This window comes from Amaranthus tricolor, chromosome 2 (assembly GCF_026212465.1).
Source record: "Amaranthus tricolor cultivar Red isolate AtriRed21 chromosome 2, ASM2621246v1, whole genome shotgun sequence".
Taxonomy (NCBI): domain Eukaryota; kingdom Viridiplantae; phylum Streptophyta; class Magnoliopsida; order Caryophyllales; family Amaranthaceae; genus Amaranthus; species Amaranthus tricolor.
The window spans coordinates 3,610,159-3,723,640 of record NC_080048.1 but is presented as its reverse complement, the minus strand read 5'-3'; the positions used below and the strand labels follow the sequence as shown (position 1 = coordinate 3,723,640).

General features: G+C 30.7%; 10 protein-coding genes and 1 non-coding gene across 13 annotated transcripts; 3 read left to right on the top strand and 8 right to left on the bottom strand.

Moving 5' to 3' along the window:
- The first annotated feature begins 6,525 nt into the window (after positions 1 to 6,525).
- LOC130806851 (membrane-associated kinase regulator 5-like) lies at positions 6,526 to 8,431 on the top strand. The gene is made up of 2 exons (XM_057672072.1): positions 6,526 to 7,510; positions 7,613 to 8,431. The coding sequence occupies exons 1-2, from the start codon at positions 6,658 to 6,660 to the stop codon at positions 7,684 to 7,686; spliced, it is 927 nt and encodes a 308-aa protein (XP_057528055.1). The 5' UTR covers positions 6,526 to 6,657; the 3' UTR covers positions 7,687 to 8,431.
- An 8,529-nt stretch (positions 8,432 to 16,960) lies between these two features.
- LOC130805853 (receptor-like protein EIX2) lies at positions 16,961 to 27,916 on the bottom strand. The gene is made up of 2 exons (XM_057670654.1): positions 24,703 to 27,916; positions 16,961 to 17,260 (listed from the first exon to the last, which is right to left on the bottom strand). Exon 1 carries the CDS (start codon positions 27,732 to 27,734, stop codon positions 24,750 to 24,752), a length of 2,985 nt encoding a protein of 994 aa, XP_057526637.1. The 5' UTR covers positions 27,735 to 27,916; the 3' UTR covers positions 16,961 to 17,260; positions 24,703 to 24,749.
- Positions 27,917 to 28,826: 910 nt separating this feature from the next.
- On the top strand, positions 28,827 to 33,124 carry LOC130805405 (UDP-glycosyltransferase 13-like). Its single transcript, XM_057670175.1, has 2 exons — positions 28,827 to 29,044; positions 32,632 to 33,124. Exons 1-2 carry the CDS (start codon positions 28,827 to 28,829, stop codon positions 33,122 to 33,124), a joined length of 711 nt encoding a protein of 236 aa, XP_057526158.1.
- A 2,310-nt stretch (positions 33,125 to 35,434) lies between these two features.
- Positions 35,435 to 35,507, bottom strand: TRNAA-UGC (transfer RNA alanine (anticodon UGC)). Its single transcript has one exon. It is a non-coding gene; the product is annotated as a tRNA-Ala (tRNA).
- A 2,826-nt stretch (positions 35,508 to 38,333) lies between these two features.
- Positions 38,334 to 40,717, bottom strand: LOC130806693 (UDP-glycosyltransferase 88B1). The gene has a single exon (XM_057671875.1). The coding sequence runs from the start codon at positions 40,026 to 40,028 to the stop codon at positions 38,580 to 38,582; it is 1,449 nt and encodes a 482-aa protein (XP_057527858.1). The 5' UTR covers positions 40,029 to 40,717; the 3' UTR covers positions 38,334 to 38,579.
- A 3,041-nt stretch (positions 40,718 to 43,758) lies between these two features.
- On the bottom strand, positions 43,759 to 50,018 carry LOC130806242 (protein SGT1 homolog B-like). Its single transcript, XM_057671248.1, has 10 exons — positions 49,715 to 50,018; positions 48,532 to 48,601; positions 47,878 to 48,002; positions 47,155 to 47,305; positions 46,870 to 46,966; positions 46,696 to 46,761; positions 45,657 to 45,795; positions 44,941 to 45,020; positions 44,351 to 44,455; positions 43,759 to 44,180 (listed from the first exon to the last, which is right to left on the bottom strand). The coding sequence occupies exons 1-10, from the start codon at positions 49,872 to 49,874 to the stop codon at positions 44,073 to 44,075; spliced, it is 1,101 nt and encodes a 366-aa protein (XP_057527231.1). The 5' UTR covers positions 49,875 to 50,018; the 3' UTR covers positions 43,759 to 44,072.
- An 8,527-nt stretch (positions 50,019 to 58,545) lies between these two features.
- On the top strand, positions 58,546 to 63,843 carry LOC130806570 (4-hydroxy-tetrahydrodipicolinate synthase, chloroplastic-like). 2 transcript variants are annotated; one of them, XM_057671704.1, is made up of 4 exons: positions 58,546 to 58,739; positions 58,888 to 58,999; positions 61,045 to 61,128; positions 62,448 to 63,843. In XM_057671704.1, exons 2-4 carry the CDS (start codon positions 58,911 to 58,913, stop codon positions 63,373 to 63,375), a joined length of 1,101 nt encoding a protein of 366 aa, XP_057527687.1. In that variant the 5' UTR covers positions 58,546 to 58,739; positions 58,888 to 58,910; the 3' UTR covers positions 63,376 to 63,843. The 2 variants fall into 2 exon arrangements, with proteins under 2 accessions (XP_057527687.1, XP_057527688.1); XM_057671705.1 differs by lacking the exons at positions 58,546 to 58,739; positions 58,888 to 58,999; positions 61,045 to 61,128 and adding an exon at positions 61,870 to 62,219 and having other exon boundaries at positions 62,560 to 63,689.
- On the bottom strand, positions 63,827 to 70,681 carry LOC130806569 (alpha-glucosidase-like). Of its 2 annotated transcripts, XM_057671703.1 has the most exons (7): positions 70,602 to 70,681; positions 67,740 to 67,989; positions 66,946 to 67,655; positions 66,079 to 66,309; positions 65,332 to 65,978; positions 64,767 to 65,190; positions 63,827 to 64,438 (listed from the first exon to the last, which is right to left on the bottom strand). In XM_057671703.1, the coding sequence occupies exons 2-7, from the start codon at positions 67,973 to 67,975 to the stop codon at positions 63,978 to 63,980; spliced, it is 2,709 nt and encodes a 902-aa protein (XP_057527686.1). In that variant the 5' UTR covers positions 67,976 to 67,989; positions 70,602 to 70,681; the 3' UTR covers positions 63,827 to 63,977. The 2 variants fall into 2 exon arrangements, with proteins under 2 accessions (XP_057527686.1, XP_057527685.1); XM_057671702.1 differs by lacking the exon at positions 70,602 to 70,681 and having other exon boundaries at positions 67,740 to 68,092.
- A 5,388-nt stretch (positions 70,682 to 76,069) lies between these two features.
- Positions 76,070 to 83,594, bottom strand: LOC130806568 (alpha-glucosidase-like). The gene is made up of 6 exons (XM_057671701.1): positions 83,156 to 83,594; positions 80,786 to 81,489; positions 79,691 to 79,921; positions 78,241 to 78,887; positions 77,437 to 77,857; positions 76,070 to 76,698 (listed from the first exon to the last, which is right to left on the bottom strand). The coding sequence occupies exons 1-6, from the start codon at positions 83,476 to 83,478 to the stop codon at positions 76,241 to 76,243; spliced, it is 2,784 nt and encodes a 927-aa protein (XP_057527684.1). The 5' UTR covers positions 83,479 to 83,594; the 3' UTR covers positions 76,070 to 76,240.
- Positions 83,595 to 84,897: 1,303 nt separating this feature from the next.
- On the bottom strand, positions 84,898 to 94,609 carry LOC130806567 (alpha-glucosidase-like). Its single transcript, XM_057671700.1, has 6 exons — positions 94,225 to 94,609; positions 90,288 to 90,982; positions 89,411 to 89,641; positions 87,693 to 88,339; positions 86,571 to 86,994; positions 84,898 to 85,501 (listed from the first exon to the last, which is right to left on the bottom strand). The coding sequence occupies exons 1-6, from the start codon at positions 94,473 to 94,475 to the stop codon at positions 85,011 to 85,013; spliced, it is 2,739 nt and encodes a 912-aa protein (XP_057527683.1). The 5' UTR covers positions 94,476 to 94,609; the 3' UTR covers positions 84,898 to 85,010.
- Positions 94,610 to 98,819: 4,210 nt separating this feature from the next.
- Positions 98,820 to 107,052, bottom strand: LOC130806566 (alpha-glucosidase-like). The gene is made up of 6 exons (XM_057671699.1): positions 106,631 to 107,052; positions 103,980 to 104,677; positions 103,105 to 103,335; positions 101,522 to 102,168; positions 100,270 to 100,696; positions 98,820 to 99,560 (listed from the first exon to the last, which is right to left on the bottom strand). Exons 1-6 carry the CDS (start codon positions 106,933 to 106,935, stop codon positions 99,055 to 99,057), a joined length of 2,814 nt encoding a protein of 937 aa, XP_057527682.1. The 5' UTR covers positions 106,936 to 107,052; the 3' UTR covers positions 98,820 to 99,054.
- Between the last annotated feature and the right edge of the window lie 6,430 nt (positions 107,053 to 113,482).

Below are 113,482 nucleotides of genomic sequence, written 5' to 3'. Positions count from 1 at the left end.
AACCTTACAATACTTCTATAATCATTTAGCATTAGAGATGGATCGAAAATAAAGAATTATGGCATAAATTCTTCATCTTAAAATCATGATTCTCATAAAGAAAATATTTGGTATGGAAGGCAAATACTAGAGAATTTGATTCTATACTTAGTGGTACATAAGAAATGTTCTAGAAAGAGTACCATTACATACATAACATAACATGGCTACAGAAATATCCACGTTGAAGGGATGATACCATGGCCAAGTGACAGCTTCATTAGCGTCTTACTTCCATTTCAAATGTGACAGGATTCCAGGACCCGACAACCCGGTCCCTATGGCCCACTCATTTACTCCTCACCGTTATTGCGGCCCGTTTTCTGTCTACTTACTCATTGCTAAATTTACAAGTTACTCCTATATTCCCCTGAATTGGCATCAAAAACAAATAACGATTTTTCTTTTAAGAAAACTTAGAAATTTGGTCTCAATGAATAAAAAGATTGAATTTTGTTGATGATTAGAGGTGTGCAATGTGCGGGGGCCTATTGGACCCCGTGCCCGACCCTTTTTAGACGGCTTTTCAACAGGTCGGACCTTAAATGGGTCGGATTTTTAAGGGTTAACTTTTATTAAATTCAGATTCGGCAAAAAACGGACTTTTGAGTCGGGCCTTCTTATTTCTATTACTCTCTCCGTTTTCTAATGTTCTTCCCGTTAGAACAATTCATTTTAAGAAGAGAAAAATTTAATTAATGTTTTTGACACATATTTAGAAGATAATATATATTCATGTAAGATCTCGTTTGATTCGTTTTAATGTATACTTTTTTATTATGTATTTTCATAATTTTTTACTATTTATATTTAGAAATATTGAGATTTAAAATTCATATTAAAAACTGCTTAAAAAGTAAATGGAAATAACAAAATGAGAGAGAAGGAGTAGTATAATACCATTGTTCACTTCAATATGAAGTCAGATACGAAAGTTAGAACAAAACTGAAAGCAAACTAGATTTACTTATTGTTCTGACAATAATATAAGAGGGTCTCTTTTGAGTGACTGTCTTTTTTAAAGACGGCTCTTAAGAGTCCAGTCCACTTTCTTTCTTAAGTAAATATTTTAATTTAAAAAAACTGCTGTTCTTTTTAAAAAAAAACTGTAGAAAAGTGTTTTTTTCAAGATGAAAAGTTTTCTGATTAACTGTCTATTCCCAAACAAAATAAAACATCATTTAGTTATAAATCAGATTTTTTTCATTTTTTTAAAAAAATAATGTTCATCAATGGTGGAAAACAATAATGTTGAAGATAACAACAATGGCTAATTTTTATGATTTGAGGTTAAAATAATATAGGGAAATTTGTAAAGAAACATCTTTTAAAACCCCTTTTTTGTAAAGAAACACCTTTTATAATTTTTTTTGTAAAAAACACCTTTTAAGAGACTTTTTTTAAAAAAAAACACCTTAAATCAGTTTCCGATGACTTTTGTCAACTTTCCGGCGTTGACTATGCCATTTGTCAACTTTCCGGCGTTGACTTTTATTTTTATTTTTATTTTTATTTTTATTTTTATTTTTATTTTTATTTTTATTTTTATTTTTTTAAAAAATTTTTATTTTTATTATTATTTAAAATAATAATAATAATAATAATAATAATAAAAATAAAAATAAAAACAAAAATAAAAAAAATAATAATTTTTTAAAAAAATTTTAAAATAAAATTTTTATTATTTTTTTTATTATTATTTTTTTATTTTTCCTTTTGTTTTTATTTTTATTTTATTTTTAATTTTTATTATTATTATTTTTTTGTTTTAATTTTAATTTTATTATTATTATTATTATTATTATTATTATTTTATTATTATTATTGTTATTTTATATTTTTTTATACTTTTTATTTTTATTATTATTATTAATTTTTTTTAAAATTTTTTTATATTTTTGTTTTTATTTATTTGTTTTATTATTAATATTAATTTTTTTTAATTTTAATTTTTATTATTATTTTAAAAAAAATTTAAAAAAAAAAAAAAAATAATAATAATAATAATAATAATAAAAACATAAATAAAAAAAATAATAATATCATATCATAAAAAAATACCATATAATATCATTTCAATTACAATCACCAAAATAGTCTTTGATGTAACATGTAATTAATTCTATAATAATATGTGTGGTTAGAAAAAAAAAATTAAAGTAGAAAATAAGGGAAAATGAGAAGTGAGTTGAATGTGTAGTGAAGGAAGAAGTAGGAGAACAAAGTGGCCGGGTGTCCTTAACGTTGTCTTCACTCAAATAAGGCTCATATGCTGTTGCCCGTTGCGTATTTGAGTACTCTGTATCTGCCTCCCATTTTCCCTCCTTTTCTTTGTCTTCCTCTAAATTCTAAAACACACACCCTACGAGATTATCCTTCAACCAACATTTCCCCAATTATTACCTACACTTAATTTATACTTCCTCCATTTCAAATTAATTTCAAAATCAAAAATATTGCTTTAATTATTTATCATTTTTAATTTATGATTATTGTAATATATATGTTAAAATATTGTTAACTGTAAAGATTATTAATATTAAATTTTTTTAATTTTTTATTATATATAATTAAAAATATTAAAAATTGAATTATTACTTTGAACTACATAAAAAGTCAGATGTTAGCGGTGAATATAAGGTCTTATTAATTGGTGAATATAAGGTGTTATTATTTATGAGAACAACAGGAAATATTTATGAGAATCATATTATAATAAGTTGTTTAAGTAATGTAATTAATGTTTCTTGACTTCTCGCCCAGGTCAAATAAACGCTTAATGATATTTTTAGAATTAAATTGGCAAGTACTCCGCATAATGACCCCATTTAATTTGATTGTTGAGACTTGAGACTTAGCTTTATGCATAAAATTATTACTTCTAAGCTAACATTTTTTCCTTACAAGGAAATTAATTAGGAGTACATTAAAGCATAAATGAATGGACAAATTTTAGAGGATGGTTAGACGTCAAATAGAGAAAAGACCAATTGAGTTAAAAAAAAAAAAAAGAAAAGCTTTTAATATAAATATATAGAGTATTTGAATTAATTTTTTTTATGAAGTAATGCAATACGTGACTAATTGAGTATCTATTTAAATTTAATACTAAAACAGACACCATCCAATGATAAGTATCAGGCTCTCAGAAGTATTTTTTCTGCCCAAATACTACTCTTAAGTGTATCTTCTTTTGGAAACAATTATTTCCTTAACTAATTACTACTCTGACGTATATTTTTTGGAAACAAATTTGACCAAAAAAAGTGAAATTTATAAAGATATCATAATTAGTCTGATTATTAATGGTATTCTATTGTCATTAATAACCCCTTTTAATTAATGCTCAATAAAATAATTATGTGCTATACAATCCTTTTATTCTTAATTATAATCAACTATTGTATATTTTTGTACCAATTATCCTAAATTACATATCATACAATACAATAAAATCAACTATTGCATATTTTTGTTACTATACATATTAACATCATTTTAAATTCTATACATCATACAGTCATTTTCATAATTCAAGATACTTTTAATATACCAAATTCTTATTCTTATCTTGATATAAAAAAGGGATGAGACACTTTATAGTAATTGCAATAGAATAATAGTGGGTTATTGGCAATAGAATAACATTAATTATATTTGGTTTTAAATTATTTGCAACATTTGCATTTTCACATATGCAGTATTCAATCTTTAATATCTTTAATTATAAATAATAAAAATTTGATATTAATAATTTTGCATTGAGACAAATCAAACAAGATCCCATTAAATATGTTTTAACTTATAGATTAAGAATTAATTACAAATTAAGGTTGATGAGTGCATAATGCAAATATTGCTAATGTTGCAAGTGATTTAAAACGAAAAAAGTATATATAATTTACAAATTTCGTTGTTTTTTTCACATTCTCTCTTCTCACCCTTTTTTGCTTTCATTCATCAATTAACTGACTTATTCTTTCTATCCCATTAATCTAAGTCTCACATGTTTGCAACTTGTGGAGGAAGATTACTTCTATCTTTTTCTCATTAAAAATCCCTATTTTTTTCTATTCCCAAATCTAAAAATTGGGTTTTTAGTTTTTTAATTATCTCTCTATAGATTTTTTGGGTTAGTTGATTCGAACCAAATACACAAGTAAAGCATGTAACCAATCGCGATAAATGGGCCATATCTCTTGCATTACTTTTTATTCTTACAAAACAAGTTTTTGTATTTTTAGCATAAGTTTTGTGAAAGTAAATAAATGTAACCAATCGGAGGAAGATTACTGCATTATCTTTATCTATATTTAAATCGAGTTCCTTTGTTTATCATAATTTTCTTTATTTATCTTTGGGAATTTGATTGTTAGTTTGTTATCATTATTTTATTGAATTTATACAGGCATTATATGATAAATATTTTTATCTTATTTGCATTGATTAATAATATATGCATGTAAGGAATATAAAGTGAAGTTGTATCATTTCTAATAAAAATCTAAAATTAATAATATATGCGTGTAAGGAATTTTTTTTTATCTTTGGGAATTTGATTGTTAGTTTGTTACCATTAAGTTACATTGTTTGTAAATATTAAATTTGTATTACTTCTAATAAAAATCTAAATTTTATACATTTTCTTAAAAAGTGGATTTTTTTTTCTAATGCAAGTTAAATAACAATAAAGTAAGGATATTTTAGACACTAAATTTTAAGTAACAACACACTAAATATATTAAATTGATATTTTTGTTTAAGTTTTATATTAAGTTTGAATTTTATTAATTGTTAATTAGATAATTAAATTTAGATTTGGATTTGAATTGTTTGGATTTAATTTATTGGAGTATTGATTGATGTGTATATATTTTTTACCGATGGTTTATTTGTTTTTGTTGTTAAAAATTGACTTTCTATTCAATTTGAAGCGATGTAAACGGCGTTTAGAGATAAACGATATTTATAGAGGAGCAATAAAACTTGAGAAGAATTGACAATAACAAATCATGATATTGTTTCCTAATACTAAAATCTAAAATTTTATTTTCCTTTATTTAGTTTGATCAACAACTAAAGACTTAACATTAAGAATATCCTAATAAGAAGATAAAGAACAAGATATAAAATTAGAATTCAATTATTTGATTATTACCTAACATAAATTTTAAAATCTTACCAGTACATATTAAGGCATGATCAATCATATGTAACGGTTTTGTGGGTCAAAATTAGACGAATACTAAAGATATTAATATGTGATGATGATAATAATATTTATACTTCAAGATACAATGTTGTATACAAATAAAAAAAGGGTGGTTAAATATTTATAGTTGATATAGTTTGATATAAATATGTCTATTTTCACTAAGTATATATCTATACCTATATATATATATATATATATATATATATATATATATATATATATATATATATATATATATATATATATATATATATATATATATATATATATATATATATATATATATATATATTTTGTTTAACTTTAATTTTCATTAGTATATATATAAATGGGTCAAAATTAGGCAAAAACCAATAATTATTTTTTATTTTATTATATTTTTTGATAATTTTTTTATTTATTTTTAAAAGTATATGTTAAATATAATTAAGTATTAATAACCCCTGCTTAGTACAGGCAATCACCTAGTATATTATTATGATCAAAATTATTTGTATATTTTCTATGATAAAAATATCTTATCTTATAATGTAGTAGAAAAAACTAACTTTAAAAAATGAAGTTTGCTAGGTAAATAATGGTGATTTACTAATTTGGTAAATTACTTGTACGTGGTAAATATTTATTGGTTTATGACTTTTATGATTTTTTTTTTGTTTTGATCATTTAATTAGTTTTTCTTGTGTTTTTTTATAGTGATTTATTAATAACCGTAATTAACTTAAATTTTATATTAAAAAAATTTAGTAACCTTATTGGGATGTTTGACAAATGATTGATAATTAATACTACTCTTATCTGATAATTGATTGTAGTGATTGATTTGACTAGCTGATTATGAAGATGTCGGTAAAAAAAACTTAATAGCTTATTCATAGCAATTGATTGTTTTAACCTACATCCAATCATACATTTTGTAAAACTTTACTCTTTTATAAAAAGAACATTATTTTTTTATTTTATTGAACGAAATTTATCATAAATTAATTGACAAAAAATTAAACTATGTGAAACATCTATGAAAATTATATGACTTACGCTCACGATGAAATAACGTAAAAGTTAATGAATTGAAAAAAAATAATGATAGCAAAATTTAGGAAATTTTATTTAAAAATATGGCGATATTAAAAAAAGGTAACAATAAATTAACCAGCACTAAAACTTATTAGTACTTGTACTATTGAGATTTTAAAAAACATAAAAAATCATAGGAATAAAAAGATCTTTCACTCCTCTATAAATACCCATGGTCACTTACCCTTCCCCACACAGGCAGACAAAAGCAAATCAAATCCTCATTCCTCTCTCTATCTTCTTGCTTTCTCTAATCTTCCTCCCTCCAAAACAAACAACATTGACTCTGCTACAGCAAATAGCAATCAGCAATAGAGGCCCTAATAATGCTCAAGTTCTGGAAATCAAATTCATCAAAAGTCGCCGCAGGAATCGGCATTACAGACAATGATGGAACTGAAACTACCATCACTGATTCCACCATTTCTGATCACGTCCATGAAGAAACTGATGATGATGATGATTCCTTCTTCGAGTTAGAACTCACATTTCCACCTTCTTACGATTCCAAATTCTCTATTTCTTCTACTTGCTCGAAAAACACGGTCGAAGAGAAGGAATCTGAGAAAAAACCTAAATTAAAGCCTCAATCGCCAATCTCAATACTTCGTTCTGCTTCTCCGAAGCTTCGAGTCTTCATGTTTGATAGATTTAACAAGAAATCAAAGCGTGTTGAGGAGTTTCTTGAAACTGAGAGCGTTTCGTCTAGTTGTTCGCCGAGACGGAGCGGTGCGAGTTTGTTTACTGTGAAATTTCGTATTGAGGATGGTTCGATTGTTCCAAAATTTACTCGTAGTCGTAGCAATAGTTCAAGCGTTTCAGCTAGTCCAAACGTCGAAAAACATACCTCTGAGGTTTTGATAGAATCGTCTAAACGGTTCTCAAAAGAAACAATTAAAAAATACTTAAATTTAATAAAGCCAAATACGTCGAAAAAGCTCATCGACGGTGAGAAATACATCTCTTCTCCGAACAGAGCATCTACGACGTCGTTTCCCAGGAAAGAAGAAAAGCAAATCAGTCGATTTAAAGTTAGATGTAAGCAATTAGGTAAAAGCAAATCCGCTTCAGCGACAATTGGAGTTTCACCTCCGGCAACGTTTTCTGCCAGAAACGACCATCCTTGTGACGGAATCGAAGGCGCAATTTTACATTGCAAGCGTTCTCTCACTTCTACAGGTGAACATAAATTTCAACTAATTGTTCTTTCTATGCTTAATTTGTCCTTTAATGGCAGTATATTAAATTTACATTACTTAAATTTGCTTGTGTATTTTTCAGGTCATTCGTCATTATCGAGATGTAGCAGTGATCCATCACATGAGAAGTCAATTCAAATGTCAGAAGAAATCTGAAAAGAAATAAAAAAGCAAATGAAATGATTAGTCCACTACTTGTAAACTCTCTTTTTACTTTTATTAGTTTGTTTGTGAAAATTGCCGGAAAATGAACATCTTCATTTCTTCCTCAAAATATAATAGGTTGAATTAGGATTTGTTAAACACATTCAGGAGAAAAGTAAATTGGTGTAATTTCTCTGTTTTAGAGAGAGAAAAGAGATTGAAAAGGATCTTTATATTATTTTTGTGGTATGACGATTTGTAGGTTGGTTAGTTTGTTAGAAATGATGATGGAGAAGAATTTGGAAGATTATGATGACCAGTGATGAGTGACGAGTGAGGTGAGGTCACTTGAGTCGTCTTTGTAAAGTGTAAAACTGTTTGTTAATGTCAATGATGATGGATTTTTGTATATTTTTTGTGAAATTATTTGGTGTTCGTAAATTGAAACTTTTAGTAATTGCATTTTTGAAATGATTCACCATGATAATTTTATGTAGGGTGGTGTACGTGAGTTGGTCGGATCACAAAGTTGTTATCCACGGTCCACCATTAGTGGTTAGTTTTGTTCACTTAGGTGTAATTTTCTGTTGCCTAAAGCAATGTTAAAGTTGCACTACTTACATGTAGACAACAAACTTCACAATTTTGAACATTTGAAGGAGAAGTTAAGTTTGCATACTAACTAATGATAAGAATTCTGTCGAACTTAATTAATTGGTTAGTAAAGATCATATTTGAGTTGATACTTGGGAATATGACCTGACTTCTAATTACTATAGCCGAAACATGATCCACTGTTTTTTGAATAGTACTCTTATAAAATCAACGATCAATGCTAATGGATCATACATGGTAACATTGATTAATTTGATCATCTATTGTCCATTTTGAAATTCAAATATGGTAGAAATTGTACAACTGATCCCATGACCCATCTCAGTATTGCATATTCTCATTGATCAGTTTATCACATCGTGTGTATTTTGCTATTTAGAAAAATTTTTGTGGTTCAATGTTGTTTGGGCCTCACAAGGTATATTTTGTACAAAGAAAATTAGACATTTTGTATTGAGATTTGAGAAGAAAGTTAACTATCATTCATACTCTATAATTATTCATGTATCATTTGGATTTTCGTATTTTCATTTACAATGCTTAGCTTTTATCCATTAAGTAATTTTAAATATTTATGTGTTTTCTCTTAAAAAGCTTTCATAGAGGAGAAATAATGGTATTTTTGTTCTTACAACTTTCCTTAAATTTAGTTGCAAATGAAAAAAATCTAGTTCTAAAACTTTCACTTATGCCGGTAAATATTTAAATATTTCACCGGTAAATGTTTTAATAATTCACCTATATTATTTATACTTTATAAATTTGATCCTTGTCTAACTTCTTAATTTCTTCAAAGTATTTTGATAAGCATTATCACTTTCTCTACGGTCAAACAAATAAATAATACATTTCACATGTAAACTGTTAATTTATTTCTCGAGGAGCCATCATTTACGAACTCTTAATTAATGTCGGTGATATTAGAAAAATATACTACTTTTGATATTGTCCTAATTTGTGTTGAATTAACACAACAAAGAAAATATCATATAATATTAAACAGAATTGATTTGAGTTGAATTCAAATGAACGATTAAAAATTACTAAGTATTCAAGCAAAAGATTTATGAAAATTTATAAAAAAAAAATACGTTGATATAAACTTAGTTGAGTTGAAACGTCTTTTAACTTTCAATAATGTTGTGTCTACACACATTAGAAGTTAGTATAAAAGATCGTTATGCTTTATTTTGATCTCAATTAATTGGTTTCAAGTATGTATGATTGTAGAGTACATGAAATTGAGCAAGTATTCCCTTTTAACTAAGACCTAAGTCCAAGGTCCACAAACAGTTATTCCTATTTAATCTTTTATAAATTATACTCCCTTCAATCCTTTAATTTAATCCCATTTCCTTGGGCATATCCTTTAATTTAGTCCCATTTCCTTGGGTACGCATATTAAGAATTGTGTGGGGTCCATGTAAAAGGTGGTAGTTGGGTATTTTTAAGTAAGGGTATTTAAGGGTTTACGGGGGTAAATTCGTAATTACGTGTGTGAACTAAGGGTATTTAAGTAAAAAAGGATTGCCAAAAATAGAAATGAGACTAATTCAAAGGTTTTGCCAAATAAGGAAATGAGACTAAATTAAAAGATCGGAGGGAGTAATACTTAATACTACTATGAAGAAAACACTACTTTATTTTAACAAAATTGACAATTAAAATTATTAGTTTAGATAAAATTATCATATAGATAAAAAAAAATTCATAAATCAAACCATTTAAATTAAATTGCCTAAACTATTTGATTAAAACTGAAAACAAGCTGATAAAAAATAGGTTCTAGATTTTGTTAAATAGAAAAAATATTGCATTTTATCTTAAAAGGCTAAGAAAGAATTTATATTTTACTTTATTCTATTGAAAATCTATTTTTATGTAACGAACAATTGACTCAAAAACCTTTAAGAAAAGGCAATTTTTAATTTTTTGGCATGAAAAAAAGAAGAGAAAGGAAAAAGAAAAAGATAAAGGAAAAGAAAAAAGGGTAGTTAGTCAATCTTTTACAAAATACTTTCCAAAGCTTATTTATTTCTTGCTAACCCAAATAACACTTCTTTTCCTTTAATTTTTTTCAATACAAAAAAGAAAATTCTTTTTTTTATCTCCTTTTATTTTCCTTTTTGCTTTTCCCCTTTAATTTTCATATATCATTAAGATTTTTTCTTTTCTTTTTTCATTTTTTTATGATTATTAATATTGTTGATTGGGGTAGGTTATAAAGAGAATTAATCCTTGCTTTAGATAGTCAGAATCAAACTCCTGTCATATGAAAAAGAAAGCGACACTAAATCACTAAATCAATTCATGATTTTTTTTCGTTTCCTTTATCGTTTACTTTTTTGTCTCGTATAGTTTTCATTGTTAAAAAAATATGAAAAGTAAAAGTTTAATATAGAGTTAAATTAGTAAATTATTTAAAAATTAAAGAAAAATATAAAAAGTAAAAAATAATAAGATTATTTCTAAAAATAGATAACATAAAGTAAATATTATCTTCTTTTTAGTATATTTAAAACAAGAAAAATTACAACGGTAGAAATTTTATTTGGCGGTCAATTGGGGTTAAAAGAAAGTAGTAGTAGGAGTAAGAGAGGAAAAAGACAAGAAAAAGGAGAAGAGAGGGAATATAGTAAGACCTTAGTTTTACGTCAAACCTGCAAAAATACAGGCTAATCTATGCTCTATCTACAGCTAAATTTCATCTTTATGCCAGAAATCTGCAATAACTAGCACGAGCTAATGAAGTGCTGTCCTCCTTAAAATATGCAGATGAAAATATAAAAATGATAGAAATAATTCTATGAAAATATTTGTAGCAAAGTACAGATATAAAAAGAAAAGAAAAAATTGTTTTGATTAATCCCGCCCTTATTTTTTTTTGGATATTATTTCATATTTCCATCTCACATTTTAATCGATTATTATTGGTATTTAATATTAAAGAGGAGTAAGGGTAGGCCAATGAAAAAGCATAAAAAAGGTGAGTGTAACAGTTAATATATATCTACAATGCCCGGTTAAATGGTGGCAAGGGGTGCCGTGACAAAACATATATAAAGGTCAGATTATTTTAAAATAAGGGATTATTCAAAACAGATTGACAATAGGTCTAATTATCCATGACAATTTTTTTTAAAAAGGAATTTATGAGGATCTTATCATATTGTACTTAGTTTCATTATATAGTATTCCCTCCGAACCAATTTAGTTGTTCCACTTCCTTATTTGGTAAAGTCTTTTTAGTTGTCTTATTTCTATTTTTATCAATTTTTTTTTACCTAAATATTCTTAGTTCACACAAATAATTACGAATATACCCCCATATACCTTACTTACCCAACTAGCCTTCACTACTTACCCTTTACTACTTACCCTTTTTAATGGACCCCACACCATCCTTAATAACCATGCCCAAGCAAATGGGACATCTAAATTAGTTCGGAGGGAGTACTTGTTAAGTTGTTATCAATAATGACATTTTTCCACAAAATATGTCATAATTGAATGCAATTACTTCCTCCATTTCAAATTAGTTGCAACATTGTTAAAAATGCACTATTTATTCATTACTCTTAATTTTGATTAATATTTAGTCAATATGTTAAAATATAGTCAAGTGGGATCTTGTTTGATTCATCTCATTGCAAAAGTAACTTAATTATTACAACTAAACGAGCAAGTATGTGAGAAGAGAGACAGTATCTAGTGGAACAAGTGATGAGTCAATAGTGATGGTCATAGGCTAGCAGTTTGATTCCAGTAGTAGAGATGATGTAATTCTTGGTTAAGTTTGTCAGTTTGATTCCAATTTACTCATAGACAAATAGACATGACGTTATTTGCTTCCTTTCTCACATGGTTTAAAATACAGAGGAATCTAAGGTTTCGGTTCGCTTAGCATTTGATACAAAATAGATATTGGTTTGAGATAATTCAAATAATGTGGAAAAGAGGTTACTTATATATAGGAGCAAAATAAAGGTTTTGAGTTAGGGGGTTAAATTATCGATGTGTTAGTAAATTATTTAGTAATATTATATAAAAATAAGTTAAATTATAAAAATTTTAAAATAATGTTGTTAATTATTTATTTATTATAAGATTTGTACAAAATTAAATTAAGAATGATAGTAGGAATTTAGTGTAATTTTAGTAGGAATATCTATTCACAAATTCAATGATCATATTTATTGTCCTTTCACAATCTCATTTTTTTTACTTTCTTCGTCCTAAAATACTAGCTACATAATGGTTTTAATATTATTCATCGTTTAATCTTATTTTATGTATTGCCGTTAATGTGTAAGAAAAAAATATAGTTAAGTGGGATCTTATTTGAATTGTCTAATCACCTACTTTCATAATATTAAGTTTTTATAATTTTTAGATTTGTATAATTCAATATATAAATGATCAAAATAACACATTGGATTAGTAAAAAGTCAAATCTAGCAAGTATAGTAGAACGGATAAAGTACAAAACATTTTCTAATGCATTATCATATGAATGTATGGTATTAAATGGTAATGAAAAATTATGAACAATTTTTTTATAATTAAACTTTCATTATTATGATCAAGAATAGCATAATACATATAATAGAAATTTACACTATAAATTATTTATATTACCACAAATTAGTACCATTAAGTCGTTAACCAAACACGCGATAAGGGTAATGGGAAAATAAGTGGTCAAAAGAGATTAGAGCATGTAAATAGCACTCCGTTTATAGAAGTACTTTATATAGGCTTAGAAATAGATTTTTTTTTATAAATCTTGTATTTAGATTCATCCATAACATTTTAGTATGCACTAATTCAATTATAATATGGACTTTCTCTGTTTTTCTTGATTTATTATACTTGGTATATTTGATCTTATATGCAATTTAATATGATATTTTGTTCATTTATATGTTAAATTATACACATTTAAAAATTATAAAAAGTTAATATTATAAAAGTATGCGATTAGATGATTCAAACAAGATCCCATTCGGCTATATTTTTACTTACACATTAGCCGCAATATATAATATAAACTTGAACGATGAATAGTGCATATAATCAAAATGTAGCGAGTATTTCAACACGGAGAAAGTATATTTCAATAATTATACTTCTTGTCAACTAAAAATGAAGTACTAACTATTTTAATAAAAGTTTTTTCAAATTGACCTTTTGATTTGAGAGACTCTTTGACCGCACTCTATTTTATGGGAATGAGTTGCTGATTTTTTTCTCCCTAGACTCTGACCATAGTTCATATGACCGAGATATATTGGGTATGATGATGATGATTATTTTCAAATTAACGTATATTAAAATAGAATCGATCAAGTTTACAGAGGACTTCCTCGTGTATTTTGTCCATGTTTTTCTCTACTCCTATTGGCCAATCCTATACTGATTGACCATGTAATTTGAAAGAGTACCTTCCTCTATAACTCAACCTATACCTATAATGAGTAGTACTCTCAATTTACTGCTACCTGCCAGCTTCTTTACAGTCTCACAACTAGCTAGATTACTTCATTTTTATCCTAATTTTTTATTTCATTCAAGTATTTTTGTAAGTTTTTTATTTGTTTGTCGCATTATTTATATTTAATGTTATATAAATACGTAATTAAATATTATGTATTAAAATATACAATCATTTGAATGAAGTAAAAATTTACTTGATTATTTTTTCTCATATAATAATGTAAAAGTTAATTTTTTTCATTATATTTACATATTTAATTTTTAATAAATTACACTTTTTGTTCATTTTTCTATACTCCCTCCAATTCTTTTTAGTTGTCCAATTTTTTTATTTGGACAGTTCATCTCTATTTTTCCATTTCCATTTTAAAGCATACACTGTTAGATGGTCCTCTTATTTTTTAATATTAAAAATACCAAATATTGCACATGGTTCTACTAATTTAGATGGTCCACTCATTTTCTTAATATTAAAAATACTCAATATTACACATTGATCTACTATTTTAAGTGGTTCCCTTATTTTCTTTTAATATTTGTTTCAAAATCAAATTGAATAACTAAATTGAATTGTAGGGAGTATTTTCTTGATTCAAGATTTTTACTTCAAAAGATATAGGCGTATTACATAAGGAGTACTACCTTTGTACCATTGAATTGTTTTTTTATATGGTTTGAGTTTCTAACTTATTTTGTACTTATTTCTATTAGTAATGGTTCATACAACTTCTTTTAATGTCACTCACAAATTTGTTCACAAATTTAATTTTATTTGCTCATTACTTGACCTCATTAAATTATTATTTAGAGTACAAATTAATACTTTTCCTAATACTTACAACGTTAGATTTTTCACGTAGTTCATTGAACTAATTTAATCTTTACTTATGTATAGTACAAAATTTTAAAATTTAATATTGTACTATTCATTAATTAACCACAATTTATGATTAATTTTTATTTTATAAGATAAAACACAGTCAACTGAAATCTTATTTGATTCGGTTCAATGAAAGACTATTTATGTAAATTTTTTAAAATTTTTTATTGATAATTAGAGATATTCAAAATTAAATTAATACATTTAAACTGCGTAAAAAGTTAAATAGTAGACGTATTTTGAAACGAGAAGTATTGTTTTAGCATTGGCGCAAATGAAATGAGGAGTCAGTATATATTACTATCCTTCAATTATTTTTTAGCTTGTTTTATTTGTTTTGGCAGGGTATTTTTCAGTATTGTTGACGTACACTTGACTCTATAGAGTTTCAGGAAGAAAATTCACATTGAAAGGGGAGAAAGAAAGAAAAATTAGAGTTAGAGGTAACAGCGGCATTAAAAAGATAAAGAAAAGCTGTACGCTATTTGGATTTTTGTGACCTTGCATTGCATTATTTGCATGCATGCAATTAATAAAAAAATCTAACTTAGCAACTAAAACTAATAGAGAAAGGAGAAAAGAAATGTTCTTTATACTTTAGTTGAGAAGGACTAGTACCAATTACTTGTTTTACTCCATTCTATTTCTAATCCATTTTTATCATTGAATTCTTTTCAAAATTTAATTTGTCGGGTTTATATAGGACTGTTTCGTTAATTTTTGGGCCCAAAGCGAAAATGAAATGAGTTTTTTTTAAATATAAGACGTTTTCAAAAAATCTCAATAATTTATATTTTCCTTGTTTTTTTTAATGTTTTTCTCATTTAGAATATTTCACTTCAAAGATAGAAAATTAAACTGTGGTTTTTGTATGATACATAGAAGATAAAATATGTTCATATAAGATCTCGTTAGATTCGTTTTATCGTATACTTTTTTATCATATATTTTTTATAATTTTTTATAATGCGTTATCAGAGAAAATGAGGCTAAAAATTGTTTTGAAAGTTATGCTAAATATAAATAGGAAAGACAAAAAACAAAACACAACGGAGAGTGTAATATATAGCAAAAGAAATAATTATATATAAATTTAATTCAAATTAATATCAATCTTATAAATAAAAATATATTTTAAACCCTAAAAAATTTAAATCTCTAAACTGCCCGCTTTTTCCCTTTCTATCTACAGCCATATACATATACAAGGGGAACTTTGGGTCTCAAACATTAACTTAATTAAGCTTTAAATTTTGTTGGTTACTTATTATAAAATATGTAAAATGTATTGACTTTCTACCACTTTTTTAAGCATAGTTTGAGTTTATTCATGGATAATAACAATGAGAAAATGGGTGAAACAGCCTTATTAATAAGTAAAATGGCGGATCATGAAATTCAAGAGTAAAGTTCATAGCACTTGGACATCACAATAATCAAAGCCCAACAAGTCAACAACCTTTCTAATTTTAGCACAAATCAATAGATTTGCTATGTTTCTTTGTTGATTTGTGTCTATATTAACTACTCCCTTCGTTCCCCAATTAAGTTTTCAACAGTAATGTTCACGAAAATTAAGAAAAATAAAATATTTTAAATAGTAAATATATTATTTAATCGAATACCACAAGTATTAAATAAATATTAAAAAAAAGTTAGTGGAAAGAATATAACGACTACAACTAATAAAAAATTAGTTTTATAGAGTTTGTGGGAAACATATGAAGACCATAAGGATTATTAAAATATTAAATTGAAGTTAGTGGAGAATATGTGGGGTACATAAGCATTATAAAAATATTAAATGGAGTATGAATAAGGTTATTTTTGTCCAAAATTTGTGATATAAGTAGAAAAATTCTCTATGAAAACAATAAATAAAACACCCAAAATAACACATGAAAATTTCTTTAAGGAACGGAGGAAGTACATAAACTAGATACTAGGATTATTCATTTCAGCTTTTGTCATGAAACAAGTCGAGAACTCAAGATAATGAGAATATAATAAAAAGACTAGTAAAGAACTAAAGGCTAATCATAGTATTCACTTGGGATAAAGAACAGTTCATGTGTCCGAATCCAATGGATATATATGAATCTAGGGATAATTAAATTATTAAGTAAATTTAATACTTCTATCTTAAATCTTACTCAAGGAATAATTTGTTCTGAAATATAGCTACTAGTTCGTTGTTAGGGTAAAATACATAATTATTAACTTTTGTTTTTTGTTAAAAATAAAAAAGTGCAAGTATTGTAAAATAACTATAAAAGTAATAAGTATACATAATTCTTGTGAGAGACGGTTTCTGTAACAGGAGCGGCAATCTCGATACATAATTAATATTTAATAATATTAATAATGTTTAATACAAGAATATTGCGGAAGTCTCAAAATGCCGAACTGTTAAAACTTTTAATCATAAAAACTGAAACTGTTTAAAACAAAAGTAAATATTACATCTGATAAAATATTGTTTGCTAAAAATGAAAAAAATACATCATTATCAAGTCATCAACAAAGATAGAAAAAGCAGCTAAGTTCTCGATAAATAGTAATTGAGGTGCCCTGGATCGAAACTTGAACTAAATCCTGCAAAATGTTGCCATCCATGATACGGATGACAATCGATTGAATCAGTCAGCGCTTAACGCGGAGCATAACTTCCTATCCAGCTCAAAATACGAAAATTATACGCTATATTTACAAAATAATAATTTAAGTACGAACTTTTAATTAATTGACATCACCGTATACTTTTACCATATTCTTTTTCTATTCCATACTTTTAAGTCATTAAGATATCATTCTCAATCCCGAGAGAAGTACGTTACTGCCACTTATACAATTCGATAATCTTAACACTTAAGTAAGTTCATTTGGTTAATACTCATAACCGTACCATGCATCATAGCATCAACACTAATCAAGTTTATCACTGATCAACAAGCACATCAATATGACACCTGATATATGTAAGGGTCTGGTTAGGTGAGGACCGTAGTCCTAAACCCTAACTATGGTGGGAGTCGTCACCCCTCCAATACAATTTATGCTCAAGCTCTACATGCCGATCCATGGTTCGACAGTACCTTACTATCAAGGTCATTCAATCAATATTCATTCGCACAAGTACATCACATTTTTATTACTACAATTTGACATTGAATTTGACTTTGATCTACTTAGGTGATAACCTCTTTTATTTAATAAAATTCTAAATCATAACGTAAAATTAAGCTTTATGTCTTTATACATTCATTATTAAATTCTTATACATTAAATTTTATTTATAACTTTATTTTTAATAGCTCGCTAAATTCACACTAATAACGTAATATTCTATCAATAGTTTCCAAATTAATATTTTCCACAAGTAGCTACTAAAATCTATTTTTCTTTAAATAAGTTTCCAAAATCAACATTTTCAACTTTACAATAAATAAAACTTTATTCTCTTAAAAAAAATATTCTAATTAAAATTCAAGTTAAAATTACATTTTTGGATAAGTTTCCAAAATTCTACAAGTTCACCAAAAATCAATATTTCAAGTTTAGAAAAATAAGTAAACTTATTAGGTTTGCAAAAATCAACATTCTAGTTGTAAAACAAATAAAACTTATAATTTCACAAAAATCAATATTTCTAATTTAAAAAACAAGTCAAACTTATAATTTCCACAAAAGTCAATATTTCTAATTATAAAACAAGTAAAACTTGTAATTTCAAAAAATCAATACATCACACATATTTTGAGTGGCAAGTTTACTAAAAATACTTTTACATTATTTTGCATAAATGTTGGTCAAATAGTTAGCAAATAAAATATTTTGTACTAAATAGTGATTAAAAGTTACTTTTATTATGAAATCTCATGTGTTCAAGAAAAACACTTCAATATTTAATAACTTGTAAAAATTTCTCAAAAATATCTTTTTAAATTGTTATTTTATTATTATCACAAAAATAGTTGTAATAATTTAAAATAGTAAATCAATATAATAGTTGTAATAATTGTCATCTTTTATTTAATTACGCTTTAATAGGCTGGGTCTGAGAGATAGTCTCTCAAAAAACCCATTAATAAGTATAACTATATAAGTATTATATAACGGGAGAAGTATAAGTTAAAAAGTGTTTGACTAATGGAGCATTTAGTGGTGATGAAAATTATTTGATGTTCTCAATTTTTATTCTTTCTTAAAAGCGTGCATCTAATTTTCGTTTTGCTATTTCTGAATGCATAAAATTTTACATTATGAGATATATTTTAAAGCGTGCATCTGATTTTTATTTTGCTACTTCTAAATGCATAAAATTTTACATTATGAGATTATATCTTATCTATTTTTCTAATACTTATTATAGCTTGTAAGAGATTTAAAGACTTGTTTATTAAATGGGAATGCAAATTACTATTTTCTTGTTTGGAGCTAATTAAAATGAAAGACTTATACATAGGCATAATCTGAAAATTCAATTAATTTTTTTACTAATTACAAAGTTGGCTTTAGGCCCGAAGAAATGAAAGATTAATTGATAATCAAATTCAATACCTTATTTGAGAAAACGATATTTATTTAAACTGAGATAAGAAATGAACATATGGAAGATGATTTATTACATTGTTACTCGAAGGCTTTGTCTTGGCTATCTATAATGAGTAATGTGAGCAACATTTCAGTTTGATTGGTTTTGTTGAATATGACTAAATGGCATGTAAAAGACTATCCATATTTCATGATTTTGGGGAACTTTGAGGAGAAATAGTAGGATTGTCCACAAACCACATTCCACAACAACAAAATTAGAAATTCTGAAATATGTTGCGGTAAAATATGGCATGAGCCTATCCATATTTCATGCTTTTAAATATAATGACCCCAAAGGGAAGGGATGATGACAATGCCATTCAAACAATTTTTAGGTCCAGGCCAAACATAAAAAATGGTCTTAGTATAAGTAAATTTTCGGTTATTTTTTTTTTCCAATTATGCATTATATATATTTTTTTTATCACATTAATGTCAAATAAATCTACAAATTTAATATCATATAATGATAAAGTACTTATGAACAAACTAAATTTTATTAATAAGGATCAACTCAATTTGGACCTCTTAATAAGATGGGCCCTAGACGGTTACACCTTAAAACTACCTGTAATACCCTGTCTTTTTTATGAAGTTATTAATTAATTATTATTATTATAATCACTTTTGGAGATTTTATAAATATATTAAGTTATTTTGAATTAGTCTTAAAAAATTTCTTTCACATACGTATTTAAACATTAACATACTTATATTAAAAATAAATTTGCAATTACTAAAAATAAAGAGGTTCCAATCAAAATTATTATTTTATTAGAACTTGTGAGCACACGTAAGTAAGCCTTCTTAGTTGGGCATTTCAAGAGAATTTAGAAAATAAATAAATAAAGGGAAATAATAATAATAATAATAATAGTGATAAAAGGGCTTGAAACCCTTGTTGCTCTACTAGCGTCATTTCCATCCTCCCTCTCTTATTCTCTCCCTCTCCCTTACTCCTCACGCCACCATCCTCCCACAGCAGCCGGCGGCACCGCCAGTCATAGCAGCGGTGACTTCCTCCCCAAACAGCGGCCAAGCTGTGCTGAGCCAGGCTGTGTGTCGCCAGTTAGCAGCGGCTGAGGCAGCCGGCTTTTGCTCCCTTCCAACCGGTTTTGGCCTTGTGCAACCACTACCACAACCTTCACTTACCTCTTCACCATTGTTTTTGCTAGTTTTAAACCTTGTAAGCCATCTCCTCTTCTACCATTTGATTCTTCTTGTGTCAATTAGAAGTTTTATATAGTTTATGTGTGTGATGTTGATTTTTGTGTTGTATTCTTTGAATCTTCTTGTGGGTAAGAGTTTGATTGATGAATTGAACATATTTATGATTCAGGATTTGAAGTGTAATTAGAAATTATGGGTTGTGTTGATTGTGTGTTAGTTTTTTTGAATTTTACTATGAGTAACAATTAAAGGTGTTATCTTTGAAATTAGTAATAGTATGGGCTTGCATGTACATTATGATGGTGTATTAGTTTATTGATTCTTTCTATGGATAATGGTTAAAAGTATTATCTTTGAACATGAAATGACTAGGGTTTGGATTTAGAAATGAAATTACTAAAGATGTGTGTTTTATGCTATATTTTGGTGATAATTGATTAAATAACCTTAAAAGTTGTTTTAAAATTTAGTCAATTGGTTATTGTTGTGATAATTAGTAATGGTGATGATTTTAGTTGACTATGGAAGTGATTTTTGGTTGTTAAATTGGGAATAATAGTTACTAATTATTGTGGTCTGATTGTTGTGAATTACAAGTACTCTTATTAGGTTGTTATTGAAGTCATAATGCATAATGTTAGTAAGCCAAGAGTATAATGTCAACTTATCGTCGATAGTTGCTAAAGTTACTTGTCGTGTTTTGATTATAATTCTTTCTAGCTTTGGAAAATGTGACAAATGATATCGCGATTCGATAACTCTAAAATTTGCCGTATTGTTGTATAAGTGTTATATTAAAATTGTAAGGCTTAGTTGTGATTAGTTATTTATGGGTAACGCGAACCGATATACTCAAAATTTGTTGATAAAAAGGAACGATTCACATATGCTTTTACTTTTAAATTGGTGAAAAGACTTATGTTGTGTTGAGTTAATGATTTTGACTTGTATTGAATGAGTTGTGTATGTGCTAGAGTAATCGAAAAACTCATGTTGAATAGGTGATAGTGGTTACTTTGGTATTAAGTTGGTATGACAAAGTAGTTAAGGGTATTTATTAGTTTTATTCCTAACTTGTATAGGTTTCCAATTCATAAGAGGAAAATAGAACCTTAGTTGGGTGAATTTTGTAATTTTTGGTCGTGTAGTGACGCTTACAGATACGTACACGTAGTAATGAACCCTTATATACAAGTTTCCTTCAAGAGATCATTGTTTATTGTTTATTGTTTATTGTGATAATATGAATTGTAAACTATGAGGTACTAGTGAATACACTTTATACGAAAAGCTATCGACTATGAAATACTTGCGCTTAGAATAGTTATAGAGAATGAGAGTGTTAGTAGGAGGCGGTGACCAACCCCCTTATTTACTTAAGAATTGGATTATGCCTTACTTGGAGTTAGAATGACTCCTTTATAGGTGAATTTCATATTTTGTTGAGTGGCTCAGTGGGTTTTGGCGTGCTGCTATCCCAGGGCGCTCATTAATAGTCGACAGTGGGAGTTATTTCCATCCGATAAAGTATTAGATTATGATTAGCTGGCTTGACTCAACTGGATTATGTCTGGTTGATTTAGTAGTCCTCTAGGTGAGATCCGACGGGATCATCGTAAGGGGGGTATGAGCATGCTTGGGTCACTGGGCGTCGGATAGCCGATACCGCCCCTTGACTGAGGTGTTACCATGCGGGCCTTGCAAACCCCAATATGGTGGCCTCTTCACTGGTTTAGTACCCCAGTGTGTTAGTTTTTCCCGAAGGTAGGACCTAAGAGGGTCAGCTGGAGAGGGCATGAGCTCATACTTTGCCATGAGCGCCGGATGACTAATAACGCCCTTGGCCGTGTCACTATGCCAGGAGGTAGAGAAAAGATCCACTGATAGAAAGTTATTCAGTGATAGAAAGTTTATTCATTGATCGAAAATTATTTAATGATAGAAGGTTCATTCTTTGATAGAAAGCTTACACATTGATAGAACGTTTACTCATTGATAGAATAGTTTGTGGTAGTGAGAAGTGTGCCTAAGTTAAGTTACCTCAAGGGTATTATAGACTATGATCACACTTACCTTAAGATAGACAAGCTCTATAAGGTCATGTGTTAGGTATTCTGTTAATGCCTTGGTTGAGTTAATACTATGCGTGTTTCGCAAGAGTTTATGTTTTGAAAAGAGGAGCGTGAAGACTTGCATTCTACCCAAGAACACATGGTTCGGGTTGGAAAGGACGTAATGAGATCAAGAAGTATAAGTGGACGATGAACAGTTACTATCTGTGCTTGTGTCTTATGAAATCATCTTATGTTGTTGTATAACATAATGTTATCTAGTAGTTGGCCTTATTATATTTGATGCTAGTTACTGACGTGTACGTGTTTGTGTTTATGTTTGATTGTTGATGACCTTCTATGATTGTCCTGCTATAACACATTGGTCTTTGGTCTAATGTCGAGCAGCAGAGGATCATAGACAGGCGTAGTAGGTATTGGAGCTTCTTTTGCATTGCATTGGGGGAGAGTGATGAGGGCGAAGCATAACCTGTGTCATACCGTTATCTTTCGATTTTGTAGCTCTTGTTATCTTTTGTAAACTTTGGTTGTATATGTTTTGTTATGAGGCCTTGTGTCTTCCCTTGTATATTTGTATTTCCGCTGCGTAGTTTATAACTCTGTATGGTTTGAGGAGTTAAGTCATTTTAAAAACGCAAACGTCGACACTGGAACCACGATCCATGCTTGGCATGTTGATTTGAGAATCCGGCGACGAATCATTCCGCCATGGTGTGAGATTTTAATGGCAATGATGCCTTAGATTAGTTTAATGTTTTATCGTGCTAATTGCTCTACCACATGTTCGATTTTTAGAAGAGATGTTGCTGAAATTTTAACTCACCTTTTTAAAATTAATATTTAATATTTATCTAAATTCTTTTCGTTTTCTTTTATGTAACACCCGAATTTCCTCCCATCCTTTACGGTTTTGGTTTCGTACAAGGGGTCGGAAATTCAAGGGTGTTACACTACCCTCAGGAACGACCCTGAATACTGGTCTTGATGAAGTCGTACAATTGTATGGATGGATTAAAAAACAAAAAGAATGTATATATGTTAGAGTATATAACATATCCTGGGGATATGTTATATACTCTAACAATATATGAAAATCCATTGAAGTGATGAAAACAATTCATAAAACAAAATGTTCTACAATATATGTAATATTTTAGTATTTGTGACTCTTTTGTACGAAATTAAAATCGTAAAGCACAAAAGAAAATTTGGGTGTTATATTATAATTATAATAATATAAAAAATAAACAAATTAGAACTTATCTATCTATAGTGATTTGTAAATGTGAATTTAATTTTCTACGGCACTCTCTTGAATGCTAAGGTATTAAATTATGATAAGCATGATAAAAAAATACAAATTTAAAGGCACTATCAGCCTGCTCACAAAAGCCACAAAAAAATGATCATCGCCAATTCCTCTATTGACATAATGAGCATAGTTCGTGGATACAATATAAATGTTTGAGTTAAAAAAAAAAAAACCATTTTTAATCACACAAACCAAAAGAAAACAACGCAACAAGAGCCACAAAGTAACAACCCATCAACCCAACAACCCAAAAATTTATATACTTTATTAACTCTTATAGTTTTATCTTTATTTATGGATAACAATACTATTTTTCTAGTAATTAATTATTTCGTTAATATATGTGTGTAGCCAAAATGCTATGAAACGAAGGTAATATTTCATTATTATAAGCCAAATGCGTACATGCAAAAGTTCGGGCTAATGACCGGGCCTATAGGCAATAACTAGTTCTCAGTTATAGATGTAAACTACTATTCCTATTACACAGTTTAATATACGAATACATGCAATATGTACACGCTGCCAGAAACAATAAGGGGAATTTATAAGAAAAGTTTATGCACCAATCTGACTACTATTAATATAACATATTTTAAGATCTCAACCCCTCAACTATCACATTATACTTTTAGTTGATCGGATTCTTTGTTATGATATCAGTAGCTCTCATAAAAAGAGGTCACACTTTTAATTCAAATCCAAATGGATCTCTTGTGAGAGGGTCTGATAGAGTGTATAACATATTCTCGTGTCTCAACCATCAGCTTATGCTTTTGGTTAAGTTGGTTCTTTGACAACTGTCATGCCGAAAAATTATATATAACTAAAAAAATCATGAATAATAATAATTAAGATACCAAACAACAAGCATTAAAGATTGTTACCTGTTCTAATATATCATTCCTGGCCTAGTAATGCAAGCTTCTAAGGGTCAACATTTCATGCTATCAAAGAACTTGAAAAAGGCATGTCTCCAAGATGTTTTGATCACCAAAGTTCCACAAACTCCCCAGAATCCAACAACAAATCCCAGCAACACACTTATGTATAATCCAGGAAACATATCGTTTCCATTATCGTTGCCTCGAGTGGTATCATTCAGCGAACTAGAAGGAGGCACATCGCCTGGACATTTGGGGAGGGGATCTCCGCAGAGTTCAGGGTTCCCTGAATATGCAGAACCATTAAACAACTGTAACTGAGTGCCCGGTGGAATTTTCCCCAATAAGTTGTTGTTCGACAAATCCAAAATCGACAAATAAGTCAACTCTGCAAGCGTGGGAGGTATTTTGCCCGTGAGGTGATTTTTCGACAAATCAAGCAATTCAAGATATCTGAACTCTCCAAATTCCGAAGGGACACTTCCATTCAAATTGTTTCGAGACAAGTCTAAAGAAACTAATCCCGTAAGATGGGAAATTCCACGAGGAATTTCCCCTAGGAGCTTATTGTTCGAAAGATCGATTGCTTTGATTAATCCCAAAGAATTACCGAATCTCTGCTCTTCTCTTTTCCACATAACTCTTGAAGAATCGGAGGATCTATAAATGCCCGTAATACCAATTGTTGGCAAGAGATCAGTCGCGTTGCTCATAGCAGTAAGATTGTATATACATGAAGGAATAGCCCCAGAGATTCGATTATGCGAAAGGTCCAAGATTTGGAGATGGGAAAGTTCACAAAGACTTGAAGGTAGATGCCCAACAAAGTTGTTACTTCTTAGGATAAGTACCCCAAGATTCTGTAAACTGTTCCAAATCACAGGGGTTATATACCCACTTAGTGAATTATAAGCAAGATCAAGAATAACCAAGGATGTACACTTCTCTAATGGCGTAAGACTAGTGGCCGAAAGACTATTGTTACGCAAGTGCAATGCTTGGAGGTTTGTAAGCGCGCTCATTGACACCGGAAGGTTTCCTGAAAGCTGATTGTTATCCAAGTACAGGGTTGTTAATTGGTCGAAAAAGTTCCAACAATTTGGGAGTTGCCCTGAAAATAAGTTGTTTGAAAGGTCTATATAAGTTAAGGAGGTATTGAATTTGGGACAAAAAAAAGGGATCAGGTCGGAAAATAGGTTATGATCTAGGTACAACATTGAGGCATTAACTAGAAACGATGGTATTGCTCCGGTGAAAAGGTTTGTGCTTATGTTTATTCGCGGGAGGGCCTGAAAGCGAACAAACACTTCCGGAATGGTCCCATAAATACTATTATGAGACATATCCAAAAGTTCGAGGTTTGGTGGCAATGAGCTCCAAAAAGAGACCGGAACAGCATCTGCAATTGCGGTATCAGATATGTCAAGCCAAGAAAACTTAGTTTGGGTTAGAAGCCACTTTGGAAAATAAGGTCCCAACTTGCAAGAACCCAAAGATAAGGAGTCCATCTGAAACGGAGGGATCCAATCATCACTAACATTCACCACCAGTGCCGGGTTTCCTGACAATGATAGTGTATGTAATCTCGAAAGATTCAACATATGGTGGTGTGAAAAAGTACCCGACAATGCATTGAAAGAAAGATCCAAGTCCTCAAGCATAGATAGCTGTCCGATTGCGCGACTAATCGTTTGATTGAGTTTATTACCATACAGTAATAACTCCCTTAGTGCAGAAAATGAACTCATCATATCAGGAATGGAACCCCAAATCAGATTATTACTTAAATCTAAAGACTCTAATGTGTGGAGTGAGCATACAGACAAGGATTGCATAATGGCTGAAAACTCAAAGGGTAGGCTTTTGCTACTTAAGCCCACTTCCCTTAAGCCACATAACTGACTAAGTATTTTCAAAAGAGTAGTACTCACTTCAAAAAAATTGCCCGACAAGTCGAGATGTGTGAGCTTATTGTTTGAGATTGTTTGAGTGTCGGGTAATGAAATAGAACCAAAAAGTGAATTCCAACTTAAACAGAGAAAAGAAAGATTTTTCATGTTCCAAATCGACTTGGATATTGAACCATCCATATGATTTAGCCCTAAATTGAGATATGAGAGTGAGTTCATGTCAGCAATACTAGCCGGGAACCCACCTTCAATGAAGCAGTACGAGAGATCAAGGTGTACGAGACTAGTATTAATGCCGCGCAAACTAAATAACCACTTGAATATCGAACTACCAAAATTATTACTCGAAAGGCTAACCGTTTTAAGACTGGTTGTGGCATTAACATATGATAATGATGATGGAAATGTAGTTTCAGGTATCTGACATTCATTCATCTTAAGGACAGTTAAATAAGGTAGACTATTGACAATCTCGAACCAGCCAGTAACTCGACTAAGATGGATTCCACTCATATCGATGTATGTCAACAATGTTAAACCCGAAAGCCACCACAAGTTTTTGACATATGGGCGATCTAAGGGATGATTCAGTTGACAATTAAGGTCAAGAGATACCAATTTCGAGAGATTCCCAAGTGTACGAGGAATCTCTTGCTTAAAATTAGCATTCGAGAGATTGAGATGTCGTAAATTGGTAAGGGAACCGATAAAGGTGGGAATAGGCTGTTGTTTGAAGTCATTGAAACTAAGGTCCAAGTACTTCAAATACTCGAGCTCGTGTAAAGAATTACTCACACTACCTACTAGACAACGAGCATTGAGGCTATTCGTTCGCACCCCACCAAGACGGAGCGCAACAACCTGACCGGTATGGTTATTGCAGCTCACACCTTCCCACTGACAGCAGTCTAGTCGGTGTTCTTTACCGTCACCCCATGAAGATAGCAGCCCACAACGATCATATTGTATATCGTGTTTGATTCGTAGCAACGCTCTTCTCTCCGTTTCCTTACATTGAACCACACCTCCATGAGTAGGGAGTTCAAAGCAAGACATACAAAGCAATGAAAATACCCAAAAGAATTGGCAGTACCCCATTTCTAATTTCCCTCTAAGGTAGCTCATGAGAAGAAAATTTGTTTGTTAATTTTGTGAATAAATACCAACTTTTTCTTTAGGGAGCGGTTTTAATAGAAATAGAAAACACCCATAAGGAAATTTGTGTACACAAATTAAACCAATATTGATCAGGTAAATTTTTTGGATACTTCATAATTCATATTCTTAGACTTTTTCAACTACTTAAGTCAATGTCTAAATGGTTAACCCAACGTATTGTTTACTCATCATAACCATGTTCTGTTCATCTGGAAGTCTTTCTTATTCGAGAAAAATCAAAAGGCAAGTTCGTTTCATGTTGATGTCTATTTTTTCAAAAAAAATTATCTCTTATTTGTTTTTTTCCTGTTGAAATTTTCTGATAATAATATTATTACTTCCTCCATTTCTTTCGGTATGCATAAAATAGTTAAAAAAATTCTCACATATTTAAATATTATATAGAACAAATTAATGGAATAGAGGCAATACAATCTAATGAACCTTGTGTTTTTGAATCTTAGAATATCGTACGGTATATTTATTTGTCCTAGTTATTTTGCATCATTTTGAATTATGGCGTGAAAGATTTTTCACGATCCAAAATGAGTTGGATAAAAGTTCATTACAAACGAGTCTGAATTTCAATTGAGTGAATTGAATTGTGCAAGGTTTGATCCATTAAATTAAGAAACGTTAATCAATATTTTACTTTGTTTTTGACTTTTCATTTTGGTTTATAATTGTTTATTTCTAGCTTTGAACATCAGTGTTAAGTATGAACTATATTTAATTAATACAAATTCTACAAGCTTATATTACTAATTGCTTATTTAGACCAATCCCACAACATATTCAAATAATGTTCTTATATGTCGAAGTATTGTGTAAATTTATAAGGTAATGAGTGAATAATCAGAAAGTTAAAGTAATACAATTATACAAATTATCAACTTTATATGAAATTGTAGTTGTAGGTACTTAATGGTAATTCTTACACCTCACTTACGTTATTGAATTTTCTAAAATATATGTGAAATAATTTTTCAAATAAATATTATCCGATAATAAATATGCATGTTGATATGAAGTTGTTCACCTTGTTGCTCTCACCATTGCATGTATTATAGAGGTCCGGAGGATGATGAGGGGTGTGCAATTAGGCATGAGCATTTGTTGTTTGGAACCTTGGTTAAAGGTTTAGTTAAAGCAAGAAGAGAATTTCTAGAAGGGTGCCTTGAACAAGGCAAAAAGTGCCTCGGACAAGCTACGGAGGTGCACAAGGTGAGCCTTGTTCAAGGCAAGGACCTGGCAAAGATTGCCTTGAACGAGGAGAGGTAACAACTGGTCGGTGCTCGTTCTAGCACCCTAGTGCAAATCCAACTTTGCAATTTCTGCTTTGGCTCAAACTTTTGGGTGCATTTAGGCTTTGAGCTAAGGTTTATTCTAATATTTAAGGGACAATATAAGGTCCCTAAATTAGGTGTAGACATATTTGAGAAGACTAATACAAGGTATAGAGAGGTCGAGAGCCTAAAGAGTTCCTCTTGTAATATATGAGTGACCTCCATTAAAGGCGGAAGCTTTTAGTATGTGATCTAACATTGTGCGATCAAACATTGTGAGTGGTATAACATTAATGTTTGTTGAATGCTTAGTAAAAATATAATCTTGTTTGAGGGGAAAATGTCATTATGTTTTGTGGTTTACTTTGTTCATCAAAGCTTCAATCTTTGTGCTTGTTTTTATCCATACTCTATTTTTCTACTTTCTTCTACGTCTCTTCTCACCATTGCTGAGTCCAAAACCCTTATCTTTCAACTAGAAATCAAAATTATGTTATAAGTAACTAAGTATTTTATTTTTATCTATAGCTCAAAGAGAAATTTTAAACTACTACTAAAACTAACCTTAAATTGTAAATTAGAAGGAATCGAAGTTTTTATTCAAAAAACTAAAAGGGTCAAGGTTCAATTTTCCAATGTCTGTTTAAAAACATAATCTTAATATTAAACGACATCTTTTTATTGTAAAATGTTGACAATATTTTAGTTTTATGAAAGATTTAAAATTTTCAAGAGCCAAATCTATTTTTACTCAAAAGAAGATCTATCCCTAATACAACACATATTATAAAGCCTAACAAAAATTACCTCCATTGCATGAAATGTGAATAAGTATGTGCGTAATTTCTTGTTAGTTGGTAAATCATCACTTTCTCACACAATGTACGAAATAAATATAAGATCATAGAAGAAATAATCAAAGAAGGTGTTTTGTGGTGCTTAATTAATTGTTACCTACCTTGTACGATTTTAACACATTTATTACATTGTCCTTCTTGGTTTGTTGTGGCCAAACCATCACTATCCTTTTAAGACTAGACTTGACTTGACTTTGACTTGTCTTGTAAAGTTTTTGGGAGACTTGGCACAAAATTAATGAAGAAAAGTTTGTCGATTTAATAATACAATAATAATATAATAATAATAACAATGTTAAAGACCATCAAATTCTAATTATATCAGCCTAAAATATTACTCTCCCTCTTCTATTTTACTTGTTAAACATCGCCACCTTTTTAATTTTATCGCCACCTCTCCCCTCCAATAAAATTACGGATTTTCCCTTGAACTTTAAAAAATGATGACTTTGCCACTGGACTTAAAATTTCAAATAATAATAATAATAATAATAATAATAATAATATAAACAAAATTAATAATAATTTAAAAAAAAAATAATACCAGTCGCACAAAAAGTGCGACTGTACCTAGGTCGAGTCGCACAAAAAGTGCGATTGGTATTATTTTTTTATTTTTTATTTTTTTTAATTTCGAATTATAAAATTTCTTTTGTTTAATTAATTTATTTTTTAAGTTATTGTTATTTAATAAATGTGGTAATAAATTATTTTATTTTAATATATTATTATATTATGATAATGTTATTATAATAATTAGTTTTGAATTTAAATAATTTATTTAAATGTTTAATTATTTTTAATATTATGATAATATATAAATTAAAATTTAGTTTTTAATTAATTTTTAATTTTTTATTAATAGTTTAATAAAAAAAAAAATAATTCTAGTCGCACAAAAAGTGCGATTGTACCTAAGTCGAGTCGCACAAAAAGTGCGACTCGACCTAGGTACAGTCGCACTTTTTGTGCGACTGGTATTAATTTTTTTTATTTCGAATTACATTAAAAATGTTCGGGATTAAAGTGATAATAGTGTTATTAAGTGCGATTTACATTTGTTAAGAAATTTTAAGTCCAGTAGCAAATTTATAATTTTTTAAAATTCAGGGATAAATTCGTAATTTTTATTGAGGGGTGGCGATAAAATAAAAAGAATAACGATATTTAATAACTCCGGGTTGTGGCCAAACCATCACTATCCTTTTAAGACTAGACTTGAGTTGTCTTTTAAGACTAGACTTGACTTGTCTTGTAAAGCTTTTTGGGAGACTTGGCACTAAATCAAAGAAAAAAAGTTTGTCAATTCAATAATACAATGATAATATAATAATAACAATGTTAAAATCCATCAAATTCTAATTATATCAGCCTAAAGTATTAGGCTCCCTCTTCTATTCTACTTGTTCAATTTAAATTTTAAATGCATTTTAAAGTAAATTTTAAAATTTAATATTATTAAGTGCGTATTATAAGAAATTTAAGGATAAACGTCTAATTTTTTTAAACCTTAAAATTTCAGGTTTGAGTCTAATAGAAAACTTAAAGATCCGAATCCAATTTCTAGACCTTTAAGATTTGGGTCTAAATTTAGACTCGACCTTGAAATTAAGGTTCGGTAAGGGTCAAATCTACCTGATCCGAACTCTTAATTGCCCATCTTTAATATCATATTGATATTAACTTGATATGCAATTCACAATTATTATAAAGTAATACTCCTACGTTTTTAATTGTTGATACAATTCTATTTTTCACGCTATCCAATTCACTATTTTGATCTTTAATATCTTACTTTCATATGATAAAAACTCTAAAAGGTTAATAATATAAAACATACATTAAAACCAATCAAACAAAATCGCACTTGATTATGAATTTATAATACTTTCTATATTGTAGTTTAAAATAAATATATTAAAATTATGATATTATTTTTAAAAGCCCATTTTCATATGAATTATTAATACGTATCCACCCGTTTTTTCCCTCTTTTGATACCGCCACACAGTTTAATTTTTTGTCTTATTTAGACAATTATTAAATTAATCATTAATTTTTGAATGAGACGGTCTCACGGTGAGACTATTTCTATTGGGTTTACCAAATATATATTTTTTGTCTTAAAATAATCACTTATAACGTTAAAATAATCACTTATAATTTTTAATATAATCACTTTTTATAGTTTAGAGTGATTATTCATAATCTTAAAACAATTACTTATGATCTTAAAGTAAATAATTAAAGAAATGAGTTATTATATTAACCAGTCTCATAGTAAATATACTCAAAAAACTCAAAAAATATACTCATATGTTTATAACATAATCCATGAAATATTAGCTGATGAAAAATTAATATTAATAATCTTACCTTTCATTCATTCGCTGTGAATAATTTTAATTTTAGATTATTTTTTAATAATTTAATCTTACTCTTAGTTCTCTATAATTACACTCTTTTATTTAACAATAATCCAACTTTTGTCCTTAATATGTTGACAACAAACTAAAGATAAAAGTTGAATTATTAAAAAATAATCCAAAAAATTAGAATTATTCACGGCGGATAAGTGAAAAGTTGGATTATTAATTTTAATTTTTCCAATATTAGAATGGATTTTCAATCAGCTTTTTGAACTATAATAGTCAATCACTATCTCTAGTCTAGAAAAATTGATTGGGGGTGGTTAAAGTCTTTCATATTGTATGAACATAGAAATAATATACCAAAATTATATTGTATTGGACCTTTGATTGCTAATCGAGGGGATAACAGTGGCGGAATAAGGGACGAGTGTCTGAGTTGGCTTGACTCACAACCGAGTCGAAGTGTGGTGTACTTATCATTTGGGAGTAGAGGTGTTTTTAGTAAGGAACAGTTACAAGAGATAGCTGATGGGTTAGAGAAGAGTAATGTGAGATTTTTGTGGGTAGTTAGAACACCAGCCAGCGAGGAAAAGGAAGACAATTTTTTAGTACCAAATGAACCAAATTTGGATGTTATCCTTCCAAAAGGGTTTATAGATAGGACTATAGATAGGGGTTTTGTAGCTAAGTTGTGGGTCTCACAAATTGAGGTGTTGAACCATGACTGCATTGGTGGGTTTGTGTCGCATTGTGGGTGGAACTCGATTTTAGAAGCGTTGAATGCTGGTGTGCCTTTAGTGGCATGGCCGCTTTATGCTGAACAACGTTTTAATAAGATTTAGGTTGTTGAGAAAATAGGGATTGCATTGCCGATGAATAAGTCTGAGGATGGTTATATGAGGTCTTGCGAGATTGAGAAAAGAGTCAAGGAAATTATGGACTCAATAGAAGGAAATGTTGTGAGGAAACGAGTGTTAGATTTGAAACTTGAAAGACAAGGCTAGAAATGCTCTCATAGAAGGAGGTTCTTCGTATCTAGCATTGAGAGGGTTAAGCGCATCATGGAAACACCTAAACCAGTGTAATGTTTAACAAGACACTATAAAAAGTTGTGTAATAAAATTATTGTATACAGTTATTATTAAGTACATTCGGATATAATCTAATAGGTCTTTTTAAATAATTTGTGTGTATACATTTTCACGTAGATTCATACACAATGATTTATCACCGATTCATCATATATATATATATATATATATATATATATATATATATATATATTGCCTTAGAATATAAATAAAATTATTTCAACAGACTAGTAATATAATTTGTCATTAGAATGATTGAATAAGATTATTTCTTCTCCTTTCTTTTTTTTTTTCTCTCAAAAAAACCCTAGTCTTCGTTGTTTACTTTGGGGCTACTATCAATTTTATGGTTGATGGTAAGCCCTCAATCTCTTTATTTTTGTTTTTTTCGTTTTTGATTATAAATAAAGGTCATTCTCTCTATATAATAGAGTTATCCATTTACTGGATTCGATTTACATATATATTGGGTTTTAAAGTCTCTCATGGTGAGAATTTGAAGTCTTGTTATCAATTCGATGGTAAAAAGGTATATAGCGTCATAACGGGTGTCAATTCAGCTAATACAGTCAATAGTATCTAACTTATTTCTATTCAAAGTTACACCAGATCTAAAGACCCCTTGGAGGAGGTTGCATCAAACAGCGATGTGAAATAGGAAAGACTTTATTGTTAGATTTTCTTTATAATGATCGTGACTTTTTCTATATAGAATTACGTTTGATTAAAATTGTTATATATGTGATCCACTATTGTAGAAGTCGTTTGACATTTTTATCAATAAATTATTAAGTTCCTTTCAAAAAAATAGTCATTAACAGTATGATTAAGGATATATTTTTCGCTAGTTTAAAAAATTCGATGAAGTCTTTCCCCCCATTGTGGAGATGCAGGGGGATTGAACCCCATGCCTCTCGCATGCAAAGCAAGCAATCTACCATTCTTGATAAAATTATCTATGTACAGTTTGTTATAATGTAATTAGTTAAATTTAATTAACTAATATTTTCTTTTTTCCATGGTGATCATACACAACTCAAGATATCATTATTATATTTATTTGATCATTCCTTATATTATTATATGCCAATTTTATCTACTTAAAAATGTAAAAGCATATGCATAAAATAATAATTGTCTTGATGGGAACACTAGTACTCCCTCCGTTCTCTTTTGATCTTCCACATTACTATAACGGGTAGTTTCAAAAGTTCTTCAACTTTAGAATACTTTCTATTTTTAAAAAGTTTTTTTATCCCACTTTTACCCCTTAAAACCCCCCTTTTTTTTAATGTACCCCTTTTCTTTTATTTATAATTATTTTCTCTCTCATACTTCCAATACAATCATTACTTCACACTACTATTTAATTAAAATAACACTACAACCTCATACTTCCAATACAATCATTACTTCACCCTACTATTTAATTAAAATAATACCCACTACAACCCAAAGATTCTATCTTCTTTAATATGTGTGAAAAACTCAAAGTGGAAGATCAAAAAAGAACGAAGGGAGTAATATTTAGTAGTAATTAGTAAATTATACAATCACATCTATAATAAGTATTTTTCATAAAAGGTATTACTAAAAAAATCTTTATACATAAAAAAATGGAGGAAGATGAACTATGAATCTCCTTCATGTCCAAGTAAAAAGTAAAACAAAATTAAAATTAAAAGAAGTGGAAGACGAACCATTTAGGAAGTACCTCCTCCTAATGCTCTAATAGCATGTACCTCATCTCAATAATTTGATTGTATATATGTCACTACAAGAAAAAAAATTATGTTTCGGAGTGATAAGTTTAAACAAAAAGTTTATATGCAAATAATTTGTATTAGTTGGACTCTTAATTTATATATAGGGTCCGCTTCACTGAGAGACTATCTCGTATAAAAATTTGTCAATATTTAGAGGTATATTTTTTGGTAGCTAAAAAATAAGCTACTCTGATGAGAGATTGTCTTTCGGTGCCTAATAATTTGTATTATTAGAGAGGCACGTCTCAAGAATTTGTGAGCTAAAAAAATCAAAAAAGTCGAAAAAAAGTTAATTTGGAGATGCGGGGGATCGAACCCCGTGCCTCTCGCATGCAAAGCGAGCGCTCTACCATTTGAGCTACATCCCCTATGTTGAGATATTCTATTTACAGCTTATTAATTCAAACTAATTAAACTTAATTAACTAATACAAGTACTTCTTTTTCCAAGTGATTATATACTACTCAAACATCATTATTATATTTTTTTGATCATTCCTTATATTATTATATCTCAATAATATCTAATTAAAAATGTAAAGGTATATGCATGAATTAATCATTGTGTTAAATTAGTCTGGACTTATTGTGAATGCCAGCATATTAACGGGGAAACACAAGTGCACACACTTCATAAGCCAAGGAGATATATACCATCCCAAAACCATATGGCAATGGGAAGAAGGTCTCTAATAGCTTATAAAGCGTGCACACCATTTTCAATTTATCGATGTGGGATAACTCATCCCAACACATTGTCTTTATTGCAACAAGGATATAATATTTGGTAGTAAATTATATATAAACAGTTATAATAATTTTTTTAAAGTATTAGCAAAAAAATACTCCCTCCGATCTTTTGATATAGTCCCATATAGCTTGGGCACGGATATTAAGGGTTGTGTGGGGTCCATATAAAAGGTGGTAGTTGGGTATTTTTAAGTAAGTGGATTAATTGTTAATGATTTCCTCTTTTTGATTAATAAAGTACATGGAATGAATTTTGGAGGGAAAATTGGGTTTGACATTGTTTGAGCTTTAATAATTGAAATTAATACATTTCCGAATTTTTTATAATTAAACAACCATTAAACTAGTTAATTTAAATTACAGAAAATTACATCAAATAAATTACAAAAACCGTCAAATTCATAAAATAAGCTAAGTCTTCAATACTTCCTTGATTTCTTCAACGTTTTTTGAACGGCAATTGAAAACGAGCAACCCTCTCGCCACATGCGCATGCGGATATTAAATCTTTCATTGACTTCAGATTTATAAAAAAACAAACACGGTATGCATTTAGTGTTGAAAATTAATTAAATAACTACAAAAAATCAAAATGTTTCATTTTGAAAGGAAGCCATCAATGAGAAAAATACAGCTGATCAAATGATACTGGAACAAAAATAAGCTGATAAAGGGAAAACAATTGAGTTGACAATTAGAAGATAAATACAGCAAAGGGAAATGGAGACAGATGGATCAAATGAGTTGACAATTAATAACACAATAAAGGGAAACCAAAAAATTAATGTCAAAAACAAAATGAAAAACAAATTCATCTCAGAGATACAATTTGAACTCATCACAGATAACCCAAATCCCATACTAATTGCCTCCTACATCTGGTAAGAACATAGCCTCCTAAACATAATGTTTGGTGGCTTATGAACTTAAAACCCTAGATTGGTGGCAAAATGAATGGATTTAGGGATTTTGTAGCTATAATCAATTGTTTACCCTCAAAAAAAAAAATCATAGGGCAACAAAAACAGAACACGAAATACATGCATACCATCACCAGCACATAAACAAAATCATCATTAGTCATAGAGGAAAGATGTATCCATACGAGAAAATGGGCCTCGAACATCAAATCAGAAACCAAATCAACATCATCCAACGATTCTTCATCTGAGGAAGGGAACAAGTTCTCAATGTATAGATCTTGAAGATCCAGTTGTAAATCAAACATTCCCTGTATTTCTTCATCTTCATAAGTTATACTTCTTCCCCAGTTAGGATCCGTTTCATCAGAAGTCGTAGGTAGGCGATTGTAGAAATCGAACCACGGGTTAGGAGATCCAATCGTAGGATCACTTTCTTGGGACGAAGACAAACAAGAAAGACAAGACGTTGGTGAGGCCATGTTCGAAAAAACCCAGAAAAGATGGGAAAAAACCCAGATTTACAAAATCCCTAAAAGCATTAGGGTTTCAAAGAAGACGAAGATGGTGGAAAAAAAATGAAGATGAAGATAATAAACCGTAAACCAAGGTATTCTTGGGGATGAAGATGAAGATCAGTGAAGAACACGAACACAGGTTGAGGATGAAGATGAGAGAGAGGGAGAGAGAGGGAGGGATGGGAAGGGATTCAGAGTAAGTGAGGTTATAAAAGGGAAGGAATGATTAAGGTGAGGTTAGAGTGTTAATTATTTTAGGTTAGTAGGGTTAACGGGGTAAAATCGTAATTACGTGTGTGAACTAAGGGTATTTAAGTAAAAAAGGATTCCCAAAAATAGAAATGGGACTAATTCAAAGGTTTTGCCAAAAAAGAAAATGGGACTAATTCATAAGATCGGAGGGAGTATATTTTAATACATAAAATGGAGGAAGACGAATTATTTACGATAAATCTCCTTCAATTCCAATAAAAGTAAAACAAAATCAAAATTCAAAGAGGAAGACAAATCATTTAGGATGTACTTTCTTGGCTCCTGCCAATGCTCTAATATAATGTCTTCTAATAATTTGTGTGTGTATATTTTCATGTAGAATTATGCACAATAATTTAACATTGAATCACCATATATACCTTGCCATATAATATAAATACAATTATTTCAAAAGACTAAGTACTAAGTAGTCATTAGGAGTATGATTAAGCTTCATTACTTCAATGACCCTTGTTAGTTAAATACTTAAGAGGTATATAATATCTTCTATTTACCATTATTGTCTTACTTGATTTTTGCACGATTGTCAATGTACATGTTCACTTATATCTATTAGTTAGTTTTTTTTTTGTTTTTTTTGAATACCTATGTTCTTTATCAGTAGTATACTATTCTTCTGTTCTTTTTTGTTCTTCTCGTTTATTCAAAGTAAATTTTAAACTCAAATATCTTTAAATACACATAATAAAAAATTATAAAAAAATACATAATATAAAAGTATACATTAAATCGAATCAAACAATATCTCACATGGATATATTTTATCTTCTAAATATGTCTCAAAAACATAATCAAATTTCCCTTTCCTTAGAATTTAATATTCCAAACGGAAAAAATATTAGAGAACGACGGAAATAATACATAATTTATTTTTAATAATTGGCGATATATGAAAACAATAACTAATGATAATAGTAATAATAATAATAACAAAAACAATCACAAATAACAACAAAAATGACAACAATCAACAAATAATTTCAAGTTTCTCGTTCTCGATGTAACGTTTTATTCCATGATTTAATGAATGTCTTCAAGGCGACACTAGATGAGCCTTCTTCATTAATTGTGGCCTTAGCCTCGTCTTTCAATTCCAACACTCGTTTTCTAACAACATCTCCTTCTTTTGAACTAATAATTTGCTTCACTCGTTTCTCAATCTCACTCGAACACACAAACCGATCCTTAGACTCATTCATCGGTAGTGCAATCCCGATCTCTTCAACAAGCAAAACCTTGTTAAAACGTTGTTCAGCATAAAGTGGCCATGCAACCATAGGTACCCCATCATCTATAGCCTCTAAAATCGAATTCCACCCACAATGAGTCACAAACCCGCCAACAGACCGATGACCCAATATTTGAATTTGTGGGACCCACGACTTCACTACAAGACCCCGATCCTTAGTCCTATCCAAAAACCCTTCAGGTAGAATCGAATTCAAATCAAGTTCGGGTGGGGCCAAAAACACATTGTTTATATCCCTACTAGTTGGTGGTGGTGATCTTACAACCCACAAAAATCTCACCCCACTATTCTCCAACCCAATAGCAATTTCCCACAATTGCTCCATAGAAAACATACCCCTACTCCCAAAACCCAAATACACCACGCTTTGACTCGGTTGTGAGTCGAGCCAACCCAGACACTCGTCCCTTTCTCCACCATTGTTATCACCTCGAGTAGCAATCAATGGTCCAATAAAATAAACAGGAGGAATCGGATTACCAGGAAGACAAATCCCTTGTTTCAAACCCATTACAGCCTTTTCTTCTAATGATTCAAAAGTATTAATAATAATCCCATCAGATTTGCGAAAATTTTCAGACACCTTAACAAACTCAGAGTAAGATTTACCTCGATCAAGCACAGGTTCAACCATATAACTTGAATGAACAGAGAACAACCCAGGAATTTCAATCATAGCATCAAGATTTCTGAATGAATCCGAGTAAATTTTATCGTAAACGGGGAAATTAAGGAATAAAGCCATACAAGAAGCACCAGAAGTGAAGAAAAAATAAGTGGGTATTTCAAGAGATTTAGAGATTTCTAAAGAAGGGTAACAAAAGAAATCAATAATGAAAGCAGAAATAGGGGAGGATTCAGAAATTGATTGAAGACACTGTAAGACATTAGGGTTATTATTACCAAGTGTTTCGAACAAAATATGTTCCATATTTTCATAATTGGAAGGATCCCCATGAAGAAGAGGAACAGAAGGGAGAGAAATGAAGGTGATTGAAGGGAAAGAGGAAGAAACAGAGGAGATGTAAGAGGAATAAGAGCCTTTGATGAAGGGGAAGTTTGGGATAAGAATGGTGATGGATGAGATTGATGAAGTGTGTGATAATAGAAGCTTTCCAAGCTCTACCATGGAGATTAAGTGACCTATTCCTGGTGATGGGTATAAAACTATTTTCTCCATTGATGAGATTTTGTGATGAAAGGAAGATAAAAATTGAGTGATGTTAAGAGGGGATGTGCTATTATATAACTATATATTTGTCGTGCGACAGCGGAAGCAAAGTCGTTGAATAATAAAGAAACAATAAGAAATTAAATGCAAACAATAAGAAAATGACACAAGAGATTTAACGTGGTTCACTATCAATGTGATAGCTACGTCCATCGGCATCGAGATCAAATAATTTCACTATGATCGCAAAGAATTTACAAGATGAATTACAATCACACTCATAAATTATAATGACTCCCTTGTGATCACTCTCTCAATTTGTGAATCATGAGATCCCTAGTACTAACAAGAGGGGGTATATATATAATAAAACCATCTTGAAAGACAACTTGGGGTCTAAGTAACCACAAATAACCGACCACAAATAAAGGTAACCGTCCCAAAAGACATCTCCCATGAAAAGAAACCGCAATTACGCGCGCCGTGTAAAACTACGCGAGCCGTGAAATGGAAATAGAACGCACCCCGCGCCCCGCGAACTGAGGCAGCAACCTCTTCGCGCCCCACGGAGGTCCTCTTTAACCCACACTCATCTTCTTCAATAGTGCTAGCTAGTTTGAGTCACAATTAACAACAATATTGAAGTTGGAACCAATAGTACTATACCCATAAGAAAAATGTTTAAAATAAGAATGATACTCCCTCTTAATTTGTTATTATTGTCCTATTTGTTTTTCCAACGGTTTTTATTTATTATTTTTAATTTATATTTTATTTTTAATTAATAAGTCAAAATATAGTAAAATAAGATCTTGTTTGATTCGTATTAATGTAAATTTTATTAATATTAACTTTTTCTTATTTTGACTCAAGCACAATAAAAGAAGTTTAAAATTAAAATAGTAAATTGGCAAAAGTGTCAAAATTAAATGGGATAATAATAGTGAATAAAAAGAAATAATTTAATATTAACATTATACACCTATGATTTTAATATGATAAAAAAAAATCTAAGTTCGATATAGAGCAAAGCTATATGGGGTTAGGGGAGGCCTGACCCTCCTTGCCGAAATTGTGATCCTTTGTATATTTGGTTTTGGCTCCTTTACTAAAATATAATATATAGTGTAAAAATATACTACAACTCAATGGTTGGAGTAACATATTTGTAAATCTAAGGTTAAGGGACCAAATCATAGTTTAAAGTTTAAACTATTATTTTTTTTAGACTAATAAATTTATATTATAATGTCATTACTCTTTATCTTTCATAATTGCAAATTCATCATTTTTAGTGTATGCTTATATTTTGACATTTAATTTACCGTTTAATTTATCAATGCTCTCAAATGTTTAAGACAAATTATAAAGACAACAATCAACACTTAATGCTACCATTAGCGTTTCATAAAAGTTCAATGCTACCATGTAAACTTTTTCAAAAAATTATTTATAGTAGATTAGATAATAGACATTATTGGATAGAAAGTTGGTTAAGTGACATATTTATGTAAACAATCATGTGATCGTACATATTCTTAAGTTCTTTTCAAAGTTTTTTGCTCATTTTCTAAAAAAATTTACTTCTATTTTCACAATAATATATCAAACTTTAAATGGATATGAATTATTTTTTTAATTATAGGAGTATATGACAAATAGGGAATGAATATAAATGAATAAATCTAGAAGGGGGTCCTACTTAATTCGTCGTTCCTAATAATTGGTTCTTGAGCTTTGATGTCAAACGTGGAAAGGATGAGATTTTATGGTAGAAGTATTGCTTGGAATTTCAATAATATCCCTTACTTTAATGGACAAAAAACATGCTCCCAAATCGGAGAAAGCGAATACACCACAAATCCACAATCAATCAATTTTAAGAGAATAAAAGCATCTAACATGGGACCCCATGAAATAAATGAGTAAGAAAAAGGTGGGAGAAAGGTCATTTTTAAATTTAATAAATTATTTTATGTGATAGAATTTGGTAAGGTGTGAATTTTGTGATTTTAAGTTATTTTTTTGGATTTTGTTTATTTTATTATTTTTTTTTTATAGTGATCTATAAATCACGGTTATTAATTAGAAATTATTAAAAAAGTGGAGTAATAAATTAATAATTGTTTCGTTTTCATATGTTCTTCTTAAATACAACTTACAAATTTTAGTCTTAAACTTTAAATATAATTTCTCATCGATTTATATGAAAAAACTTATTCATATGATATCTAGATAAATTTTTCCAATATTCTAAATCACAACTTAATCTCATCTTTATACCATCCACATATTACCTTCCATCCACTTTAAGAGTTTATCTTAATTTATTCTCTCATGAACAACCAGCTAAAATTTTAAAAAATTCCACTTTTTGGTATATCTTAACTTATTTTCTCACTAAGAATCAACTAAAATTTTTAAAAAAATTTAATTCGTAAATTTTTTTATTACAAAGTAGGTTAAAAATGTAGTAAGAATTAGCGAAAATCAAACAATCAGTTCCTTTAACATGAAAGTATTAATGAATCTCAGTCTACATTTTAATGATTAAAAAAAATGATCGGTAACCAATCTTGGTTTTAAAAGTTCCATACATTTTGTTCCCTTGAGGCTTGAGGTAGTTAATTTCATTTGAGATGTGCATGGAGGATTGGACTGTCAAGCTAACACTCCTTCTTGTAGTGAAATTGATATATTCTTCTATTTAGTCCATTCTACTAAGCTAGCTATATTTCCATTTTATAAATATCAATCCAATACACTCCTTATTTATATTTTATTTCTCTCTACATATCATTCATATTATCTTATTCTCTCTCCTAACTAAAAATTAACAAAAACAATAAATAGAATATCTGAATATGCAATAATTCTATCACTTTATCTTTAAATATCATTCAAAAAGATTAGTACAACTAAGTCCACGAGACAAAAAGTATGACCATTGTTCAGATAAACTAATACTGGTTTATCATATGTGTAATTGACAAGCACAAATTCTCAAATGAGATTGCGTGTGACCGGCACAGTTCAACCTTTTTTTCCCCCTACCAATTGAAAACCTTAAAACAATCACTTAAAGACATAAAATATCATTCTAATACTTAAAACCCTTAATATAAGCTTTACTTTTACTTCTCCAAGGCTTAATGTCCGTACTCTAGGCCTTCACATATCTTCATCTAAGATTAAAATGATCAGCTATTCTCTTGAAAGACCGTATTCTTAATGTCTATTTATATTATCCTTAATGCCTACTTTAAGTATCTTAAATGTCTACTTATATCGTTCTTAATGCCTACTTACAATATTCTAAAAATATATTATGAACCGGCGCAATTAAAAATAGTTTCCCAAAGAGATCGTCTCTTACAAGAATTTGTGTAAAATGATTACTCTAAGACATTAAATATATACATTATGGGTTTAAAAATGTTAATCTTACAGACTTTAAATGCATATTTAAAGTCCAAAATGCTCATTTTAAACTATAAAATGACAACTGCAAATATTATTTTTTAAAAAAATTTTAAAATTTGAATTAATTTTTGTTAGTGTAGCGAGCTACAGGTAACTTCCTCTGGCAAGTAGCAACATTTGAGAAAAGATGAGTCGTTAACCTTGCACAGTTTTAAGGCAAGTGTTCATCTTTCAACTACATCTTTATTGTGAATGGTACATTTGAATGACCATCACTTATAGAACTAATAAATTGCACGTAACATGGACATCATTATTGCTTTATAAAACTGGTAAATTACACGTAACAATTAACATAGACATCTTCAGTGTATGAATAAGAACAAGAGACAACAATACGACCACAAATCTGTACTGAAGAAATATTGTAGAAAATGAAATACTTGGAAATTGGAATAAATAAGGTTTTGATGCTCAAGAGCTTCTAATTGAGACAACAAAACAGAAAAATAGAGTACGATTTGGAACCAAACAAAAAGTTTTTAGTACTCACATCCAAAAATAAAAACCACACCAAACATTACTAGACCAAAAACAATGCACAGAATTTTAATAGAAAGGCAGAAAAAATTAGTATTCCCATTTCTTCATCTCCATGCCATCGGGAGGGGTTCCTTCGACCTTTTTTGCACCCACTTCTTTCCAGTTGGTTGACAGCACAGTTCCATTCGACTCCACCTGCCGATGGTGAACCGAGCAATTAGTGATCGGTTTGCAAAAGAAACTAACAAGCCAACGGCTGAAGCAATACACAGCAATCAGGAAAACAGGAATACAGCTTTTGATGGAGTGTTTAACAAACATTCCGCTTTATAAGCAAAAATCGGAAGAGAAGTCTAAATCCTTACAAAGGATTTCTGCATCGCCCTTCTTGTGTCTTCATCAGCATCTCGATATATGTCCTGGAAAAACTTGTTCAGAGCAGCATCACCATCCAGTTTTTCATCTTTTTCCTGTAGCATGAAACAAAGCTTATGTAAATGATTTTGTGGCAGTTTATCTTGTTTGCACAATAAATACAGCTGTCTATAAATCTGAGTTCATGACACCACAAGTTGCAGCTTTTACCTATTCACAAAGAGACTTAATTTTTTTGGAGCACAGAAAACATGTTAATAGCTTTTCTAAATTCTCTTCTCTGCTAATGCACCATCCGTTTCCGTCATTCTTCTCCCTTGATAATGTTTCCACACCACGCCTCCCCCCAACACCACCACAACCCCAAAAATGAATATATGGATTTGCAAGCACCACATACACACTAACTAACAGAAGATACAGCGGCATCTCCATTTTCCTATAACACCCAACCAGCCAACCAGTAACAAAGTTCTAACTCGATTCCTTTCTCTTTCAACTGTCCTCTAATTTTTTTAGGGTGTTCAAGAGGGGAGGTTGGAGAAGGAAATCATAAAGGAATAGATCGTTAAGGGCATACCTCTTTCTTCACCTCGGCTTCCAATTTGTCCCAATCAACTCCCTTGAGTTTAGACGACGGGTAAGTTGGTCTATCTGATGCTGCAGCAATTTATTGGAAGAGAATTTATTTATAGACCATTCAATCATTCAATAAAAAGCAAATAACGAAGGAGCCAAAAACATGTCCTGGATGTACACAATAGTCACAAGAATAAATTGAATTTAAAACCATAGAACGAGTCGGATTATTGACAATGTTTCTCGAAAATCAGCCTATCTATACCACAAGACAAACAGAAAATTTCCCAATTTTTCACCAGTGCACAACTTGATAACAAATGACATGAATTTCTTGAAACTACACTTTTTTACCACTTCAGGTCTTCAATCACCCCCTCCTGGAAAGCGAGCAAGGGCCATGAAGCAGCAATTTACAGCCTTCTGCTCAGCTTCCCAGAATGATTGCAAGAGAGAGGAGAGGTTGACATAACATGCCATTACCCCGATGTCAAGTTGCTACCAGTTCGGATATAGGCAACTTTACCATTGTAACAACAAAAGGTTATTTCCAATCTACTAGTCAATGAGGGGTTAATGAACAAGAGAAATGACATAACAGGAGAAATCCAGGCCAAGGTTAGCACATTATTACAGGCATAGACTAAATATGACAAAGGATAAAAAAATTTATTTTCAAGCTACAATAAATCAGATGCCCAAAATTTATCCACTTACGAGATGATGCATTTATCTTCTGAGGAACTACAGCATCCTTGGTGTATTCTAGTGAAGCCCAATGTATTGCTTCAGCTTTTGCAAGACGAATTTCAATTTTAGTAGACAAGACCTCGTATTTACATTTGGCAGGTATTATCTGCCAATATCAACACACATTAAAATCCAAAATTCATATTTCAACATATGTAAACTGCTTTATGTTCAGTAGTTCTCAAAAGGGCAAAAAATTTCTATCCTTTACTACAGTCATCACTCAACAAAATTATAAATATCATATTCTTAGAAAACTTATATATATAAACTAATTACACCGACTCTCTATTTATCTAAATTCTAAAAGAAAAACATTCAGACGCTTGACACTCCAACAAGGGCATAGGAACCGTACCCAAAAAATAGACACATTAGCAGAAAAATACTACAAAGTCGTGCAATCTTGAAAATGAGATTGAGATAAAACTTCAACCATAATACCAAACAAGTAAAACTAAAATGTGTGTATAAGAGAGAAGACATGTGGAAGTTTTCAAAAATCAAGTTTATGATTATTTAATGCCAGCCTTTGGACCTACAAGTCTATGACCCATTTTAAAAAAGATTTCTGCACAATGCTGAATCTCAAGACAAATGTACCCAAAAGTAACACATTGATACATTTGTATAGATAAACTATAAAAATAATAAGACAGCAAAAAGATATGAATACTGAAGAATCAATAGTGTTTGAATCAGGTTCGAGATGAGCTTCAAAAATATTAGTAAAAATAAAAGTCTAAAATGTGTGTAGCTGTCAGATGACATGCACAAGCCTTCCAAAATAAAGTGTTTAGTGGATAACATGTCATCACAAATGAACCCATAATCGAACAGGATCCTGTATTCAGAAATCCACAAGACTTGACGTGAATCAGCAATAGAAAAATATGCCCATATATGACACTAGAATCAGCATCTTAATAAGGTAAAATACATGCATGACTTGCTGAACCCTCAAAATCACAAGCCAAACAACAATGTTTTAATATAAATTTTATACCTTCCCAAATAAGCGAGGCTCAAGATGGTATGGTTCTTCCCCCGGAAGATCAATGGTAACACTGAGCTGCAATGGAAATGTAAACCAAAGTCATAAAGGTCATTCATGGGTCTAAAAAGGGGGAAAAATAAAAACATCTAACAAGGTGCAGGAAGGCTGCTTAAACAAACTCACAATTTGTTCACCATATTTAACATCAACATTTTTGGCTGCTATACCCTTCGCAAAAACAGTTACAACTACTTCCTCGGGCTTCTGATAGAATTCATGCCTGAAACAGTTTATAAGCAAAGCAATACTACTCTCAGCCTCTGATCAACAAAGCGCATAGGAAAACAGCACTTGCGTAAAATTTCAAAACTCAGCTCCAGCCCAAATCAATTTAAAATATTGAGTAATGTTCGTCAATAAATAGCAAAAACCAAGTTAGAGAATATCAGGAGAGCAACAAACAGGTACCTGAACTTAGGTTTTGGTACTGGAACAACATTAGCTGGACTATCAAGACCAATGGTAGCAGGAACACTGGTTGCCGGTGCAGCAATAGTATCTGGTTCTGATCCTCCAGGTACAGCAGTGCCTGTAGGCTTTGAAAAAGTTGCGTCTTCCTCTGCAAGAAGTACCACAATGTCACAAGTTAAGAGGTGATGGTAAATTTATGCACAAAAAACTTGTTCATGCTACCAAATGAGATATAAGACAAGATGACAGCACTTGAAGATCCTCTCAATGAAAGAATCTAGGATCTTACAAATAAATAATATTTCCTTATCACAAACAATTGGGTTGCACATGTTGCAAGTGTAAAAGGTGTTTTAGAAAAGGCATTAAATAAAAATGTTTAACCTATTAATTTTATCTGATTTAGAATATAAACAAGGAGCAACTCAAAACTAAAAGAATATCTAGACACTACTCAGTTTCTAGAGAAGACTTAATGCCAATCAGAATAATCCTTTAGAACAGGTAAGAAACTTGAAAATGCCTCACATTCTTTACAAGTTGATATATACGATAAGGTTTGAGTACAAGATAACTGTGATTAACTGTTTGTGATTAAATGACACACCGAATTAGAGCAAAAAATAATGGTATAACAAACAGAGATTCGGGCCATTGTGGTGTTCACAAAGCTGTTGAAAAATATAGATAAAAAATTTCACAAACACATCAACTATATACCTGCAATACGCTCATCACATTCCTTGATAAAATTTTTAAATCTGGAGTCTTCAGGAGCCAAAGCAGCCCCTGCGAGGAAAGCTGTTTTTGCAGTTTGGTACTCCTCAAGCTTCAAACAAGCAATACTGCGAACAATAGCGAACGAACATAAAATGGCTGCAACAACGTCAAAAAAAGTATGCAAAAGCACATGTACTACATTCTACACCATACAGCAAACATAATAGCGTACAATACATCAAAAGTTTGAGATCAAAGAAATGATATCCATGGTCATCGATTAACATGTGAAAAGTGGTCTACAGCACAGGGCCCCGTTAGCAGAAGAGCCCAAAAATCTAATTTTATACTTATTTGATTTATCTTTTCAATTACCGCAGACATATACTTCTATATACCATTTTACACGAGAGTAACCAAGTAATAAAGAGTCAAATATTAATTAATATTTTAACAAATGGAAAAATTTTATCAATTACTAGTATTTTATTTTTTTCTTTTCTTAAATTCCAAGAGTTAATAAATAAAATTGGCATAGGGTCCCAAAATTTACAAGACGGCCCTGATGATAGCAAACCAAAAACAAAGAAGAGTGACAAGCAAGTAACCAAACAAGTAAGACTGCAATCAACATAAAAAGTGCCAAGAACAGACCCTTTACGAAGGTATGCCTTGGCCATTGACTGGTCCAGTTGGATGGCTTTGTTGGCATCAGCAACTGCCTCTGCACCATAAAACAACAAAACAAGTAAGATTATAACTTCAATTTAACTTCAAATATATAAACCTAGGGTAAAAGATTTCCCATTCACCATCTATCTATTTTAACATGTAACAGGAATCATCCAAGTTACACATCTAAAGAGTAACGAGAACTTCGGACAATCTTAGAAAGAAACATTAACAAAACTAAAATGGTCTTAATTAAAAAATTACAATCAATATGCTGCTTTATAGAAGCCAACCACATCGTATAAGGAGGTGATTGCATGCTTTTAGCTAATAATTAACATAATATGATCCACAGTCAATGTGACGTTAAATTTACACAATTCCTCCGTTTTCTATTTATGTGCGCCATTTCTCCTAGAGATGTGAGCTTTATGGTTGGAATGGTGCAAATTGTAAAGCACATATATAAAAATCATGAATAGATAAGCTGCTTAACTACGATTACTATGAGATATAAGATCAATGACCATTTCACAACACTTTACTGAAAATAACCAAAAAAAGTATTTTAATATTCAAAAGAACAACAACCTTTTAAAATCAAAGATTAAAAGCATCGTACTACAGCACTTCAACAATGAACTAACAACAATCCAATTTCAATTTTTAAAAAATAGCACTTCACTAATCATACAATTCAAAGTCCATCTCGCAACACCTAACTGAAAACATCGAAAAAAAGTAAATAAAAATTCAGAAAAAAAAGGTTTTTAAACTAAAGCACCACAAAAGTAAAGTTTCAAGTAGGCTGTTATACAGCACTTCGTCAATTGAAACAAACAATAACAAAACAATCTATACAACAAATCAAATTAATTGATTCACTATTCAATCCAAAATACCAAAAATTCAGGCAAGAAAATCAATTTACAAAAATTAGAACCAACGACTACACGATCATACTACACAACATTACTCGAAAATTCAAAATCAAAAACAAAAATCACACAACAAATGCTCTATGATGCAAAATCAATAACCAAATGAAAGCAAAGAAAACCGAAGCGACTACAAGAATAAATACAAATTCAGTTAACTATGAAATCAAAACTCAAAAACAAAAAAACTTGAATGAAGCAAATCAGTATAGTGAAGAGGAGCGAACCAGTGAAATTAGAAAGTTTAATGTTGGCTTGAGCGCGGTCGGCATAAAGTTCAGCGATATTAGGGTTTAAATCAATGGCTTGTGAGTAGAGTTCGACAGCTAATTCGAAGTGGTCATCGATGAAAGCTTCTTTGGCTTTCTTTTCTAGATCTGTCGCCATTATTGAAGGATTTGATGTCTCTGGAAGGTTAAGAAGAGGGAGTGAGAGGAAGGGGAGACTTTGGGAGGCGACTGACCAAACAGATAGAAAGAGAGGTGAGCGAACGATAATTATGATTAGAACTTTAGAAATTCGGGTAACGTTTTGCTTTCTAGTTTAATATACTAATTTAATTTTTAATATTTTTGATTATTTATAATATAAAATTATAAATATTTGATATTAATAATCTTTGTAATGAGTTGAATCAAACAAGATTTTATTTGACTATATTTTAAGAGTGATGAATGAATAATGTCATTTTTCTAATGTTACAACTAATCTAAAACGAAGGAAGTATGTGACGGTCTCATCGTAAGACAATCCACACAAACAGTCCATTAATAAAAAAAATTAATAAAAATTGAAATTCCACGTATATAAAAAACGGTTATATTTTTAAATGGTTTGGAGTGACCCAATTGAATTCGTTATATAATAACACGGCCTCAATAAAATTCGTGTTATTTTTAATAAATTGTATTTTATATTTTTCCTCATTTTGTTCAGTTAAAAAAAAAAGTAAAAAACCCGAAATGCTTCTAATAACACTACTTGCCCTATAAAGTCGTCGCTTGGAAAACTAATTTATTCATCCACTTGCATAATTGTCTTTTATGTACGGTTTGAGAACAAATATTATATTTTAAATTATGGATTTTAATTATAAAATTATAAATAAGGAATTTGAAAATGATAAGATTTAGGTAGTTTTCAAATTTTCAACTTTAACTACTTTAAAAACAATGATGGAATTTTATCCAAATCCAAATTTAAAAAATTTTGATTAATCAAACAATAAATTTGAACCAATTTTAAATTTCCAAATGAAATCATAGTTCTCAAACATGGCATTATGCTTTTTCTTCACTCCGAGTATCCTATTGAGAAAATAAATACAATAATTGATAAAAAAATTTATATAATTATTTTATCTACCTACAGGGTTGTTTTTAGGAAAGATAGACATTTACCTAGGGTTCAGAGCTAGAAAAGGTCTAATATCTGAAATTAGACACTTAAAAAAATTTCAATCTATCATTGGTTCTTTTCTTGATTAAGAAGTATATAACACGTTTTTATCAATTATAATACATTCAATCAATCTCTATTATTTTTTCAAACACCTGCTAAAGTTCAAATTCGACTTTCTATAAAGAAGGCCCATTTGATTCATTTGTCCTAAGGGCCCATATAATGTCAGGAACAACACGGCATATAGAATAAAACAAAGTAGACAAATTCTTTACCGTCCTATTATGAGACGACTTAATAGGACGGTAAAGAATTTAGTTTTAAAAAACACTGGAAAAAAAAAAGTCATATACTTAATTAATTTTTTTAAAAAAAATATTAATTGGATTGCTTGTACAGACCCATTTTGCAATGAATCGGTCTCATACAAGATTGCTCTAAATAAGTTCGTAATAGATTGTGTCTGTCTTTTAACAAGATATTATTATTATTATATTTAAATCTTGGGTTTTGTTACATTATTAATTTTAGGAGTACTATATTATTAGGTGAATAAAAGGAAATGGTATGCTTTATTGCCATTAATTAATTTTAGTAGTAATAGAAGTATTTTTTTTAATCGTTTCCCACCATATTTGCTTTAATTAGGAATTTAGGATAATTTTAGCCTTTAGGTATATACTTTTATTTAGTGGATTATGGGTAAATTTGATTACAAAATTGTGTTTTTAATGGATAAAGTTGTCAAAAATTGATCCAATTAAACGAAATTAATATGAATGAACTCGATTTAAAATAACTCATATATAAAAATCAAAATCAAATTGGCAAGACACTTATATATACTTAAGAAATTAACCTGACTCAAGATTTCATATACAACCCGTCTAAACACCCGAATGGACACATCTAATATTGGATAATATCCCTACATACTTGGCCACTCCATACTCATCCATCTCGTACCCATTATATGGAATTCTATTTGTTTTTTTACACTCAACGCACTATTTTAATTGTTAATATATCTAATTTGACATAAATAAGATTATTAGGAGTTGATATAAATAAAAAAAATACAAAGTTAAAAGAGCAATGGCTAAATTGTGTGAAAAACAAACGAAAAAATGACAATAATGATGGAGAGAGTAGTAATTTAGGTGATAGGTATTTCTTTTGGATGATGAAAAAAATTAAATGCTCATACAAACAAACTTAGTTGCTTCCTTTTTATCCCATTCCAATGAAAAGAAAAGGAAAGGGAAGGATATATGGTATGTTGATTCCCCATTTTTCACATGTAAGTGAGATGAATCTTCCTTTAATTAGTTGAGTGTTCAATGCTCATGAACTTTACCAAATGATTGTATGTATTACTCTTTTTACATGACAACTTGGAAGGACAAAGGAAGTGCAATGGTAGATGGACTTAAGTCTTTTTTTTTTTTAAATCCAATCACACCTTGTCTTCCCCTTCTCTCGATCAATGGCGGATCTATATAGGAAAAAAACAAGTGATGTCAATTTAAGTAAAATATGTCTTTCGAGTTTTGATTTCTGACTACATATGTGAAAAGCAATACAATAATTAATTCATCTAGGGTACATTTACATATAATATTTAATCTTATTTTGGATTAAAGTGATCATTGACATCACACTAGATCTGCCATTGCTTTTAATCTATCCAGTAATTAAAAAAAATCTTTTTGTTTTTATTACAAGGTTATAGGCTAAAGGAAAGAATATACAATAATTAAATTTATAATCTTATATAAAAAATGATATTTAATCTCCGACTAATAAAATAAGATTCTCATATGATATATGTTAAGTATTGTCCATTGTGATATCAAAAAAGGGAAATTCTAGACTTCGCTTTCTTCCTTCAATAATTATGCGTTTCCACTTTTGGTATTATACGGTTGGTATCTCATGCTCCAAGCTGGGAGGATTCATTACTTAATAAACAATGACGACCCAAACTATCAATCTTAGAATAAATAGCATTTATCATTTGAGCATGTGTCAAACATTAATGGGATGAGTAATTTGTGAGTAGATTGTGGTTAAAATAAGCCTTTTTAAATGGATGTAAATGAAAATTATTTCAAGTTATTTTTAAGCCAGTAAAATAAAAACTCTTCTTATAACATATAGTAGTATTAGATATCTTTGAAGAAGAATTTAGCTTCATTGGAAAAATTAACACTCTAAATTAAGAGTGAACGTGCCTAAAAGCTTAATTTGACTTAAAAATTTGAGCTAAACAAGCTCAATCTAAACAAATTTAAAAAACTTATTTGGCATTTAAAAAAATGGTTGTTTATAAGTCAACCACCTCTAAATTTACAAATTAACAATAATTCATAGTTAATAATATTAAATAACGACAAGCTATAAAAAACAATATTCTCATAATAAAAGTCCAGTAAAAGTCAAAATCAATTATACTTTGGGTCAATTTAGATTTTGATTAATATTGGGGTTGGGCCCTTTTGACTTTGGATTGACTATGGGCCATATTATATCAAATCATATATTATAATAAAAGAATTAAAAAATAGTAAATATCAATTTTTCAAAGTATTGCTAAATGGATCAATTTAATAGGTTTAAAATTGATTACGTGTCACTTTATTTTTCTAAATTAGTTTAAAGCTAAATAAAGTAAGTTATTTAAAAGTATTTTCTGCATTAATACTTACAATTTAAATACGGATCTAAAATGATAAGAGAATATTTATATAGTTTCTCTAAATAAACGAATTATCTTTTTGCATGATTATATAAATGGTAATAAATTTTATAATATTTATAATATATGCAACTAATTAATAAATATAAAAAATTAACAATGTTTTAAGATTAAACAAGGTAATTTAATTGAATAATATATTACTGTATTAAATTGTCTTGTATAATCATAAAATAAACACAAAAGAAAGAAGTTCAGACGATGAATATAGTGCAATGCATTTGATAAACATAACTAAACGTAAAATACATAATATATTTAGTTAGAAAAATGACATATAATACAATAAATTCGATGTTGAGTATTTTTAAATATCAATTAATTAATTATGTATGTTCATTCATGTATTTCTGAATTATGTTGTCAAGTCATTTTATTCTGATAATAACAAATAAATAAAATAAAATTTAAAATAAATATTTGCAATACTTTAACATATAAGCTATATAAACCATTGAACTAATTCAATCCGTGCAATGCACAGACACCTATACTAATTTGTATTAATTTTGAGTAAAATAATAACTAGTTTAGGTTATGTTAAAGTCGAAGTAAGTCTAATCAATTACGGGTTGCATCAATTATAAGTATGGTCAAAGAAAATTTCTAAGCCATTTTGAGTTAGATTTTTCATGTGTATCAAGTTAACGTCATTTTTAAGTTAATAACATGTCTAGTGCAAGTTAGAGTTCTTGTATCCTCCTTTTCGAGTTGATCTCAAGCATAAGTCATTCTTAGGTTGATGTTGGTCGGATCTCAAAGTAATTGAGGCTATGTAGTTCATAGTCAACATTGTATTAAATTAATTCGCTATTAGTTTTGTATTCATGTTGTGTCAGGTTAGTAGAAGGTTTAATCTAGGTTGTATGATTCAATCAGGTTTTGTCTATATCTCCGAGATAGTAGCCTAAAAACCAATTTTTATTTAAGTGGGATTGGGTGATAGGGACTCGTGTATAATTTATGACAATTTATGTTCCTTTTGTCGGTGATTGAATGGTGTGTTTATGATTGGTACACCAAAGGTGAGCTATTGTTATATGTTGAAGTTAATCCTAGCCCTAAAAGATTAAGATGAGTGAAGGTAAGGAGACTAACTCATTAGGTGCGCTTTTGGCCACCTCTAACCTAGTCGATTAGAAATTCTTAATTGGTCTTATGTTTGTATAGGATTATCCAATTTATCCTTGTTGCACTAGTGGTATAGTAGCCAATAAGCCAACCACTATTAGAATTCTCATATCATACCTATAAGGTGCTTAGGTGAGCATAAGTGTATGTTCGTAGTTTAGTTCTCCTTATTCAAATTCAGTAAATTATTTTATTTGAATTAGTGGTCATGAAAAGAGTTTAAAGCTGTGAAAAGCTACGACTCTAGTTCAAGACAACTAACATAAGCCCCTCTAAGCCTAGAAGTTGTGATGGTGTTAATGTTAATGGTGACTTGAGTGCATCAAATAAATTATATGCATTAGTGTGTGGAATCCTATGTAGGATTAAAGATGGTGATTAAGTGTGTAACTCAATATGGTGTTTAAGTGTGGTTCAATGCATAGTCATTAGTGTATTGATGGAGACTCTTAAACATGGATGTTAATTGGCATGTTAAATGATAGTTAATAAAGAAGGTTAAAGGGTAAAGAAGAGATTCTTGAACGAGGCATTGCATCAGAACAATCCAGAAGATTGCTAAACGCTGGTGCTCGAACGAGCAAGGAGAAGCTTGAACGAGCACATCAGTGAAACAAAGACAGTATCCCATGCTGGTAACTGCTCGAACGAGCATGATCAAGGCTCGAACGTGGAGCCTGCTCTTCTGCTTCAGAATTCTTTTTCAATAGATTTATGTACATGGGGGATGTTACATTGCCTTTAATTCTTAGCATTAAGTATGAAATTCTCATTAATTGTAATTAGTCCAATAAATAGGAAGCTCATATGCCATTAAAAATCATCCACAAAATACACCCAAAGCCAAACACTAACCTATATCTCTTCTCTATTTGTAATTCTGCATTTGAGAGTTCTTTGAACTCCTTTGATAATATAAGAGATACTACACATCGGAGGACGTAGCTTAACTTGGGTGAACCTCGTTAAATATTTTGTGTCGTTTTTATTGTATTATTTCTCCTACAAAAATCGATATCATTGATAGCGTAATTTGTTTGTCACAAGACTTCAAAAATTCGATCTTGGTGATATTAGAGATAGAAACACATTGTTTGATCTCTAATATAACATCGTTTTCAATTGGTATCAGAGCCAAGTTGTTATTATCGTGATTTAGAGGTTATTTTGGTGCAACATGGCTACAATGAAACTCGTTATTGAGAAGTTTGATAGGAGCGTAAATTTTGGCTTATGGCAAGTCAAAATGAAAGCAATTTTGATACAAAATGGAGCGCTTAAAGCACTTGATGGTGAGGAGAAGAAACACGAATGCATAAGTGAGGCGAGATGGGAAGAAATGGATGCAAAGGCTCTTTCCGCCATACAACTTTGTCTCTCCAATGAAGTTTCGAGAGAAGTTGTAAAGGAGGAAACTTCAAAACTCAAAAAGCATTTGGGAAAAGTTGGAATTACTCTATATGGAAAAGAGTGTTACCAATCAACTTTTATTAAAGATTCGTTTGTATGATCTCCGATTGCAAGAAGGGAAACCGATGAAACCGCACCTTGATGAATTTTACTCAATAATTATGGATTTGCAAAATATTGATGTAAAAGTGGAAGATGAGGATTTGGCTATTCTATTGTTAGTTTCACTATCGCCTTCATATAAGAATTTTAGGGAAACTTTGTTATATGGAAGAGACACATTGAGCAGCGAGGATGTTAGAAAGGCTTTGACACAAAAGGACCTCATTGACTCTTAATTTGCTCAAAAGGAGTCCAAAGATTCCAATGACGCTTTGTTTGTTAAGGAGTCGAGTAAGAAAAAAAAAGGGGCATGACTTGTAACTTTTGTAAGAAGAAAGGCCACCTCAAGAAAGATTGTTGGAAATTGAAAGCCAAATAATCCGATGAAAGCAAGTCCACAAAAGCTATCTTCGCCGAAGCTAGCTATGTTGAAAGTGAGGATTATGAAAGCAAGTCCACAAAAGCTAGCATGATCAAGGCTCGAACGAGCAGCCTGCTCTTCTGCTTCAGAATTCTTTTTCAGTTGATTTATGTACATGGAGATGTTACATTGCCTTTAATTTTTAGCATTAAGTCTGAAATTCTCATTAATTATAATTAGTCCTATAAATAGGAAGCTCATATGCCATTCAAAATCTTCCACAAAATACACCCCAAGCCAAACACTAGCCTATATCTTCCACAAAATTCTCATTGAACTCCTTTGATAATATAAGAGATACTATACATCGGAGGACGTAGCCTAAGTTGAGTGAACCTCGTTAAATCTTTTATGTCGTTTTTATTGCATTATTTTCTCTTACAAATATCGATATCATTAATAGCGTAATTTGTTTGTCACAACACTTCATACATTCGATCTTGGTGATATTAGAGATAGAAACACGTTGTTTGATCTCTAATATAGCATCGTTTTCAGATGGTGTATCAAGAAGACTTTTCATCGTTGATTTGAACCTTGCTTGGGTTCTTTGACCTCATCATTATCCTTAGATAGACTTGCCATTAACCCAATATTTGCATGTTCACTAATCGCTAAGGCTCCATTTATGTTAGTGTTCCCAAGCCCTACACCCTAGTTCTTATATCTTGATTGTTTAGTAGTGTTCATTTGTGTTTGTTATTGTCCATCCAATGACTACAATATAATTTGCTTTTCAGTGGGATATATTAGTGACAATTTAATTTAAATGTTGCTTTTTTAAATTTCTAATAGTACATATGGAGGATTTAGTGACAATTATTAGACCCTTTAGCAGCATAATAAAAAAATCACTCTAAAGCTTTTTGCGAAATAAGATCTAGTGACATTTCTCACAAATGCCACTATAGACTACAGTAACAATTACATATGCCACTAAAGACCAAATAAAGTGTCGCTAAATCACTTTATATTGGAACTTAAAATTAAAACTAATAATTATTACACTAAAAATATAAATCAATGGCATTTTTTTAATGCCACTAAATCCAATATCGCAAAAAGTTAAATTTATTGTAGTGTATTAAGCATTCCATAGTCGTTTCCCTTAGATAATTTCGCTAAATTAAATTAAAATCATCAATATGGAGACGAGTAGACGACCCGTACTTGCCGCTAATTGTATACTTGTATTTAGAAGTTATTTTTGTTTTATAAATATTTTTTGCATATAAAGGTTTTAGTGAAAATCACATCAAAAATGAAATATATAAAGAAATAAATGTGTTCTTTTTTCATATCGACGTGGGATAGTTTCATCTCTTATAAACTAAAACTTCTTTTGGCTTCTACTCACAAATTATCACTGTGGGACAATGCATAATATCCAATATTACTTTGATGGGTTTTGATAAAATGTAAAATCGATATTGAATAATTTTGTGCGAGAAAAATAAAAAGTATTTTCTCGAGTTTCATACTTTGTGGATAATATACAAGAATTATTTTAATTAAAGACTTAACATGAAAAATTTTCTTCAAAAAACATTACTTGGTCGAGTTTAGTTACTACCTCCTCCGTTTCGAATTACTCGCAACATTAAGAATATTGCACTATTTATTTATTATCTTTAGTTTGTGATAATGTTTAATCTATAGGTTAAAATATAGTCAAGTGCGATCTTGTTTGATTCGTCTCTATTTAATTTTTATAAGTTTTTATTATATATAATTTGAGATATTAAATTAAATTAATATATTAAATTGTGTGAAAAAGTAAATGTTGCAAGTAAATTGTAAGAAGAGTAGACTTGACGCAACTTGTATTCCAAAAAGGCAGCGTACTTTGTTCTGCAACTGTGTATACTGTACAGTATCTTACAATCTCAACAAAACCCTCCACTATTTTACTCCCACCGTTAAACCAACCTTTTCAATTTCGTCACTTCCATAACTCGACGCCATTAAACCTGAGAATTCGAACAATTGGCGCCAACATACAGAAATCCAAATCACAATACAACATACAGTAATGAATTCAATCTCTTTTTTTCTTATCCAAATTCTTAAACCCTAAGTTCTTATTTATGATTCAAATTTGCATATTTTCACATTTTTAACGGGAATTTCAGCAGTTTTTTGATACCAATTTGACAACTTTTTTGCGTGTTTTGCAGTTTCAGAGGGAATTTATATTGAAATGGCTACTTTAACGAGTTATAGGTTGTGCTTGAAGGACTCCACTACTTTCACTCTTTCGCGCCCTGCTTCGCCATCTATTTGTGACAGGTGAATTTATGAACTTTGGATTTTTGGTTTATAGGTGTTTATTGTTTGTGATTTTAATTGGAGATTGTTGCAAATTAATTGATGTAACATTGTTGATAGTGTGTTAAGGGGACTTTGTTGAGCTTTCCTTCTTAAAGTATTGCTGTATAAATCATCAATTATGAATTCGGAGTGATTTTGGGAGGAATTTAGTAATGAATCTTTTTTGAGCATTTGTGGTAGAAGCTGTAGGGACTATGGATGGGGTGTTTTCTGATTCTTTCTAATTGCCTTGTGCACCCTGTGTGGACATGGGGTGATGGGAATATATTTAGCTGGCTACAATTGGGATTATGTGTTGTATTTGGTATAGATGATCATAATGGACCTAGACAATCTTAGGAGACTCAGAAGTTTTCTTCTTTTCCCCGTGAGACTTTCCATTAGTTGTAGAAATGCATTAACCATGAATCTATGATCTCATTGGGGGTAATTAATCAATAGTCTGATGTAGCTTATGTAACCATTTGTTTCCAATTGTTGCTAACTGCTATTTTTTATTTAGAAGTTGGAAATGGGCCTTGTTGATTGTATGAATGACACTTTTTTGGCACTTGTAAGATGCATTGGGTGTCTTCGAGACATCCAATGCGCAATACATGCTTTCGAGGTTGTTAGTATTACAACAGTTGCTCTAGAAAATGAATGGCTTTCAACTTTTATAGTTTCCTTTATTGTGTTTACTTCATATGTGTTATAATGTAGTGTTTATACAACAGAAACACCAAATAAATAGTATGAAACTCTTGGTAGTTTTTACAATCTCAAACTTTGGGCCAAAACGTTTCATCACAAACAAAGAAGATTTCATTATATGTAATTGTATTGATACTTGCTTGAATCATCTTGAATGAAAATTGTTCATTGTATCAAGAATGAAACACATTGTGATTTCGAAGAAAAATCACAAAGAGATTTGGTTGGCAACGTAGACCGTGCACTTAAACTTTTTGAAAAGTAATATTTCTGCTTCAAATCGATATGGGTTTTTAACGATAAAACTTTTCTTTTAGATACAATTTATCCATACAAGATCTTGTTAATACAAGAAATCACTAGAATCTTGTACATAAAAATTATAATTATGAACATGATAAACAATTATTGAGATGTTTGTTTTCATATCTCTTGAGATCTTTGGAAGCATCTTTTGTCTAAATAATACTTTTTCCAGGATGTTTTACGCACTACCTAGCATTCCTATAGAGCGCTCAACTTGGTTTTAAAAAGCGCAAGGCGCACTAAGGCACAAAAGGTCCTTAGAGCCTAGGCGTAAAGTGTAGAGCTAAGTTGCAAGCTTTTTTTAGGCGAGATGCACTTTTATGCTAAAAAGCTTTAAAATTAATTTCAAAACATGTATAATATGTAATAAACATAACAAGATGCACTTTTATGCTAAAAAGCTTAAAAATTAATTTCAAAACATGTATAATACGTAATAAACATAACAATCATATTTTAGTATAACAAGCTTGTAAACATTCATTATTCTTGCGGTAAACAATACTTTAGCACATAACTATTACAATGAGAATATGAAGAATAGCCAAAGTTATTTACTACATCTGTTTTTTGTTTTTCTGAAAGAAGGAACAATTTCTTGAAATTCATATACAAGTAAATTTAGATTTTGAGTTTTATTTCTTTTACAAAAAAATAGCATAAGTTAATAACCTAGCGCATAAAGAAGGCGCATAAGGCGCGAAACACATCACAAGGTGCAAATCGAAGCACACTTTTAAAGTTAAGTCGCTTAATCGGGGCGAACCATTTGGCTCGGTTGAGTGCTAGAGAAATTTCGGCTTTTGAAACTTTGTTTCTTGTTTGATTCATTTGATAAGTCATACTTGGTCGAGCACGAGCCTTTCTATCACTTTTTGTGAACCTTTGGACATAATGAACTATCCCTATTCTAAAAATTCCAATAATATGAGGTTTATTTATTGAGTTGGATACTAAAATTCATTTTATGTGAACTTTTTGTCATCTTCTCCTCTTTCTTGCAGATCATATATCAGATGGAGGTCCCCTCGAGCTGCAGTGATCCCCAATTTCCATCTACCTATGCGTAGCAATGAAATTAAGAACAGGTAATACGTTCGGGGTCTAGTTTAGTTATTTTAATTTTCAGACTTCTTATGCTCATGCAAATCTTTAGTAAGGTAGACACTTACTTCAAAACCTTCAAGATATGTTTTGAATTTTTTAATAGTTCATGAATATGTTTTGGGATTTCAGGTCCACTCGACATGCACATGATGCTAGGTTAGGTTTTTGTGTTTGTTTATTTGTGAAGAAATATTGCCCCACACCTTCCCAAGTTGTTAGGATTTATTCTCTTCGCTTTATTTTTTTTAGTGGGAGATTCTACATGTTAACCCCCAATTATTGACTTTGATACATGGTAGACTTTTATTCACATGGTAATCTTTAGTATAATTGACTGTCATGACCTTATTTGACAAAAAACGTTAGTTGACCGTTAAATAACGTGTAGCTACATAAATACTCTCATGAACTCCTTTATTTCCTCCAACCATCATCATTAATCCATTTAAATTCCAATTTTTTTATATCTCCATTAGAAAGGCGTATGGATATTTACCGTGTGGTGCAAAATCAACATTAGTACAACTATACAAGAACTTTGTCCACCGAGTTCCATGTTTTGTCATTTTAATATTTCCCAATTTGGATGAAGAACCTTTGATTTTCATTATTGTTGTCAACAAAATAATAATAATAATAATAATAATAATAATAATAATAATAATAATAATAATAATAATAATAATAATAATAATAATTTCATTTAGTTTCTTAAAAGTCCATGTTATAGGTAGTTGATTACCATCACATCACCAATAATGAATATTATTTGAGACACTAAAATTAAGCTACAATGTTGCTGCTGACCACGTTCAATCATCATTACATGGTAGGTTATTTTGGCTATAAAAAATTTTAAGTTTACCATGATCGAAGCATAGGTCGCATTGAGGGCGAAAATTTTCCGTATTGATAGCGATAGCCGTTTCGTGACCGTTACTTATTGAAACCGTTTTTTTGCACTATGTATGGAAGAGAGCTTTGTAGGAGCTTGCTAATTGTAAACATCAGAGAGGCTAAACTTTGTCCTGAAACAAATTTAAAGATAGCCATGACACATATCTTGCTACATGTGAGTTGTTTTCTTCTATTCTTGAAAAAAAAAAACAGAAAATGAAGGGTGGTCAATTTTTTGGTGTCACATTTTTCTCAGGAATATAATATTCGAGCTAAATCTCTGCATCACTTTTCTCTTGATGTAAACTACAGTTAATTCAGAAAAAAAAAAAAACTACAGTTAACTTTGGAAAAGCAGTTGTTATATAAATATATAACAATTCTAGCTTGGGTATAATTTCAGGACAAATGTGGATGATATAAAATCCTTGAGGTTGATTACAGCCATTAAAACCCCTTATCTACCAGATGGAAGATTTGATCTTGAAGCTTATGATGCCTTGGTGAACATGCAGATCAATGGTGGTGTTGAAGCTGTTATTGTTGGTGGCACAACTGGTGAAGGACAACTTATGAGCTGGGATGAGCACATCATGCTTATTGGCCACACGGTGAACTGTTTTGGCAGTAGCATCAGAGTGATAGGGAACACCGGTAGCAACTCAACACGGGAAGCTATACATGCTACTGAACAGGGGTTTGCTGTTGGAATGCATGCAGCTCTTCACATCAATCCTTATTATGGAAAGACTTCATTGGAGGGTATGATTGCTCACTTTGAAAGTGTGCTTTCTATGGGACCAGCTATCATATACAATGTACCGTCAAGATCAAGTCAAGATATTCCGCCTCAGGTGATACATTCTCTAGCAAAAAAGGCCAACTTTGCTGGTGTCAAAGAATGTGTGGGTAATGAAAGAATTAAGCAGTACACAGATAACAAGATTGTGGTTTGGAGTGGGAATGATGACCAGTGTCATGATTCCAGGTGGTCATATGGGGCTACTGGGGTTATATCTGTTACTAGTAACTTGGTTCCTGGCTTGATTTGGCAACTCATGTTTGAGGGAGCCAATTTTTCTCTTAATGCCAAGCTTATGCCATTAATTGAGTGGCTTTTCCAGGAGCCAAATCCGATTGGTCTGAATACAGCTTTAGCTCAACTTGGAGTAGCAAGGCCAGTCTTTCGCCTTCCTTATGTACCTCTATCCCGAGAAAAGAGGATCGAATTTGTGCATCTAGTGAAGGAAATTGGACGGGAGAACTTTGTTGGTGACAAAGATATCCAAGTTCTTGATGACAATGATTTTATTTTGATTGGTCGGTATTAAGCTATATTGGATTAAGGCTTTGGCATTGGTACTAAGCTCTTTGATATTTGCCTTTTGTCCTTCAAGCTTGTTTTTCAGAGTTTATGATGTCTAAGATTATCCTGCAAGTTGTGTAACGAGATGTCTGAATCTTAGCAGTAAATGTCACGGTGTTGTTCTGAATGTTTGGTAGATTCATTTGATCTTGTTCTGTTTGCTTTACTGCTGTCCCCAGCATACAACGACATCTTCAACTTTGATTTATGAGTGTCAGATTTCCCCAATGCTTATAAGCAATGTTGCTAGGAATAAAGTGAGTTCTCTTGTTCTCTGCACTTATGTAATTTCTTTCTTATTTATGAGCTCTTAATTTATGTTCTTGAACTGCTTAAATTTATGCCAACACTAGTATTGGGCTTGAATTGAGAGTTTTGCCAAATTAATACTAGTAGATTAGCAGCTATGGAAAAGGTTTTATTTGTCAACTAATATTTGATAGTATAACTGATTGACAATTATAATTGATAATACATGATTTTTGACAAACTTGTATGGCAATCGTTTTTATTCAATCATGCATATCAGCGAAAACTTAAAGGGAACGCAGTATGTTGTTTCCTGTATCATGTTGCGCCTTCAAACTTCAGCTGGAGCTTAAAGTCTCGTCCTATTAGCTGCCTTAAATCTGAAATCTCCGACACAACAAAACCCTGCTGGTTTCTAAAACTCGATGTCACTCCCAACTCTGCAATCTTTGTTGCTTCTGCACCCATATAAGTTTTGATCTTTACTCTTCTTCTAAGACCCAGAATGGTTATTTTATCAATGACTCCTTTGTGACTCATAGCAAATCCTCTATGTGCAACACTTGATGTGATTGTCACACCATTTTTTCCTGATGTTGCTGAAAATTTAACCAAGCTCCATGTTTCTGAGTCTCCTCCCATGTTCATTTCAACTCCGTCATCCAAGAAAAGTTCTCCTGTGGTTGAAGTGTGGTCACTCATAACCACCAATAGATGGAACGGTGTGTTCCGTGCTGCGGTGGTTGTCATGGCTTCTCCTTGCATAGCCACAATATTACCTGAATATATCAGAGGAAACTGGGTTATGGCCACGGTATGGAACTATGGATATAATTATGTTTCCTTTTCGCTTGACTAGGGTTGATATTAGAGATCTTCATTGGGGTCATCAGGTTGCTTTCGTGTTAGGTGTTTCTGTTGGGCTTGAAATCGAGTTTTGTGTCCATCTTTTTTTTTTTACATAATTGTAAATCATTTTTGTAATCGGATCAAATCGGCTTCGATTACAAGATCGGGTAAATTACAGGTCATCGGGTCTATTTTAAGCACCTCTAGTTGATATAGAACACATCTGTAAAAATCAGATTTCAAATGAGCATTCATTACCTTCCTGGATGTGAACATTGATGTCATTCCATGATGCATTAAGATTAACGTAACTCCCTGAAGGCCGACTCACTGAAGACGAGTAGTTGAAAAGGTTGAACCAGTTTCCTCTAGGAAAGTATGCATTGACAGATTCTACCCCAGGTTGCAGAACAGGTGAAACCATGATTCCTCTGCCAACGAGGAACTGTGAGCTGATTCCATAGGTTGTGATATCGTCTGGAAAGGAGAAGAATAGAGGTCTTGCGATAGGGATCCCTCGCAGGTTTGCCTCATACATCAAAGTGTAGTAGTAGGGTAGGAGTCGATAGCGAAGTCCTAGCACTTTCCGAGCTGTAGTAGTGACAGATCCCCATAGATAGAGTTCCTGATTAGTAGTATCACGTGCCGAATGGTCCCTCGAAAATGGATAGAAGGCACCCAACTGTGTTAAACAAGCACATATTAGGCTAGTAAACAAGTTCGGCTTCAGCTTAAAATCGTTAAAACTGACCTGACTTGCTAGACTCGTAGATAACACGGACAACCCATCAAACACATAGCTCCAATCTTATTAGAGATTTACCTGTATCCATCGACGACAAAGCTCCTCTGTAGTATTTTCAGCAAAACCGCATATATCGGCTCCAATCATTGGCATCCCAAAGAGTCCGAAGTTCAACATAGTTGGAATCGAGTACTTTAAGTCATCCCATCTTGCAGCATTATCTCCAGTCCAATGTGCAGTATACTTCCCAGAGCCAGCAAACGTTGATCGGGACAGTATAAAGGGCCTTTTGTTGCTGGTTCTAACAAGTGCTTCATGGGTGGCTTTAGCTTCGAGAAACCCATATAGGTTATGAACATTGTAATCTGGTACATTGCCATAATGCATAGCGGTTGCTGGAATCGTCTTGCTGTTTATCGGTACTCGCCCTCCAGAATTGTTGATCTTATATGGCGGATCGTCTAGGCTAGACCCAGGAGTAGGCTCAGAAGTAATAAAATTCGAAGCTTCGTTCATGTCGATCCAAACACCATCAAAGGGAAGAATATTTCTAAATCTTTTAATTTCTTGTATCCAGAAATTTTGAGCTGCAGGGTCTAGAAAATCAGGGTAGTGAGTTGGTCCTGGCCAAACAGAACCTAGGTATGGTTTACCATCCCGCTTGATGAACACATTAGCTTGTATTCCCCTCACGAAAGTTCCATACGACTTATTTGTATTGATCCCTAGAATGAAGAACAAAACGATACTTAAGTTTGTCTGGTAAAAATAAGGTTTAATCAACAAATATACAAGGAAAACACTTGAGTGTCGGTAGCCACTAACCGGGATCGAGAATTGGAACGTATCTTTGGCCGTTACTATGGAGTTTGTTAAGAAATTGCTGCATATTTTTTCGAGGGAAATTAACAGGATCTAGAGTGAAATCTTTGAAGGCATCCATGTAATCAATATCAGTCCACATTACATCTAAAGGAATCCTCATTTTTGCATAGCCATCTACCACAGACTGGACCTCCTTGACATTACGGTAACCCCAACGACATTGATGAAAACCTGAAATATATAATAGTTATGATAGGTAGTGACATAATATAGACAAAACGTAGACTTTGGCGGGAAATAAAATTTTAGCAGCCAGTCAATCTCCTAAAAGATCATCTTTTTGAGAGACGTCTCATAGGCCCAACCCGTTAAAGTTTACTAAAAGTAAAAGATAATAGTGGGCTGATTGAATTAAGGATGGTCTCTCAAAGAGACCATATCTCATAAAATTTGTCAATTTTTGTGACCCTAAATCGTAAATTTGGTTTATTTGAGAATTTCTTTTAGTTAAAATATCGCCATTATAAGTACTATAGCAATATCAAAGAAATTATGATTTCTATTGTGTTAATCTTAGTAGTATACTTGTAAGAATGAGCAACTAACAAATTTAAATGACAAATTCTGTTTTATGGCAGTCTCACCGTGAGACAGCTTAATATGGGCAAGCTTATTTTTAATTTCTTAAAATTTAATGAAATTTTTTTTTTATTTAGTTAACTGCTATGTAAGTTTAATTTTAGGCTGCTTGTATGGGTCCGTCTCATGGTGAGATGGTCTCATATAAGATTTGCTGAATTTAAATAATCTGATTTCATGGTGAGATGGTCTCATATAAGATTTGCTGAATTTAAATAATCTGATTACCAAAGGCCCAATAAGGCATTGGAGCGGGGCGGCCGATGAGCTTTGTATATTGATCCACAACTTGTGCAGGTGTTGGTCCGGAGAAGATGTAGAGGTCTATAATACCTCCAATCACCTTGTAAGTAATTCTATCACCAGTATACTCTACATCCATCCCATTGCTATTCATTAGAAACACCCCATGGGTGGATCCTGCCTCCGGTGCAGACCGAACATCCATGTAAAACGGGTGAGACCCATATAAGTTAAGGTCCCTATTGAAACTAGCAATGTCGGCATTCCATAGAGTAAGGACTTGGTTATGCGCCAATTGGAAATCAGGCTTGGAATGCTCACCGAGCCCATATAAGTGGGCGTCTTGAGGTGGAAGAGAGGAGGAGAGGTGGAGGTATTGGTCCTTGAAAACGAAAAAAGTGTTGGGATCTGATGTAGGAGTGGTATCGAAGAGGACGTCATGAGTGGATTTACGAGAGACGTAAAAGCCGAAGGGAGAAGTATGGGAGAGAGTGAAGGTTAGGTCGGAGTTAGGGTGGGATAGGATTGTGGTGGTTGGTTCGTTATGTCGCTGTGGATTAGAAAGATGTTTGAGGGAGGCAAGTGGTGAAGCAAATGGTGGAGGAGGTGGACGAGGGATGACTTCATTGGGGATTTCCCACCGACGATTCTTTGCATCCGTGATTCGGATCCTTAAGGTATCATCTTTGTCGTAGCTACATGATAGTTATAAGGAAGTTAGCTATAATATGCAAATAGAAAAAGGGTAGAAACAAAATAGATGTATAACTTATAAGTACCTAGCTGTGAGGCTAAGAAGCTGAATATCAGGACCGTAAACATTAGAGTTTTGAATAAGCTGCAGCGAAGCAGACAAGATGTAGTTAACAACTTTGGTATTCTTAACCTCGTACCCATAACCTATCGCTTCTTGGTTATCATTTATTGACATCGTTGAACCTATCACCGTGCAAAACACTAGTAACACCACCACTAGTGTCGAGAAACTAAATCGCGATGATTTAGATAGTCCCATGTATAAAAATCTTGCTGCGAAAATGATAAGTAGCTAAGTTAGAGCCTTGCTACTTCTTATCTACTTATCAAAAAATGTGAAAGCATTTTGGTTTTGAAAACAAGGTATACTACGAAGTATTTATACAAACTACAAGTGAGTTTTATATATGAGTTGAATGCATAGCGCAAATTGTAAATGTGGTCGCAATCGTGTGATAATGACGGTGATGTAGTAACAAGAGAGATGAACTTGTCAAACTGTTAGTTATTAGCTGAAATTATAAGATTTTTCGTTTACGTTCTAAGACACAACGTTTTATACGTTATAACTTATAGTCACTCTGTTTCGTAAATTTTGTTTCAACTTTTCTTAAAAGCTATCACATTGAAAGTTAAAATGTTACGAATTTTATGAGATATTGTGGATAATGTCTAGCAAATTGGCTCAATGATTAGCCGAAGAGAAGGAAGGGATTGTGCGACGTTCCATCACTGATTACCTAAATGCCAAGAATTGGCTCTGTTTTCAAGTTTAAGTATGTAACAAAATTCATTATCTCTTAGGCCAAAATATTTAAGATATAAATATTAACAATGAAATGTTTCCTCAGCGTATATGGGCTCATTTTGGAATGATTGTAAAGACAAAATATATTTTTTCCATTAATACTCTATTCGATAGGTTGATATTAGTAATTTAACCTTTCATCCATTCGCGGTAAATAATTTTATTTTTGGATTATTTTTTAATAATGCAATTTTTGTCCTTAATTTGCTATCAGCGTACCCTTTTATTTTATAGTTATCCAATCTTTGCTCTTAATTTGCGATCGTCATACCTTATTAGTATGCTGATAGCAAACTAAAGACAAATATTAAATTATTAAAAAATAATTTAAAGTTGAGCGGATGGTGAATGATTGGATTATTAATTTCAATTTTTTCATTTTTTTTATTTTTGTCCATCACATATACTTATTTTTTTATTATTAGCCATGACACTTATTCTTTGATTTCAGTTGACTTGTTTAACTTATTTTTTATTTCATACATAAATTTCTACCACTTTTTCATAAAACATACTTTTTTATCCCATTTCTTTAAAATCACCCACATTGTACTTGTAAACCTTGTGAAACAAAAAGTGTATGTAAGTTTCCAATGGTTCGCACATAGAAGAGGTAATTCTAATTTATGGGTTACCTCGATGATTTTTCTTTTTACCTTTATAGAAATTTGATTTTCTCTACCTGCGAATACCTTTACCTCTAGCCTCTATGAATTTCTAACCTATCCCAAATGTAAAAGTGTTAGATTAATTTTGGTCCCCTTCACCACAAAACGGTCCAAAACACCAAACCCAAGAAAAAGGGTGAAGATATTAGTTAAGAACTCACAAACCCAACTTTATTAAAAGTTCTTAGAATAGTCCCAAAACCGCCCACTTAAAATTGGACCATGGACCTATCCTTGATAAGTCATTTATGTGGATCCGAGGGACTATCACTACTTGAACATCCAATTCACACGATAAACTCCTTTAAAAACACTTTTTGAAGGAAAATTCCACATAATAGCATTCAGTTTTCATAAAACGTTAGTAATAATACTTTTGTAAGATTTTTCTACATGATAGCATCTAATTTATTCACTATCTAACTGTCGTAGCATTTTCCGTTAAATTCTTATTAATTTCTATTTAATTCATCATATTGTAAGATTTTTTCACATGGTAGCATTCTATTTTTGCTCTCAAATATTTAATTCACCGATTAATTTATCAACGCCTTTAAATGTTATAACAATTTTATTTTCATTCAAATTAATAGCATTATAAAGTTTAAAAGATGTATTACAAACACTAATAAATAATTCAAAAAAGCATTTAATAAGCTCAAAAGGTGAATTTCATAAGTTCAAAAGGTGCATTCCAAGCACTAAACATATCCACTTAATTATAAAGGTGCATTCCAAGCACTAAACATATCCACTTAATTATTACAACATTTAAGGACGTTCATAAATTAATTGGTGACTTAAATGATAAAATAGTGAATTAAACATTTGAGAGCAAAAACTGGACGCTACCATGTGGAAAAATCTTACAAAATGATGAATTAAACGGAAATTAACAAGAATTTAACGAAAAATGCTGCGGCAGTTAGATAGTACATAAACTGGATGTTACCATGTGGAAAAATTTTATAAAAGTGCTACGCTATCATGTGGAATTTCCTTTTTAAAAATACCTTTAAACATTGTTTTTAGAAAACTATACTTGTAACAAAATATTTTCAAAAATATGTTACATACATAATACATAAGTTAAATTTAACTGTTTAATCTGCCAACAATTTGAATAACAACATAGTAACATGAATATTTAAAATAAAATGCTCCGTTAAAATCGATGATTTCGTTATCAAAACATAGTAGTAAAGTGAAGAAAATACTTCATTGATACCGAAAATTTTAACCTCATGGTCGTTACTCATACATAATAATCTCTCTCGCATCTTCTTATAAAATTTGCAACAATCATGTAAGAGTTTTTTTAGATTGTTATAAACTCAAAACTAAAGGAATTTCTCGGTTTTCTACCAAGTTATGCAACTACAATAGTATTATGTATGTAGGATACTAACCTCAAGTATCCGCAGGGTATTCGACAGTCGACACCCTTTTAGAAATCACACTGCTGGATATTGCTATGTTTTCTCTACCTACCCATCATATATATATATATATATATATATATATATATATATATATATATATATATATATATATATAAGATTTTTAGAAGATAAAAAGTTTTCTGATTAATTACCTATTTCCAAGTAAAATAAAACATCATTTAGTAATATATCAGATTTTTTTAAAATAAATTAAGGTTCATCAATGGTGAAAAACAGTGATGTTGAAGATAACAATTATGGCAAATTTTTATGATTTGGGGTTAAAATAATATATAACATAATACATTTAGAGTTATAACAGATTATATTTGTGGTTATAACATAATATATTTGAAATTAAAACTTAATATATTTGAGGTTTTATAACATAATATATTTGCTTGTATTATTATAGTATCAATTTTGTAGTATTATATTACAAATATATACTGTTATAAACCCAAATCTATTACGTTATAACTGCAATTATATATTTTTTTATAAACCCAACTATAGTATGTTATAACTCCAAATATATTATGGTTATAACCCCAAATATATTATATTGTAATTACAAATATATTATGTTATAATTCCCAATATATTATGTTATAACCACAATTGTTTTTATTAATTTCCCCAAATAGTAGACATTGTTGTCTTCTTTAACATCACTATTTACACCATTGATAAAACTTAATTTTAAAAAAATCAGAAAATTGTAAATCCAACTAATATATAACACAATTAACCCAAAAAAAAATGAAAATAAAAGCTTTAAAAACGAAAATAATAAAGTATAAATACTTATTGAAATTTAAAAATTGAGTTGACCCAAACTTAAGAAGTCTTTTGTTAAAACGGTCTCAAGTAATAATTTGTGATATATATATATATAAAGATAAAAAGAATTAAAAAGAACCATGCAAGGTGATATTTGGTGCGAAAATATAAGATAATACAGATTATTGTATGAGACGGTTTTAATGTGAATGTGTCTTATACCCGTGTTAAATAACTTAATAATACAAAATTTTTAAATGTAAACATTTTGTTATAAGATCATCTCATAAAAAACTGTTTCTAATAAGAGTAGTTGATAAGCTATTCTAAAGTAGCCCGTGGTATTGACATAACAGGTGTAGTGTGCTAAATTGGTATAGAAAAAGGTATGAAGGTGCAAAGAATTGGCTTCTTTTGGAAATCATATCTCTAATGGATTGCATGGAACGTGTAATTAAAGATGAGGCATTAAAGCACCTTTGTCACTAACGTTTTGCTTTTAAAAAATATCACATTTTCAGTTCTGAATTTGTAATCTTTATAAATACGGGATTTTTCGTGCTTATTTTTTAGTTGTTGTTAAATGGTGACTCAAACTTGCAAGCACCATTGGAAGGAGATGAGTACGGGTCAGAGGGACCTCCGCGGGGCGTGGAGAATGTTCTGATCAAGTCCGCGGGGCGCGGAGCTGCTTCTGCCTCCGCTCTGCGGCTCGCGTAGTTTTACACGGGTCGCGCAATTGGAGTTTCTTTTCACGAGAAACGTTTTTTGGGACGATTACCTTTATTTGTGGTCGGTTATTTGTGGTTACTTGGTCCCTGAAACTGTCTTTCAAGTGGTTTTATTATAAATACACCATCTTGTTAGCACTAGGGATGTATGATTCACAAATTGTAAGAGATCACAAGAGAGCCATAGTAGTTTGTGAGCGTGATTGTAATTCATCTTGTATTCTTTGCGATCATAGTGAAATTATTTGTTCTCGGTGCCGGTGGACGTAGCTATCACATTGATAGTGAACCACGTTAAATTTCTGGTGTCATTTTCTTATTGTTTGCATTGAATTTCTTGTTGTTTCATTGTTGTTCATCGACCTTGCTTCCGCTGTCGCACAACATTAATTTTGTTGTTTTTTATTAATTTTTTATTATCAGGTAGACTGAGAAAATGAAAAATTACGTGAAAATTAAATTTAAAATCTTACTTAAAAAAAAATAATGCTTACTTCAAATGAGACAAGATCTCAATTCTCATCATATTATGTTTTTATAAATGATTCTCTCCCGATTATATTAAAATTGCTTGTGACAATTTTATTCTAAAAATTTCCATAAAAAGTAGGACTATTTATAGGTGATGAGGAAGTAGTATTAGTTGAGCTAGAGTTATTTCTAGCAAACTCGAAGATAGGGAAGAGTATGATTGTATGATTATATCATTAATGATGTACTTAATTTTGGTACAATCCTTTAAAATTACAAACTTATGATGTACTCATTTTTAAGTTCCTTTGAGAGACTTGCTTCAAGATTTAATTCTCAAAGGGTAGTGATCAAACTCTATAATGGGTGCTCAGGTAGTGTGCTTAGGAAAAGGGGTGTTCTAAATGGGATATCGAATCTGAAAATTTGGTTGATCTTGGAAAACTAGTTTCTAATTTATTTATTTTTTTTCCGTTTTTTACAAACCAACATACATTTAGCCCATTTTTTTTTAATCAAAATTATTTTGTTATACTCCCTTCCTTTCTTAAAGAAATTCCCACATGTCATTTTGAGATGTTTTAATTGTTGTTCCCATAAGAAATCTTTCTATTTATATCATAAATTTTTAACAAAAATAACTGTATTCATCCTCATTTTAATAATTTAATAATGTTTATGGTCTCCATATATCTTTACTAACTTCATTTGAACATTTTATATTCTTTATGGTTCCCACTAACTTTATAAAAATATTTTTTTTATTAGTTGTGGTTTATTTTTCCATTAACTTTCATTGAGTATTTATTAATGTTTATGATTCCCACTTTTTCTCCATCAAATTTATTATTTAATAAAATAATATACCCACTATCTTAAAGTACTATTCTTCTTAGTTCCTTTGAATATTCCTGGTGGGAATTTTATTAAGAAACGGAGGAACTAGTATGAAAAAAAATCATAATGAAAATATAATTGGGTATTTAAAAGCCTAAATTAATTAATAATTGATAAGTTATGCAACATAATTATAGATGAAGTTTACAAATATTAATATGTTCAACGCCTAAATTTAGTTTTTTGTTTTGTTAAAGTCACAATTCAAAACCTATTTAAACTAAATATATCCAATCCGAATTATTTCATTTCAAAAATTAAATACCGAATATTTTGGATATGATAATAATACACATCCCTATTTGAGGTTAAGTAAATCCAATTAACTTTGCTAGGGAAATAAAATGAGTATTATATGAGTATTTAGCACGCTAAGTGTATGAGTTGTGTTTAGGTGGTGTGCTTAGTAGTTGGACTAATTTCAAATAACTTTCCAAGGGTCTGAGGTGTTTGACACGCTAAGATGTGACGAAGTAACTTGTGAGTTTGTCTAAGGTTAGGGGTAATGGTTAATAGTGATTGTAAAAAGCTAGAGAACACTCATCGGTTACTTTTTATTCCATGGTAGACCGGGGGAGAAGTAGATTAGGTGAGAATCCATAATACTATAACCTTTTACAAAAATCAGTACTTATTTACTAATTAAGATAAGACTTGATTCTTCACTTATTCGTTACTTAAAAATCTATCTCGTTAAATTTGTCTTATTTGACTATTTTTTTTAGAGCTTTTGAGTCAAATAAGATAAGTTTTAAGGAACGAAAAAAAGCACTTAAAATGCTCTCACATAAAAAACACAATGTAGCAAATTCGAAGAAACCTACCAAATATTAATTTGACATCTAGTGGTTTATAAGTCTATTAGTGATTTTTTGTCTTTCTATCATATTACCAGTTTACAACATCTTAAATCAAAATAATATGGGGCAAACTATATGAGCCAAAACAAATATATGTGAGACCATTACTAACAAAAGTAGGAGTGGAGTAAATACTTTCGAGGCCCTGTTTATTTTTCATTTAATTCTAAAATTGAGGCCTTCATAATAAAAAAAAAAGATTTTTTGAACTAAAATAAAAATTCAACACAATTTTAATTTCTTAAACTTAAATTAAGTAGTTAAAAATTAAACTTTCTTCTCTAATGTTTAAATGGAAGAGAAAAAAATAGTAATAGATTGATGACTTATAACAAAAAGAGTAAAAGTTTGAATGGTTGAAAAATTTAAAAATAAATTGTTGATTATTTTTATAGATTAAGTTAGTGATAATTGATGTTTGATTAATGTGTAACATTAATCTACTAAAATTTTTCCCCTAATGTTAATGAGGTAAGAAAAAATATTTGTATTGTAAGGAATTGTTTTGGAAAGAGATAAAAAATTAAATCAATAGGTTTTGAACGTATGACCATTGATATACTCCCTCCTATTCAGCTGAACTGTCCCATTTGACTTTTCACACTTGCCGAGGCAACATTTTAACTCTTAATATCTCAAATTATGCTTAATTAAAAATTATAAAAAGTTGATATTAATAATCCTTGTATTGAGACGAATCAAACAAGATCCCATATGACTATGTTTTAACTTATAGATTAAGAGTAAAATACAAATTAAGAGTGATAAGTGAATAGTGCCAAAAAAAAATGGGACAATTCAGCTGAATAGGAGGTAGTATTAAGTAAAACTCTTACCAACAACTTATGTTATACTCTCTCCAATTCAGCACTAACGTCATTTACTTTATGCATTCTATCCAATGCACTTATTCAATCCTTAATATCTCTAATTGTGCATTATTAAAAATTATGGAAAATTGATATAAATAATTCTTGCATTGAGACGAATCAAACAAGATCCCACATGACTATGTTTTAACTTGTAGATTAATAATAAAATACAAATTAAGAGTAAGAGATAAATAGTGTCCAAAAAGCAAATGGAACGTTAGTGCTGAATTGGAGAGAGTATATTCTAATATAATTTTTTAAAATGAGGCCCTTTAAGTTCGGGGCCCCGTACGGTGGGGCCCTATATGATTGGACACCTCGCACGGTCCCAAAAGTTATAATTAATTTAACTCTATTCAACATACCACTAAAAAAATTAATTCCAATGATCATCCACATATATGATCCTTTATACTTTCCTACCTGTTCTCATATAATCATGCAAATCCTAATTATTCTCGTCATTCTTTTGACCAGTTATTTAGGTCATTTTCGACTTTTCTCTTCCTCTTTTAAACTCTCTAAAGTTTCAATCTTTCAGTTTTCTAAATGGTATATTTTTTTATCTTATTTGCATATGATCACCAAACTAAACTAAGGTAAACATTCTTCTCTCATTTTATTTACATATTATTTGAGGCTTCGATTTTCTTCCTAGTTACGTCTTCATTTCAAATTGTATACTTCAGGGTATGTTGACTCATCTATTATACGTAATACATGCATCTTAATCAGTCTCATATTAAAAAAATATTTAAATAAAGTTAGTTGAAAACATATAAAGACCTAATCATTAATATTAAAATATTATAATAAAGCTAGTGGAAAATATGCGAGGACAATAAATATTAATAAAATATTAGAATTATGTTTAAATTTTGTGATATAAATATAAGAACTTTTTAGGAGAACAACAAACAAAACAAATTCAAACTGAAAAATAAAAACATCATTAAGAAACGGAGAGAGTAAATAACTGCAGTGTCACTCCTTCAAAACTTGACCTCCAAGTTAAATGGTCGTCCAATAGGTAGCTTCAAATTGGAAATTTCTGATACAATAAACTTCCTTTGATAGTCAAATATTGAACTGATTCCCTTTGTGTGAACCTTTATACTTGATGATCTCCCAACATGTCCTTGAACTGTATGACCCTTTATTTTTTTCACTGTTTTTGTTAGTCCTAAAATGGTTATTTTATTAATAGTCCATTTCTGATTCAGAGCAAATGTTCCATTTTCGACCGTCCATGATATTATTAAACTCTTTGACTTGAAACTTGCTGAAAATTTGACCATTGTCCATGTTTTAGTCTGGATCTGAACGCCGTCATCTAAGAAAAGTTCACCGGTAGAAGTACCATTACTGCTCATTACTATTAGCAGATGGTATGGTGTGTTTCTTGCTGATTTTGTTGTCATGGCTTCTCCATGCATTGCCAAAATATTACCTAATAATAGTTAAACATCACAAATTCTTAAATGAAATGGTCTCACGGTAAGATTTGTTTTATTGAACTGATCGAATATATATTTATTGTCGTAAAGTGATTACTTATAACTTTAAAGACATCACTCACAGTTTTAAAATTGTTACTTTTTTTAGCCTAAGACTAATCTTATAGTGATCATTTATGATCTTAAAATAATTAACTAGAGATATGAATTAATGATATACGGTCTTATATAAGACTTGGTGAATAAGTATAGAGAAATCAAGTATTAATAAAGATATTCTAGATCTGATTGGAATAAGTTGCTATACATGCATAGTAAATTTTATTCATCAATTGATAATGTTTTATCTTTTACGGTCTGTTTGATAATCGGTACTAAATGATAGATATGTTAATGGAAAGTTGGTGTAATTTCAGTAGAAATAGGTAAATCTATTTTTAGCAAATATAATTAATATGTGGATTTATTTAAAATTAAACAATTTATAAATTTATTTTCAGCAGATCAAGTACATGTTAGTTCATTATTGACAATTTCCCAAACTAAAAATAGGTTGCAACTTGCAAATTAAACTTGCTATCATTATCATACCCAGTGTATTCCGCTCATAGGAAACGATGATCAGGGTATGAAAAGGGAAAAAAGGCGGCAATTCATACCTATAAAAGAGAGCGCAGCCAAAGAGTTTCTCAACTCGATAAAATTAAACTTGCTATAATTGGTATAATTACCTTCAAGGATGTGAACATTGATATGATCAGGGGGTGCATCAAGAGTAACATAAGCTCCTCTAGATATCACTGAATTGGAGTAATTAAACATGTCGAACCACTTTCCTTGAGGGAAGTATGCATTGATAGATACTTCACCAGGGTTCAGAACAGGTGAAACCATCAGTCCTTTGCCTATAACAAATTGTGAGCTGATTCCGTAAGTTGTGGTGTCTTCCGGGAATGTAAAGAACAAGGGTCGTGCAATCGGGGTTCCTCGCAGATTCGACTCGTACATTAATGTGTAGAAGTAAGGAAGAAGTTTGTAACGAAGGCCGAGCACTTTTCTTGCTGATGCAGCTACTGATTCCCATAAATAGAGTTCTTGATGAATTGTAGACTTTTCTGAATGGTCTCTTGAGAAGGGATAGAATGCACCCAACTGCAATCAGTCAGCACAAAGTAAGTGAATTCTGTCCAGGAACCAACTCAATTAACAACTTAAGTTGATGGTTAAGGTCTAGGATATATTATATACTCTAACGTGGCCACTCATATGAGATATCAGAAGTGGCATACCATATGAGAGCATTTTGGGTTAGAAGTATGTGGATAAAGCACATGTCGGCCTCTTCATACTTGACACTAAATATTCCACTTCTGATATCTCATATGGAACTCAAACCCTTGATCTCTTGTCACGCTGGCTTCTGATACTATGTCAAAAACCAACTCAACTAAAAGCTTAAGCTGATAATTAAGGTACTAATGGTTGAGAGGTCGAAGTCTGATCATAAGATCAAGGGATTAAGCACCCTGAGTTACCTGTATCCATCGACGACAAAGCTCCTCTGTTGTGTCCTCACCAAACCCACAAATATCAGCACCAACCATAGGGATTCCAAACAGTCCAAAGTTCAATATAGCAGGAATAGAATACTCTAAATCAATCCATTCTGCAGCATTATCACCAGTCCAATGTGCAGCATACCTCCCAGACCCAACAAATGTAGACCTAGTAAGTACAAATGGCCTTTCTTTTGTGACTGAAACAAGTGCATCATGGGTAGCCCTAGATTCAAGGTATCCATACATGTTATGAACATTGTATTCTGTTATATTTCCATAATGCAAAGCTGTTGCAGGCATTGTTCTTGCCAGAAAAGGTCTATGATCCCCTGAATCATTGATCTTGTAAGGTGGGTTGTCGAGGGATGATCCTGATGTCGGTTCTGATGTTATAGAGTTTGATACTTCGTTCATGTCGATCCATAAGCCATCAAAGGGCAAAAGATCTCGAAATCTTTTGATCTCATCAGTCCAAAAGGTTTGCGTAGCGGGTTTTAGGAAGTCGGGGAAGTACACAGGTCCTGGCCAACTGGAACCTAGGTATGGTATGCCATCGCGCTTGATGAAGATATCAGATTGCATTCCTCTAATGAGAGTTCCATATGAATTGGTTGTACTTATACCTGTGTTGAAGAACAAACCAAAGCAAAGTTTAGTAGACATGAATGACTGATTATAAAGTCTAACAGAGTAAGGTTGCGTATATCTAACCTCTCAAACCCTGTCTAAGTAAGAGCTACTTAATGACACTGACGTAATGAAATGTATCTCTTTTTGGGTGTTGAATAACCAATTCACCAATTAATGACACTTATTCTAATGCAATGAAGTGACTCCTACATTGGCTTTTGTTAAAGAATCAACTCAACCAAAAGCTTAAGCTGATGGTGGTTGAGGCCTTATGATATGTTATATAATCTAACACGCCCCTCACACGAGAGCCCGTTGGGATAGAATTGTGTATCCTACACATACCCTTCTCATACACGGGACTAAATATTTTACTTTAAATGAGGGGTGGTTGAAATTCGAACCTGTGAACTCTTGTCACGTTGGCTTTTGATACCATGTCAAGAAACCAACTCAACCAAAAGTTTAAGCTGATGGTTGAGGCCCCACAATATGTTATATACTCTTAGAGCTTCTACCTAGCGCAGTTTGAGGGGTCGGATGCTTACAACCATACTTTGACATATACCGCTCAAACGAGCACTTGCCAATGTGCTCAAACGAGCGCTTGCTTACGAGCTCTCTGTTTGCTTTGTTTCATTAAATACTTGCCAAATGTTTTAAAGAAGTTTAAACATTAAATTGTAATACTCAATTGTCCCACTATATACCTAACACATGAAAAATGTCCAAACTGACTCTAAATGTTCCAACAATAGTCAACTAATAATTATGAATGTAGTGTATCAAATCATACCAGGATCAATGATGATTACATATTTCTGTCCATTAGTGTGAAGTTTTGTAACAAAATGCTGCACTTTTTCAAGAGGAAAATTAAGAGGATCAAGAGTGAAATCCTTATATGCATCCATATAATCAATATCAGTCCACATTACTTCCAAAGGGATTTTAGCTTCTGCATATCTATCCACCACCGTTTCTACTTCATTTATATCATGATAACCAAAACGACATTGATGAAAACCTGCAACATTATAACACAACAACCATTCTCTATTGTCAATTGTGTATGCTTCCATTTACTTACTTGCATTCAATTCATTTCCTTTTTTAACACGAAGTATACACATTGGGGATTGGCATGACCACGTCGTTCAATCTTGTAGTCCACACTTGCGGCCAATTATTTAGTTCGGCTCTTGCAAATTTTTTGATTATATAGGATTGAATATTGTTACAAAAGTAGTAAAGTTGGTGGTTTAGTGGTAATTAAGTGTTGGTATTGCATGGGGTTAGAGGTTTCAGTTTTCTTAGCAACACTAAAAAAAATTTGGCGTCAGTTTATGTCATTCGCCAAAAACGTTGTTGCTAAAAGTCAAACAATGCTAAACCCTTTGCCATAACTGGCGACAGTGACATGTTTCTTTCGCCATCACATTGTCATTGTCGTCACATGTACTTTTTTCATTCAGCTTTAATTTTTAAGACACATCTATAATCAAGTCTATAGCCAACCAATTGGCTATAGACATATCTATAGCCAAATCTGTATCCAACATTGTATTCTATTTTTAAAAAGTTGCAACAAACATGTGTTTCCCTCACCATATTGTTGCCAACTTTATGACATTAGTTTTTAACGGTCGCTAAACTTATATTTTTGTGGTGCAAATAATTTTAATTTATATATTCTGTTCCTTTTATTTTTATTTTTTTATTTGACTTGTGATTCTACATTACAATTATAAGCTTAAGTAATTAGTTTTTAGTTTTAAAAAGTTATATATTCAATAAATTAATCTATATAATATAATATTTATACTAATAAATTTAGGTATCGCAAAAATTTCTAGTATTGAATATAAATTTTTGAAGAAAGAAAGATTACCAAAAGCCCAATAAGGCATCATAGTTGGACGGCCAATGAGCTGAGTATACTGATCGATAACCGCCACAGGCGTGGGCCCACCAAATACATAAAGATCAATAATACCACCAATAACCCTGTATGTAATTCGATCACCTGTATACTCAACATCCATTCCATTACTATTCAACAGCAATACTCCATGAGTGGACCCTACCACCGGCGAGGACCGTACATCCATGTAAAATGGGTGGGACCCATACAAGTTAACATCCTTAGCTGCGCTACTAATGTCGGCATTCCAAAGCGTAAAGGACTGGTTATGGGCCAGTTGGAAGGTGGGCTTGGTGTGCTCTCCAAGCCCATAGAGGTGAGCCCGATGGCCCGGAAGGGAGGAGGAGAGGTGGAGGTATTGATCCTTGAAGATAAGGAAGGTGGTGGGGTTAGACGGATCGGGTCGGGTGTCGAAGAGGAGGTCATTGGTGGATTTGCGAGTGATGGAGAAGCCAAAAGGAGTGGTGGTAAAAAGAGTGAAAATGAGGTCAGATTGAGGGCGTGTGAGTATGATTGATTTGAATTTGGTTTTTGAATGTGGGTCCCAATGGTGTTGGTGGGAGGTTGGTGGTTTTGGTGGTGGTTTTCGAGGGAGGACGTTGTTGGGAATTTCCCATCGAGGGCGGTCGGCATCAGTGATTCGGATTCTCAGGCGATCGTCTTCCTCCAAGCTGTGTTGAAGTAAGATTTATTACAAATTAGCTCAGTTGATTAAAACCTTGTTATGAAAATTATACTCCCTCCGAATCAATTTAGATGTCCCGTTTGCTTGGGCACGGTTATTAAGGATTGTGTGGAGTCCATTAAAAAGGGTAAGTAGTAAAGGGTAAGTAGTAAAGGGTAAGTAGAAAAGGGTAAGTAATGAAAAAGGGTAGTTGGGTAAGTAAGGTACATGGGGGTATATTCGTAATTACTTGTGTGAACTAAGGATATTTAGGTAAAAATAGATTGACAAAAATAGAAATGAGACAACTAAAAAGACTTTGTCAAATAAGGAAATGGGACAACTAAATTGGTTCGGAGGGAGTATTAGGTTGCCACTTATTCTACTTATTAATTCTAGTCAATGTAGTTAGTTTTTAGATTGTAAAACGTATTTTATAAATGTGCTAAATAGTTTAATTAGTACAAATTACATAAAAAATCAGATATAAATTTTTTATTTTGGAGTTATTTTGCTATGAAACGATTTCTTATAAGAGCAACTGATTATAATATTATAATGTTTTTATGGAATAGATAAGTGAATATATATATATATATATATATATATATATATATATATATATATATATATATATATATATATATATATATATATATATATAAATGCAAATGCTAGTGTATGGACAGAAAAAAGTACCCACAATTATTTACATAAAATTCTATTGGCTTAAAAAATGAATGGATATTATTTAACAAGAATAATAATATAGTCTAGGATTAGGAAAGTCTTTAGAAACTAAAATAACAAAGACAATACCATAAGCTTATTTATCAATTGATTATCTTAAAATCTTAAGTGACTATTTTAAAGTTATTAGTAATTAATTTATGATAGAAGTTTTGGGCACATGCGGAATTTGTAGTTGTATCTAAATAAATATTGTATTATATTAACTGAATATTTAGTTACATCATAAATTGTACAATAATAATTTTTTGTGGGACACTTGTTCCACACCTATACCCTCTTATTTTTGTATTTTTGTGAATTCATGTCTCACTAATTTTTTCGTACTCACATCCTTATTTTAGCGCTATGAATACTTGTTGATTCCATCCATCTTACAACATATTTATAGTGTTGTTTATGTTGGTTGATATTTGCAATTTATTTTCTAAAATACTTCTATTATACTAGGTTAACTTTGTAGTAGCTAGATGGTTCTACTAGTTACATTCATGTAGCTAGAATATTCTAGATAATTTATTGTTATTATTTTTTAGATTATTCTAACACTTTAAGATTGTTATAAGTAAATTTTTAATTGTAAATTTAATTACTTTAAAATTATAAATTATCACTTTAAAACTGTAAATATATATTAAAATTAGACTAACCTAATAAAAGTTATTTCATCGTAATACTATAACATTTGATAATTTGTGAAAACAAAATGGTTGAAAAACTAAATATTAACAAAAAAAACCATTAAGGAACTTACAAAACAACCTCTATAAACTAATCAAGCACATCAAATCAATTAGCATCAAATTTTGTTTCAGTTCGATAGTAAATACTACTTTTTCAGAAAAGATCTAAAAGTTCGATTTTGAGCTATCCTTTCCTTTCCTTAGCCTAATAGTCATACAAATTATGAAAAATTAGAGTACCTGGCAGTAAAATTAAGAAGCTGAATATCAGAGCCATAAACAGAGGAATTCCGAATAAGCTGCAATAAGGCAAACAATGTCCTTCCTTTAGTGTCAACTTTGGCATACTTAACTTCATACCCATACCCAATTACTTCTCCTTGCTCAACATTATTAAACGACGTCGTTTCAACGACCGTCACGTATGACACCATCGACACCATAACTAATGTTGAACAGATCATGAATCGAGATAGCTGTGATCCTTCCATGGTTAATTTGGTTCTATAGTAACGAGCTCGAAATCTGTATTTATAATGGAAGTTTAGCGATAATAACGCCATAGCTCAATGGTAAATAGATGTAGCAGTATTTTTTTATGGATGCTTAGAAATGATAAAAATTTTGTGAATATGTAGTTGTAATACAAAAAAATTTTAAATGAGTTAAGGTCTTACTATGATACCTTTTTAATTAGGTTGATCTTATGTACATCCATTATAAATTTAATAAACAAAATAATACGAGAGTGTTTGACAAAATAGCTTATTGGTCAATTTTGGTTTAGTTTGATACAAATAGAGAGTTGGGTGGTCAAACTAGCTAATGGTAATGTTTGTTAAACGAACTGGTTGAAACAACTTGTTGTTATAAATAAACTGTTTTTGAACAAGTTGCTTATAGCAGATGATTCAAAATCAGCTACTCAAATCAGTTGTTCAAATCAGCCATTGTAATCAACTATTAGCTACCAACTATCTGCCGTTTGACAAACATCTCCTATATCGGTTTAAAGTAATATCTTTTTATAATCTTAAAGTAATTATTTTTAATTATACATTAATTAGTATATGTGTTAAAAGTCACCAATCTGAGAAATAAATTGATTGAGCAAATTTTATATTGAAATGCAAAGACTTACTAAGCTTTAATATGGTCCTGTGAGTAGTCCAAAGTCGTTATAGGCTTAATTGGTTGTGATTAGGTTGGTCTCCATAGTAGTGCTTATGTTGGACTTTAAATCTTTTTCATTAATGGAATAGTAGGTAGTGGGCCTAAGGGGCTATGGCATGTCAATAAGTTAGAATAATTTTACGATCATGATTTATAAATTCATAATGTTGGCGTACGTTTGTGGAGAAGGGAAAATTGAGGGTATTTTAGAAATGACCTTTGAATAAATGTTCTTTTAAGTTTTTAAATGTGAAACACCGTAATGTTTTGTCAATTGACTGTTAATTTATTTGATCAACTAGTAGTGTTGATTTTTTTGGTGTTGGATGTTGATTGTATATAAGAGAAAAAGTGAACCGAAAAGTGGAAAATAAATAAAAACGTATTTATAGTAGTTTTTGATTTTGACTAAAAATTTATTTAACAAGTGTTTTTAACCGTTTGACCCAATAAAAAACAAAAACAAACAAAAAAACCTTTTTTTTTTTGGCAAAACACACAATGAAAGGGTATAAAAGAGATAAGTTATGTTTTTTTTTGAGAGATTACCATTCCTTATGGTATCATCTCTTTCTCTCAACGGGTCATACAACGTCGGTCAAAACTGTCAACTAACAAGTATTTAACTTATGTATAGAATCATATACTTAGAGATAATAATATGTATTGATTTAGTTGGTAGGAACTTCCCTATTGTGTTTTATAAAGGGTTTAAAAACAGTAATTCATCTATTTATATCATTAACATCATTTATTTTTTATCTGGATCCCCCTGATCATAAAGTGACACAAAATCTATTGCAGATGAATTTTATATTAAAAACCAGATTTATTGATCATTATTGTCATATAATACATATGATATAATGCAAACACCACACAATAATGTTATTTAGCATACTTAACCATTATGTGTAGGTCTTTAATAAGTAGAAGTAGCTCCATCAATATCAAAGTCCATCTCAACCTTAAAGTCATGTCCCAATTTCACACTTATTCCATTCAATTCAACAATAAGGAACTCCCCATTTTGGTCCAAACTAGTACTTAATTTGGGACTATTACCCTTAAATGCTTTAAGACCATTAGTCTTTAGTACCCTATACTCATTTACATCCATTCCTCTTCTTATACCCAAAACTGTTATTTTGTTTATGATCCATTTCTGACTCAATGCAAACCCTCTGTTCATGACTTGTGATCTAATACTTAAGATCTCTCTTGAAAAGTTCGCGGAGAATCGTACAAAGCTCCAGTCACCTCCCGCGGCACCAATCTTGGCATCAACTCCGTTGTCTAGGAAGAGTTCTCCGGAACTGGCACCATTCGCGCTCATGACTATCAAGAGATGGAATGGTGTTTTGCGCGCTGCTTCTGTTGTCATCGCTTCTCCTTGCATCGTAAGAATGTTACCTAAAACGAAATTCACGATGAATATTGTTCTAGCTTGTTCATTCTATTATCATAATGTTTGCGAGCCCACCTAGATGGGTTTGAAAGTTGAATATTGGTTACTTTCGAATTATCCTTCATGTTAAAAATTATTTGCAATGTCACATAAATAGGTACAAATTATTTAAGATGAGAGTCTATGCATAGGGATGGTAAAATGGACGGGTGAATGTGGTATGCCCTCCCACATGACCATACCCACCTAAAATTTTTATACCCACCACCTATTCACTACCCATTGTGGGTAAAGTTTTTATAGCCACATCTGTCCTACTGGGTATGCATTCAAACTCATCCCCACCCACTATGACCATTTGAGTATACCTGTCATGGGTATATCCGCTTCACATTCACTCCAAATTCACGTTATATACTTCATAAGTCCTTACAAATTTAATTGTTTGTCTAATTTTTTTTAAACCATACAATGTAGTAAAATAAAATTAATATCCTTAATATCTTGTCAATAACTTTTAATAAAAATATACATTAATATAAACTATAACATTGTAGATATAGCTAGGGTGAGCAGTTATGGGGCGAGTCGAGTGGATATTAGGCGGGGCAGGTGGGTATGGGGTTGGGTAGGTGGGTGGGTATGAGGTGGGTAAGACCTCATATCCACCACCTACCCACTACTCATGACAGGTAACACTTTTCATACCTATACACACTCGCTACCTACTAAAATTATATCCATATTTGTGTTGGAAATACTTCACATGTGAGACAAGATCGCACAAGTTGTGGACTTGCATATATATTGGGTGTGCTAATCCTTCTACTACCATATGGTTTTGGGAATCAATGAATCTCACCTAGTGTATGTGCAAGTCAACGCTCTTGACCCGTGGGTTTGTTGGCCCAAGCCCACGGGTGTCCCGTGTCCACACGAGTGGACCACAGTGAGATTATGTGATGAATTGTCACGGCCTAATAATTCGTCCCAACTAGAGCAGATACGATGAGAAACCCGTATAATTTTACCCGTCTACCATCCTTATGCGATCATAAAAACGAAATAGATTACCTTCATGAACATGAACATTGATATGATCGGCTGGTGCACTGAGTTTAACATGTCTTCCTCTAGCAGCATATACTGATTGTGTATAATCAAAGAGATCAAACCAGTTTCCTTTCGGAAAGTAGGCATCAACAGATTCCGCTGCAGGTTTAAGAACAGGAGAAATCATGACTCCTTGACCAATAAGGAACTGTGAGTTTATTCCATAAGTCTTTACATCAGTAGGAAAAGAGAAGAACAATGGTCGAGCTATAGGAATTCCTGTCACATGTGCCATGTACATCAAGGTATAGTAATAAGGAAGAAGGCGGTAACGCAGACCCAACACTTTCCTTGCTGTGGCAGCAACAGAATCCCATCTATAAAGTTCTTGATATAAAGTACCAATGTTTGAATGATCTCTTGCAAATGGATAAAAGGCTCCTACCTGCGCCCAAGAAGCAAAATGGTTTAACTCCTAGCACTTGCATATTAGTATATGAAGTTCACTTTTTTTCAAAATCATGTTATTTGGAGAATTGTTCACCAAGCATTATATGCAAGTCCACAACCCACTATTTTAGTGATGTGAGATATTTCTGACATGCAAAGTATTTCCACACTCTCCCGGACATGTAGGCTACATCATATCCGAGACCACCTTCGTTCTGATACCATATTAAGCTATAACAGTTCATCACATGATCATTCTATGGGCCTACTCATGTGGACACACCCACGGGGCACCCGTGGACTCGGGCCCACAAAACTGCTGGTAATAAGCCTTGACTTACATGCACACTTGATGAGGTCCACTCATTCCCAAAATCATATGGTATTATGAGAAATACCCACCAAGCATTATATGCAAGTCTACAACGCACTATTTTAGTTATGTGGGATCTTCATTACATGTAAAGTATTTCTAACAAAGTTCCATCTATAATTGTGAAGTGAGTAGTGACCATTTCAACCAAAAATTTAAGTTGATAATTATAGCATTATAATATATGTGCACCCTAAAACGGAGTTCTTTGATTTAGAATTGTGCATAAAATCTCATTCTCATATCTAGGGGTAAATCATTTTAAACTGATTGTTGGAGCCTTAGTATATCAAGAATACAAAGAATAATAATAGAGTTACCTGTGTCCAACGACGACAAAGCTCCTCAGTTGTGTCCTCCAAAAACCCACAAATATCAGCCCCAACCATAGGAATTCCAAACAATCCAAAGTTCAAAATAGAAGGAATGGAATAAGCTAAATCATCCCAAGTAGCAGCATTATCCCCTGTCCAATGTGCAGTATACTTTCCAGACCCAACAAAAGTTGATCTAGAAAGTACAAAAGGCCTTTTTTTAGTGACTTCAACAAGTGCATCATGGGTAGCTATAGCTTCAAGGTGTCCATACAAGTTATGCACATCATAGTCGAAAATGCCACCATAATGCACTGCTGATGCTGGTATAGTTTTGTTCAGAATCGGGCGCTGCACACCATAATCATTGATTTTATACGGTGGATCATCAAGGGTCAAATTTGGGTTAGGTTCGGAGGTGATGAAATTCGAGGCTTCGTTCATGTCGATCCAAATACCATCGACAGGAAGTAGGTCTAGAAATCTGCGGATCTCATCAGTCCAGTAGGTTGAAGCAGATGGGTGTAGGAAATCAGGGAAGTACACAGGACCTGGCCATACTGAACCAAGATATGGTTTACCATCACGCTTAATGAAGATATCATGCTCCATTCCTCTGATGAAAGTTCCATATGTGTCATTTGTACTAATGCCTAAGAATTGACAAAATCAAATTTTATTGCGTTAATTTTATAGTGAATGACTCTCAGAGCCAACAATCACAATAAATTCAATAAAAGTACACATTTATCCAATGTAGGGCGATCCTCTAAATTTTAGGGCCTCTATGTCATTCTATATTATAGACCCTTACAATATAAGTTAAGAAAATAATTTAGAACACTAGTATTTGATAAAATCTGTCTATTAATTAAACTTAGTAATATTCAGTTAGCCGAGATATAAGTTTTTTATATGGAGGTGAAATTTTTGAAAAATAGACAGCATAGAAGTCATTAGCTATTAGTTTACAGATTTTGAAACAAATAATAATATTTTTTTCTTTAATTAGTACTTGGTTAATCTCTAGCAAAATAATATATATGTATTTACGGTAATAAAACAATAAATTAAATGACCATTGTATAATGACATCTATATAATGTTTGAGATTATTGGTATTTACTCATAAATAGTTATTATTTTGTGCCAAAATAAATTCTTTTTAAAGGTCATTTGCTAGCTATTTTTAAATGATTTATTTGCATTAAAATTATTTTTTAATTACTCATAAAATTGATGGCTCAAATTTCATAATAAAAAAACAATACTTGAAATTATAGTTCCATGATGGTTAGCTTTTAAAGCCACCCACCAAAAAGTTAGCATTAATTTTACTAGTGATATTAACCTATATCTAAACTCTAAGGCCTTGGCAATAGGCCTTTTGCTCATGTCATTAGTTAAGACTTATTTTGACTTTTAGCTTATTGATTGTTTAAATAATTTTTAAATATCTGTAAATGATTTTTAAAAATAGTTTGACTAAAAATTAACTTTTAATTAAAAATAAGAAGTTGGTATAGACTATAGACAACTTTTATTATTTGTTTTTGAGTTGTAAGCTTACTATTTTTCTAATAAAATGCTGAACAGTTAATAACTAATATCATCAAATATTTTCATTAACAATTAACTTATACAGCTAGCTTAACAATTTTTGGTCATTTTTGACTTAACAACTAACTTAACAACAAAAAAAACAACTAATATTACGAGCTTACCAGGATCCACAATAGGCACATATTTTTGGCCATTCTTATGAAGTTTAGAAACCAATTTTTGCATCTTGTCTAAAGGAAAATTAATAGGATCAAAAGTAAAGTCCTTGAAAGCATCCATATAATCAATATCTGTCCACATAACTTCCAAAGGAATTTTGGCTTTCGCATATCCATCAACCACTGACTCAAGTTCATCCACGTCATGGTATCCATATCGACAATTATGAAATCCTGAAAAAAGAACAATTATATATATATATATATACAACAACATGCCTTTGTCTGTTAGATCAATCCATAACAATACTCAAAATAGAATATAAAGCACTTCATACATTCTTCTAATACTACTATATAAACGACCATTAAAACTGATATGTTGGTTTATAATTTATATAGTCGATTTTAATTTTTTGGGGTCAAGGCTCTGACATATTTGTTGTGGTTGTTCTAGCGATCTATTTAGTTGTTGGTATTAAATGTAATAAAATGATTTATAATGCAAATTTTCAAGAAAGGTAACATATCATTCCTATATGAGAACTTCGATGCAACTAAAAAATAGACTAACAACCTGTTTAGTTGGTGGTACTAAGTGATACTCTATAAATTTTCACCAAAAGCTAACGTATCTACTTGTGTTCAAAACAGACCCGATAACCCGACCTTGTAACCGAATCCGACTTGACCAGATTTCAAAATTAACCCGACTTTATAATGAATTTAAAATTATATAAAAATCAATGTAGTCTCAAAGCCCGATTTTAAACGATCCAAAATCCTCCCAATGACCCGAATGAACACCAGTTAACATATTATTCATATATGAGAACTTTTATGCAACTAAAAAAATACGTATATGAGTATGTGAAATTACCAAAAGCCCAATAAGGCATAGGAGCAGGACGACCGATAAGACGAGTATACTGTTCCACAACCTTAACAGGAGTGGGCCCAGCAAACACATAAAGATCAATAACACCACCAATAACTTTATACGTAATCCTATCACCAGTATACTCAACATCCATCCCATTACTATTCAACAACAACACACCATGAGTAGACCCGGCCTCAGGATCCGACCTCACATCCATATAAAACGGGTGGGCCCCATATAAATTAACATCCGGAGTACTACTAGGAATATCAGCATTCCACATGGTAAGGGTTTGGTTACGGGCCAACTGAAAAGTGGGCTTAATATGCTCACCAAGCCCATAAAGATGTGAACTTTGGGCCGGAAGTGAGGATGATAATTGTAGGTATTGATCCTTGAAAATGAGGAACGTATTCGGGTCGGATTCATCGGGTGTCGTGTCGAAGAGGGTGTCGCCGGTGGATGTACGAGAGATGGAAAACCCGAATGGAGAAGTTTTTTGGAGGGTAAAAATGAGGTCTGAATTAGGGTTAGAGAGTTGTATGGAATGGGATGAGTAAAGAGAAAATGGTGATTTTGGAGAAGTAAGAGGTTTTGGGGGTAGTGGACGAGAGATTACTTGTTGAGGAAGTTCCCAACGTTGGGTGTTAGCATCTGTGATTCGAACTCTTAGCATGTCTTGTGTCTCGAAGCTGCCATGTTCATGACAACAAATGAAAAATATAGTTAGATACTTAGATTGTTTAAATATATGTAACTAGTATCTATGCCCGTGCAATGCACGGATGTCTAAGTGTGTAGATATATATATAGAAAATACAATAATTCATATAAACTAATGTTAACAATATGATTGTGATCAAATTTAAAAGTGAAGATATTAAAAATTTACAATTGTTATCAATTAGAAACAATTAAAAGAAGATCATACTTAAATGTTTGATTGTTTTTTTTTTATTTTAAGTGATAGAATATGACAGAGTGTAAAAATGACTTGACAAATAATCAATATTTAGCAAATCTCATACATCCATGTGCCAAAACTCTTAATGAGTGTCGGCTTGTGATTTTTCAATCTTTTTAATAAATAGTATGATTTGAACTTAATACAATTTCAAATCTCAAAGTGACAGAGTATAAGGGATATATCGGACTTAATGATGATAATAATGAGTATGTAACATGATTGATAAAATTTGAATAGATAGCTCTGATACCATGTAAAAAATCAACTCAACACCTCTAATTTTAGCGAATTTGAGTATAATCGTAGATTAGTATTAGTACTCTTATACGAAAAGAAATTGAAATAATTAATTATTATTTTGTGTAATCTAAAAATCTTTCGCTATTGCAATACGTAGCAAAATTCAATCTGGGTTCTGACAAATCAGACCCGCTGATCTTGATTCAGATCCGAATCTAAATTCTTCTATAAAATTCAAATTTGTATCCGAGTCCAATTAAACCTATTTTAAATCCCTAACTCTAGTCATTTGGTATCACAACAATTATATTATGAGAATAAATTCAATTGGATCTCCAAACTTTATTTAACTTCGCTCGGTTTATCTATTTTCAAATCTCCTTTACTACGTTTGACGAATTACTTCATGTAAAAATACAACATATATATTTTGGTTAAGTTTTGGAAAAATACCTTGAAATTTTATTTTTAATTTCAATAAAGGAAAAAAAGATATTATGTCAAACTTTATCCATAAATTCTTATTTGAAACGGTTTTACTATTAGATGTGTCTCATACATAGATTAAGTAGCCCAAATTATATAAATTTTATCATATGAACTTCTTGTTTTGAAATCGTTTCATCGAGAGACGGTCTCTCACCAGAATATATAGCTTATTCTAACTTCTTTTTATTTGGTTAGAGGTAAAGACATGAAAGTGAATGAAAGGCAATGAGAAAATATGGTATTATTTCTTCAACAAAAGGAAAATATTTTTTCAAACCCTCCAAAAGCAACTTAAGAGAAAATATTTCAAAAGCATGTTTGACAAGTTAAAATTCAGTTTCAAATGTTGAATTGATCTAATATTATATTTAACAAATTCAAAATTTAAATGCCAAAACTAAAATTTTATTTTCAGATGAATTTTATGTCTAAAACATTAAAACGTTATCTCAATCTCTTCACAAATTAAACCAAAACAATGGAAATAAGATGTTTCCATAGAAAATGACTTTGGCTCGAGCAAACAACACATGACTTCAACTAGCTATGAAATTGTAAGTATATAGGAATGTGCATCACTTGTCATAATATGTGTTGCATACCTAAATTAGTGAAGCATATTACCAAGGAACACTCTTTATGGCCGTCTTATAGTTTATATGGACCACAACATTTGTGACACTGCTCACTCTTTCTTACTTTAAACTACAATAACAATCCAATATTTGTATATATTTTATATTTATATTGTAAATATCAATTATTGTTCAATGGTTGATCTCATAAGTCCATTGTAATAAAATAAATGATTTTTTTTATTAGACTACACTCTGTATATAGTTAAAAATTATTGGGTATTAGCTTTAAACAACCTGTCATCATCATCATATCCAATAAATTTCATATACGGCAAGAATCTGAGTGTAAATGATTCATACTCATATTCCTTTTAAGGAGAATGTAAGACGAATATAGTCTAAGAGAATCCATTTAAACAACTAATGATATATGATAAAATAACATTAATTGTATATCATCAAATGTATTGAAATAATTATTTTGCAATGTAATTTATTATTTAATAAAGATGAAACGACTTGGATTTTTTGTTAGAATAGTTAGTGTTTAAACTAAAAGGTATGACTTTAGTGATTGGTTTTAAAAAGCACTCATATCATTTAATAGGAAAAATTTTAATTAATAGGGCTACATCAAATACAAAAATATACAAAAAATAATTGAAACAATATATAGGATTTAGAAATTAAAGTGTAACGATGAACCAATGAATTATTTGGTACAATGAGACCAAGATTTTCTCCACCCTCAATATATGGTGTGGATTTTTATTTTTAAAAGATAAAGATAATTGGTGTTTCTAATTTTCTATGATCAATGATACCATATATATTTTTTCATATGTAAGTTGAAAATTAAAAGTATATTTTGAATGTTTCACATGAGAGTAAATTGAGTCAGAAATATGAATGTCACACATGTCTATATTAAATCTAGCGTTAAATATTCCATTTAAAATAAAAGTTTAGTTGAGATTCAAAGTTCAAACCATCACCATGTTATTAATACCGTAAAAGTGATCATCACAATTAAAGTATATATAATTTTGATTTTAACTAAATTATTTAGTTCCTTGACGATATAAATAACGTTTGAAATTGTCATAAACTCTAAATTAATACTTCTATTATATTGGAAAAGTCTCATGTAGTCTGTAATTCTATTTTGTTTTATGATTTATAATATTTAAATTTTAAAGTTAAATTTGACGATAAATTATCCCTAATCTATATGAAAAAAGTCATGTGATATCTTGATTTATTTTTTTAATGTACTTAATAAAAAAAATGGTAAGAAAAAAGACCGAAGGAAGTATATGTTATTATATTGAAAAATTGAAAACTAAAAGGGGAAATTATGAATAATAAATCAATATTTTCTCAATGACCTGAAAATAAACTCACATATTATGTATTTGTAAATAAACCCACTTATCATTAGTTATAATTGATGAATAAATTCACTTGTACATTGTTTATAACACTCTTTAAACCTTATTTGTAATTCAAGCAATTAGGAATAAATAATTGGTGGCTTTATTTTCAACAATTATACTAAATAGGTAGATTTATTTAGAAAAAAACAATTTCAGCGGATCGAGCAAAAGTTAATTTATTATTGACAATTTCCCAGCATAAAACCAAAATGAATTGAGCTTACCTAGCAGTGAGGGTGAGATGTTTAACATCAAGTCCATAAACTGAGGATTTCTTAATAACTTTAAGTTTAGCAGTCAAAGAAGTGCCTGAATTTTCATCTAAATCAGCCCATTCTACCTTGTAACCATGCCCAATCTTCTCTTTTTTCTTACCAACTTCCGACGACCGACCCGTCGAAACTCCGGCCACCACACAAACCAACACTAGTATTATTCCTAGTGTTAACCATGTAATTGAGAGTATTTTCTTCATTTTGAATGAGAGTTATTTATTTTTTTTATAAATTCTTTCTTTTTTGCATGGCCTTGATCAAAAGCCCATAATTTTTAGGGTATTTATAGTGAAAGATGTAAAGATTGTCCTTATGTGACGTGAAAATATGTGAGGATGTGAATAATTTTGTGCTATTCATTCTTGTCCTACTTTCAATATCAATATTTAATCCCTTTGCAATGAAAGAAAACGACCATTTTGTGGCAAAATCGAAAATTAATTAAGTTAAAAGTGAGCTAAAAGATTAAATTATTATTGCTGGAGGGGTAAAAGTTTATAATAGTTTCATATAGATAACTCTTATACAAAAAAGACAGTTTAAAAATTAAGGAGGACAGTGGCCGATCCCTTCTTGCACCTCTAGCTCGGTCGCCTTTCCCCATTGACCCACGACTTCAAAAGTTTCATTTTACTTTTAGCCATAGGCGGAGCTAGAGGGTGATCAGGGTCGATCATGGTCCCTCAACTTTTGAATTTTTTCTGTTTATAATATTATCTATAATATCGATAAGGAATTTTTATAAATTTTGCTCCTCAAACAACTATAATATTATCTTTTGACTCACCCTCATCTTAAATGTTAGCTTCGCTAGCTATAGTAATATAGACAAACGAATTAAATCAATTGGAGCTAGAATGTGCTATATAATTAAATTCACAAATTACAAATTAACAACATCGTAAATTCATAAATATCAAATAGTTTATCTCATAAAATGTCTAAAATCGACCGTTCATTTGCCCTTCGGTTATTAGGTATTGTTGTAAATTCATTTGTTGCCATTACTTCTACATATTTCTCCTAACGCAACCACCAACAAGTTCATTCATTGTTGATAGTACTTTATGATCTTCCCTTCAATAGGTTGATAATTTACTTGCCCTTACTATAAAGACAAAAAAACAATGGATCGAGTAGGAAAGAGAGATGATTAATTTCATCTAAAATGATTTAAGTTGTGGAATTAACTCAACTAAAAATTTAAACTAACAGTTGAAGTTTCAACATATGTTATATACTATATCAGTCTGTCTCATACGATAGTCTTTCGGCATAGAAATATATATGGATGCAACACAATTTTCCCTCATACTTATCGTTAATAATTCTACTTGAAAAAATGGTGAATGAGATTCAAATCCGTAATCTAGACTTCTAATACCATGTCATTAATCAATCTAATTAAAAACTTATGTTGAGGATGAAACCCCAATATATATTATATATTCTATTTAAAGTTTTTCTATATTTTATACCCTTATATTTTTCTATATTCAAGTTTTAGTATTCACACTTTTAAGATATTCTATTTAATAGAATTTGATCGTTGGATATTAGACCCGTATAATCCCTACTCTCGTGGTTGTTAGATATGGGATTTTAGTTAGGATCAATAAAAGGGTAGGATTAAATCGGTATAAGATTATAGGATTGTAAAATCCTACAAATATATTTTTTATATGCTATAGGATAATCGATTATCAATTATAAAGGTAAATATTTGTATTAAGTACATTAAATTGATAATCTGTATTTAAATTGATTATCAATCATTTATGAATTAGTTATTAAGTACATTAAATTTCATAATTGTGAAGACAATATATTTTACACTTGTATATTTATAGCAAGTAAAAGCTAGAATATAAGAAATTTTTTATAATTGAGACTATCCTTGTGGTATCGAACCATTGAATCGTAGGATCATAGAATCGTGTTGTGATCCTATAACTCACATTCTTAATCTTGGAAGGATTGTACGATCCTACCATTATTAGAATCTACTTAATATCTGGATCGCTCGTCTGTTTTTTGTTAGAATGATATCTTTTGATTGATAGAATATTTTGTATAATCAATATGATTGTGTAGAATATTAGGTAAATATTTAGTTTTCTAAACTATAGATTGTATTATTGTATATATTATCATTCCTTCTAATGAATATGGCAACCATTCAACCAATCTATTCTTTTATCTTTGAATCATAAAGTCATAAGATCGTTAATCAAAATTAAAATTCTTATAAGCATGCTTAATCTATTTGTGATAGCGACTAGCGCTCTTCTAAAATCAAAATGGGGTCATTCCCATTAATTACAAGAAGATGGAAGCTTATTCCAAACCGCAAATTTCCTTTTCAACCAATTTAATTAGATCTCATCTCTTTTTTTAATTTCATCACGTGGTAAAATGAATCGTATTAAGAATTTCCTACCACCACAGTAGCAACATTGCAACAACGAGAGACACGAGCACTAAACGTCCGACGACCACTCATAGTATTGCTAGTCCGAGTACAAATACCATAGAAAATATTATATATAATGGAATAGATAAGTTACATGTGGTGACTCTTGAACTTTCAAATTTTTTATGTGGTAGATAAAATGTTAAATTTATGGTTAAATTAAGTACTTATTTCGACTAAATTTCGAAATATTTGGTTAATTAATATCATTACGTTGGGTAAAAATAGCGTAAAGTTTACAAAAAAACTTCTCTTTGCTCTACTATCATGGAAGGTCAAGATCACCATGTGAATAAAAAAAAATATTTGTCTACCACATGAAAAAGCCAAAAATTTAAAATTACCACATAAAATTTTCCAATGGAATATTTGAATAATGACTTGAGTCGATCAACTTGTATGGTTTGATTGGAGTTAGAGTGTTAAGGTTGTCATGGATATGTGATCAAATTCGATGTCAACAACTTAAATAAGGAGGAGAATGAATAACTTGCGCAAAAGTTTAAAGAAAGTTCACTACTATAACAAATTTGTAGTATTAGAGTTAGTCCTCAAATTTATTAAGTAGTACACACATGGTTGTCGATTACCAAGTATAAAGTGGACTATCGTCTAGGGCATTAAATATTTTAGGGCCCGAGCAATATTTTTTTTAATAAATCAATATTGATATTAAATTGAATTAAATTTAGATATAACTTACAATTTTTACTATTTAATAGGAGTTATAAAGTTTTTTTTTACTCCCTCCGTTCCTTTTTGTTTGACCACTTTAAGTTTTCCACTTTATGAGAGAAATTTAAATTTGATTTTTGAGATATATATGCAATACAAAATATATTCATGTGGGATCTTGTTAGATTCGTCTTGATGCAAAGAATTTTAATATATAATTTTTACAAGTTTTTATTATGCGTACTATAAAATATCGAGGCTTAAAATTTACGTTGAATTACGTGAAAAAGTAAAGTGGACAAACAAAAAGGAACGAAAAGAGTAATAGTTAAGGAAATTCCACGTGGTAACCCCAAGTTTTGAATTTTCTACGTGCTAGATAAACTTTTTTTTCTAATACTTGTGGTAATCTTGAGTTTTACCATTTGAATCCTTCCGTGACCTTATTTCAATTTTTTGCTTAACTCCGTTAGTCTTGTGCTGTTTCAGGGGATTATGAGATAGTATAGGAATAGAGTTGCTCTTGTGAAAGACCGTCTCTCGGTGAGACGACCTCCAAACAAGAAATTCATATACTAATAATTTGATATTTTAGAAATATTGTTAGTTTCTTAACTGTGCTCTCTTATAAGTATACAACTAATTTAACTCCCGTGCAAATCATTACAATTAGCTTCTAACAAATAAACCAAATTGATATTATATCTGAAAGAGAATATTTCTATATTTATCATGAAAAATATGTTGCTTACCATCAATGAAATCAAAAATTTTCTGAAATTGGTTGAATAATTGTCTTTTTATTTTAAAGATTTTTCACGAGAAAAAAAATAAATATGGTTGCGACATGGGTCATACTAAAATAGAGTCCATCTACCTTAAATTAAAAGAATGTGAGTTATACAGTGTAACAAAATGGAATGATAAGTGTGGACTTGTGAATAAAAAATTAAAAAGGATGCATATTAAAATATTGTAGAGTAAGTCCATTTTAGACTTACACCATTAACACCTACAATATATAGTATAGATGGATATACAAAGTGATTGTAACCAATACAAAGAAATTATACATAAACAATAAATAAATCCAAAACTTGTGTTTTTCATTTTATCTAACTGATGTAGCCAGTAACTGTTATCTAAAGTTAAATTTAATCACATCAGAACCACTCAAAGTCAACCTTGACAAAAGTCATGTTGAATTAAGGTATATGACGCATCGTGTTATTGTTGTCTAAAGTTGAGTCCTACACACAACTTCCCAACCAAAAATTTTCCTATTCCTAATGAACTAAGACAAGAGAACCATGTTCCATGCATTAGCCTAATATGTAAAACCTTTCCTTTTCACCCTTGTGACATAATTATTCTTATTCGAAATCAAAAAAAATAGTACTAAGACAAAAGATGTATTAAAAAATAATCAAGGACATAGTAAACATTCTATCATTAAAAAACAGACAGAATAACCATTACAGTTTATTACAAACCGGTGCACACCAATTTCATCCCCAAAGAAAATGCACCACCAAATCAAAAATCTAACTAGTACTCCTACTAATACATATCAGAGAATCCGATTCAATTATTTTCCCATAAATTCTACTCTTAAAACTACATAAATTTGCTCATGATAATGATAAATCAGATCCGTCAAAATTCAAAGTTAACTCGAACCTTAAATCATCTCCAACAGACAAGCTCAAACCCGCGAATGAAATAATATTAAACTTGCCACTTTTATCCAAACTTGTTAGAATTCTTCTATGATCTTGAGAATCATGTCCAAAATCAGATTGTAGGATATAGTGTTGTATTTTAGTCTCTTTTCTTAGTCCAAGAACGACTATCTTTTCTATGTACCATTTTTCCCTCTTGGCATATTGCCTGTGGGTGACAAGTGACTTAATAACTAAACTATTACCTTTCAAAACTGCAGAGAATTCTACATAAGTCCATTTTGTTTCCTTTCTTTTGTTTGTGTTTTCTACTCCCATTTCTAATTCGTCGCCATTGTCTAAGAAGAGTTCTCCATGACTTTCTCCATCTTCGTTCATTACTACCAAGAGATGAAATGGTGTGTTTCTTGCTCTTTTTGTTGTTCTTTCTATCCCTTGCATAGGAATAATGTTCCCTGCACAACAATTTCAGGGTTAAGGACTTGCCACGTTCTAATTCAACTGATATTTAGGTGTTTCGATAACCATATCACATATATTACTGCATTACCGTTCCATTACCGTGATCACGATTGTTACCGCATTTTTATACTATACTTTAGCGAACTTTATGGTTGTTTATAAGAGAAAAGTGGGTAAAAATTTCCGAAAGACAATAACACATTGCTACTTATAGTAGCTTTAAGTTTCATCTTAAAAGTCAGCTTTTGAGATAGTTTAAAAGTTGGTTAATAAGCATTTTTTATATCAACTTGATCAACTAAAAAGCCAAATCAAAAGTCATCCAAAATATCAATCAAAAACTCATTTGTAAAACTTACCTAAAGACTTAACAAGTCCTAGATTTAGATTATATAGATAATAGATTATAGTAAATTGCTAGTTAAATCACATTACCTTATTGTCAATGAACCAACTCAACTAAAAGCTTAAGCTGATGATTAAGGCTCCATAATGTTATATTCTCTAAATTGCTAGGTCATTGTTTGCTATAACAACAATCTCTTTGTTTATTTATATAAATGGGTGATGTTGCGTTTATTCAATTTTCAACTCTCGTCTAGATGGAAGTCACTTAATGACGTTGGGATAAAAGAATTTCATTCGAGGAAACATGTTATAATAAGATATATAAACATCATAATACAAGGTCATGCATATTACCTTCTCGAACATGAACATTGATCTCATCAAGAGGTGCATCAAGATTATGATGATGTCTTTCACTAGAAGATGTCACAGATTCAGTATAATCAAACAGATTGAACCAGCTTCCTTCAGGGAAATACGCATTAACAGACGTAGCACCTTGTTCAAGAACAGGAGAAACCATAATAGCATCTCCAATAAGGAATTGTGTACTAAGATCATAAGTCTTGACATCTTCAGGAAAAGCAAAGAACAAAGGCCTTGCAATGGGGATTCCTGTCTTATGTGCCTTGTAATTTAAGGTATAGTAGTAAGGAAGAAGACGGTAACGCATGCCTAATACTTTCTTTGCTGTTGTTGCAACAGAATCCCATCGGTAAAGTTCTTGTGGTATGGTACCTTTGTTTGTATGATCCCTTGCGAAAGGGTAGAATGCCCCTAACTGCAACAATAAAGTTGATTAACTTAAAGGGTTTTTAGACATGTCAAAACGGTCAGGCTGACCGAATTTTGGGGTCGATCATTTTCGGCCGAGTTGTGCCACTTAACTAGTTTTTGTTCGGGTTATTTTTAAATTGAATTGCTTTTGCTTTCGATTAATTTGGGTTGAACTAACAACTCATGAGTTTTTAAATGTATTTTTTATCACTAAATTTTTAAAAAATAATTTTATTTTTTTATAAAATTTTCCTTGAAAAAAATCAATATACCACTACTTATATGACTTCAAGTAACAAATATAAAATAAAAATACTAATTATTTAGAAATAGTGGATTCTAAATTAAATAATGACGTGATACTGAAAAAAAATGAGAAATTTGGCAAATTGGGTTCAAACGGTCGGATTCAAATTATGGTCATGTTTCACCTATTGTTTTGGGTTTTTTGATAGTGTCATATTCGATTTCCAAGTTGACATTTCCATGTTATAATCCACCAGTTTTCAGATCGAATAAAAACCTATCAATCTAGGCGTGATGGATAAAATATCCTAAAACTTTAATTACGAATTTAAAACTTTTGGTTAAAAATTGAGATGGCTCCTCAACAGTTATGATCTACATAGATAAATTACAAAACCCAATCATAAATTATTAATATTTTTGTGATTGTCAAAGAACCAACTCAACTAAAAGCTTAAACTAATGGTTAAGGCTTAAGCATATGAGAGGTGGTTGAGATTCAAACCCATGACCTCTTATCACGCTGACTCTGATACCAATTAGTGAATTACTAAGAACAAAGTTTGAAGCATAATAGAGTTACCTGAATCCAACGTTGACAGAGTTCTTCAGTAGTATCCCCCACAAACCCACAAATATCAGCACCAACCATAGGAATTCCAAACAATCCAAAGTTCAAAATAGAAGGAATACTATAAGCCATATCCTCCCAAGTAGCAGCATTATCTCCAGTCCAATGTGCAGCATACTTTCCCGACCCAACAAAAGTCGATCTCGACAGCACAAATGGCCTAGTTCCTGTAATCTCCGCCAGTGCTTCATACGTTGTTTTAGCTTGTAGATGTCCATACAAGTTATGAGCATCGTATGCTCGAATATCCCCATAATGCACTGCTGTTGGTGGGATTGTTTTGTTGATGATCGGGCGTTGAATACCATAATCATTGATTTTATATGGGGGATCATCAAGGGTGGATCCTGGTGAAGGTTCTGATGTAATGAAATTCGCGGGTTCATTCATGTCGATCCATATTCCATCGGCTGGAAGTAAGTCTAGAAACTTCCTGAGTTCTTCAGTCCAATATGTTGAAGCAGAAGGGTGTAGGAAATCAGGGAAATGTACAGGGCCTGGCCAAACAGAACCTTCATATGGTTTACCATCTCGTTTGATGAAGATATGAAGTTCCTTTCCCCTGATGTAGCTGTCATAAGTTTCATTTATACTTATACCTGAGAATTAAGGATAAACAATAAGTTCAACTATATTATGACAAAGTTTTTGATAGTGCATATATGTTTGGTGTAGTGGTTTAATAGGGTAAAACATATTGCAAAAATACAGTTTCAATAACGGTCACGAAACAGGTTTTATGGCCAATACAGATGATTTTGCAGTCACTACGGCCTACATTTTGGTCGCGGTAAACTCAAAAATCTTTATAATACAGTTACAATATGGTGATGTGGTCTTGTTTTTGCACTACGGGCTATAATACTACTTTAGAAAAAATATCATTGCTCTGTAAAATACCAATTTAGGTAGCATTTAGCATTCCACATAGATGTTAAAACGTTAAAATCTACAGCATTTCAAAACCAAAAGAAGTGTTGCATGATCTACTCAATGTATTTCTCAAAAAATTATATTGAAATAGCTACTATAACCGCTATTTTTAGGAAACAATAGTGATTTTTTCCAAGCTAACTAGACAATAAACTATTTGATAGCTACAATTGTACGATTACAACTAACCACAACTAACAGCTATAACGAGAGTTTACAGCTTTCAGACTAAGTCCAAATGTGATTTACCTTTACAAGTTACGAGTATCAAACAGACACATTAGTATAAAACATACAGATGATAGAAATAAATTGTTAAATATAAAAAGAGACAATAAGTTTGTAAATGACAATAAAAAAAAAGTAGCGGAACCATCGCCAAAAAATGAAATAGTACAAATTGTATAGGACAAACAAACAATGAGAGTTTTCTTATAGGAACAGAGGAAGTATATATCAATTAAGCTTTTTGGTTATAGCTCTAGCCACCAAGATACATTATATAACTATTGTTGCAGTACCAGCATATGTTATATATTCTATCAATTTTAACGGCCTTCAAGTAAGTATGATCTTAGAATTTAGCTAAAGGTGTTACTTACCAGGATCAACAATGGCTACAAATCTTTGGCCACCCTTCTGGATTTTTCTAACCAATTTACGCATCTTGTCTTGGGGGAAATTGACAGGATCAAAAGTGAAATCCTTGAAAGCATCCATGTAATCAATATCAGCCCAAAGTACTTCCAGAGGAATGTTGACGTTTGAGTATTCATTTACCACGGATTCCAGTTCATACACATCACGGTAACCATACCGACTATTATGAAAACCTGAATGTTTAATATACATGCTAATTGTTGGTAATGATAGAATTTAAAAATAAGAAATAAAAAACATCAGAAGTTTCAATATGGTAAAATCTAACTTATATAATCATGAATATTTTCATTTTAGGTTGTACAGGGTGAATCTGAGCACGTACAAGGTGTTCAACTACACAGAACTATTTAAAATTTGGAGCCTTAGATGGTCATAGTTATCAGCCCAATATCCTACATAAAGTCAGGGACAAAACATGCAAGGTAATGTGCACAATCAATTAAACCCCCAAGTAAAGAAAATCCTACAAAATGAGAAATAATACTAGTTGATATTATTTATATTGTTTTTGCTTTAGTTTAACTACTTGTTTTAGATTTCAAAATTAAAAAAAATGTAAAACAAGCAAGGCCTTCAATTAGTATATATTTTTGCTCCGTCCTTAAAGTTGTTAGTTTTTTCCACAATTTAGAACTAAGAGTTTACATGCAACTTAACAATTAAAGATCTATCAATTAATCACTAATAAAATACAAATACTTGTATAAGACAGTTTCAATATGAGACGTGCCTTTTATATATATATATATTTTAATAATACAAATTATTAACACGTTGAAAGTAGCATATAATAAGAACAAGAGAGAAAGTTTACCAAAAGCCCAATAAGGCATTGGAGCAGGCCGACCAATAAGCCCAGTATACTGATCCATCACAGCAGCAGGAGTAGGCCCAGCAAAGAAATAAAGATCAATAATACCACCAATAACCTTATAAGTAATCCTATCACCACTATAATCAACATCCATCCCATTACTATTCAACAGCAACACACCATGAGTAGACCCGGCTTCAGGATCCGACCTCACATCCATATAAAACGGGTGAGACCCATATAAATTAACATCCAAATTACTACTCGGAGTATCCGCATTCCATAACGTCAAACTCTGGTTACGGGCCAACATAAAAGTAGGCTTAACATGTTCACCAAGTCCATACAAATGAGCATTTTCAACAGGAAGGGAGGAAGATAGTTGGAGATATTGGTCCTTAAAAATGAGGAATGTGTTCGGGTTTGATGGGTCGGGTCTGGTGTCGAAAAGGATGTCGCCGGTGGATATACGGGAGATGGTGAACCCGAATGGGGAAGTGCGGTGGAGAGTGAAGTTAAGGTCGTGGGTGATGGGACGAGGACGGTGTAAGGAAGGGGAGGAGGGTAGGGAGACGGAAGATGTTGCGCATGTTAGGGATTTTGTGGGCAATTGACGAGAGATTGCTTGTTCGGGTACCTCCCAACGTTGGTTGTCTGCGTCGATGATTCGGACTCTTAGAATGTCATCCGTCTCGAAACTGGAAATTTTTGGAAAATTTTGATTTTTATCAGAGATTAGTCATTAACTAGTAGTAATGAAAGATGAATATAACTACAATATCTAATATTCTAATGTAACGAGTATTTTAAAGCGAAGGAAGTATTAGCATATACTTTTTCGTTTCAATTTACTTGCAACATTGTATATACTTGTATTATTTACTTATCTCCTTTAATTTGTGATTAATTTGTAATCTATAAGTTAAAATATAGTCAAGTGGGATCTTGTTTGATTCGTCTCGAATACATAATTATAGATATTAAGGATTAAATAGTGCATTGGACCACGTGAAAAAGCAAACGTTGCAAGTATTTTGAAACGGAAAAAGTATATTGAAACTTCAAAACTATTAAGCGTAAGTTATATTGGTTGAATCATTTTCAACTTTTGATTCACTTGTTGTTTCCTTAATATGGTATTAGAGCTTGTATACATATTTGTTTGCTATTAACATTTACCTATTTTTCACTCTTAACTCTCCTCTGCTAAAGTTCATTTACATATTTGGGCAATCAGTTGTTGATTGTTGATTATTTAACATATAAAAAGATCCATCAAACTAAAAGTCAATTAAAAAAAATTAACTAAACACTTTATCAGCTTTTTAATAATGATAAACCAAAAGCTAAAATAAAAATATTACTCTCACCATCATTTTGCACCATTTTTTTGACCGGCAACGATACCATATTTTTTATTTTTATCTTATTTATAAATTTATTTTCCTTATCTAACCACTCATATTTATTATCTCCGATTTTATTGTTTACTCAAAATTTCACACATATGCAATATGAGAAGTTGAGAACCACTAAGGATGTAGCATCTATTCTCCATTCATTTGATTTTAAGATACTTTAACAATTAAATTTATTAAGGATGAGAACAAATTGAATAATTGATGACCTCAAATAGTTAAAAAAATTAAAAAAATACTCCACTCCTAAAAAAATACTCGCTCCTATGTTTTACTTTTTTTATTGGGGCAAGTTATCGTTATGTTTTATTTTTATTTTGGATAGATTAATTTTATTAATTTATCCTTACTAAATGTTAGAGTACACAACATATCTTAGAGCTTCAACCATCAGCTTAAACTTTTGATTTAGTTGATTTCTTGACATAGTATTAGAAGCCAATATGACAATAGGTCACGGGTTCGAATCTCAACCACCCCTCTTCCAATGGGCTCTCGTGTGAGGAGGCGTGTTATAGTATATAACACGTCTTAGGGCCTCAACCATCGGCTTAAGTTTTTGGTTGAGATGGTTCCTTGACATAATATCAGAAGTCAACGTGATAAAAGATCATGGGTTCGAATCTCAACATATTCAACCTATATGCGCATCCACTCTTCTAGCCCAGTTGGCTCTCGTGTAAGGGGTGTGTTAGAGTATATATTATACTCCTTTTTATTCATAAAGAATGAGACATTTGAGTTTTGCACCAAAACCAAGAAGGGGTGGAGAACCATTTAAAAGTGAATGGAAAACTCTCTTTTTCTATAAAAAATATTGATATTTATATATTATTGTGTTGTTGTAGTAAGGATAAAAAGGTAAAAAGAATAAATGGGCGGAAAACTCTCTTATACTCTCTTTTTCAGTAAATTAATCGAATAAGAAAATGTCTAATTCTCTATGAATAAAAGGGAGTATAAGATATCCTAAGACCTTAACCATCACCTTAATTTTTTTTGGTTGAAATAGTTCCTTTTAACACTAAACTTAACTTTTTTTCAACTTTACACTTACTAACTTCATTTTACCCCTATCAAAATTTATGGTCTCATTTGACCACAGTTGGTGAAAAATCAGTTGAAAAATAAAGGAAAATTTAGAAAAAAAATTAATTAATAATCAAAGTTAAAATCTCAACATAAGCAAGAAAAATAGAAGAATTGGATCAAAATAAAAAATGGAAGCTATACCTGGCAGTGAGGCAGAGCGAGTCAATATCAGGTCCATAAACAGAAGAACTCTGTACAACCTTAAGCATTGCAGTAATGGACTTTCCATTTTTGTCAAACTCAGCCCACTCTACTTCATAACCATACCCAATTTGTTCTGTTTCTTCTCTTAGTTTTTCTGATTCCGACCTCCATAAATTTTTCGACGCCGGAATCTCCCTCGCTAGACATACAGACAGTAGACTTGTTAACCAAAGAAATGAAAGAATTTTCTTCAAATTTAGAGAGCTATTATTGGTTTTCCTTCGTCCCATGGAGAAACTCATAAATGAGAACTGGGATTTTTGTGGTCGTGTGGGAGCTTTTAATAGTACGAGTCACGATTTACGAAGGAGAGGACTAAAAAAATAAAGTCTACTATTGGGTTTATTGGAAAAAAAAAGGTCACTCTTTTCGATATGAGAATCTATTCAACTAATTTATCTCATTTAATTTTCCCGATCCTTAAAGTTCGCCACCCCTTTTCATTTTTTCGCCACCCCCCTCCCGCCTAAAATTACGTATTTGCCCCTGTAGTTTAAAAAATTACAAAAATACCACTCCTTACAAATTTCTTATTTATAATAATAATAATAATAATAATAACAACAATAATAAAATTAAATAATAATAATAAATAAAATTAATAATAATAATAACAGTAATAATAATAATAATAATAATAATAATAATAATAATAATAATAATAATAATAATAACAACAATAATAAAATTAAATAATTATTATTATTATTCAAAAAAAAAAAAAAAAAAAGTTGAGTCGCCCAAAATTGGGCGACTGAACCATGGTCCAGTCACCCAATTTTGGGCGACTCAATTTTTTTTTTTGGAAAATAATAATAATAATAATAATAATATTAATACTAATAATAATAATTTATAGATTAATGTGGTCTATTAGTTCAGTTGGTTAGAGCGTTGTACTAATAACGTGAAAAAATTAATAATTATTAAATAATGGCTTGTGCAGATCTCAAACCTGTGACCTTCACGTTAATAGTACAACGCTCTAACCAACTGAGCTAATAGACCACATTAATCTATAAATTATTATTATTAGTATTAATATAATAATAATAATAATTATTATTATTATTATTATTTTCCAAAAAAAAAAAAAAAAAAATTGAGTCGCCCAAAATTGGGCGACTCAATTTTTTTTTTTTTTTGAATAATAATAATTATTATTTAATTTTATTATTGTTGTTTTTATTATTATTATTATTATTATTATTATTATTATAAATAAAAAATTTGAAATGAGTGGCAAAATTGTAATTTTTAAAAAATTAGGGACAAATTCGTAATTTCATTTGGAGGGGGGGGTGGCGAAAAAATGAAAAGGGTGGCGAAGTTTAGCAACACCCTTAATTTTTTATATTTGTCAAGTCAATATTTAACTCTTAATATTTTTAATTATTTTTAAATTTAAATTATAAAAAGTTAATATTAGTAATTCTTGTATTGAAACAACTCAAAGAAACTCTCGAATAATAAGTAAATAGCGACAAAAAATTAAATAAGACTAGTGAATAGAATAAAAGGAAATATTTTATATTTTCTTCCTGGAAAGGGAAACCAGAGAAGGAAGTGATTTTTTTTTTTTAAATTTGAATTTGATTTTTGTTTCTCTTTTTCTCAGTTTACTCTATGCCAATAATAAGACTAAATTTGTTTAATAATTCTCTCTTTTCTTTGATTTGTCCATTAGCTATGGGTATTTATCAATGTAATAATTGAATTTTTAATATTTCTAATTTTATATGATAAAAAATTATAATTTTTTGCATTGAGATGAATTAAATACAATCTCACTTAATTATATTTTAATGAATGATAAAGAACAAAATTTAAAATTAAAGATGATTGATGAACAGTACCTAAAAAGGGACACATGTGCCGAAGCAAAGAGAGTATATGGGTTGTTCACATTAGATACTAGACCTACTAAGCACGGTTTATGAATTATTTAAATAAAAAATTACTAATTTTATATAAGTAATCAAGTTGTTATATGACTCCTAAATCATATTGAAATTATAAATTGATTTGTTTTAAAAGCTGTAAAAGTATTACTATTAGATTAAAATATATATTATTATTAGATTGATATATATAATATTAATATACATATAACATAATCATAAAATCATGTACTAAATAATATAAATTATAAGTATTTACATAAAAATAATAGAAAATTTCAACACATAAATAAATATTTTAAATTAAATGTTTAATGTCTTTATAAAATCTTAAAATAAGTTTTTAGCCTAAAAAATCTTTTTGTCTATGTCACAAACTTTGAACAAAAATAACCTTATTTATTCTGATTTTATATTTTAATAATACTTAATGTCCTCACATACCTTCCATTTACTTCATTTTAACATTTTTATATTCTTTATGGTCCATATATATTTTCTACTAACTTTATTAAAATATTTTTTTATTAATTATAATCCCCATATTTTTTCCTCTAACTTTTATTTAATGTTTTTTTAAATGTTTATGGTTTCCACTTTTCCTCCTTCATCAAGGAACGGAAGGAGTATTATTTGATATAAAAATCAACTTATAACCTAATTTATTTATTTATGTGTTATATTTTTGTCAAACATAGGTGATAGGATTATTATTTGAAATTTATTTCACCATCTTTTTCTTATTATTTACTTAAATAATTAATATATAATATATTTTTTTGTGTATTTTTTTTAATATAGCCATGTAAGTAGTGTAAATTATTATCTATAAAAAAACTATTTCAAAATTATTTTCTTTTCTTAATTTATTACAAAAATATTTTAATGAAAATAAATGTTTTACATAAATAATTAATATGATATCCTATAATTATTCATTGTAATTAAAAGATACTACATATTTTGATTGATTGTATATGATAAAAAGTAGTAAATAAGATATAATTTTAAAATCTTTTGTTACTAATCTATTAAACAAATCTAATTAGAAAGATATTACATCATATATTATATATTATATACTCTAATAAAAAATTTGATTTTCAACACTTTTTGTTTTTATTTTACTAGTTCAACCTTTGTGTTCTCCGTTTTCTTTCTTGATTCTAAAAATAATATAGTACTTTAAATCTCCACATATTTAGAATATAGCAAAAGATGGAGTGGTAGAATCAACATTATCAAATCATAGAATTAAAAATTATGGATCGGCTGTTCACCAAGGAAATCTAGAACCATATCAAAATTTTATTAGTATCAACTATCTGTCTATCACTATAACATAATATAATTTTAGTGGGATATATTTAGCTAGTGACATTTAATTGAAAAGTCACTACTTTAAATTTATAATGGTATATATAAATAGCTATAGTGACATTTATTAGACCCTTTAATATAATATAAAATCATATTAAATTTTTTCGCGACATAAGATCTAGTGACATTTATAGACTATAGTAACAATTATGTATGTCACTAAATGCTAAATAAAGTGTCACTAAATAATTTTACGGTGAAACTTAAAATAAAAACCAATAATTGTTACACCCAAAATATAAATCAATGATATTTTTCAGTGTAACTAAATCCTATGTCGCGAAATGTTAATTTTGTTAGTAATGTATTAAAATAGAAAACAGTAATCAATTTAAATCAGGTTAAAGACAAGTGTTTTGTTCATCCAATGATATTATAATACTCTCTCTGTCTCTTTTTATCATCACTTTTCATTTTGATTGTCTATTTCATTTTACATTATTTTTACTTTTGGATAATTGACTATCATTTTTATTTAATCTCATTCGTATATTATTATTCTCTTTTAATTTTATTTACACAATTTATTCTTATTCTTTATTTATTATAACTATCTACTTTTCCTTAAAACAAAAATAAATTTTCTGTCGAATACTATCCTAAAATTACAGACTATCTTGAATTCGCCATGGAGTCTTAAAAGACCTAAGTCCAAGAATGTACGAAGAATTAAAGTGCGTCAAACGAAGAGTTAATTAAACATTAGTATATGTCTTGTGTGCCATGAGCGCCATGAGCACCACGAGGCAACTCTTAGGTTTGCCACACACCTGTTTTCAAGAGAGTCCCCACATGCACCACATTGGTTTACAAAGAAAATTATATGTTTATAAGTTTTTTTACAAGTAATTAAATTAAAAAAAATTAAAATAAATAAAGAACAAAAATTTACATAGATAACTATTAAAATTAACATAATAGGAATAATTTATATAGTTAATTTTGATGTTTTTGGATTAAGACAATCACATTAATATTAATAGTATGTAAATTATCATAGTTTTTAAAATACATTTATTAACTAAGCTCGTTTATCAAGCATAGTGCAGTGGTGTATCTTAAAATTTTGTCTACAGAAGTATAATTTATTTAAATTTATTAGTGAAATATATGAATTTAATTGTCATATTTAGCCTTTATTTGAACTTTATAGACCTTTATATGAACTTTTTAAGCTTATTTGAACTTTTTTAGCCTTTATTAAAACTTATGTTTGATCCCATCAAACAAAAACTTGTCTAAGTTACCCTTTCTAAAATTTTTCCATAAAGCATTTATATAAAAACATTCAAATTTTTAATATCACTAGTGGAAAAAACCTCGTTTGCTGCGGTTTTTTTGCCATTATTTGCTGCGGTTTTGGCCCCCAGCAATAGTGATAGCAGCAAATGTCCTACTTTAAATGCTGCGGTTCAAAACCGTAGCAAATAAGGGCATTATTTGCTGCGGTCATGGGCTAAAACCGCAGCAAATAATGGGTGTTATTTGCTGCGGTCAGGGGGAAAAACCGCAGCAATAAGTGTGGCATTATTTGCTGCAGTCAGGCTTAAAACCGCAGCAATAAGTGTCTTTTTTTTTTTCTTTTTCAGTTTAATCCTTATAATAATGCAATAATATTACAATGTAATAACAGTGATTAATCCAATGATAATCACAGATAATCAACATTAATCTCTTTGTAATAATAAACTCTCGCTCGTATATATATATAATATAATATGTACGTACATATATATATATACATTAAATAAACTATAAAAAATAATCAATAGTAATTACAATTTATCAAGGACAAATATTAGCAAGATACACGGCAATCTTGTCTTTTAATTCGCGCATCTCTTCACTTCTCAAAGCGCGTGTTTCCCTCGGAATGTCGTTTAAAACCTATATTATAATATTAAAATAAAAGCTATTAATATAGAAACATTAGATTTTACCAATAATATATTTAATTAAGAACGTAACAAATACTTACGGCATCTACATTTTCGACTCCAAATTCCTTCACGAAATTTATAATATCGTCCATAAACTTCAGCGCGTAGTAGCCGCAGTCAAAGGAAGAAGGAGGTTGTTGAAAGCACTAAGAGAAAATAGAAGTTAGTGTCAAAAACGGTTAAAAACGCATAAAATCGCAACTTAACACATAAATTCTAGAATATGACTATGATTTTCAATTCTAACAACTTCTACACAATAATATATACCAAATATTGTTGTGTGCCAAGTTTCGTGCAAAACAAACAAAGTTTGAGCTACTTTACGCGCGGAATTGACAAAAACGCTTAAAAACGCATAAAATCGCAACTTAACTTCTAATTTCTAGCATATGACTATTATTATCAATTCTAACCATTTCAACACAATAATATATGCCAAATAGTGTTGTGTGCCAAGTTTCGTGCATAACAAACCATGTTTGAGTACTTTACGCGCGAAATTGACAAAAACGCTTAAAAACGCATAAAATCGCAACTTAACTTCTAATTTCTAGCATATGACTATTATTATCAATTCTAACCATTTCAACACAATAATATATGCCAAATAGTGTTGTGTGCCAAGTTTCGTGCATAACAAACCATGTTTGACCTACTTTACGCGCGAAATTGACAAAAACGCTTAAAAACCCATAAAATCGCAACTTAACTTCTAATTTCTAGCATATGACTATTATTATCAAGTATAACCATTTCAACACAATAATATATGCCAAATAGTGTTGTGTGCCAAGTTTCGTGCATAACAAACCATGTTTGACCTACTTTACGCGCGAAATTGACAAAAACGCGTAAAAACGCATAAAATCGCAACTTAACTTCTAATTTCTAGAATATGACTATTATTATCAATTATAACCTTTTCAACACAATAATATATGCCAAATAGTGTTGTGTGCCAAGTTTCGTGCATAACAAACCATGTTTGACCTACTTTACGCGCGAAATTGACAAAAACGCTTAAAAACGCATAAAATCGCAACTTAACTTCTAATTTCTAGCATATGACTATTATTATCAATTATAACCATTTCAACACAATAATATATGCCAAATAGTGTTGTGTGCCAAGTTTCGTGCATAACAAACCATGTTTGACCTACTTTACGCGCGAAATTGACAAATAAAAACGCGAAATTGACAGCATCAAACTAGTGACCAGACCACCTTGCACGACAAGTGGAGACCAAACCTATGCATCCAGGACCTAGGCTAAAGTGGAAATGGAATCTTGGTACTTGGATCTAGCTATCAAGGTCCTAAAACCATTCTAACAATCCCCGTGGACTCCTAGAAGCTGAGCCGAAGGAGGGCTGGTCGACAGTTTGCTAGATCAATATTTTGTTTAAGTGTTTGTGGTTGTTTCGTGTTCTTTTCATGATCTTTTGTAGTTTTTGACTGTGTCATTAATCAAAGCTTACGCACAAAATTAATCCTTGCATAACCAAGGCCTTAATCAGCCCCGGTTTCGCATCAAAACCAAGTTTGAGCTACTTTACGCGCGG

Bases quoted from the DNA above. Each gene is read 5' to 3' on its own strand.
- LOC130805853 (XM_057670654.1), bottom strand. From the start codon at position 27,734: ATGAGCTACCTTAGAGGGAAATTAGAAATGGGGTACTGCCAATTCTTT.
- LOC130806242 (XM_057671248.1), bottom strand. From the start codon at position 49,874: ATGGCGACAGATCTAGAAAAGAAAGCCAAAGAAGCTTTCATCGATGAC. The intron at 46,967-47,154 runs GTACCTGTTTGT...AAACTGTTTCAG, and splicing joins GTACCAAAACCTAAGTTCAG to GCATGAATTCTATCAGAAGC. The intron at 44,456-44,940 runs GTATGCCCTTAA...TTCATGCTACAG, and splicing joins AAGCCGAGGTGAAGAAAGAG to GAAAAAGATGAAAAACTGGA.
- LOC130806569 (XM_057671703.1), bottom strand. From the start codon at position 67,975: ATGGGACTATCTAAATCATCGCGATTTAGTTTCTCGACACTAGTGGTG. The intron at 66,310-66,945 runs GTAATCAGATTA...TATATATTTCAG, and splicing joins AATGCCTTATTGGGCCTTTG to GTTTTCATCAATGTCGTTGG. The intron at 65,191-65,331 runs GTAAATCTCTAA...TGTTTAACACAG, and splicing joins TTTGTCGTCGATGGATACAG to TTGGGTGCCTTCTATCCATT.
- LOC130806567 (XM_057671700.1), bottom strand. From the start codon at position 94,475: ATGAAGAAAATACTCTCAATTACATGGTTAACACTAGGAATAATACTA. The intron at 90,983-94,224 runs GTAAGCTCAATT...TGAACATGGCAG, and splicing joins CATCTCACCCTCACTGCTAG to CTTCGAGACACAAGACATGC. The intron at 89,642-90,287 runs GTAATTTCACAT...TTCTTTTTTCAG, and splicing joins TATGCCTTATTGGGCTTTTG to GATTTCATAATTGTCGATAT.
- LOC130805405 (XM_057670175.1), top strand. From the start codon at position 28,827: ATGTATTATAGAGGTCCGGAGGATGATGAGGGGTGTGCAATTAGGCAT. The intron at 29,045-32,631 runs GTAACAACTGGT...GTATGAACATAG, and splicing joins ATTGCCTTGAACGAGGAGAG to AAATAATATACCAAAATTAT.
- LOC130806568 (XM_057671701.1), bottom strand. From the start codon at position 83,478: ATGGCGTTATTATCGCTAAACTTCCATTATAAATACAGATTTCGAGCT. The intron at 81,490-83,155 runs GTACTCTAATTT...ACTTCAACACAG, and splicing joins CTTCTTAATTTTACTGCCAG to CTTGGAGGAAGACGATCGCC. The intron at 76,699-77,436 runs GTAATTATACCA...AACTATTATTAG, and splicing joins CAATGTTCACATCCTTGAAG to GTAATATTTTGGCAATGCAT.
- LOC130806570 (XM_057671704.1), top strand. From the start codon at position 58,911: ATGGCTACTTTAACGAGTTATAGGTTGTGCTTGAAGGACTCCACTACT. The intron at 59,000-61,044 runs GTGAATTTATGA...TCTTTCTTGCAG, and splicing joins TCGCCATCTATTTGTGACAG to ATCATATATCAGATGGAGGT. The intron at 61,129-62,447 runs GTAATACGTTCG...GTATAATTTCAG, and splicing joins AGCAATGAAATTAAGAACAG to GACAAATGTGGATGATATAA.
- LOC130806693 (XM_057671875.1), bottom strand. From the start codon at position 40,028: ATGGAGAAAATAGTTTTATACCCATCACCAGGAATAGGTCACTTAATC.
- LOC130806851 (XM_057672072.1), top strand. From the start codon at position 6,658: ATGCTCAAGTTCTGGAAATCAAATTCATCAAAAGTCGCCGCAGGAATC. The intron at 7,511-7,612 runs GTGAACATAAAT...TGTATTTTTCAG, and splicing joins GCGTTCTCTCACTTCTACAG to GTCATTCGTCATTATCGAGA.
- LOC130806566 (XM_057671699.1), bottom strand. From the start codon at position 106,935: ATGAGTTTCTCCATGGGACGAAGGAAAACCAATAATAGCTCTCTAAAT. The intron at 104,678-106,630 runs GTATAGCTTCCA...AAAAATTTCCAG, and splicing joins TCGCTCTGCCTCACTGCCAG to TTTCGAGACGGATGACATTC. The intron at 99,561-100,269 runs GTAATATGCATG...ATTGTTGTGCAG, and splicing joins CAATGTTCATGTTCGAGAAG to GGAACATTATTCCTATGCAA.